Genomic DNA, 144,179 nt, shown 5'->3' with positions numbered 1-144,179 from the left:
CTGTATCATGACTTGGTTGTTCTTGATTTACATTGTATTGTTTTCATTACGTGGGATCTTAAAAACTTTGAAAGCCTAGGAATGGTCCTCCTGCAGTCCCATTGAACTTATAGTTAGGGATGGCTCAGGTAATCCTGAAAAATCCCATCGTCAAGCTGCTAAAGGCTTAGACTGCTGGGGGACCTCATCTGTCACACCTTTCCTCACTTTGCTCTCTTTTTCCCCCTGTTTAATTTCTCAAATTATATTATGTACATGTGACATTATTGTGGTTAACTTGTGTTTCCATGTTCCAATAGATATCCTTTGAATGGTGTTATGGTGTTTTTCCCCCCTCTTTTCCCTCTTTTCTGTCTTCTCAAACCCCAGCTGGTCAAGGCGGATGGCCACCCTTCCTGAGTCTGGTTCTGCCAGAGGTTTCTTCCTGTTAAAAGGGAGTCGTTCCTTTCCACAGTCGCCAAGTTTCGGTGCAATCTGTTGGTTTCCTTAGCTAGGATATTATTTTTTGAATTGTCTCTACATGAATTAATTGGATTATGATTACAATTAATTTAATTCCAATTGGCTTGAATTGGACTATATTATTTAAGTGCCTTGAGATGACAATTGCTGTAATTTGGCGCTGTATAAACAAAATTGAATTTAATTTAATTGAATATGTGGGATCAGCTTGGGCGTGCCAAACTGACCAACATAACCACATTGGCTGACAAATCCTGTTTAAATAATGGGATGCCATCCCACAGCTGGTGACCAGCTTGAGGAGGAGTTACCAGGCTGTTGTGGCTGTTTATGATTCTTCTACATGCTGCTGAGGCCCCTTTTTGTGAAATTAAGAAATTGTTAAATTGCCAATATGTCTAGTTTCTTCAGACTTCAATCATCTTATCCAATAAATGACACCAAACAATAGTCAGTAGCAGAATAAGGTATTTGGAAGGGAAGATTTGGCAAGTTTTTTCATGGGAGCAACCCACATACTCAACTCTGCTGCTCATCCCTTAAGTACATTTCCCTTACAAATGTGGCACAGTTTAAAAGGGAAATAAAGAGGCTTTCCAATGCTATGAGAATTATTGCCAGGAAGCATTGTTAACAACAAAGAAATAATCAACTAAACACAAATGTCCTTACTTTTTGTGCTAAGTTTATTTATACTTATTTTGTGCTACTTCAGTTGAGTTTCAAAGCATGTTGAACTATTGCTAAACAGTTAGGTGCTGACACTGGACCACTGATTGGATAGATAATTATCACAGGAAATGTGCTAAGACCTAATCACATCAATGCGACCAGCAGAACCTATTTCACTAAGGCTAACATGTTTTTTAATAATAATGGACCTTGCAAACTCTCCCATGAGCTGTCACCTTATCGTGGTGGGGGAGTTTGCGTGCCCCAATGAGTCTGGGGCCAGGCGAGCGCCTTGTGGCCGGGCCTGTGCCCATGGGGCTCGGTCGGGCATAGCCCGAACACATGAGGTGGGTCCCTCTTCCGACGGGCTCACCACCCGTGGGAGGGGCCAAGGGGGTTGGGTGCCATGTGAAATGGGTAGCAGCCGAAGGCGGAGGCCTTGGTGGTCTGATCTTCGGCTACTGAAGCAAGCTCCTGGGATGTGGAATGTCACGTCTCTGTTGGGGAAGGAGCCAGAGCTGGTGTGCGAGGCTGAGAGGTTCCGGCTAGATATAGTCGGACTCACCTCGCCGCACGGCTTGGTCTTCTTGAGAGGGGTTGGACTCTCTTCCACTCTGGAGTTACCCATGGTGAGAGGCGCAAAGCAGGTGTGGGCATACTCATTGCCCCCCGGCTGTGTGCCTGTACATTGGGGTTTACCCCAGTGGACGAGAGGGTAGCCTCCCTCTGCCTTCGGGTAGGGGGACGGGTCCTGACTGTTGTTTGTGCTTATGCGCCAAACAACAGTTCAGAGTACCCACCCTTTTTGGAATCCCTGGGGGAGGCACTAGAGAATGCTCCTACTGGAGACTCCCTCGTTCTGCTGGGGGACTTCAATGCTAACGTGGGCAATGACAGTGAGACCTGGAGGGGTGTGATTGGGAGGAAAGGCACCCCGATCTGAATCAGAGTGGTGTTATGTTGTTGGCCTTCTGTGCCAGTCACGGACTGTCCATAACGAACACCATGTTCAGGCATAAGGGTGTCCATATGTGCACTTGGCACCAGTCAACACTGTGTATGGTGGGGACGGGGCGTTGCTGACCTCAACTAGGGACGTTGTGAGTCAGTGGGGGGAATACTTCGAGGACCTCTTCAATCCTACCAATACGTGTTCGGAGGAGGCAGAGTCTTAGAGCTCGGAGACGGGGCCTCCCATTTCTGGGGCTGAGGTTGCCGAGGTGGCCAAAAAGCTCCTCGGCAGCAAGGCCCCGGGGGTGGATGAGGTCCGTCCTGAGTTTCTCAGGGCTCTGAATGTTGTAGGGCTGTCTTGGCTGACACGCCTCTGCAGCATCGTGTGGACATCGGGGACAGTGCCTCTGGACTGGCAGATCGGGGTGGTGGTCCCCCTCTTTAAATAGGGGGACCGGAGGGTGTGTTCCAACTATAGGGGTATCCTCAGCCTCCTCAGCCTCCCTGGTAAGGTCTATTCAGGGGTACTGGAGAGGAGGTTCCGTCGGACAGTCGAGCCTCGGATTCAGGAGGTGCAGTGTGGTTTTCGTCCTGGCCGTGGAACAGTGGACCAGCTCTATACCATCGGCAGGATCCTGGAGGGTGCATGGGAGTTCGCCCAACCAGTCTACATGTGTTTTGTGGACTTGGAGAAAGCGTTCGACCATGTCCCTCATGGAGTCCTGTGGGGGGTGCTCCGGGAATATGGAGTGCCGGACCCCTTGATAGGGGCCGTTCGGTCTCTGTATGACCGGTGTCAGAGTTTGGTCCGCATTGCTGGCAGTAAATCGGATATGTTTCCGGTGAAGGTTGGACTCCATCAGGGCTGCCCTTTGTCACCGATTCTGTTCCTCACTTTTATGGACAGAATGTCTAGGCGGAGCCAGGGCGTTGAGGGTGTCCGATTTGGCAACCTCAGAATCGGGTCTCTGCTTTTTGCGGATGATGTGGTTCTGTTAGCGTCGTCAGGCCGTGACCTTCAGCTCTCACTGGAGCGATTCGCAGCCGAGTGTGATGCGGCTGGGATGAGAATTAACGCCTGCAAATCCGAGACTATGGTTCTCAGCCGGAAGAGGGTGGAATACTCTCTCCAGGTCGGGAATGAGATCCTTCCCCAAGTGGAGGAGTTCAAGTATCTCAGGGTCTTGTTCACAAGTGAGGGACGAATGGTGCGTGAGATTGACGGGCGGATCGGTGCGGCGTCTGCAATGTTGCGGGCTCTGCACCGACCTGTCGTTGTGAAGAAGGAGCTGAGCCAGAAGGCGAAGCTCTCTATTTACTGGTCAATCTACGTTCCCATCCTAACCTATGGTCACGAGTTGTGGGTAGTGACCGAAAGAACGAGATCGCGAATACAAGCGGCCGAAATGGGTTTCCTCTGCAGGGTGTCTGGGCTCTCCCTTAGAGATAGGGTGAGAAGCTCAGTCATCCGGGAGGGGCTCGGAGTAAAACTGCTACTCCTCCGCATTGAGAGGAGTCAGATAAGGTGGCTCGGGCATCTGGTTAGGATGCCCCCTGGACGCCTCCGTGGTGAGGTGTTCCGGGCACGTCCCACTGGGAGGAGACCCCGGGGAAGACCCAGGACACGTTGGAGAGACTATGTCTCTCGGCTGGCCTGGGAACGCCTCGGGTCCCCCGGGAAGAGTTGGATGAAGTGGCCGGGGACAGGGACGTCTGGGTTTCTCTGTTAAAGCTGGTGCCCCCGTGACCCGACCCCCGGATAAGCGGTAAATGATGGATGGATGGATGGATGGATGGATGCCCTTGTCAATTCTAACTTTTCTTAGTTTAGTTGCATAAAAAATAATACAGTCAACTTGATGGAGCTAGTCAAAATGAAAGGATATTCAAGAAGTTTAGACACTTGTAGCAACACATGGATGTGAAAAGTCTAGAGAGAACTTAAAAAACAAAAATGGAATTACTGGAGCATCCGAGACCAAAGCTCCCAGAGATGGCTCAACCAGGTGGATTCACCTATATCTTAGTTCAAGACGATGGTATAGGGTAATAAGGTTTTTCTTGCAACATTGAATGCTTTTACCTTGAAAACATTATCTGGTCAACAATTGCAACGTTTCTCTTCATACAACAAAGCTTATTGCAATTTCTAACTTGGGTGAAAATAACATCTCAACAGAGATGGAGATACTTACTTAGTTGTCAGTGGTGTTGCTAAGATACTAGAATTTCAAATTTGATACAAATGCCAAGAAAAATATCAGATAATCAGTACCATCACAAATTTTTAACTAGAAGATGCTGTGAAACAGCTGTCTGAATGCTGATAGCTAAAATAATGTACTTGCCAAAGAAGCAGAATTCTATCAAAAATTTAAAGAAAGGCAATAGTGAAAGAATTTAAAGTTGAATGTGAGTTCAAAATGTTCAACTTCTAATCAGTCGTTCAATAAGGCTGTAAGGTGGTGTAATATTTTCATAAATGGAGCTCAGATCGAGTTGTCTGCAAGTGAAAATGAGAGCTGTAGGGCATTCCAACATAATGCTAACCAGTATGAAGAAAGTCAAAGGTTAATTGAATAATTCTCCAAGGTTGAGAGGCACTGAATTGTTGGCTTAAAACAAAGTCATGTACAAGAGATATTGTGAGCTGAAGGTCCCACACAACACTGAACAGTACTGCACTAAGATCAAAGGTTTAATAAATTCTCAAATTATATTATGTCAAAGTCAAAGCGAAAAAAGTCAAAGCGAACTTTATTGTCAATCAAGCTTTATAACGGTACATTGCAAGCAGACTGAAATTTCGTCTAACTCCAAATGTGCACGAGTTAAAATTTGACATACAACTAAGACATAACTGTATTGAGACTTACAGCACACTAGAACATAAAGTGCAGTTGATATCAGATATCGCTAACAGTAGACAGTAACATATAACAAGCAACAGAAGACACTGTGAGCATACATTCTAGACTGTCAGTGTTACAAGAGTCCATTAAGGTATGTATGTTGCTAGAGTGCAATAGTATTGAGTTACAACAAGGTGCAAAGAGGATGAGTGCATGGTGCAAGCAGCAACATGGAGATGAAAGTTGTAAACTTGATGCAGTGTGTATAGAGTGGTTGTCCTTTGGTTGAGTGCGTGTGTGTGTGCATTCGTGTGTGTGTGTGTGTGTGTGTGTGTGTGTGTGTTGGGGGGGGGGGTTTAAGGTCATGCCCTCAGGAGTGAGTTTAGCAGTCTGATGGCCTGTGGGAAGAAGCTGTTGTTGAGTCTGGTGGTTCTACAGCGCATGCTGCTGTAGCGCTTTGTGGAGTAAGTTTACCGGGCCCCAAAAGTTATAGAATAAAAAGGCATGCTGTCGAAAAAGTGAGGCATGCTGTCGAAAATTAAGGCATGCTGTCGACAGTTAAGGCATGCTGACGAAGGCGTGCTGTCGAAAATTAAGGCATGCTGTCGACAATTACGGCATGCTGACGAAGGATAATATATGGAAAGGTACCAACGTTTAGCTCTGTGTAAGGACGAGTCAGGCGTTAGGGTCATGGAAAGTACCTAAGGTCAGTGTCGAGTCAGGCATCAATGCAAACATTGTAAAACAGGAAAAAAATGGATGTAGAGGGGAAGTCAGGAGTAGAGGGAAGGACTATTGCATGAATAAAGGTTTTTAAAAAAGACATGACTAAGGGCCATGCCACGGGTAAGCTAATTGATTAAAACCTAACGGTGGAAGATTGGGGAAAACACGCCATATGAAAGGAGGGGCGTCCACAGGCCCAACTTGTATAAAAGACGGGACTTTCAGAAGAGTTTTCAGATTTAGCCCGGGCTACTTCTCGTGTATGGTCGAATTGTAACTCTGCAATAAAACCATCATTGGACCGCGAACCAGCTGAATCTGTCTCATCTTTGACACTTCGTGACTTCTCATCTTTAACTACTGAGTATAGCACATTAGGTAATTTGGACTCCACAAAAGTCACAACAATTGGCGAGCCAGCTTTCCAGGAGGAAGTGACGACACCGGAAGGCCACGGGCGCTGGTTGGAGGCCAGGAACCCCAAAAGGGCCCACATATCCACCAAGAACAGGTGAGATACCAATTCCTTTTTATTTTTTCCAAATTTATGGGGATCCAGCCTCCACCTAAGCTCCAGTGGTCACAAGGTATTAAAACACTATCCTAAAACAACCTAGTAACATTGAATGTGCATACGAGCAGAAGTAACAGCTGGTGATCGGTTCACGTATTAATGATTGTGTGAAAATATGACAAGTGTGGGATGGATAAGCTCCAACAATGCATATTTAACCTATTGATTTGTCTACGGGCTGTTATGTCACTTACAGGTCTTGGAGTTGTAAGTTATGTGCTGGTGAGGTATATGAAGGGTGAAGAAGGAAGGTTTAATCAGACAGCCTCACTGACTGTCTGATCAAGAAGGTCGCAGTAAGTCAGTAAAGAAAGCAACAAGAAGACGAGTGGAAACTTTGTAGGATAATCGTGTTTTTGTCTATGTTTTTGATGAAATAATTATATTGGTGACTAAGATGCTAAGGTAAAGCATAAGGATAAAAGTACCGCCTGTGGAGACGTCAACCACCGTGCCTTCTCGAGGGGTGGTCCAAGGCAGGGAAAAAACTGTAGAAAACAGTAAAGTACAGCGAGTACAAAAAAGTAACTGTTGAAGGAAGAGACTTGCAGTTAACAAAAGGATTGATGTTTTCCAAAAAGTGTTGTAAAATGTACCTATGTTATTGTTAATGTGTAATTAATTAACAAAGTTAAAGTATAATTGGAATAGTTGCTAAAAGTGCAAACTAGACATAGATGAAAGGTGTCAATGTTGTAAGAATAGTGCATAAGCATAAATAAATAAGATATGGAATATAGAAACGTCGTGGTGTAACGAATTGACACACGATAGGTGATATTATCTCTAAAAGTTCCAATTAAGCATAAAGCAGTGAAAATAATTATTAGTAGAATAACGAAATTGTAACAAAAATTGGGAAATACCAAAGTGCAGATATCAGCTCTGCATTGAGTAGAGCAGGGGCAGTGGGAAAGAAAGCAGGTGTAAGAAAGTAGGTGATAGAAGAAAAAGTTAACAAATAGCCACACGACCCCGGAGATTGCTGTGAACTGCCATAAAACATGGGAGCCAACAAAAGTAAGCAGAAAAATGAGATAACGCCTGCAAAACTAGTCATGGTCACCCATCCAACAAACGGGCGCAAAGTTCTCCGATGTATGAAAAGTTGGCACAGGATAACATCTGGTAAAAATCGATGGCCTCTCGAAGGCAGCTTTGATCCAAGATGTTGTGATGAGGTGGAGGAAGAGTTAAGAAATAAAGACAAAAAGTACGATGTAACACACATGAAGAAAAAACAGAAGAATGCTGAGCAGAGAGACATCCTGCAGTATTTCAGAGTAGAGGCCAGCAGAAACCCCATGATACATAAAAACACAGGCCCCAGACCACCACCTTACAATCCTGGTAGAGCGGGACAATTTGTGCAGCTAGAGCAGAACGGAGCAGGGGGAGTAATTACAGGAACAATAAAGATCATAGTAAACGAGGAAGAGGAAGAAGAAGAAGTTAGGCCACCCAGACACAGGAAGGCAGGTGCCTCATCATCATCTCGTCACTACTCAGAAAGTAGGCCACGCAGGCAGAGGGAGACAAGTGAATCATCATCTCATCAGTATGCAGATGAGGGAACACATAAGAAATCAACACACAAGACACAGAGGGAGGTAGATGTAGAGGCAGAACCTAGGAAAACAGGATCGGGGAAGGATAGTGGCAACTGGAAAAAGAAAACAATATTGGAAGAAGAAAAAGACCAAGCAATGATTGACCGACTAATGACAGAGAGTCAACAGGGTGCGACCGGGCTAATACCGGAAAGGTCAGAAGAACAGGAAAAGGAAGAGGGATCAGAACTTTCGATTGGCAAAGGTGAGGCCAGAGACTCACAGGATGAAGGCGAAGGGTCAGACATACCAACAGACGATGAAGATGAAGACGAGGAATACGAACAGGAACGTGAGAACCTGAAAAGTCAGCAGGCGTGCGGCAAAGAATGTTCACCACCCCCACGCTCTAAGACCACAGAGACAACTTATGATCTTGACTTACTGATGGAGACAGGAAACAAAAGTGAGAGGATAGAGTTGCGCAATCGAAGACGTCAGCAGAACTCACAGCAACAACCCCCCTCTGGAATGCACCCACTGCTGGCCAAAGGACCCAATAACAGCTTCAGGTATGTGCCATGGTCATTTATGGATATGATGACACTTGCAAGTAAACTAACTCCTTTAACAGACGGAGCTGACAAATGGATCGAGAAGCTTGAAGAACTCACTGGAGGACTTAAGCTGGCGGGTGGCGACATCAAGGCACTGCTGATAAAGACAGCAGGACAAGCAGCCACCACAGAAGTATTCAGGATGGCAGGATATATCAGGTTGGCTACCACACACAAATATGATGCGATAACTTTCGACCTGATACGACCGCAAGTGTGGCAGGCCCTACGAGAGAAGTACCCTTCACGCATGGATCCAGCTAAATTGGAGAAAGAATGTTTGAAGGATAGTGACAGCCCTTCACAGTTCCTGCATAACTATCAGAGAATGTGGAAGGCGGAGACGGGAAGTGAGTGGGACAGTAATGAGTCAACAAAAGCTCTGTTTATGTTGTATGTGAAAAACGCCATGCCAAAAGAAGTACAAGATAAGTTGAATGCAGTGGTGGGACTGATGAAAATGGACTGGCCAGTTTTCTCTGAGCATATAATACACTATGTGAAGGCACACAGGGCTGAGAAACAGGCCCTGGATGGTCAGAGTAAGATGCTGGCTACTAAACTGACTCAGCTAGGTGAACTGGCAAAGCAGAAGAAGGAGAGGGAGAGACCAAAGCCTCAAGCAGCAGTAAGTGTGGCCGCTCCAGTGGAAGGAGGACCAACAGAAGGAGGGGTAATGCAGGCACCCGTCATTACACCCACCATGTCATCACCTCATGTTCAACCAACATCTGCTGTGCCTAATGTTTATCCCACAGCTCCACCTGCAGGTCAATTCCAGAATCAGCAGATCCCTCCAATCCATGTGCACCTCAACCAAGGGAGAGGCATCCAGTAGCTTGCAGCAGGAAGAGGACGTGGTGGCCCTCCCATGCGGGGTAGATGGAGGAGGCCCCAAGGACCGTCTGGGGGACCCCCACCCGGGCAATATCAACCACAGCCACAGGTAGCCTCAACGGCACCCTCATTCCAATCAAGACTGCAGTGCTGGGGGTGCGGACAGACGGGACACATGCAGAGGAACTGCCCTATCAACCCATGGCCAGAGCCCCAACAACCGGGTTCAGGACCCCCAAGCACTGGGACAGGTGCTAATCCTCAGAACAATGGACCATGGATGGGTCCAGCAGCACATTGGCAATAGGGAGGCCCAGAGAAACCTGAAGGGGAGGTGATTTTACCAATTTTAACACAACGCCCACATGCTGAACCCACAATAGATGTAACTGTATATAACCAGCATCACCAGTTCATGATAGACACTGGAGCCACATACTCCTGTATAGGAAAAGACGGAGCCAGCCTTCCCCTCTCAGCTTCGAAGATTCGAACAGTAGGTTTCTCTGGGAAAACACAAATAATACCAATGACTGAACCGGTTCCGTTGAAAATAGGAGAAAAGACAATTTATTCTTCTCTTTTATATTCAGCAGATACACCAATTAATCTCCTGGGAAGAGATGTGTTGTGTAAGCTTAATGCAAAAATCAAATGTACTCCTGATGGCATCTATTTTGAGGTGACAGACGACCAGTCGGATAAATCTGATAACATGTCTGTTCCTATGATGTCACTAACAACTCCTACAGGATCTCCACAGATGCCAACTAACAACCCAGAGGCCCAAGTTTTCTGGATGAAGCTGACAACACCGGACTCTTTTCTTAGTCATGAATGGGAAGCATGGAGACCACTGGTAATGAATCATTATGACATGGCTAAAGAGCCAACACTCCCACTCCATTGCACCATGTTTTACGACAAAGATCAAGTTCACGAGGACTATGAGAAAAGTTGGGATGAAAACATCAACAACAAAGCACTGATTGTCCAGTACGAAGACATCATAGTAGGACCTCAAGGGGCAGCTGCAGCTGTGAAGTTTGCAGGAAAAGATGTCAGTGACAAGTTTTCAAGTCCCCAACTCCACACCTCACGTCACTCTTTTGATTGCTGACAAGTATGAATCACATGACTTGGGCCCCATGGTTCAAGCCGCAAGACAAATCAAAGATTGGACTCCCACAGACTGCCACCAGATTAGTGTCTCCACAGATGGACAATTTTTCAAAATCACTTTCACATATGCAGATGAGGTGATAGCAGAAAGGGTTAAGGTATCCAGAGACAGAGTTGGGCTTATGGTGACAACTGAAGAACACTTGACACTATTAGAACAAGTCCCATCCCAAGTATGGTCCCAACACAAGACAGATGTAGGGATAGTGAAATCGGCTGAACCACAGCGATTCCACTTGAAACCAGGCATCAGATTGCCGTATCAAAAACAATATCCCCTCAGACAGGAAGCCATAGACGGTATAAGTCCCATCATAACAGGATTAGTGGAGGCAGGGGTCCTGATAAAAACGAACAGTGCATGCAATACCCCCATCTTTCCCATAAGGAAACCAAATGGTGATGAATACAGACTAGTGCATGATTTAAGGCTAATCAATGCTATTGTTGCAGAAGAAGTGCCCATCGTGCCTGATCCACACACATTGTTGTCCAACATACCACCAGGCACAAAATGGTTCACGGTGATAGACCTGTGCTCTGCATTCTTCAGTGTACCAGTGCATCCAGATTCCCAATATTTGTTTGCATTCACATTCAAGGGTCAACAATACACCTACACTCGCTTGCCACAAGGATGTGTACACTCCCCCTCCATCTTCAATCGCGTTCTTGCACATGATCTCAGTCACTTGGACATACAGTCCACCACCTTAATGTATATGGATGACATTTTGATTTGCTCTGACTCAAAAGAACAGTGCGAGAAAGATTCCATCGCTGTATTGACAGCTCTGGCGGAAGGAGGACACAAAGTGAGTAAGAAGAAGCTGCAGTTCTGCCAAACAACGGTTGAGTATTTGGGCAGACAGCTAAGTGGGGACAAAAGACAAATTGCACCGTCCCAGCTTGAAGCCATCAGTAAAACGCCTAAACCTCAAACTGTTGGTCACATGTTGTCTTTCCTTGGTATGGCAGGCTACAGCAGGCCCTGGATTTGTGATTACGCTCTCAAAACGGCACCATTAAGAGCTTTGATCCGTGCAGCGGGACAAGGACAACAGTCGACCCAGCTGCAATGGACTGATGAGGCAGAAGGGGCTTTCCAGCTGCTGAAAAATGATCTCACACTGCCCCAGCTCTAGCCAATCCAGACTATGGCAAACCATTCCATCTGTATGTGTGTTAGAAAAATTAACTAACAGACAACGGTATGAAACCAAGAAATCCCTCAGAGGCCTCAGAATTTTACTTGCAAGGGGAGAACAACACACGAACCTTCTCTCTGCAGATTCACAAGAGTTCTCCAACGAGTGGTTGCCTCCCTTGCTCTTTTATTAGGTGACACACACACACATACATACAATCCCCTATGTGCCCAGGTCTGGCATATCTCCTTAGTTTGGAGGCATCTCCTTATTTGGGGAGCTATAAAGATAACAATCAGTGGGGAGACAACATTCCTTCTTCGAACACAGTTCTCTTTGTCTCCCAACTTCTTCTTGTGAAGTTTTGATATGAAATGGCCTCTTTGGCTGTGACTTTTATTTAATGATAATCAGCAAACTTTTCTGACATTTCCCTCCTGTTTATCATTAATAAATGTCAACCTTCACATCAGTATCTTACAAGTCCTTTTAGCTTTCTGTAAGAACTTCATTTGTATTAAAACCTTATCAATTTACACTCAAAAGGTTCTTCATTTTATTTAATCTAAACACAATCATTGTCAGTTTCTTGGATAATGTGCGACATTGGATATAGGTCCGGATGATATTCTTCATCTTCTTCGTCCTCCTGGAGAAGCAACGTTCTGAACTCAGAAGGGTGTCCCTCTATGGTCTGGACCACCAACCTGGTACATAGAGAACGGAGACAAGGCACACAAAAATACCCGCACACTACCAATATTGCAGTAAATACTGCTGCAGTATAGAATCATGGCACGATATCTTCCAAACATATTCATCATGTTAGACCATATAGAAGTGTCAACTCCTGAATGCTCCTTCAATTATTCAGATAGGACTCTTTCGTTAAAGATCCGCCTGGTGCTGTGTTCTTAGGTATCAGACGTTAGAACACGCTCCTCCTTTTTCAGCCAGGAAAGAAGGACACAGACAGTTGAAAAATTGAAAGATTCTCCTGATGATTCTCCTGGTGACACACGTTCCATTTAGTTCCGAAGGTATGCACCTTCCCTGCTTCAGCAATATCCTTTGCTGCTTAACAGTGCCCTGATGGACCTGTTTTGTTTTTCCCATTTCCCATAAGTCTCCCAACCTAAAATAGGCAGAACCACAGAGACTTATGACCAGTCCTGTTACCAACAACCACTTTGAACCTTTCTTTTTTTCTTCTTTTCCTCTCTTCTCTTGTGCTCTCTCTGCCTCTTGCCCTGCTAAGTGCTAGAGAGATGTCCCTGCTTCACCAGCGTTGAGTTTGCTAGAGAGGGAAGTCCAGCTACAAAGTGGACCAGGTGTATAGATCCTGGTAGTCAGGGGAAGGCAAAGAGTACCTCTTGTGTATCCAAGTATCACGTCTCTCGACCTTGACAGCGGTTGAGGTGTTTGGATCTGGAAAGGGCCTTCCCAGCTCGGTTTGTTCCACACCTTCCTCTTTATCACCTTCGTGAAGACCCAGTCTCCGATGTTAAGCTCTGCTCCAACCTGTAATGGCAAAGTCTCATTCGGAACATTATCATATTGACTTATCTCTTCCGTTTCGAACATCCTTTTCAGATAACTTGCTAGAGTGTTGTTGGGGAAATTTAGTAATGCACAGAGTCAGTTATTCTCTTCTGAAGAGATAAGAGGCTTTTATAATAATATCTTGCAAAAGAGAACAACACAGTACAAAATACAGAGTTGCTCTGATTGCAAAAGGCAAAAACATAGTTATATTGCCCTCTTATCACGTCGTCTCTCTTTGGGTATAGTTGATTGTTCTTCTATCTTCCCTCCCCAACCACCAGTTGAGGTTACCCAGACACAGTCGTAAATACCAGCCTAACCCTGTCCCCCCTAAAGTGCAGCTATGTCATGATAACCAGCCCACCATTGTAAAGAGGAATTTAAGAAAAACAGGGCAGGGTGGTACCTTGCAGCTCGGTCATTTGCAGTTCATGCACAGTAACACTCAATACAATGCATATAAGAACTAATTTTCCATTGCAGTGTCGTCATCCTCCTACTGGTGGCATGCAATTTAGCTAGGTCTGGGATATAATATGGTCTTCCATACATTATTTCGAGTTAAAGATTGACCTTGTGTGGGAGTTATCCGCATGCTTAGCTGAACTAAGTCTATGCAATCAGTCCAGTTTCTCCCTGTTTCTTCCATTGCTTTCCTCAGTTTCAGCTTAATTGTTCCATTAATTCTTTCCACTAGCCCTGCACTCTGGGAATGCTAACCACAATGTTTTTTCAAGTTTATGCAGAAGTGGTCTCCTATCTTTTGGATCACTTCATTGATCACTTCAAAATTACTTCTATTATCACTCCTGATAATCTGTGGAATCCCAAAAGTAGGTATTATTCTTTTGCATCAGGCTTTTGCTACTGTCAGGGCATCTGCTGAATAACATGGAAATATCTCTACCCATTTCGAAAATGCATCAATTATTACCAAGCAATACTTCTGGTTGTTACATTTGTTTAGCTCCATAAAATCCATGTGTATTTCTTGGAAAGGATACTCTGGTTTAGGAAACTGATCTCTTCGTGGTCTCATGTTTCCCTGTGTATTATGTTTCATGCAAATCTGACATTGTGCACAAAAGTTTTTTTTTTTGAATAAGTAGTAAAACCATAATGAGTATAATATTGTTCTATTATCCTGTTCATCCCTCCTGTTGACACATGGCAAGGCCCATGTGCCACAATTGCTGCCCATTTATACATGGATTTTAGCAAGATTGGTTTTCCAAACAGTCAGGTGTAGATGTGATCTTTCAAAATTGCTCCTTTATTGCACCACAGAGTTCTTTTGCTGTCTGGTGCTTGTTGTTGCATGTCTTTTAAAACATAATTTTCCATAGTCATAGTTAAAACGTGTCATTGCAGCTTCTTTTGCAGCTTTATCTACAAAATCATTTCCTTTGCTTATAAAGTCTGTTCCTTTTGCATGTGTTGCACATTTGCAAACCACAATAGCTTTTGGTAGTAATATTGCGTCCAGCAAATCTTGCAGCAGTTCTTTATGAGTTACTGGCTTTCAAGTGGAGCTTTGGTAGCCTCTGCTTCTGCTTGTACGCAGGGGGTGTGGCCACCGGATCCAGTCTTTTATAGAAATAAGCTATCGGCTTACTTTTGCTCACTTTATTTCCTGTGTCTGCTACATAATGTAGCAGCGCTATGGTGTCTTGTTTGCATTTCTGTTGTGACTTTCCTGCCACTAGGTTGTCATCCACATACGCCAGTATCTAGCTACCTTGGGAGAGGAACAAATTCAGCTTAACAATTTGCTATAGCCTCTGCAAAGATAGTTGGACTTTCTGCATACCCCTGGGGCAGCCTTGTAAAAGTGTATCTTTTCCCTTCAAAAGTAAATGCAAACCAATACTGAGAGTCTGGATGAATTGGGATAGAAAAGAAAGCATTACTCAACTCTATCACAGAGAAATGAGTTGACTCTGGTCACAACTGGTTTAACAGTGTGTTGAAGGGCTGAACTGCCCGTCTTTCTGCTCATCAGATCTCCAGTCAGTGACGTCTTTGACATATAATGCTGATTGGTTCAATTGTTTCCAGTCTGTCCAGCCATTTATGGCCATGGACACATGTGGTGTCTTCCCATATTGCACCAATCTATTCATTTCCGGGGTAAGAGTACATAAACAAAAACAGTTGTCCTCTTTCCAATAACATGCAATAAGAACAACTCTTTGTGGGCCTAATCGACAAAAAGCCTTGTCAAATGCATAATCTGGACCAGTGGTTTTCTTAAACCTCACTGTGACAGGATAACCCCCTGGGGGAAAGGTGCTCTTTGGGTGACGAGTGACTTCAGCTGTCAGATCAGCCAGCTGATTTGCAGTGACTGCTATATCGACAGTTGGTAAGTCCAAGGACCAGTGATAGTGTGGTTCCCCAGAGCCTTGTATAACATGGGTCTCTGCATATTGACGTGCCAACATGGCCCCATTCTCTGCTGGGTATATGACAATTTTCATTTTTTTCCATAAAGTCTCGTCCTAGTAGATTAAAGGGGCAGGCTGGGGAAAGCACCACTTGTCCCCAGGAACTTCCACCTTTTTCTGGAAATTCTAACTTTATTTTGGTGGACATAGGTTTCTTTTGCACCTCTCCACCTGCTGATCTTACAAAAATGCTATCTTTAGATGTAGAGAACTTGTGGCAATCATCTCTCATCACAGTGCGGCATGCTCCTGAATCACATAAAAACACATATGGTTTCCCTTGTACAAGTAAAGTAATTTGGGGCATGCTATCAGCCATTGTGCAGATATCCACTAAATCCAACATCTCATCCACCACTTTTGGCTTTTCCTCTCCATTTTCTGCACTCGGCTGCTCTCTGTATAATCATTGTTGTTTCTTTTTTTTCAGGACAGTTTCTGCTAAAATGTTCTGGCCTGCCACATGACCAACATTCTATATCTGATAAAACATATCTGCATCTCCTCCCAAATAATTATCACAGCTGTCTGCCACAAACACATCAGCTTTCTTTTCTCTATTCTTCTTTTTTTCTGTGTCACTTTCTCTGCATGCATGACCTGGTCCATAAATTGAGGAAGAGTGGATCTGTGGAGGTGCCACAGGAGTCAGTGACTCCCCTCCCCCTGCTCCCTCCACAGAGAGTATGGCAGGGCAAAAGCACCAGAGATGGAGGGGGGTTGTTTTATTATCTTCAGGATGGACAACATATTGTGCCTTTTTCCTTTCTCCCTTTCTCTTCCCCTAATTTCCTCTTATGAGCTTCAGCCAACCACACTTTTGCAGTAGTGGTTTTGGGTCCGTCCTGTTTTCGACCATTTTTATCTTTATCTTTTAATTTGGTCACCAGCATTTGGCACTGAGGGACTGACAATTTTCCCAAAAACCATATTTTCTTTTCCAGTGATTTAGGTATTGACATGAACAGGGGCGTTGCTGTTCCATAAATTCACGATCCCCCTCCCCGTCCATCGTACCATTCACATTCCCCATTTTATTAATATATTTGTCCTTAATGAACGTCCGAGTTTGTCTACTTCAACAGTCAGTAACCTTTGTTGACACCGTTAGGTTCCCAGTTACTCTGCTGCTTCAACAAAACTCCGTTCCAATCACTCGTTCCTTTCTCTCATACACACACTCAAACCGGCTCCTACACACACACACACTCAAAAAAAGCGAGTTGCACCCTCTCCCGCGCACACTCAAAACAGCGCCTCTCACCCTTTCACGTGCACACTCAAAGCGCAGATGCACAGTAAAAATACTGACGCACTTAAAACACACACAAAAAAAAAAAAAAACACAAAATACAATATACATACAGACAATAGGTACCCTTAGGCAGGGACTCTAGCCCCCCTTACTTTTTCTAAGGTTGGGACTTAAACCCACCGTACTTTGGCAGGGACTTTCAACCCTCCTTCCTCTTTCTAACTTTACGTTTGGCAGGGACTTTCAACCCTCCTTCCTCTTTCTAACTTTACTTTTGGCAGGGACTTTCAACCCTCCTTCCTCTTTCTAACTTTACTCAGTTGCAACATTCAATATCAAAATATATTACTTACAATTCAGCTGTTCCTTTTTTTTCTTGGTCTCATCCACTGTCCGTTGTAAAACTGCGCTTGGATGCCGTCATTTGTGAGGAGTTCTCCCGGAAAGGGCCTTCTCTGGCGAACGGAGAATTTTAGCCCCGTGCGTCTTTCCTCCGACCTAGTCGGGCTGTGCACAGTCTACAGAGTTTCGGCCCTCCCGGTAGAAACCCTCGTACAAAATGTTGGATCCGGCTCGAAGGACCAAAATGTTAGAAAAATTAACTAACAGACAACGGTATGAAACCAAGAAATCCCTCAGAGGCCTCAGAATTTTACTTGCAAGGGGAGAACAACACACGAACCTTCTCTCTGCAGATTCACAAGAGTTCTCCAACGAGTGGTTGCCTCCCTTGCTCTTTTATTAGGTGACACACACACACATACATACAATCCCCTATGTGCCCAGGTCTGGCATATCTCCTTAGTTTGGAGGCATCTCCTTATTTGGGGAGCTATAAAGATAACAATCAGTGGGGAGACAACATTCCTTCTTCGAACACAGTTCTCTTTGTCTCCCAACTTCTCCTTGTGAAGTTTTGATATGAAATGGCCTCTTTGGCTGTGACTTTTATTTAATGATAATAAGCAAACTTTTCTGACAATGTGGCAGAAAAGCAAGGGTATGCATGTGCAGTATTGATGCAAGAAACCCCCACAGGTAAACAACCAATTTCGTACTACAGCACAAAATTAGATGGTGTGGAAGAAGGGCTGCCACCCTGTTACCAGGGACTGGCAGCGGCCGCTTTTGCATACAAGAAGGCCTCTGTCATTACTATGGGCCATCCAATATTCTTGTACACTTCACATCAGCTGCATGCAATGCTCACAAGCCCACGCTTTGTGATAACCCAAGTACGACGAACAGGTTATGAGATCCTGCTTTCAGGACCTGACTTGACGGTACTGCGATGCACTACCATAAACCCGGCCACAAGAATGGTACTGCCAACAGAAGGTGAGCCCCATGATTGTCTCAAGGAGACGGACACCTTCATGAAAGTCAGGGATGATTTATTCAATCACCCTATTCCGTCCGACCTGACCTTGTTCGTTGATGGCTCATGTGTCAGGGGCGAGACAGGGAACAAGGCTGGGTATGGAATCGTCCAACTTAATCCTGATGGCTCCTTCACCAAACTACTATCAGTGAGTCTGGACCAGCCTTGTTCTGCCCAATTAGCTGAGATTAAACCACTGACAGCAGCCTGTAAATTAGCAGCTGACAAAAGGGCAACAATCTACACAGATAGTGGATATGGCTATGGAGTGTGCCATATAAACGCCAGTATCTGGAAGCAAAGAGGGTTTGTGCGTACTGATGGCACCCCTGTGGCACATGGACAAGCAGTGATCGAACTAATACAGGCCATACAACTTCCAACCTCGTTAGCTATAGTTAAATGTGCAGCACATCAAAACAACACCTCATCCATTGCGGTAGGCAACAATTTGGCAGACGAGGCAGCCAAAGAAGCGACAGGACAGGTAATGCAGGGACCAATTCTGTTTGAGGAAGATTATGCACCTATAACAAACCTAGCATCATTGATAGAAGCACAAAACAAGGTCTCGGAAGCAGAAAAACGCCTGTGGGTTCAAAGGGGAGCTGTTCGAACTTCACACCCCCATCTGGGGTTGTGGCGGGGATTCCGCGGGCATTTTGTTTTGCCACTATCTCTGCTGCCTATTGCTATCAAAAAGATGCATGAACCTGATCATTGTTCTAGGGCCCAAGTTATCAGAAAGCTGCAAGCTGTGTGGTGGTCGCCATACATGACACCGATGGTTGATAGAGAACTTGCCATGTGTCCTCACTGTCCAAAGTACAATGTCCGCAAAATGTTTACCCAGCCTTTGGCTCGCATTCCCATGCCAGATGGTCCTTTTCAACATCTGGTTATGGATTATGTGGATATGATTGATCGGGTACAAGGAAAAAGATACATGCTGGTTGTTGTTTGCAGGTTCAGTAGGTGGATCGAGGCCTGCCCCACCTCCAAGGCTGATCACAAGGCTGCAGCAAAATTTCTGTGTAGAGAGGTGTTTCCCAGGTTTGGCATGCCAGACACCATCTCATCTGATAATGGTCCGCATTTTGTTTCACAGGTGATACAAGAAATGTTTAAAATCCTGGGTATCAAGCAGAAGTATGGATGTGTTTATCACCCACAGTCTCAGGGGTCTGTGGAGCGAGCCAATGGTGTCTTGAAAACCAAAATAGCGAAAATCATGGCTGATTGCAATGGCAAACTAACATGGGTAGACGCACTTCCCCTGGCATTGATGGCAATGCGCTCCCAAACTAACCGACTAACGCATCTAACTCCTCATGAGATGCTTACAAGGCGTCCTATGCCTCTCCCACAAACTAGAGGACCACTGGAGGGGCCTGCCATGGCTCAGCTGGAACGTGAGTTGGGAGATTATTTACGTGCATTAACTCAAATCCACAGACTTGTGTTCCAACAGGTGAAAGAAGCCCACGGCAAAGACGAGACGCACATTCCCCTGGACGTTCGTGACGTCCAAATTGGTGACCTGGTGTTCATACGGGTGTTTAGGCGACAGTGGAACGAACCACGTAGGGAGGGACCCTTTAAGGTTGTGCTCACTACTCCCACTGCTTTTAAGGTTGAAGGTAAGCCCTTCTGGTTCCACAAGAATCACTGCACCCGCTATAGGCCACCAGACCCACCTGGACACTTTCCAGAACCGTCGGGGTCTGAGCATGCTGAAAGGGCGGCGCACAGCCTCCCTCAGGACACCGGTTCCAGTCCGTCACCGACCTCCTCAAGTTCTGAATCACTATCACCACATGGTCAGAGGAGGTCAGCCCGTTTGTCAGCCCGTCAGCACAGACCGCAATCCAGTGACTCAGAGCATTCACATGCTGCTGAGACGCCTGACAGGCCCAGTAACCCTCTTGCTGACGCAGGTGCTCCTGCAAGTCAGGTGGTGCCTCAAGACGGCACACCAGCACCTGAAGAGCACCATTCGCAACACACACAGGGTTCTGATGGCGGTGTGGCACGTTCATCAGATGGCCCGTCACATGCATGCCCATCGCCACTTCCACCGCAAGAGGAAGTACCAGGCCCGTCTGACCCACAAACTTTCACATATCCGCCCACGCCGGGTGCGGACTGGTTTACCTCTGATTCAGATTAGCTGCATGTTGGTGTTAACCCTCTGTGGGTTAACAACGGGGGAAATTATAGTAACCACCACTGCTAATCCACACACAGTCACCCCGCGACACATATTAGACACATGCGCTTTGGCAATGACCACATTAGCCACTAACAGAGGGATAATAGATAGTGATAATGGGGAAATTAAATACATAATGCATGTCAAAGCAGATATATATGATTATGTGTTAACAGAAGAAATAGGGGCCGAGTCAATGGGTAAGCATTGGCTGGGATATCCCCAAAATGCGGACTGCAGTGGGGAGGGGACGGTGACCATTCAGGTAAGATGCACCGAGACAATGTGTAAAAACACACAAACAGGACAGAGCATGTCAGTAGAAGAAGCCAGAATCAACGTAAGATTGATGAATAAAAGACAAAAACGGGATTTGAACAAATTAAGAACAGCACATTGGAACACAAATTTGTTCCAACAATGGATACAGTATTCAATAAGCGATATGTTTGCAGCAAGAAGGCAGGAAAAACGAGACTGCATTGCCTGCTATAATGCTAAAAAACTGCCCCAAGTTCAAATATTACCAGGGAGTAAGATAGGGGATTGTCCAGACATTTCCAAATGTTTTCCCCACTGTGCTATGCACATGGCAGGGGGACGGTCGGGGTGGAGTGGAAACAAGAAGGTCTGCCCCAAAAAGCTTGCTTTTGATGATTATGACACACTGGCAGTACTTCCCCCAGTGGTGCGCAAGCCTGACGACCTTATCTTTCCTTTCTGCATAGCACGAGGAGACGAATTGGAGGAGGTTACGCAGAGAGCATCTGCAGTGATGACGGATGCGGAGGGATTGGTGAGATGCAGCAGATTAACATGGTACCCGAAACTAACCACAGGAAATGCCCCAGGAACCATCAAAATATGTGAGACCAGTCCGAAAGCCCGAATACAATGTAAGCAAATAGTACCAAACGGGGGACATGTGATTTATGAACAAAATTCGTCGTATATAGCCCAGTACAGACTGCTGGATTTGGGAAAGGGAACAGAACCATTGGGAGATATCTTTTGGACTTGTGAGAGTAACGCCACTATGTTGCCACACCTACCGGCCAATTGGACAGGCATATGTGCTCCAATAATGTTAACAGGACGTTTATCCTTAATTACACAAGAATCAAATGAAACTAAAATACACCTTAGGAGCAAACGAAGTGCTCCTGACTCCAACCCAGATAAGGACTGGGACGTTTGGAAAGCATGGGATTGGAGAGCATCCAGTGAAGTTTATATTACCTGGGATCAGATCCCCTTGGGTGTTCCTGATGATAACACTGCCATAGGAGAAGCCTGGATAGAGTCTGGGAGGGTATTAGGCTCGGTTCCGTTTGCAGGAACTATAGCAAACGCCCAATACATAGCTAGAAACAGTCGGTGGGTCAATCTCCTTTGGTTTAATCAACAGAGATTTATGAATTTCACTGTCAAAGGGGTGGCGCTAGTGCGGGAACAATTAAATGCAACGTCATTAATGACCTTACAAAATAGATTTGTGATAGAAACACGCATGGCAGAGGATCAGGGAGTTTGTGATGTAATTGGGGAAGAATGTTGCACCTTGATTCCAATGCACACAGGCGCCAACGGTAGTTTGACAGGAGTCCTGAAAGAAATGAAGCTGCTGCGAGATGAACATGTGAAAAATTTCAATTGGAATACGCAAATTACAAGCTTTAGGGACTGGCTAGGTAAATTAGGATGGCTAAAATACCTAAAAATGGCTGGAATAGTACTGGCCGGAATTGTGTTGGTGGTGCTGCTGGTGATCTGCTGTGTCATACCTTTGCTCCGCCTCCTAGTATTGCGTCTTTTTGTTAGCATAACTGGACAATTCCCTGTAGTGTTGCTGCAAAGTCACCCAGACGTGGAAGAACGTATAGGGCTGTATGAAATATAGGAAAATAGGTAGGAAGGTAGATGGTCGCCGCTTGCTCCCCACAAGGTACGTGTTGTAAATACTCACATACATGTTGTAAAAAATTCACGTACATGTTGTCGATCGTCATATATACAAAGGAAGGCAAGTCTCTCGTATACATGTTATACTCATATAACCACTAAAACCTACCATGTCTCCTGTTGGAAATGGCGGAAGCTTTCTTTACCCGACCACATGTGGCCGTGGATGATTGGTTTGGTCACAGTTCTAGCAGAGGGGACTACACACACACACCCGTAGGAACACACCCACCCCTAGCTGCCAACCCATTTGTCCCAAATAGGCACCTTGGTGACTCCCAGCAGGACGAAAGGCACTTCGACCCGCCGTCAGGGGGGCCTGAGCGGAGCCAGTCCCAGACACCTCCAAGGGGGAATCCAGCGAGACCAGCAGCAGATCTATCCGACATCCAGTGGCCACCAGCTTTCCGCAGACCTCCGTCCAACCCGCAAAGTCCAGGATCGAGGGCATCCTTCGGAGATCCACATCAACCAACCAGCAGCTGCGATCCAACCGATGGCAAGACCTCCATCTGTCAGACCGACCTATCTTCAAGTCGGCCCGGGTGATAGGGCTCATATCTCAGCATTCCTGACCCGGCGTTTCGATCAGTACATACAACTCAGTGATCTTCGTGGTGAGATTGGGACCATGACAAAAACAGTCTACTCTGCGCTGCGAGCAGGTCTCACTCCTATGGCCCGCAAACAGATCCAGAAAGTCAGAAGCTCCGCTCATAGAGGCAAGTACAAACAGAACCTGACTAGGGCGAGAGCAGAGCAAGAGCGACTGACTCAGCAATTGGTCCTTGCCCAACAGACAGCCAACTCTCTGCAAAGGCAGATGGATCGGACCCAGGCTGATTATGATCGGGCTCAGCTAACCCTAACGCATCTGCGACAAGCCAATGCCTCTCTTCTCACATTTTGTCAAAACAGACTGCGGCGACAAACCACTGCAGTCGATGGACTAGAAGCCATACTGAGAAGGGGGGTGGGGGAACCCACCCTACCCCAGGAAGGACCGGCTGGAGGATTAAGACAATAGAAATGGGACTTTCTGAAAGAGGATGTATAACATATTACGATGGATTAAAGGAATGAAAGTAATTAAGGCAAAGGTAGTAAATACAGATATACACTTAGTGCTTGGTTATGGATAGGGAATAATGATTAATATTAGTAAATCGGTAACCTTGCTGTGTAGGCATGGTTCAATGAGGTATTCACAAGTGCATACGCACTGTGAATAAGTATATTGCTACATAGCACTATGTTGTGATGCTCTATAGCAATATACATACGGAAGTAGCGTGGGTGTGAACCCTCGGTTGTAAGCTTAGCCTGCGTCACAGGCACAGGCCTGATGGGTGCTTTTAAATTGGTACAATTTAAGCATTGTCCTAGTGGCAATGAAGCTAGTGAAAACAATAATTAAAAATCTTTCTATAAAAAAAGTTTCAGAGGATTAACCCTCATACGTGTGCCAAGGGTTCGCCCTTAGAACAAACCAAAGGTAACTGGCTGCGTGAGCAGAAATGGACATGGTTTGGTGTGTGCTGTTGCAACTATCATTATGTCACAAGTATATTTACCCTGCATGTTCACGTGTGATTTTTATGGTACGATTAGTTTAGTGTTGACATGTTGTACTGCTGACGTTGCCACCTGGCGAGGGCTTTACCTCTCACACTTTACATGTGAGAGGATGTTTCCCTGGCCATGTCTGCGAGTTTCAGCTAGGAGCCGTCAGGGTCGATCACAAGAGCCATCTGGATGGGCCAGTCCCAGGATGGATTTTAAGGTGAAGTCGTACAGCTGTCCTTACAGCTGGAACTTCATCTTCTCGTGATCCTCACTGTGGGATACATATGTGCTTACTACTTACTGTTGGTGTGGTGTTTTTACCTCTATCATATAACCAGTGTGCTGTACTTCATTAATCTGTGTGTGCACAATATCTACTGGAACGTGGTTTTCTTTGATGGGTGGTCCTTATCAGGACCACAGGGGGGAAATGTGGAGTACGTTTACCGGGCCCCAAAAGTTATAGAATAAAAAGGCATGCTGTCGAAAAAGTGAGGCATGCTGTCGAAAATTAATGCATGCTGTCGACAGTTAAGGCATGCTGACGAAGGCGTGCTGTCGAAAATTAAGGCATGCTGTCGACAATTACGGCATGCTGACGAAGGATAATATATGGAAAGGTACCAACGTTTAGCTCTGTGTAAGGATGAGTCAGGCGTTAGGGTCATGGAAAGTACCTAAGGTCAGTGTCGAGTCAGGCATCAATGCAAACATTGTAAAACAGGAAAAAAATGGATGTAGAGGGGAAGTCAGGAGTAGAGGGAAGGACTATTGCATGAATAAAGGTTTTTAAAAAAGACATGACTAAGGGCCCTGCCACAGGTAAGCTAATTGATTAAAACCTAACGGTGGAAGATTGGGGAAAACACGCCATATGAAAGGAGGGGCCCGGGGAGGAGCGTCCACAGGCCCAACTTGTATAAAAGACGGGACTTTCAGAAGAGTTTTCAGACTTAGCCCGGGCTACTTCTCATGTATGGTCGAATTGTAACTCTGCAATAAAACCATCATTGGACCGCGAACCAGCTGAATCTGTCTCATCTTTGACACTTCGTGACTTCTCATCTTTAACTACTGAGTATAGCACATTAGGTAATTTGGACTCCACAAAAGTCACAACAGCTTGCCCGAAGGCAGGAGGGTGAACAGTGTGTGTGAGGGGTGGGTAAGGTCTTTGATGATGTTGATGGCTCTTCTTTGACAACGGGATGGATTCAGGTCCTGAATGGGAGGTAGTACTGATCCTGTGATCTTCTCTGCTGTTCTTACCACCCTCTGTAGAGCTTTCTGGTCGGCAATGTGGCAACTGCCATACCAGACTGAGAGACTACTGGTGAGTATGCTCTCAATGGCTCCCCTGTAGAAGGTGGTGAGTGCTGAGGGGGGGAGAAAGTGGAGACGTTCCTGTGCTTTCTTGACGAGGGCAGTGGTGTTGGTGGTCCACGTCAGGTCATCAGTGATGTGCACTCCCAGGAACTTGCTGCTTTTCACTGATTCCACAGCACTGCTGTTGATGGTGAGAGGTGTGTGTGGCTTGTGATTTTTTCTGAAGTCCACTGTTATTTCCTTTGTTTTGTTGACGTTGAGGTGTAGGTTGTTGGTGTCACACCAGTTGATGAGATGGTGCACCTCTTCCCTGTAGGATGAGTCGTCATCGTTGCTGATGAGGCCAACCACTATTGTGTCATCAGCAAACTTAATGATGTGGTTTGTGTTGTTTCTGGCACAGCAGTCGTGGGTCATCAGGGTGAAGAGCAGCGGACTCAACACGCACCCCTGGGGGACACCTGTGTTCATGATGGTGGTCTGTGATGAGTTTTTGCCAACTCTTACTGTCTGTGGTCTGTTTGTGAGAAAGTCCAGTATCCAGTTGCAGAGTGGTGTGCTGATGCCTATAGTTTGGAGTTTGTCCACCAGGTGTTGTGGGATGACTGTGTTGAAGGCGGAGCTGAAGTCAATGAACAGCATCCGCACGCAGCTGTTTTTGTTTTCTAGATGAGCCAGGCTTAGTTGAAGTGCTGCTGCTATGGCGTCATCAGTGGAGCGCTTGGGACAGTAGGCAAACTGAAAAGGGTCAAAGGTGGTGGGTAGGCTGGATGTTATGTGAGCCTTGACCAGCCTCTCGAAGCACTTCATCATGATGGGAGTCAGTGCCATGGGCCGGTAGTCATTAAGTGTTGTTGCTGAAGATTTCTTGGGTAGCGGTATGATGGTGGTGGCTTTGAAGCAGTCTGGTATGATGGCTTGGCTTAGGGAGATGTTGAAGATATCTGTGAGAACATCTGTGAGTGAGTCAGCACAGTCTCTAAGCACACGCCCAGTTATGTTGTCCGGGCCCGCAGCCTTCATGGGATTCACCTTTCCCAGGGTTCTCCGCACGTCAGCTGGGTCCAGTTGCACGAACCTCCCTGGTAAACCAGAATTTATCGTTGGCCCTTGTGGTGATGATTTTTGTGACAGTTACATCTTCCATGCATTTTGAAATGTAGCTGGTCACAGAATCAGTGTATTCGGTTATGTTGACATGTTGGTTGGAAGTGGCATCCTCTGAAAACAACCAATCTGTACACTCAAAACAGTCTTGCAGAGCTGAGATGGCCCCCTCTGGCCAGGTTCTGATCTGTTTCACAGAAGGTTTGGTCCTCGTTAGCAGTGGCTTGTAGGCTGGGGTGAGCCAGATTGAGAGGTGATCAGAGTTACCCAGGTGGGGGTGGGGCATGGCTTTGTAGGCTTGTTTTACGTTGGTGTACACCTAGTCCAAGATGTTTTGTCCCCTGGTTGCAAAGTCCACATGTTTGTGATATTGAGGGAGTACTGTTTCCAATTTGGCTTGGTTGAAATCGCCCGCGATTATATTAGCAGCATCCGGATTTGCGTCTTGCAATGCACTCACCGACTGATATAATGTAGAGAGTGCGGCAAATACACAGCTGTTATAGTGACGGCGGTGAATTATCTTGGCAGGTACATCGGGCGGCATTTGATTTTTAGGAACTCTATGTCCTCTGAACAGTGACTTGAAATGACTTTAACGTTTGTGCACCAGTTGTTGGTGATGCACACACCACCACCACCTTGGCTTCTGTCTGCTCGGAAAAATGTAAAGCCGTCTACCTGGATGGCATTGTCTGGGACAGTGTGGTTGAGCCAAGTCTCTGTGAGAATAATGGCGTTGCAGTCTCTCACCTTTCTTTGTGAAGTTAGATCCAATCTGAGGTAGTCCATTTTATTTCCCAGCGAACGAACATTGGAGAGTAGAATCGAGGGAAGTGCAGGTCTGAACGGCTTTGCTTTTAGCCTTGTGCTAACTCCTGCCCGGCAACCTCGTCTGCGTTGTAAGCTGGCTCTGCTTAGGTACATTTGTTATTATTGTGGTCATTAACTTGTGTTTCCCTGTTCCAACAGGTATCCTTTGAATGGTGTTATGGTGTCCCCCCCCCCCTCTTTTCCGTCTTCTCAAACCCCAGCTGGTCGAGGCGGATGGCCACCCTTCCTGAGTCTGGTTCTGCCAGAGGTTTCTTCCTGTTAAAAGGGAGTCGTTCCTTTCCACAGTCGCCACAGGCACGCTCAGGACGGGAGATTGGACTGAACACAAGTTTAGGTGCAATCTGTTGGTTTCCTTAGTGAGGAAATTGTTTTTTAATTGGCTCTGTATGTATGAATTGGACTAATTTTGAATTTAATTAATTGGATTTGATTGGATTATGATTACAATGAATTGGACTCCAATTGGCTTGAACTGGACTATATTATTGAAGTTCCTTGAGATGACATTTGTAGTAATTTGACGCTATATAAATAAACTGAATTGAATTGAAATTTTCTGAACAACAATAAATCAATAAATACATTTTAAAAAAGGCTTAATATATTTAGATATGACAAAGTCAAAGCAGTTGATTTGAAGAACTGTATATGACCTGAAGAGTAAACTACATCACTTCAATTAAAAATTGAGTATTAGGTTCAGTTTTATGCTGGATAACTCTAACATCATAGCCTCCTTTATCAAAGGAAACCAAAAAGATGTAACACTGCCCATCGATGACGTCAGTGCACCAGTTGGTGTGGAGTCAGAGCACTTATGGAAATGACTGCATAAAGAGTCTTCATCAAAAGTGTTAGTTTCGACAACTTTAAAGAATGAACAATAATCTGTAATTTGTTTTATTAAAATGGGATGTAGTAAAAAACGAGTCATTCACAATTACAATACACAGTGCACTTCCAATACAGCACTGCTGGCTTCCTTCACAGCCAGCTGCTTCACAAACACATCTCACAAGCTGCAGTTTGCCCAATTATTGTCTTAATTCAAACACTCAGCACTTCTATGCTCAACACTTTTATTTAAACAATTTCAGCAGCCCCCCAGCGCAGAGGAAAAATAAGAGTCCTACGAGGCAAGCCCACCACTCTCTCCTGTGTTCTTTAATTTGGGGACAATCTCCGAGGGCTGTCACACTGTACACCAACCAGCAAACATCTGCCGCTTTAATGGTTTGGAAAAATATATCCTACCTGCAGGTTTTGACGACTGATCTCGGCTGCCGGGGCACAGAGGACTCGCTCAGCGGGGCTCCAGACGCCAAATTCACGAAGACGGGGTCACCATTATGTTGTGGAGAAAATGAGTGGTTGGACCCGTTGTGGTCAGCCTGTTATGGGGAATTTATTGAACAGACCGTCACAGAGACACGTATATTTCAGCATACACGGAAATTCCCAATGACCTCAGTGTGTGACACCGCTTTATCATTCAGTGTGTACGTGGCCCAAACCCAATCTCTGTTCAGCGCCTGCTGTCTGAGGACGCTACTGCATCTCCGTCATTATCTAGACAAGATTCATTCTGAACTCAACAACATCTGATTCGATGTTTTATAGAACCCTAGTTAACTATTGGTAAACATTTTAGAAAATAGATATTTGAGTATCTATATCTGACTGTGCGCTGCTAGTGTAGGCATGTGTGCAACATGCATAAGTTTTTAAGCATCTATATGTATGTGTCAGATGTGTATGACAGAAAATGAACACAGTAGCTGCTATATCTGTCAATACCTCATTAAGATCACCATAGTAAAATCAAGTAATCCTTGCACAGTGGCAGTAAGGAAACAGGCACAGGGATAAAGTCTATGTTGAATTTACACTGTAGGTGTCATAATTCAAGTTTAAAGCAAGTGGGCCCAGCAAGCAGACTGAAGATGCAGATGCGAGAGGGACATGGTATAATATTTTATTTACAGTTGGTAAGAGAAATGCAAAGTTGATGGAGATCTCCGAATCGAAGGTTCCTGGTCTGTTAAAGGAGACAAGTTGGTGAGTAATTTTCCCAGTAAGTAATTGAGGTCATTTTTGCAAAAGGGTAAAGTATTTTCCCAAATTTCCTTAGTAGGTGGTCCAACCCAGGGGGGAGTTCTGACCAGCTGGCAGACTGAGGAGTTTGTATGGGTGCAGGTGGAGAGCAGATGTTACGCTCCTGCACAAAATAAGTAATCTATAGGAAATATTATCTCTCAGAATGTACACACTCCTCTTTAATTACAACAATACAAGCAGTATTACAGAAATAATCCTTATTTTCAGTTAGCTTAACTATCACTGTTAAATCACGAAATATCGCTCACTCAGCAAACCTTCAATGAACTCACTTCAAGTGCATAAAAACATATTGTACATATAACACCAAATACATCATGTGTACATGGATATTGAATCACAGTTATCAAGACAGACAGTAGACACAACATTACTAACCACGTCTCTGACGAAGTGGGGACTTGCTCACACATATCTTAACAATGAGCAAGCTTAATTTTATGTTACTGAAAACGTTTCTAAAGTGTTCCTCCTACACTTCAAACATGTTAACAACCCACACAACTGTGTTTATAATCTGCGACATACCTGAAAATAGGGGAGAAATAATTAGTTCATAGCTTCCTCAGCAAGGATTTTACTCCAATGAGCAAAATACTGCGAATTCCCCAGGTACGTGGGCACGAGACAAAAGCAATCGATCACAGATTGTACAATTCAATTCAATTCAATTCAATTTTATTTATATAGCGCCAGATTACAACAATTGTCATCTCAAGGCACTTAAGTAATATAGTCCAATTCGAGCCAATTGGAATTCAATTCATTGTAATCATAATCCAATTAATTCATATAGAGCTAATTCAAAAAATTTAATATCCTAGCTAAGGAAACCAACAGATTGCACCGAAATGTGTCTTCAGTCCAATCTCCCGTCCTAAGCGTGCCTGTGGCAACTGTGGAAAGGAACGACTCCCTTTTAACAGGAAGAAACCTCTGGCAGAACCAGACTCAGGAAGGGTGGCCATCCGCCTCGACCAGCTGGGGTTTGAGAAGACAGAAAAGAGGGAAAAGAGGGGGGAAAAACACCATAACACCATTCAAAGGATACCTGTTGGAACAGGGAAACATAGGTTAATAACCACAATAATGTCACATGTACATAAAATCAATTTTGAAATTAAACAGGGGGAAAAAGAGAGCAAAGTGAGGAAAGGTGTGACAGATGAGGTCCCCCAGCAGTCTAAGCCTATAGCAGCTTAACTATGGGATGTTTCAGGATTACCTGAGCCATCCCTAACTATAAGCTTTATCGAAAAGAAAAGTTTTAAGCCTAATCTTAAAAGTGGAAAGGGTGTCTGCTTCCCGGACATTTACTGGCAGCTTATTCCACAAGAGAGGGGCCTGATAACTGAAGGCTCTACCTCCCATTCTACTTTTAGAAACTCTGGGAACAACAAGTAAACCTGCAGTTTGGGAGCGAAGTGCTCTGTTAGGAAAATATCTTACAATTAAATCTTTAAGATATGATGGAGCTCGGTCATTAAGAACTTTATATGTGAGAAGAAGAATCTTAAATTCTATTCTGAATTTAACAGGGAGCCAATGAAGAGAAGCTAAAACTGGAGAAACATGATCTCTCCTGTTAGTTCTCATCAGAACTCTGGCTGCAGCATTTTGGATCAGCTGGAGGCTTTTCAGAGAATATGTGGGACAGCCCAATAATAAGGAATTACAGTAGTCCAATCTTGAAGTAACAAATGCATGAACTAGTTTCTCTGCATCACCTTGAGACAGGATGTTCCTGATTTTGGCAATATTACGAAGGTGAAAGAAGGCAGTCCTAGAAACCAGTTTTATATGTGCGTCAAATGATAAATTCTGGTCAAAAATAACTCCAAGGTTCCTCACTGTAGAACTAGAAGCCAAGGAAATACCATCTAGAGTAACTATATAACTAGACAATTTCTCCCTGAAGCGCTCAGGTCCAAGGAGAACAACTTCAGTTTTGTCTGAATTTAAAAGCAGACAGTTCTGAGTCATCCAGGTCTTTATGTCTTTAAGACAGGCTTGTAGCCTGACCAACCTGTAGGTTTCATCTGGTTTCATAGATAAGTACAGCTGAGTATCATCAGCATAACAATGGAAATTTATGCCATGCTGTCTGATAATGTTACCTAATGGAAGCATGTATAAAGTAAAAAGAATCGGTCCAAGCACAGAACCCTGAGGAACTCCATGACTTACTCCAACGTGTGAGGAAGATTCCTCATTTACAAGAACAAACTGGAATCTATCAGATAAATATGACTTAAACCAGCCTAATGCAGTTCCTTTAATCCCAATAACATGTTCAAGTCTCTGTAACAGAATGCTGTGATCGATCGTATCAAATGCAGCACTGAGATCCAACAGGAGAAGCACAGAAACAAGTCCGCTATCAGAAGCTAACAGGAGATCATTGGTAACTTTCACCAGTGCCGTTTCTGTGCTATGATGCACTCTGAATCCTGACTGAAACTCTTCAAACAGATTATTTCTATGTAAATGATCACAAAGTTGAGCTGCAACTATTTTTTCAAGAACTTTGGACAAAAAAGGGAGATTGGATATAGGTCGATAATTAGCCAACACTTCTGAATCAAGAGTAGGTTTTTTAAGTAAAGGTTTAATTACAGCAACCTTAAAAGTCTGAGGTACATATCCTATCAACAAAGACCGATTGATCAAATCCAATATGGAAGTGTCAGTTAAGGGGAAAACCTCCTTGAACAGTCTGGTTGGGATTGGGTCTAACATACAAGTTGATGGTTTAGAAGAGACTATTGCTGTTGTTAGCTCAGAAAGATCAACTGGACAGAAGCTGTCTAAATACAATTCAGGTTCGAAAGATACTTCTAAAGCTGCTCTACTTGATGATACATCAGTGATAATAATGGGAAGGATTCCATTAATCTTCTCTCTGATAGAAACAATTTTATTGATGAAGAATCTCATGAAATCATCACTGCTGAGAGTTAAAGGAATACATGGCTCAACAGAGCTCGGACTCTTTGTCAGCCTGGCAACAGTGCTGAAAAGAAACCTGGGATTATTCTTATTCTCTTCTATCAATAATGAATAATACGCAGTTCTAGCTTTACGAAGTGCTTTCTTATACGTTATTAAACTATCTTTCCAGACTAATTGAGACTCTTCTAAATTAGAGGAACGCCACTGTCTCTCCAGCTTTCTTGCAGTCTGCTTTAACGCACGCAGCTGTGAATTATACCAAGGAGCCAATCTCTTCTGACTGATTACCTTCCTTTTCAGAGGGGCAACATTGTCCAGTGTTGTACGCATTGAAGCTATAGTGCTGTCAACAAGAGAGTCAAGTTCTACTGGAGTAAAATTTAGGTAGCCATCCTGTGTCATATCAGCACATGGCAGTGAAGAAAAGGATGATGAAATCAACTCTTTAAATCTGGTTACAGCATTCTCTGACAGACACCTTCTATATGTAGAATTCTTCTCAGAAACCGTGTAGTCAAGTAATGTAAATTCAAAAGTTATTAAAAAATGGTCAGACAAGACAGGGTTATGAGGGAACACTGTTAACTGTTCACTCTCAATGCCATAAGTCAGCACAAGGTCAAGGGTATGATTAAGGCAGTGAGTAGGTCTGTGAACACTTTGAGAAAATCCAATAGAGTCTAATATAGAATTAAAGTTAATATTTAGGCTGTCATTTTCAACATCTACATGAATATTAAAGTCACCCACTACAATGACTTTATCTGTACTCAGCACTAACTGGGATAAAAACTCTGAGAATTCAGACAGAAACTCAGAATAAGGGCCAGGTGGACGATACACAACAACAAACACAAGAGGTTTTTGTGATTTCCACTTTGGGTGGGAAAAACTGAGAATCAGAGATTCAAAAGAGCTAAAACTAATCTTGGGTCTAGGACTGATTAGTAACCCTGATCTGAAGATAGCTGCCACTCCTCCTCCTCTGCCTGTGGTTCTAGGAACATGAACATTTAAATAGTCAGAGGGAGTTGATTCATTAATGCTAACATGATCCTCCTGCTGCAGCCAGGTTTTTGTAAAACAAAATATATCAATATGATGATCACAAATCAAATCATTCACTAACAGAGACTTCAAAGGGAGAGATCTAATATTCAGCAAACCACATTTAATAGTTTGATGTTTTTGTTCAGTTAAAGTTTTTGTTTTAAATTTTTTTTGCACAAGAGGATTTGCTCCTTTTGTGTTTTTTGATTGAGGGGGGGGCAGCATCAGGTGGGAAGCCGCAGAGAAGTGTGTAAGATTACAACTCTGCATCCTGGTCTCAACCCTGGGATGTCATGTTTTTGGATGACTAATAAATTCGTCCATATTTCTAGAAATTAGAAGAGCTCCTTCCAAAGTGGGATGGATGCCGTCTCTCCTCATCAGACCAGGTTTTCTCCAGAAAGATTGCCAATTATCTATGTAGCCCACGTTGTTTGCTGGACACCATCTAGACAACCAGCGATTGAATGAGGACATGCGGCTAAACATGCGAGACCACTGTGCAGATCACAGGCAAAACTCAGATCAATCAAGAAACAACAAAGTATACAATATAAAATAAATGCTTTTATCAGTTTAACCACCTTTTAACCATTTTGATTATTTTTTAATGTTTTTAATCAATCACATTACATTCTATTTATTTAACTTTTTAATCCCACAGATTTTTAATATTACAACCCATGAAATTACTTCTCTCTTTTATGACAAAATATATTATTCTTTTAGGGTGTCACACAGACAGGACAGCAAATGACGAACTGGTGGAGCTCACAGGATTTAAGTAAGTGAAAATACAGGTGCAGCAGTTCATCCAAGGTCCACACGGAGTGGTACTCTGGGAGATGAGACAGGTAGAACAGTGGTTTCCAGTCACTGATCACAGAAGATGCATGAGATTTTCATTGCACAGCTGTTGTTAAAATTAGATTTACACATGCATACAATCAAAACATATTTAGTGGTTTATCAAAGGTTTTTGTGAGAATGAAGTGCATCAGACACAGTAGTGACACATCTTTTTGTTTTTTTTCAATTTTTTTTTTTTACAGATGTTGATGTCTACAAGTCAGAGGAATCATAATCTTTATTTGACCTGTACATTTACAGTTTTAAAAATGTAGTTTGTGAGTACAATCTCCCCTCAGTTCTTTGGGGAGAAAATGTTTTAACTTTGCTCCCTTTGAAATAATCACTTTACATATTGTCAAATCATGAAAGACATCAAGTGCATTTATGTCACAAGACTGGAATATAGCCGTAAAGCAATATGTGGGGCAAGGCCTTGTGCAATTGCACAGTTTTTGCAAACCCAATACTTTGGTTCTGCCCACAGATGTGTAGAACAACAATTTCCCATATGCAGGCATTGTTTTCAGATAGTAAGATTAGTTTTTGATATTTCACTGGACTGCAGACATCAGCTTGCACAAAGCGGAACTGAGAGTGAGTTACCAAGTGCATGTGAATATGAACATATGACCCTGTGGTGAAATGATGATGAGTAATGATACAATGAAGTGTAATAACTGACAATTTCTTTTGAGTCCAGCTTTTATGATAATCATGTGCAGAGACGTGTAGTGGAGCTCAGTCTCTTCTGGTCCAATCCTGTCACTGCTGGCTGCACTCGTCTCCTTTTGGCTGAACATCAGTTCAGCAGCCTGATCTTCCTTGAAGGAATCTTTACCACCCCCTATCCGTAACTAATCTTCTTTTAGGACAATTCAGGAGAGAATTCAGACATATTTTCTTGACAGTGGTTGAAGGCTGTAGATTGTTGAAAGTTTGGTGGCCACTTGGTGGAATGAACTCTTCAAATCAGTTTTTCATTCAATTGGGATGGAGCGCTTAGCTTCGCAGTCCACCCTTTTAGGCCCTCATTGTGCACATGTGGATGAAGATCATGTGATTGTTCCACCATAATCTTGGCATGATGGGTACACCGTCCCGAATTTCAGGTGGACACCTTGTCAGTCACATGACTTTAAGTCCTGTAGTGGTTCTACTGCTGATGCAGTTAATTTAACCTGAGGAAGAATGTTTGCAGGAAAGAGAATCGAGCAACACTACAATGCAACATATCATCTTCACAATATTCTGCATTCAGGAATTGCCTTTTAACAGGTCCAATCCCAGTGTTCATTGGTCGACCAATCAAGATTTCATATGAACCCAAAAATAAAACTACTGGCCAGATTATATAAACCATGTTTTAGGACAGTACCAAAATACTCACCAACCTGCTGTAAAGAATTAATTAGAAATGCAGTAACGTCAGCTTATTTTTCTGTGGAAAAACTTCAAACCATTTAGAGAACACATCAACACGGAGACACAACAAGACAAAACAGAACAAGACAAAAGAAGACAAAGACTTACACAGACGTTTTGGGAACATTTGAGAAGTTTTAAATAAACCATGATTAATTGTTGTATCATCCACCCCTCTGCCGAGACTTAGTCTTGTCTGTAAGTTAATTCTGCCAAACTCTTTCACTGCAGTTTCTCCGCCTGTGTTGCTGTCTGTTGCAGGACAGAAATGTTTGTGATTATGTTTTATTTTAGGAGCAGCACAGCACCAAGAAAGCAGCCACTTCTTCTCAATGAGTAACTGATTAACCTGTTTAGACTAAATATTGTCTGCCCTCTCTTAATTCAGCTCAGAAGAGTTGAGATAAAATTTCAGCATAATCTGCTTAATTCTCACTTGTTACTTAATACTAAATTCTCCTTCATTCTTAAGTTTAGACATGCGCCCAGTGCACTCTGAACATATCAAAACGGAAAGTTCAGTTTCACAATTATCTCGCAGGTTTATTTTCCTTCATATTTCATACAACAGCGATAACTTTAACTCATAATACATGTAGCAAAAACAACAAACCAAATTGCTCACTATATCAAAACCATATAAGCACAGACTAGGCATATTCGAAAACTGTTTGCTTCTCAAATCAGCAACACCGATCTTTGGGTTTCCCTAGGTTAAATGGCATAATCCAGCTGACCCGAAATCAGCTGAGCCACACAACAAATAAAGCCCACTAGTGGCATGGAGCAAAATGACATGAAATAATACAATAATACAATGAATATGGCTCATACAGTTATTCTGAAATCATTTGATGACCTATCCACACTGCTCCAAGAGATCACCAGCAACCGGGTATTTGGAGCAGATCTGCGCATTGAAGCAATAGGATTGAGGCAGAGCAAGTCTGAGCCTAGCTTTAAGTTCATAGCTGAGATGGGGCACAAGATCCTTGCATATCTTGACACCTCCAAATAAGATGTTGCAGTCCAAAGACATGGATCTGCTCACAGGTGAAGGAAGATTATATCTATTTCTAATCTAGACAGTGAAATAAATATACCTACTTCAAAACTACAAAATCAGATTGTATTGATAATAATAATAATAATAATAATAATAATAATAATTGTGATAATGAATCATGATAAACTTTATTTGCACAGCACCTTTCAAACAATAAATGCAGCTCAAAGCGCTTCACAACAAAGAGTTATGCTTTGTGCTTCAAAGTGCTTCACAATTAACATAAAACATGGTAAAAAGAGATTAATGAAAATAGAAAAATTGCATGCACCCATTGCTTCATGATGATTGAAAAACATGTTAAAAAATAGATGAATGAAAATAACAAGACTCATTGGTACCAGTAGAAGTACTGGACTGGACTGGATAGTGTAGAGATAAAATTGCCACCTTTCATGTGAGTGACCTTGGTTCAAATCCCCTCCACGAAAGGTATGACCTCCAGTAGGGGTCCTTAGGCAAGACCCTATTACCCTATCTGTGTAAGTCGCTTTGGATAAAAGCATCTGATAAATATATATAAGTAGTTTTAGATTCACAATAAACTCAATAAGCCATTTTTAAAGGATTTGAATTAAATTCCATTTTCTATTTTTAGAGGTCTCTTAAAATTCAACCAACTTTAAACAATATTTAAAAATCATTCAGTTAATTTCTTAACTTTGTAGAATTTATCAATTGTAGTATCTTTTAAAGATTAATGTCTTTGAATTGTCATGGGCGTCCACATGGGAAAAATCTATGTATGTATGTTACACAATATTCTAGAACCTATCGCTGGATTTGTTTGTTTTGTTTAATTTTCCTGTGTCTTGGCATGCAATACTGAACTGTTAATTTTGTTGTAATCTGTTACAGTAACAATAAGGGGGTTTGTCTTTGCTTCTAGGTTTACAGCTCATCAGCAGTGCATGCACCTGTTTTGAAAATATCTGCACTGAGACAGAATTCCAGGCAATCCTAGTGCATTGTTCATTATACATCATCACAACAAGGCCATCAAAGAGAAGATGCACGCAAAACTCTACCCTTGCTGACTATGTGGTTGAGGAAATCAGCACACATGTAGATTGTAATGATGAAACAGAGCTACGTAGGATTTATTACAGTTGAATTGGCTGAGTATGTGTGGAAATGAAAAATCGATTTGGGAAACATAATTGTGACCTGATGGAGGCACTCAATGCCCTAGATCCTGTGCAAGCTACATTCTTGGATGTCACCAAGGTGAAAACTTTTCTTGACCTGATCAAGACAACTGCTGTGGACTCTGAATTTGAGGTGGCTCATAAGAGTCTTCTCCACCGGATGAGGTGAAGTGGACAATACAACAGGTGATTAAGGCTAGGCAAAAGGTTTTTATTTTTATTATTTTAAAAAATCTCAAAAAGCTACAATGCTCCTTTTGAATTATTAAACAGCCTATATTGTCATGGCATAGTCATCAAACAGTCAAACATATCACACCTATCATGATTTGGTTCAATAAGATGAGAATTTATTTGATTGTTCAATATAATGTTAGTTACATACATATTTTAATGTATATTGTTATCTGGGAAATCATGGTAGTAAAATGATATTGATTTCAACCTTATTTCTCAATCCTTACAGATTCTGAAACAGTTCCAGAACCCGCTGGAAACAATGCCCACCCTCTTCACAGCACTTAAATATGGACTGACTTTTGGAGCAAGCGCCACATTCTGTGGAAATTCATTTTCCACTCTTAAAAATGTCTTTACAGAGCATCATCTAACTATGCTTCATTAGCACAAGACCAACCTCATCCAGTAGGCATTTGAGAAGGACTTGACTCGGAAATTTAGAAATGAGTGGAAGGATGTGGTTTTAAGGTTTCACACAGTCCACAAACCTTGCCTGCCACTCTATTAAAAGTGGTTAAACCTTGCCCTCCCCCCCAAAAAAAAAAAAACAAAACACGCACACACTCACCTCACAGATACTCCTAGTCAAATTAACTTACATTACTTGCAGGCACCCACCATGAGCTGTCACCTTACCATGGTGGGGGAGTTTGCATGTCCCAATGAGTCTGGGAGCTATGTTGCCCGGGGCTTTAAGTCCCTGGTAGGGTCACCCAATGCAAACAGATCCTAGATGAGGGACCAGACAAAGAAAATCTCAAAAGACCCCCTGATGAAGATAACTATTGGACAACGTTTTCCTGTGTCCCGACGCGGGTCACCGGGGCCTTCCCCCTGGAACCTGGCCCGGGGGTGGGGCCCAGCAGCGAGGGCCTGGTGGCCCAAAGTCATGACATGTGTCCCCCTTTTGATGGGCTCCCCCGTGGGAGGGGCCAAGGGGGTCGGGTGCGGTGTGGGCTGGGTAGCAGCCGAAGGAGGAGGCCTTGGTGGTCTGATCCTCGGCTACTGAAGCTGGCTCTTGGAATGTGGAACGTCACCTCTCTGTTGGAGAGGCAGCATGAGCTAGTGTGCAAGGCTGAGAGGTTCCGGCTAGATATAGTCAGACTCACCTCGATACAAGGCTTGACCGCACGCTCCAGAACCAGTCTCCTTGAGAAGGGTTGGACTCTCTTTCACTCTGGAGTTGCCTGTGGTGAGAGGCACAGAGCAGGTGTGGGCATACTCATTGCCCCCCGGCTGTGTGCCTGTACATTGGGGTTTACCCCGGTGGACAAGAGGATAGTCTTCATCTGCCTTCAGGTGGCGGGATGGGTCCTAACTTTGGTTTGTGCTTACGCGCCAAACAGCAGTTTAGAGTATCCACCCTTGGAGAGTGGAGGCACTGGAGAGTGCTTCTGCAGGAGACTCCCTCGTTCTGCTGGGGGACTTCAATTCTCACGTGGGCAATGACAGTGAGACCTGGAAGAGGGTGATTGGGAGGAATGGCCCCCCCGATCTGAATCAGAGTGGTGTTCTGTTGTTGGACTTTTGTGCTCTTCATGGACTTTCCATAACGATCACCATGTTAAGCCATAAGGGTGTCGATATGTGCTCTTGGCACCAGGACACCCTAGGCCGCAGTTTGATGATCGACTTTGTGGTGATATCGTCGGTTGAATTCAATTCAATTCAGTTGAATGAATTGAATTGAATTCAGTTATTTACATAGCGCCAAATTACAACAAATGTCATCTCAAGGAACTTCAATAATATAGTAAAATTCAAGCCAACTGGAATTCAATTCATTGTAATCATAATCCAATTAAATCCAATTAATTAAGAAGCTTAACTATAGGATCACCTGAGCCATCCCTAACTATAAGCTTTATCAAAAAGGAAAGTTCTAAGGCTAATCTTAAAAGTGGAAAGGATGTCTGCTTCCCGGACATTTACTAGCAGCTTATTCCCCAAGAGAGGGCCCTGATAACTGAAGGCTCTGCTTCCCATTCTACTTTTAGAAACTCTGGGAACAACAAGTAAACCTGCAGTTTAGGAGCAAAGTGCTCTGTTAGGAAGTTTGTGTACTGCACTAAAACGTCTGGCTCTCTATGTTCCTCCTGGTCTGCTAAAGGAAGTATTTCCCATGCTGGGACCTCTTATTCTCAACATAATTAATAGCAGTTTCACATCTGGCCTTCCATGGGGTGTGCCACAAGGCTCTGTTCTTGGGCCTCTTCTTTTTTTCCTGTACCTGTTACTACTGGGAACTATAATACGTAAATATGGGCTCTCATTCCATTTATATGGCGCCCACTGTCAAATTTATTTCCCCCTCAGGTAGTCTGAAGCTCATTCTATCCAGACCCTTCTTGACAGTCTTAGGGATATCAAGTCGTGGATAGCTCTTAACTTTGAGTTTTAATGAACGTAAAAATGAAGTGGTTTTATTTTATCACAATTTTTCTACCAGTGACCATTGTGCGGATCTGTCTGCTCCGACCCCACATTTAAGGTCTGTTGTCACGAACTTAGGTTTAAAAGTTGACGCTGCCCTTAGATTTGATAACCACGTTAATGGTGTGGTTAAATCATCCTTTTTTAATCTGAGACGTATCTCTAAGATCAAACCTTTCCTTTCCAAAAGTGACTTGGAATCAATAATCCATGCTTTTATAACTTCCGGGTGTTGTGGAGAAATGAGTTGTCGGACTGTAGTATGTCCATTGCTACAATCGGTATTCCCGGGTATAAATGTACAACATTTTTCCCCAATCATATGGCACACACCACCTTTCTCTACTATATAATCCCCTACTATATCCAATCTAAAGCTTGCCTGTTCTGCCAAGCCATCCTACCTCTCTCATGTAGTTGTTCCCCAAAGGCTACAAGTCCTTCACTCGTGTAGTTACGAATTCTCTGTTGGTTGTAGAGGGCTGAATTGGGATTGGGTCCCGCTGGGACCCAACTCAAATCTCGCGGGAGCGAGCAGTATGAACTTTGCTGTGGATGGGAGCGGGCGGCTTAAAAAAATAAAAAAATCGGGATGTAGCCTAGAGACAGGATGTCAATAGATTATGTGGAAAGGAAGCTCAAAGAAGATCTTTACAGCACAAAGACAAAGCAAGACAAGTCTGACAATTGGAGAAGTTTCTCAATTGTCCATGAATCTCTTTATTCAGCCTATAAAATGTTTTCTCCTGCAGGACGGGAGAAGACACAAAATCAATGCATTTCTATTATTGTGCGGGCATAAATTCTCAAAGTTTTGCGGGAGCGTGTCACAGTTCAGTCATCCAACCATCAGTAATTTTCCATTGATCCTGCTTCTGCCCCACTCAGCCTGTCAGCCACACACACCTCATCAGTTCACTCCACTCACCTGTGCACACAGCTGCCTCTCATCACATGCAATCAGCCCAGCATATAGTCACCAGCTCCACACTCAATCCTTTGCCAGATTGTTCTTTACCATGCAAGTCTTTCCAGCGTTCTCCTGCCAGCCTTCCCGGTACCGATCTCGCCTGTCCCTGATTCCCTGCTTCGTCTGCCTCCTGGTAATTCGACCCAGCCTTCTGTCCCTGACCAAGAACTTCGCCTCTCCTCTCCTGATTCCTGTTTGCCGGTTTCTAAACCGTTTGTCTGTCTGCCAGAGTCTCAGTAAAGCCTTGAACTTTTTACTACTGTCTTCTTAGTCCTTTGTACTGCAATTGGGTCCATACACCACCCGTTACAGTGTGGGTGGGAGTGGACATACACATTGCAGGTGCGGGCGGTAATGGTCAGAAATTCAGAGGGAACGGGATGAAGAAAACAGTCCCGTGCAGGGCTGTACTGTGTATTTTAAAAGAACTTAACAAAGCGCTCATAGTGTCGTATGAGTATGTTAATTACATTTCTGTATAGATATATGTAGTACTATGTAAATTTCTTTGACATTAAAAGTATGTTTTGTTACAGAAAGGTATACTGCAGTGATTCTTGAAGCATTATTTTATGTATTATAAGTATGTATTCCCGGTGGTGTGGAGGGCCTTGAGAAAGTGGTTAGCCCCAGGGCCTATAGTGCTTTAATGCAGGCCTGCTTGGGACCCGTAACATATGGATAGCAGTTAATTGTTTCATATAAGCTTTCAACTCTGTTTGCAGTTTTCTTGAGATTTGTATTGATTCCACCTTCAAACTTTTTCTGTTCTCAAGTCAATCACTCATCAGTATCTGTCTGCTCCTTGACTAGTGAAAATAATTACACAATTACAATACAGGGCTGCTGAAATTATTTAAAGAAAAGTGTTGAGCATAGTAGTGCTGAGTGTTTGAATTAAGACAATAATTGGGCAAACAGCAGCTTGTGAGATGTGAAGCAGGTGGCTGTGAAGGAAGCCAGCCCTGCTGTATTGAGTGCACTGTAATTGTGAAGTACTAGTCACTCAGCTCCGGCCGGGAATAAGTCGATGAGCTTAAACTGCAATTGTGGATACCCTTTTAGAGCGGCCATGGTGTAGTCTTTGACGTAAAGCATCGGCTCATGGTGATGTCTTGGTGCCAAGGGCCAACCTTTAGTGCATAGAAGGGCGATAACCCGTGGATCAAGGCACACATTAGTTATTAATTATATGTGGAAATTATTTTCACTAGTCAAGGAGTAGATGGGTACTGATGATTGATAGACTCGAGAACAGAAAAAGTTTGAAGGTGGAATCAACAAGTATCGCAAGAAAACTCTGGAAAAAGTCATTCCAGTTCTATAGGGGCATGTTATAATATATGTGTTTATATAATTTAATATATCTTTAAAACTCTTTGGAGTTATCTTTGACCTCATTATAGAAAACATTTTGAGAAGAAAATTCAAATTTGATCATGAATTGGCCACAGGAGATATTATAAGAGGTCACAAGTGAGGCTGATAAAGTGCACGTCAGCTTCTTCAGATTCCATGAATAAACCACAAGGCTTATAAAAAGAAATATTTTAAATCTCATATATTGTCTATGTCAATATCTCCTGAAAATAAAAGTCTTAATAAAAAAAACTAAACAATTAAAATTGTGAAGGATTGACTGGTGACTGACAAACTGACTGACTTGGTGTGTGTGTAAACCGGTTTGTTTGTGCTCATTTGTGCTGCTGTGAGTGAAATCCTGCTGTTTTATGTGAATCTAAAAAAGATCTTTTGTGTGAAAATCAAGGTTCCAACTCATCCCATCCCCGACTCTCTTCATTTTTTATATCTATTATTTGATTAAAACACACACATAAATTTTGTAATTACAGCCAAATTTACATACACACACACAGTGTTAACATACAACTTCTACATATATAATCTTGAATTGAATGAAAGAGAAGTGAATGTTGAGAGTAAAGCTGTTGTAACTGAATAAAGGTCAGAGTGAGAGGTTGTTTAGGCTACGTGTGTTTGGGGTATTGTGCGCGAGAGGAGAGAGAAGAGTTTGCATAGACAGAGATTGGTTTGAGATTTTTGAGAAAGTTTAAAGAAATTGTTGGAATAGGGTGTGGTTACAATAATGATCTGTAAGTTTTAAATGTTGCATATTGCTTGCTGGATTTCTTTGTTCATTTTAGTTCTATTGAGTATGTTCTATCATAATTGTATTTTTGAAGGGCTGCTGTGATTTGAATTGTGTATCTAAATTTTGTTTTTAACAGTCTAGCTAGACTTGTTTCTGGTTCAGGTCGCTGGTTTGAGTTGCATTGCATGGATGTCCTTGAATGCTTTGACATTTTTATTCCGTGAACAATACAGCTGTATGTTCTTGTTAAAATCACACTTTCTTTTATCATATGGTCGTAGTATTTCAGTTTCTAGAGAACAATAATTAAGCTGTGATTTAAATGTATTTCTCCCTGTTTCCAGTTTGTGAGTTGTATTTTGGGCGTTTTTACAAACGCCATTTTGAGCTGAAGAATAGGGTGCGGTTCAGTTGTTTTCTTTTGATTATTAGATTAGAGTATGAGGGGAGTTACCAAAATCCTGGGAGGAAGGCTTAGAGGTGTGTTCATGTTTCATTGGATTTGAATTTACAGAGCTGTGACGTGCATTGTTGTCTCGTTTGGATTGGTGAGAGGTCATTGCGTAGAGTGAGACCTGGAAGCATCTGGGTAGGGCAAAAGTTAGGGCAACGCCCTTAGCTTGAGTCACATCAAAATAGGTTGAGCATTGACCTAGCTCTAAATTAGCAGTTAAGTTAGCATTTATTAGCAATAGCAACAAAGCTAATATTAACCTAGCTCTAAATTAACAGTAAAGTTAGCATTTATTAGTAATAGCAATAAAGCTAATACTAATCTATTTAAATTTCCAATAGGTTAGCAAGTATTAGCATTAGCAATAAAGCTAACATTAACCGAACTCCAAACTAGAAATCACAATAGCAAGAAGCTAAATTAGCTTAGCATTGAATTAGCATTAGTTTTAAATCAACGTAGAAAATAAACCTATTAGCCTTCAAGGCTAACAGTAACATTAGCACCAACAGTAGCCTAGCCTAGCCATTAGCATAATTGGCAGCATCTAATTAAATTGAGCCTAGCATTAAACTAGCATTAGTTTGAGTTTCAACTTAGCTTAAAATTTAGACATTCAAGAGTTGTTTAAAAAAAAGAGGGAAGGAATTAACCAGATGAAATAATGGATGCAACATCCAAGAATCCAGAGCTGTTCAAAGATATTCAAAAAATATCTCAAAAATGGGAAAAACAAATAAAAAATTCTGTCCTCACCTTGGCTAAAAGATGCCACTTTCGATGTAGCTGCTTGTGAGAGTATGGAATTAAGGATCAGAGATCACAAACCAAAAGATAAAAGCAAAAAGAGACAACGAAAGAGAGAGCTTGAATTCATTTTGAATTTAGTCATAGTCCTAAAGTCAAGCCCGTGGTTCACCATCAACGTGTCCACACCCGCTGAGGACAAAACCCTGGTAATAGTCAGAAACGTGGCATTAGCGACACCAGCGACCATAATCAAATGTATTCCAGGGGCCAGAGCGGGCAACATAGAATCCTATTTAAAACTGCTGGCTAAAGATAAGAGTAAATACAGTAAAATAGTTATTCACGTCGGCGGTAATGACACCCGGTTACGCCAATCGGAGGTCACTAAAATGAATGTTGCATCGGTGTGTAATTTTGCCAAAACAATATCGGACACCGTAGTTTTCTCTGGACCCCTGCCAAATCTGACCAGTGATGACATGTTTAGCCGCATGTCCTCATTCAGTCGCTGGTTGTCTGGATGGTGTCCAGCAAACAACGTGGGCTACATAGATAATTGGCAATCTTTCTGGAGAAAACCTGGTCTGATGAGGAGAGACGGCATCCATCCCACTTTGGAAGGAGCGGCTCTCATTTCTAGAAATATGGACGAATCTATTAGTCATCCAAAAACATGACAACCTAGGGTTGAGACCAGGATGCAGAGTTGTAGTCTTACACACAGAGCTTAGGTTTAGCTCTTTTGAATCTCTGATTCTTAGTTTTTCCCAAAGTGGAAATCACAAAAACCTCTTGTGTTTGTTGTTGTGTATCGTCCACCTGGCCCTTATTCTGAGTTTCTGTCTGAATTCTCAGAGGTTTTATCACAGTTAGTGCTGAGTACAGATAAAGTCATTGTAGTGGGTGACTTTAATATTCATGTAGATGTTGAAAATGACAGCCTAAATATTAACTTTAATTCTATATTAGACTCTATTGGATTTTCTCAAAGTGTTCACAGACCTACTCACTGCCTTAATCACACCCTTGACCTTGTGCTGACTTATGGCATTGAGAGTGAACAGTTAACAGTGTTCCCTCATAATCCTGTCTTGTCTGACCATTTTTTGATAACTTTTGAATTTACATTACTTGACTATACAGCTTCTGAGAAGAATTCTACATATAGAAGGTGTCTGTCAGAGAATGCTGTAACCAGTTTTAAAGAGTTGATTTCGTCATCCTTTTCTTCACTGCCATGTGCAGATATGACAGAGGACGGCTACCTAAATTTTACTCCAGTAGAACTTGACTCGTTGACAGCACTATAGCTTCAATGCGTACAACACTGGACAATGTTGCCCCTCTGAAAAGGAAGATAATCAGTCAGAAGAGGTTGGCTCCTTGGTATAATTCACAGCTGCTTTAAAGCAGACTGCAAGAAAGCTGGAGAGACAGCGGCGTTCCTCTAATTTAGAAGAGTCTCAATTAGTCTGGAAAGGTATTTAATAACGTATAATAAAGCCCTTCGTAAAGCTAGAACTGCTTATTATTCATCATTGATAGAAGAAAATAAGAATAATCCCAGGTTTCTTTTCAGCGCTGTTGCCAGGCTGACAAAGAGTCTGAGTTCTGTTGAGCCATGTATTCCTTTAACTCTCAGCAGTGATGATTTCATGAGATTCTTTGTCAATAAAATTGTTTCTATCAGAGAGAAGATTAATGGAATCCTTCCCACTGTTATCACTGATGTATCATCAAGTAGAGCAGCTTTAGAGCCTTATTTGTATTTAGACGGCTTCTGTCCAGTTGATCTTTCCGAGCTAACAACAGCAATAGTCTCTTCTAAACCATCAACTTGTATTTTAGACCCAATCCCAATCAGACTGTTCAAGGAGGTTTTCCCCTTAATTGACACTTCCATATTGGATTTGATCAATCGGTCTTTGTTGACAGGATATGTACCTCAGACTTTTAAGGTTGCTGTAATTACACCTTTACTTAAAAAACCTACTCTTGATTCAGAAGTGTTGGCTAATTATCAAACTATATCCAATCTCCCTTTTTTGTCTAAAGTTCTTGAAAAAATAGTTGCAGCTCAACTTTGTGATCATTAACATAGAAATAATTAGTTTGAAGAGTTTCAGTCAGGATTCAGAGTGCATCATAGCACAGAAACAGCACTGGTGAAAGTTACCAATGATCTCCTCTTAGCCTCTGATAGCGGACTTGTGTCTGTGCTTGTCCTGTTGGATCTCAGTGCTGCATTTGATACGATCGATCACAGCATTCTGTTACAGAGACTTGAACATGTTATTGGGATTAAAGGAACTGCATTAGACTGGTTTAAGTCATATTTATCTGATAGATTCCAGTTTGTTCTTGTAAATGAAGAATCTTCCTCACACGTTGGAGTAAGTCATGGAGTTCCTCAGGGTTCTGTGCTTGGACCAATTCTTTTTACTTTGTACATGCTTCCATTAGGTAACATTATTAGACAGCATGGCATAAATTTCCATTGCTATGCTGATGATACTCAGCTGTACTTATCTATGAAACCAGATGAAACCAATAGGTTGGTCAGACTACAAGCCTGTCTTAAAGACATAAAGACCTGGATGACTCAGAACTGTTTGCTTTTAAATTCAGACAAAACTGAAGTTGTTCTCTTTGGACCTGAGCGCTTCAGGGAGAAATTGTCTAGTTATATAGTTACTCTAGATGGTATTTCCTTGGCTTCTAGTTCGACAGTGAGGAACCTTGGAGTTACTTTTGACCAGAATTTATCATTTGACGCACATATAAAACTGGTTTCTAGGACTGCCTTCTTTCACCTTCGTAATATTGCTAAAATCAGGAACATCCTGTCTCAGGGTGATGCAGAGAAACGAGTTCATGCATTTATTACTTCAAGATTGAACTACTGTAATTCCTTATTATTGGGCTGTCCCACATATTCTCTGAAAAGCCTCCAGCTGATCCAAAATGCTGCAGCCAGAGTTCTGATGAGAACTAACAGGAGAGATCATGTTTCTCCAGTTTTAGCTTCTCTTCATTGGCTCCCTGTTAAATTCAGAATAGAATTTAAGATTATTCTCCTCACATATAAAGCTCTAAATGACCGAGCTCCATAATATCTTAGAGATCACATTGTAAGATATTTTCCTAACAGAGCACTTCGCTTCCAAACTGCAGGTTTACTTGTTGTTCCCAGAGTTTCTAAAAGTAGAATGGGAGGTAGAGCCTTCAGTTATCAGGCCCCTCTCTTGTGGAATAAGCTGCCAGTAAATGTCCGGGAAGCAGACACCCTTTCCACTTTTAAGATTAGGCTTAAAACTTTCCTTTTTGATAAAGCTTATAGTTAGGGATGGCTCAGGTGACCCTGAAACATCCCATAGTTAAGCTGCTATAGGCTTAGACTGCTGGGGGACCTCATCTGTCACACCTTTCCTCACTTTGCTCTCTTTTTCCCCCTGTTTAATTTCTCAAATGATATTATGTTCATCTGACATTATTGTGGTTATTAACTTGTGTTTCCCTGTTCCAACAGGTATCCTTTGAATGGCGTTATGGTGTTTTTCCCCCCTCTTTTCTGTCTTCTCAAATCTCAGCTGGTCAAGGCAGATGGCCACCCTTCCTGAGTCTGGTTCTGCCAGAGGTTTCTCCCTGTTAAAAGGGAGTTGTTCCTTTCCACAGTCGCCACAGGCACGCTCAAGACGGGAGATTGGACTGAAGACAAGTTTCAATGCAATCTGCTGGTTTCCTTCGATAGGATATTGTTTTTGATTTGGTTCTATTTGAATTAATTGGATTATTTTTAAATGAATTCATTGGATTTCATTGGATTATGATTACAATGAATTTAATTCCAATTGGCTTGAATTGGACTATATTATTTAAGTGCCTTGAGATGACAATTGTTATAATTTGGCGCAATATAAATAAAACTGAATTGAAACTTAATTGAATAGATCTGAATTTTAACAGAGCAATGAGAGGACAAAAGAAACATTTCACATTTAACTCTCTTGTCAGTAAGAAAGAAAGAAAGAAAGAAAGAAAGATGGAGGAGGGGGGCAGGTTGGGTCAAGAAAGGAAGACGGAGGAAAGATGGAAAGAAGAAGGGAAAAGGAGAACAGATTGGTTCAGAGAAGGAAGGAGGAAGGAATTTAAAAGGGTGTTGAAAAGAAGGAAGGGAGAAAGGAAATAAAGAAGGATTGAGAAATGGAAGAACAGGAAGGGAGAAGGCAAGGAGAGAGAGAGAGGAGGAGGGATGTAGGGAGAGAAGGAAAGGAAAAAAGGCTGAGTCAAAACAGAGTTAATCTGAAGGTTACCCTACCTTATATATATATAAGGTGTATGTGTCGTTTTACAGTAACCATTCTGAGAGGGCCGTCGGCAAACAAGTCGTAATCAGCCAGTTCACCAAGCTTAACCAAAACAGTTTCTCTGGCAGGCAGGACATGCACTCAGCTCAAAGGCTCTGAAATGTTCCCTGTACCACCCAGAAAGCCTTTTCAGCATGAAAAACAGTCTCTCATGTACGACACAAATCTGAAGAATCTTCCCAAAGTCAGGCAGTCCACTTGTAGACCTGTGAGCAACTATCATCCCATACACCTTTGGAAATTAGCAATGCCAAACAATATGCGAGCTCCACAAGCACGATCCCCTCAAACACATCATGCATCCCATCTGGTGGATAGCCTGTATGCACACTGTAGTGGGCAAGAGTTTTAATGATAACACAATGGCTTTTCACCCCACAACAGCTTGTGCCATTATCCTGAGCTGATTTCACATAAGAGTCATGGAGTGCATTTGTCCTGAGACTGAATGGACCTGACTTTACTTCCTTTGTTTGGATGTCTGTTCTTGTTCCTGTGCAAAATTGGCAGATATAACCACCAGAAAAACTTTCATTAAAACCAGCTAAAAAGTCCCTCTTGCTCCAGAGTTGTCATGTCTTGAAGAAGAGGATGTATGATTCGGTTATAACCAAAGTTTTTCACATCCTCAGTTTTACACAAGAATGCCAAGTAAATTGAAGACAGTTATGAATACGAGCCTGGAAAGAAATTATTTAAAGTCCAATAGATTCCACAAGGCTTGTGTTTCTTACGGGAAGTACCCAGAGGGTTGCAAATCTCTTGTATAAACTTACTAAAATTCTCAACTCATCCCCTGACAGAAAACTGTTCCTGGAAGAATGAACCATCCTGAGAAGATTTGTAAGTATGTTGCTCACCAGTCACCCTATTACTCTGCTGTGCTTTGTGGTTTTCAACTGCCTCGTCTACAACATCTCTCCTGTCAAAGAGCTGTTGCAAAGACTTCAGTACAGGCACATACTGAAAATTTTCCTTGGCATCAAGTATGTATTCGATGGGTTCTACAACTTTAAAGCTTTCTTTATAATACTGTTTGTGGAGATAAGATGTGCTCAGAGGACCACCCTTCCCTATGGCTTTGAACAATGGCTTAGATGTGCAGAGAGCAGTGGCTACTTCTGTTATCACAGACTTATCAGTTGTGAGACTGTGTTTCTGAAAAACATCATCAAGAATGTTCATGGAGAGGGGTAATGTTGCTGACCTTGGCAAGTAGTGCAGTTCCTCTAAGACGTCATCAATTTTTGTGCGTGGCACAAGTGCAAAATGCAAAATTTTGCTCAATTACTTTAGGCATGTTCTTAGTTACATCCACATCACTACTCAAACATGCATGATCTGTTTCAACTGCAGTCATCTTGATTAAGTGCCTCTTCCTCAGGATTATCAGAGGATTCTTGTGAAACTCAAGTGGTTATAACTACAACTGGCTTGAAATCTTTGAACATATGTGGGTTGTGTTTCCTATTCTTGTGAGAGTGAAATGTTCTGTATACATTTGTTTGAAAACTGCAACCCCCAAACATACAAGCAACAGTTTCCTTACTCCTCAGATGAGTGCCAATGTGTACAAAATATTTTTTCTGTAGGCCGACCACTACAAGTGCACAAATGACCAATTAGAATGGACTCTACTGAAGTGAATGTGAAGTGCATTCCATGTCTTAAAAGTACATGGACACTTTGTGTGTGGGCATGGGTAGCGTTGCCTATGACATTGTTGTAGCCTAATATGCTGGATAGAGACACATTACACTCCTTACAACTCCACATTTCCACACTTAAAGACATTCACTATTTTAGACAGACAACCTCCAGGTCTGGCACAATGAATTTTCCAAGCAGGCACTTAAGTTGAACGGCAGACACAGGTGTGGTCGGACAGGACACTCTTGTGGTCAGGAGTTACTGTGATGAATTGAGAGAACAATTAATTAAATCCCATGAAAGTTAGCATGGGCACCTGTCCACCTGTCCTGGATCTGGACAGGTGGAACAGGTAGTTGGCTCACAGACAGACTAGGAATTGATCAATCAATTAGATATGATTAAAGGGGAACTCTGGTATTTTTAAACCTAGACCTTATTTCTGGCATAAAATACGTTCATCTACTTACCGAGAGCAGTTTGGTGAAAGTCAGCATCCTTTGGAAGCTATTTAGATTCCTCGAGATCCATATAACTCGAGATCCTTATTGCACCATTTGCAATGTCTTCCAACATTACTAAAGCAGCCATTGTTTTTAATGGTATGCACTGCACCACTTTGCGCATGCTTTTATATCCACTCGTGTAATTGCAGACACATGGGTGTGTTAATTGTTCATCAGTGTTAATTGTCCATGTGTCTCAAATGTGCACATCACTCAGTCTGAGGACAAATTGTGTTCACATTTATTTATTATAACAGTTTCCCAACATCACCTCTAAGTGTCGACAAAGAATCAACAGCTGTAGAAAAGTGCGTACGCCAGCCCTGAAGTTGGCGTGAGGCACCGCACATTTCCACGGTCATTTCGCTCTTGATACATCTGATCGTTGATGTGAAAAGTGCATATGTCACTTTTTTGTGCGTCAGATTCTGAATGCGTCGTAACAGACTAGAGGGACAAGAGAGTGAGTGGCCACAGAAGCGCACGTGAAATGGACACAGTTGTTTTGGCTCGTACACACCCCAAATTCAAATATATTCGTGTAGAAGAGCTAGGAAAAGGGATTTTTGCATAATATGTTCCCTTTACAAAAACTGGACTGAAAATGAGTGAAAAAGCAGCCAATGTCCAAAGACTTTTAAACATCTTCAGAAAGCCTGGAGAACTATTGTTCAAGACCACTTTAAAAGATTACAAGAAAGTCTGGCTGCTTGGAAGGAAACAGAAAGAAATGAGGACTGGATTCCCCTGACGGTTTTGAATGTAAAGAAAGGATGTCCTTCTAATAATGCATTTAATTTTCTTCTGATTACATGAGTTAATTCATTCAAAGCAACACACTTTGCCACTTTTTTTCAGCATGACTTTGCACCTGTGATAATGAATTGTTTTTCTGTTCTTGTAGTCAGGGAGTCAGCAGATAGTCACTGCTGTCATGCTACCAAGGATCAACCCTCATTAGGACTTCAGCACATTTCTACAACGTCCAAACCCTTTAATTTTATCAAATACAGTTCACTGTTGCAGATTAAACTACCCAACTGTACAAATAGCAGTAAAACAACTTCTTTATTAAGGCTTGTTTTACATTTTCCATGACATTATGTACTAAAATGTCTAGTTGAAAACTGTTTGTTTTTGCACAACTGACACAAACTTATTTTGTCATTTAATATTGTTTTAACCAGAAAAAGTTTTATTTAGATCAATATTTTAATCAATTAATTAATATTTTACAATAGTTTTCTGGCTTGAAGCATAATAAACAGGGTTACAGATAGATGTATTCAGGTCACATGAAAAGCAAAAAATTAAATATAGAATAATAATGTCTTCTACAGAAAAGAAGAATTCATCCCAGGTCATCAGTCAAAGCATCTACAGCCACATATTTTCCTCCAAGTCATTGAAAGCTTCTTTAAAATAATTTATTTAGCTCAGTTTTGCAACTCAAGCTCATTTTCCATCTGACACCAGAGAGAACAGACAGACTGAATGACATATTCCACAGATGGTGTGCTTGGGACAATAGGAGTAAATCCTGGGAGATCTGAAGGTAAGCTGGAGCAGAGCACTGAACCACTGGCATGTTTAAGTATATAGGAGGACAAAGTATAGCATTCCCATGATAGCATGCAGAGAACAACAGAAAGAGCTTTAAAATAGGTGTTATAGCTCCTGAGTTTGGTTTTCTTTATGTGTATAACCTTATTATAATCCACTGCAGACATGCTTATAGTGATATCTGTATAGCATAAATTAACTTTTATTTTTTATCACTAAATGTAATCTGTATATGTTCTCAATGATGTGTTTGCAGTCTCGCTTCCCTGTCCTAAAATTGAGAACAGTGATAAATGTTGAGTCTCTGCCACTCCCAAAAAATAATGCTTTGATAAAATTGTGGGGAAAATAGTCGTTTTTGCGCCGCGTCCCGTTCAAACTGATTGACAGTGCTGAGATGTTTGGAACTTTTGAGGGCTACATGAACCACGTGACCGTGTGTCAGTTAGTTCAAAGAATGTCGTTACTCTCCTCTATAAGGCACTGTGTTAAGGCTGCCGGGTGGTTATCTGTTCCTGTGTGAGGAGGGGAGATCAGCTGCCTCCTTAAGACAGCCAGGGCCGGGGTGCAGTTCGGTATGATCACCATACAGCTCTCACTGATGGTGTCCACCTGGGAGTGACACAAAGCCGGCAGGGGAAGTCATCGATCTTGCACAAGTTGGAGAGAATAAATAGACACCCTTCAATCAAACTAGTTTGACAGGTGACCTTCTTCTGATCTATTGACCTTTGACATCTAAGAGGGTGTTATGAGGGTTGAGACGGGAGGGGTTAGGAGTAGGGTTAGGGGGGTTTACAGCTAAGGTCAATACTTCATACTGTGTGTGCGTGGGGGGGGGGGGTTAACCGTCCTGCTTTGTTACTGTTTCAGTAAGAGTCCGGGAATTCTCCGACTTGTCTGTTAAGGTTTACATCTGGCTATATCAGACTGACCAACTCGTACCATGAGGCTGAACTGCCAGGGTCAAAAATGTCAAGAAAGATTATTCAAGAAAACCCCTGAATCAGGTTCATATGCACAGGGAGCTGTTAATGTAATCTCACACCAGCTGTATATCTGCATCAGCACGGGGCAAGAATAACTCAATAAGCTGGCTTTTGTTGCTCCTCATACTTTATGTTACTTTGCTGCTAATATATTTATCTACCTTCAGTTGACCAGTGTAAAGAACATTTCAGGAGCCTTGTTACTGTCACAGTCGGCTCTGTCACAGTTTATGTTTAATCATGGTTTCAGTTATGTTCTAGTCCTGTTTTTCCCCTGCCACCTCGGTTCACTCAAGTCACCTGGCTCATTGTTCACAGCTGCACCTCATTCACTGATCACTCCCTCTATAGTATTTAGTCTTCTGGTTTCCTTTCAGTCATTGCAGAATCCTTACCTCACTTCATGCCTTGCCACACAGATAAGTCTCGTTTTGCCGTTCTCAGTCTTGTTTTGTCTTGCTTTGTTTCTCATGGTTTTGTTATTTCATAGTTTAGTGTTTTTGATAATCCGGCTCAGCCAGGCTTTTTGTTCTTGCTCCTTGTCCCCTTTTTGTTAATAAACCTTGTTCCGTTTGAAAGAACTGCATCTGGGTCCTACCTCTCCATCGAAACGTGACAGTTACTCATCCTTATCACTGACTCAACATTTGATTAGCTATGTCCAATGTGATCTTCATTGCAATTTATTATTAATCAAGGTGATCACACACAGCCAAAGACAAAAAAAATTTTCAGGTCGCTTTTTCAGCAAGGTCAGGTTCTCAGCTGTCACCCTGAGAACTACGAATGTTTGATTCCATCTTTTACTCTGAGAGCTCGTGAATTTCCAGTTAAACATTTACATTAACTGTGTGTAACAGATAGTTAGATGTACAAGTCACATCCTGCATTTATTGTTAACTCAAATGTGGAGTACATTTTCTCAGCAGCAAAAGACTGCAGCGCACACACTGAAATGTAGCCAAGAGTTATCTTTCCACAAAGCCTTTTAGGGGTGCAATGCAATGGTCCAACTAGGACCTGCAGAAAATAAGCCAACTTTCTGATGAATTACTCTGAAGTGGTGCCAGAGTGAAGTATTTTACAAGCGTAATGCTACACTGTACAAACATGTTTTGTGTGATCAGTCAAAGGTGGAAGTGGATAACATTAGACTCAGCTCTTCAAAGCTTCAATAAGCCAGTTCACACATATTCCTGATAAAATATTGTTGATATTGCAACATTCCAAAATATTGGACCTGAACCCAACTTAATGTCTGATTGTAGTTAAGCTGTTAACCAGCACACGAGGCCTCTGCTCAATCCATCCTTCATTTGAAATCAAAACACAATAACCTCAACTGAAGTGACTTTGTGGTAAGATTCAGACATGAACAATTGTTAGATTTTTATGAGTAGACGAACTCAACGAACAGGTGAGCATGTAAAGAAAACATACTGATCTCCTGAGGACTCAGGGTTAAATATAATAAAGGTGATCAAAGCCTAATCTTTCTCGAATTGTTTATGGCATCTTGGTTATTGCCTCAGCCCTGTTTCGTGTTGTTTTTTGATAGTTTATGCTCCACCAAAGATTTGATTAAGCTGAAATTAAAACTCCATGCTTTTGTTATGCAAAAAGAACTTATAAATTGTACACTTCATGCCCACCAAACTCCTTTCTGTTCTTAGATTTTACCTGAATTTGACCACTGATGACATTATTCTTAAGCTTGATTTGTAAAAGATGTTGAACATGAACAACCTTCCTGATCTTATATGCAAGTGATTTGTAGTTCTTAAATCAACTTAAACTGAAGGCACTGGCCAGATTCTTTAACCTCCCCCCCCATATTCTGTAACTCATGTTTTAATTAATATTTTTTCATGTCCATAGCAATGGATTCAATGACTAAACGAGCGTAGAATATCATGTAAACTTGTGAAAAGAAAAGACCATGTTTTTAACATTGGAATCATGTAACAACTAATTAGTTATGGCTTTATACACATGAAAATTGATGTCTACATATTGTATATGTATGTCTTGTACAACCCTAAACTATGAACTTGCATGAATGTGAATAATCAGTTTTGTATTCAGTAATGTATCAGAACTTCAAACACATTGCCTTACTCTTAATAATGTAAACTAACAACTGATCATCCAATAACTAAAGAAATTGAAAATACATCACTGAATGTTTTCATATATTCACTCATTTGCGATGAGCAGCCTTGAAGCAGTGTGGCACAAAGGTGGATTTTGCATTTGTCACAAAAGACGTGTTTTTCCTGTGCAGTATGATCTCTTGCATCTGGTGGCCTCCATCTTCTAGTCATAATTTGGCATGTGGTCGACCATATCATACTGTACTTCAGGGAGAGGCCTTTTATCCTGAACTTTTGGTCTATGGGCAGGCCGTGGTTCCGAAGACATACTCTGTCTTCCACGTTTTGGTGCAACTGGTCTATGGAGACTCACCAGACACATTCATCTTGAAATGAAGGAGATCCAGGATGTCTTTTGCTTGGAGATTGGCCCTCTTGGCATCCACCCTGTACTCTAGCCAACTGTTAACCACAGCCAGGTCAAAAGCAAGTGTGATCATTCTCAGGGTCCACTTTACAGTACAGCTGGGCTTTAATTACTGGGGGAGAAATGATTACTCAACCTCTGACGATACTGCCATCTCCTGTTGAGCTAGGTGGCGTTCGTTTTATCCATACTGGTGTCGTGAACAGGGTAGGAAGGCAGAGTAGTGTAAGGAAATGAGCTGGGTGAGAGGTGAGGGTTCGCTGCTTTCTGTGTGAAGGTAGGTTAAAGGACGAGAGTTTATCACAGCCTCAACTTCACAAATCAATGTCTCAAGCTCCTCACGTTCAAGGCAAGACCCCCAAGCACCTTCCGGAGGCACGTCTTGACGGATCTCACCAAACCATAACACAAATAGCTGGTTATGCATCCTCCAACAGACTGCACTGGATTCACTTACACAGGTGATGGTAATAATTTCCCAAATAATAATAAAAAATAAAAAACCACACAATCCCTGTAGATAAACCCAAAATAATACAAACACAGAGAAATCAAACCCCGTCAGATACTGTTTCCCCTGCGCTCGCGCTGCACACACGGCAAAGAGCGCGCGTGCCCGTTCAGTGCTCGTAACCAGCGAGACGTGCTTGCGCGATAGACAACTACAGACACCGTGAAAGCTAAAACAACGTCTTTTGGTGTAGTTGTCTTACTTTTTTGCACTTGTGCTGTCATCCAAAACATTCAAACACATACATATATATTCATATAGGCTATTTTTATATGTAGCCTTCATATATCTGTGTATATGGATGGATGGATGGCACCCATCAGATACGGTTCCCCTTGTGTTAAAGTGGGGGAACTGTTTGTGATGGTTCTATTTCACCTGTCAGATACTGTTCCCCCTGTGTTAAAGTGGGGGAACGCATCCTGACGGCCAAATAACACCCGTCAGATACTGTTCTCCCTGTGTTAAAGTGGGGGGACGCATCCTGACGGCCAAATAACACCCGTCAGATACTGTTCCCCCTATGTTAAAGTGGGGGAACGGTATCTGACGGCCAAATAACACCCGTCAGATACTGTTCCCCCTATGTTAAAGTGGGGGAACGGTATCTGACGGCCAAATAACACCCGTCAGATACTGTTCCCCCTGTGTTAAAGTGGGGGAACGGTATCTGATAGCTTTATTTCATCCGTCAGATACTGTTCCCCCTGTGTTAAAGTGGGAAACCATATCTGATGGCTCTATTTCACCCATCAGATACTGTTCCCCCTGTGTTAAAGTGGGGCAACGGTATCTGACGGCCAAATAACACCCATTAGATACCGTTCCCCCTGTGTTAAAGTGGGGGAACGTATCCTGACGGCCAAATAACACCCGTCAGATACTGTTCCCCCTGTGTTAAAGTGGGGCAACGGTATCTGACAGCCAAATAACACCTGTCAGATACTGTTCCCCCTGTGTTAAAGTGGGGGAACGGTATCTGACGGCCAAATAACACCTGTCAGATACTGTTCCCCCTGTGTTAAAGTGGGGGAACTCATCCTGACGGCTAAATAACACCCGTCAGATACTGTTCCCCCTGTGTTAAAGTGGGGGAACGGTATCTGACGGCCAAATAACACCCGTCAGATACTGTTCTCCCTGTGTTAAAGTGGGGGAACGCATCCTGACGGCCAAATAACACCCGTCAGATACTGTTCCCCCTGTGTTAAAGTGGGGGAACGGTATCTGATAGCTTTATTTCACCCGTCAGATACTGTTCCCCCTGTGTTAAAGTGGGAAACCATATCTGATGGCTCTATTTCACCCATCAGATACTGTTCCCCCTGTGTTAAAGTGGGGCAACGGTATCTGACGGCCAAATAACACCCATTAGATACCGTTCCCCCTGTGTTAAAGTGGGGGAACGGTATCTGACAGCCAAATAACACCTGTCAGATACCGTTCCCCCTGTGTTAAAGTGGGGGAACGGTATCTGACGGCCAAATAACACCTGTCAGATACTGTTCCCCCTGTGTTAAAGTGGGGGAACTCATCCTGACGGCCAAATAACACCCGTCAGATACTGTTCCCCCTGTGTTAAAGTGGGGAAACCGTATCTGATGGCTCTATTTCACCCGTCAGATACTGTTCTCCCTGTGTTAAAGTGGGGGAACGCATCCTGACTGCCAAATAACACCCGTCAGATACTGTTCCCCCTGTGTTAAAGTGGGGAAACTATATCTGATGGCTCTATTTCACCAGTAAGATACTGTTCCCTCCGTGTTAAGGTGGGGGAACAGTATCTGACGGGTGTTATTTGGCTGTCAGATACTGTTCTCCCTGTATTAAAGTGGGGGAACGCATCCTGACGGCCAAATAACACCTGTCAGATACTGTTCTCCCTGTGTTAAAGTGGGGGAACGCATCCTGACGGCAAAATAACACCCGTCAGATACTGTTCCCCCTGTGTTAAAGTGGGGAAACTATATCTGATGGCTCTATTTCACCGGTAAGATACTGTTCCCTCCGTGTTAAGGTGGGGGAACAGTATCTGACGGGTGTTATTTGGCTGTCAGATACTGTTCTCCCTGTGTTAAAGTGGGGGAACGCATCCTGATGGCCAAATAACACCCATCAGATTCTGTTCCCCCTGTGTTAAAGTGGGGAAACCGTATCTGATGGCTCTATTTCACCCATCAGATACTGTTCCCCCTGTGTTAAAGTGGGGGAACTCATCCTGACGGCTAAATAACACCCGTCAGATACTGTTCCCCCTGTGTTAAAGTGGGGGAACGGTATCTGACGGCCAAATAACACCCGTCAGATACTGTTCTCCCTGTGTTAAAGTGGGGGAACGCATCCTGACGGCCAAATAACACCCGTCAGATACTGTTCCCCCTGTGTTAAAGTGGGGGAACGCATCTTGACAGCCAAATAACACCCGTCAGATACTGTTCTCCCTGTGTTAAAGTGGGGGAACGGTATCTGACGGCCAAATAACACCCGTCAGATACTGTTCTCCCTGTGTTAAAGTGGGGGAACAGTATCTGATGGCTTTATTTCACCCGTCAGATACTGTTCCCCCTGTGTTAAAGTGGGGAAACCGTATCTGATGGCTCTATTTCACCCGTCAGATACTGTTCCCCCTGTGTTAAAGTGGGGGAACGGTATCTGACGGCCAAATAACACCCGTCAGATACTGTTCCCCCTGTGTTAAAGTGGGGGAACGATATCTGATGGCTCTATTTCACCGGTAAGATACTGTTCCCTCCGTGTTAAGGTGGGGGAACAGTATCTGACGGGTGTTATTTGGCTGTCAGATACTGTTCTCCCTGTGTTAAAGTGGGGGAACGCATCCTGACGGCCAAATAACAACCATCAGATTCTGTTCCCCCTGTGTTAAAGTGGGTAAACCGTATCTGATGGCTCTATTTCACCCGTCAGATACTGTTCCCCCTGTGTTAAAGTGGGGGAACTCATCCTGACGGCTAAATAACACCCGTCAGATACTGTTCCCCCTGTGTTAAAGTGGGGGAACGGTATCTGACGGCCAAATAACACCCGTCAGATACTGTTCTCCCTGTGTTAAAGTGGGGGAACTCATCCTGACGGCCAAATAACACCCGTCAGATACTGTTCCCCCTGTGTTAAAGTGGGGGAACGCATCTTGACAGCCAAATAACACCCGTCAGATACTGTTCTCCCTGTGTTAAAGTGGGGGAACGGTATCTGACGGCCAAATAACACCCGTCAGATACTGTTCTCCCTGTGTTAAAGTGGGGGAACAGTATCTGATGGCTTTATTTCACCCGTCAGATACTGTTCCCCCTGTGTTAAAGTGGGGAAACCGTATCTGATGGCTCTATTTCACCCGTCAGATACTGTTCCCCCTGTGTTAAAGTGGGGGAACGGTATCTGACGGCCAAATAACACCCGTCAGATACTGTTCCCCCTGTGTTAAAGTGGGGGAACGATATCTGATGGCTCTATTTCACCCGTCAGATACTGTTCTCCCTGTGTTAAAGTGGGGGAACGGTATCTGACGGCCAAATAACACCCGTCAGATACTGTTCTCCCTGTGTTAAAGTGGGGGAACTCATCCTGACGGCCAAATATCACCCGTCAGATACTGTTCCCCCTGTGTTAAAGTGGGGAAACCTATCTTATGGCTCTATTTCACCCGTCAGATACTTTTCCCCCTGTGTTAAAGTGGGGGAACGGTATCTGACGGCCAAATAACACCCGTCAGATACTGTTCCCCCTGTGTTAAAGTGGGGGAATGATATCTGATGGCTCTATTTCACCCGTCAGATACTGTTCTCCCTGTGTTAAAGTGGGGGAACGGTATCTGACGGCCAAATAACACCCGTCAGATACTGTTCTCCCTGTGTTAAAGTGGGGGAACGGTATCTGACGGCCAAATAACACCCGTCAGATACTGTTCTCCCTGTGTTAAAGTGGGGGAACGGTATCTGACGGCCAAATAACACCCGTCAGATACTGTTCTCCCTGTGTTAAAGTGGGGGAACGATATCTGATGGCTCTATTTCACCCGTCAGATACTGTTCTCCCTGTGTTAAAGAGGGGGAACGGTATCTGACGGCCAAATAACACCCGTCAGATACTGTTCTACCTGTGTTAAAGTGGGGGAACGGTATCTGATGGCCAAATAACACCCGTCAGATACTGTTCTCCCCGTGTTAAAGTGGGGGAACGCATCCTGACGGCCAAATAACACCCGTCAGATACTGTTCTCCCTGTGTTAAAGTGGGAAACCGTATCTGATGGCTCTATTTCACCCGTCAGATACTGTTCCCCCTGTGTTAAAGTGGGGGAACGGTATCTGATGGCCAAATAACACCCGTCAGATACTGTTCTCCCCGTGTTAAAGTGGGGGAACGCATCCTGACGGCCAAATAACACCCGTCAGATACTGTTCTCCCTGTGTTAAAGTGGGGGAACGCATCTTGACAGCCAAATAACACCCGTCAGATACTGTTCCCCCTGTGTTAAAGTGGGGGAACGCATCCTGATGGCCAAATAACACCCGTCAGATACTGTTCTCCCTGTGTTAAAGTGGGGGAAGGGTATCTGATGGCTTTATTTCACCCGTCAGATACTGTTCCCCCTGTGTTAAAGTGGGGAAACCGTATCTGATGGCTCTATTTCACCCATCAGATACTGTTCCCCCTGTGTTAAAGTGGGGGAAGGGTATCTGATGGCTTTATTTCACCCGTCAGATACTGTTCCCCCTGTGTTAAAGTGGGGAAACCGTATCTGATGGCTCTATTTCACCCATCAGATACTGTTCTCCCTGTGTTAAAGTGGGGGAACAGTATCTGATGGCTTTATTTCACCCGTCAGATACTGTTCTCCCTGTGTTAAAGTGGGGGAACGGTATCTGATGGCTTTATTTCACCCGTCAGATACTGTTCCCCCTGTGTTAAAGTGGGGGAACGATATCTGATGGCTCTATTTCACCCATCAGATACTGTTCCCCCTGTGTTAAAGTGGGGGAACGGTATCTGACGGCCAAATAACACCCGTCAGATACTGTTCTCCCTGTGTTAAAGTGGGGGAACGGTATCTGATGGCTTTATTTCACCCGTCAGATACTGTTCCCCCTGTGTTAAAGTGGGGAAACCGTATCTGATGGCTCTATTTCACCCATCAGATACTGTTCCCCCTGTGTTAAAGTGGGGGAACCGTATCTGACGGCCAAATAACACCCGTCAGATACTGTTCTCCCTGTGTTAAAGTGGGGGAACGATATCTGATGGCTCTATTTCACCCATCAGATACTGTTCCCCCTGTGTTAAAGTGGGGGAACGGTATCTGACGGCCAAATAACACCCGTCAGATACTGTTCCCCCTGTGTTAAAGTGGGGGAACGGTATCTGACGGCCAAATAACACCCGTCAGATACTGTTCTCCCTGTGTTAAAGTGGGGGAACGATATCTGATGGCTCTATTTCACCCGTCAGATACTGTTCTCCCTGTGTTAAAGTGGGGAAACCGTATCTGATGGCTCTATTTCACCCGTCAGATACTGTTCTCCCTGTGTTAAAGTGGGGAAACCGTATCTGATGGCTCTATTTCACCCATCAGATACTGTTCCCCCTGTGTTAAAGTGGGGGAACGGTATCTGACGGCCAAATAACACCCGTCAGATACTGTTCTCCCTGTGTTAAAGTGGGGGAACGGTATCTGATGGCTTTATTTCACCCGTCAGATACTGTTCCCCCTGTGTTAAAGTGGGGAAACCGTATCTGATGGCTCTATTTCACCCATCAGATACTGTTCCCCCTGTGTTAAAGTGGGGGAACCGTATCTGACGGCCAAATAACACCCGTCAGATACTGTTCCCCCTGTGTTAAAGTGGGGGAATGGTATCTGATGGCTCTATTTAACCAGTCAGATGCTGTTCCCCTTGTGTTAAAGTGGGGAAACCGTATCTTATGGCTCTATTTAACCAGTCAGATGCTGTTCCCCCTGTGTTAAAGTGGGGAAACCGTATCTGATGGCTCTATTTCACCCATCAGATACCGTTCCCCCTGTGTTAAAGTGGGGGTTTAGGTCAGTCAATGTATGCAATGCCAGCAAGGTGCACTGACAATAAAGCAGGAGACAAAACCCATCCCAATTAAAGTAAGTGACACACATTTCAAAACACGACATAATAGATATTTTATTATCCCTGGTCAAAAGTGCTATTCTCTGTTTTCTTTTCCTTTTTCAGGTGAGTCAACTATTTGAACTAGTTGGGATGGACCTGATAAGAACGGTTGTTAAAACAGAGGCTGGGAACGAATACATTGCAGTCATGGTTGACTATTTCACAAAATGGTCCGAAGCCTATCCTCTGCTATCCAAAACAGCAGCAGATGTTGCACAATGTATTATAAAGTTGTTTTATCGCTTCGGGCCCCAAAGCGAATCCTGACCGACCAGGGGAAAGAATTTGTCAATGAGGTGTGTTGCTAAATACTTTTGAGTGTTATGGACTGGAGTGTGATGCTATATAAAACAGTTGTTTTTGTGACATGGAATTGGTTATCAATTTCTTTAGGTCGAATACTCCCAGCACTGGCTTGGTAAATTTGTTCACATTGATGTAGTGGCTGGCAGCTTCTTTCAGTTAATTTAGCAAGAAAGCGATAAAATATTTCTTTTCAGAGCACTTTGCAAACTTGTGAGTGAGCGACCAAACACTTGGGACACTTATTTGGATGCGGTGATGTTTAGACTCAGAACCAAAAAACAGTACACCACCAAGTTTTCACCGTACTTCCTCCTCTTTGGAACAGAAGCTCGTCTGCCATGTGAGGTTCCAGAGAACATGATGGTGACACATGATTTCATCTGTCTTTATTACATTCTACATGAAGAGCCCTGTAAATGGAAAGACATTACTTTAGGTCACGTTTATTCTTGATCTAAATTTTTAGAAATTTAAAATTAACACTGCAGTATCTCTGGTGGTATTTTATCATTGTGTAAAACATTACATTACGAATGGACATGTTATTCTAATTTGTTGTGGTTATGGATTACCACCATGTTTTCACTTCAGAAAAAAACCCTAATATTTGAGAGTGAACACCTTCTTAAGGTATTTGAAATTTACATCTTTTTTTTTTCTTTTGCCCCAGATTGACAGCAAGATTGAGGACACTCAATAAATAAAAGGGAGACAATTAACAAAATAGTTCAAGAAAACATGAAAAAAAGCTCATAACAAATACCAGAGCCCAAATAAAAACTTGGAGACAAAGTTCTACAGCTCAACATAAGAAGCCAACAGCGCAAGGGTGGAAAAATGGAAAGAAACTGGACCAGACCATACAATATAGTTCACCTTTTCGGCAAAAGCGCAGATCTGCAATCCCCAACCGCTTTTTTCCCCAAAGTTAACACAGAACAGCTTTGAATTTTCATTGAAGAACAACCCATTATCCCTCAGAACATTACAAAAACTGAAAAACCTGCTTCTACCCCTCCACCTGCCGAGGAGCCATCCTCCACCCTTCCACCTGCCGAGGAGCCAGCCTCCACCCTTCCACCTGCCAAGGAGCCATCCTCCACCCTTCCACCTGCCGAGGAGCCATCCTCCACCCTTCCACCTGCCGAGGAGCCAGCCTCCACCCTTCCACCTGCCAAGGAGCCATCCTCCACCCTTCCACCTGCCGAGGAGCCAGCCTCCACCCTTCAAGGTGTTGAAGCTGAAAGGGATACTGCTGTGCCACCATTTTCAGGCTCTTTCAAATCCAAAAACTCTTAATTCTTTTCTTTTTTATTTTAGATATCCGGAAAGCCTGGGATGGCACGACATTAGCGGTTATTCTCTGTAAAATTGGGCCTTATAAGCTTTTTTACCTTGACATTTTCCGTACAGCACCAGGAAGGGAACTCGAGAGCGAGGTGAAACGCAGTGTTTCTGTAAACAATTTAGAAATGTTACTGCAATGGATGGGCATTACAATAATATGATTGTGCAATTTGCCATGTCAGCTGTGTGGCAAATGAAATTTCCACGCTTCAAGGTTCGTTGTTTTAAGTGTTTGACAATTAACTTATAAGGCATCATGGTACTGACATCACTGTGTTTCAATTATTTCAGGGGGATCCAACAGAGTACAGCACTATTTATGATATAGTTAATGACAACCATCACTGGTTTGCTGTTGTAAGTGTTTGCATACCATCAATAAAGACATATTTCATCTCCAAAGCCTTTGCTTCAGTCAAAGTTTTAAAAAGTCAATCAATGGTGTTGAATTTTTTTATTCAAGTATCTGTCACAGTCTGCCCTATCAGTTTATGTTATGTCACAGTTTGTTTTATCATGTTATGTTCTAGCCATGTTTTTCCCCTGTCACGTTCGGGTTCACCCACGTCACCTGTCTCATTGTTCACAGCTGCACCGCATTCACTGATCACTCCCTTCACAGTATTTAGCTTCCTGGTTTCCTTTCAGTCACTGCAGAATCCTCACTATCCCTCCATGCTTCGTCACAGAAAGATAAGGTTGGTTACCTGCCTCATAGTCTTGTTTGGTCACAGTCCTGTTTATTCATAGTCTTGTTACCAAAGCCCTCCGTATTTCATAGTCTTGATTTTTGTTAGTGTTTTTTCATAGTTAAGCATTTTTTGATGATCCGGCTCTGCCGCACCTTTTGTTCATGCTCCCTGTCTTGTTTGTGGAATAAACCTCGTCTTTCTCCTGTTATGCTTCATATTTCTTGGAGTTGTATCAATAAAAATCTGACACCAGGCTAATTATATAAAAAGAAATTGTACTTATTTATATGGCATAAATCCTCCAAGATGAGTCATGAAGCCAAATTACATAACAAATTGGTTAAATCGTATACACAAGTGAATATGTATGACGTATAATCATTTTTGAGAAAGTTAGAAAGGAACTTAAGGACCTTTCGGTAATTTTTTTTTTTTTTTTTTTTTTCAAGGTTATTAGTCAAAGCAAGCATACCCTTCTGCTTGAATTTAGCAGCAGTCAGGCCTTTGTGTGATAGGTCTGTTTCAATGAGATAATTGCTAATATCTTTCTCTTATTTAGAGCTCTTCTGAGGAAACGAGGCATGAATGTATCAAGGTGGGAGTGCAACATACTTCCACATCCCCTGCAACCTGACTCCAGCTCTTGCGGGGTGTTTGCCATAAAAGTATTGGGGGGGGGTAAATAAATTTACTCCTATATTCAGTACAGATACCCGTTCGGAAATATGTGTTTGTCTTTCAGTTTGTAGAGAATATACTGATGGGACAACAGCCCGTTTTTCCTACTGGACGTAGGGATGTGGATATCCTACGTTGGCAGATTGCGGAAACTGTCCTGGAGGCATCATGTGGGTAACAAAAGTTGCTCTCATAAAAGATAACAACTACATCAGTTAAAGTTATGTTTAGCTCTGTGTTTAAGCCATTTCACCCTTGCAGATGACTCCACAGATATCTGCTGTATCTGTGGACAGGAAAATGTGGATGATCCAGAAGACAAAAAGAGCATCATTTGGGTATAATCATATTTCTCAACAGTGTTCTACAAAATGTTTGCACCTTAAGAGGAATAGTTTATACTTATGATGAAAATAAAAGTTAATAGGTAATAATATTGCTGCTACAATGATGATAGAATGAAAATGAAACATTTTAAATAAAAATTCAGAGGGACAAGGAAAGGCTTTGTGTAGCTCCTGGACCATACTGTGCAAGCTAAGGAGTTACAAAGTGTTTCTTTGGCATTTGAAGCAGGCATATGTGACTGTACCTCCACATGAGGACATTAATTGGGATTGATGCTATGGGAGATGGCCTTATGTCACGCAGGGAAAGAAGAACCCCCAAAATCCAACTTTTGTGTTAGTGTGACCATGAAAGACAGCGAGATATATTTTTTAAGTGAAAGGACAGAAGGCTAATGAGTTGGTTTTTTTTTTGCACAGAAAAATGTTTGCCTGTGATGAAGCGTTATAGATGGGCAGGGTCTGAAAGTGTATTGTAGTAAGCACTTACATCGACTCTGATGTTGTCAGGGTACATAATCTCCAGATATGGCTTGAAGAAAACAATAAACACACAAACCCCAAAGGGCCACAAAGGAGCTCTTGTAGAAGATACAGATCTTTATGGGTGAGGCCTTGCATCAGTCAACTACGAGAGGAAGTAAACTGATGATTAACTGACTTTACCTATTATTACATGTCCATTATCATTTTTATATTTTGGAATGATAATAGCAATCCTAAAGAAAGTGCAGAAAAAGTATCCTACAGGGGAGGGGCAAAATAACAATTTAAGAATGATACTTATAAAAATTTTGGGTGCAATAGAAATCTGTCTGCCTTTATACTATAGGCACACTAGAATTAAACACTGTTCATCTTGCATATTCAATTCAATTTTATTTATATAGCGCCAGATTACAACAATTGTCATCTCAAGGCACTTAAGTAATATAGTCCAATTCAAGCCAATTGGAATTCAATTCATTGTAATCATAATCCAATTAATTCATATAGAGCTAATTCAAAAAATTAATATCCTAGCTAAGGAAACCAACAGATTGCACCGAAATGTGTCTTCAGTCCAATCTCCCGTCCTGAGCGTGCCTGTGGCAACTGTGGAAAGGAACGACTCCCTTTTAACAGGAAGAAACCTCTGGCAGAACCAGACTCAGGAAGGGTGGCCATCCGCCTCGACCAGCTGGGGTTTGAGAAGACGGAAAAGAGGGGGGAAAAACACCATAACACCATTCAAAGGATATCTGTTGGAACAGGGAAACACAAGTTAATAACCACAATAATGTCACATGTACATAAAATCAATTTTGAAATTAAACAGGGGAAAAAAGAGAGCAAAGTGAGGAAAGGTGTGACAGATGAGGTCCCCCAGCAGTCTAAGCCTATAGCAGCTTAACTATGGGATGTTTCAGGATTACCTGAGCCATCCCTAACTATAAGCTTTATCGAAAAGAAAAGTTTTAAGCCTAATCTTAAAAGTGGAAAGGGTGTCTGCTTCCCAGACATTTACTGGCAGCTTATTCCACAAGAGAGGGGCCTGATAACTGAAGGCTCTACCTCCCATTCTACTTTTAGAAACTCTGGGAACAACAAGTAAACCTGCAGTTTGGGAGCGAAGTGCTCTGTTAGGAAAATATCTTACAATTAAATCTTTAAGATATGGAGCTCGGTCATTAAGAACTTTATATGTGAGAAGAAGAATCTTAAATTCTATTCTGAATTTAACAGGGAGCCAATGAAGAGAAGCTAAAACTGGAGAAACATGATCTCTCCTGTTAGTTCTCATCAGAACTCTGGCTGCAGCATTTTGGATCAACTGGAGGCTTTTCAGAGAATATGTGGGACAGCCCAATAATAAGGAATTACAGTAGTCCAATCTTGAAGTAACAAATGCATGAACTAGTTTCTCTGCATCACCTTGAGACAGGATGTTCCTGATTTTGGCAATATTACGAAGGTGAAAGAAGGCAGTCCTAGAAACCAGTTTTATATGTGCGTCAAATGATAAATTCTGGTCAAAAATAACTCCAAGGTTCCTCACTATAGAACTAGAAGCCAAGGAAATACCAGCTCGAGTAACTATATAACTAGACAATTTCTCCCTGAAGCGCTCAGGTCCAAAGAGATCAACTTCAGTTTTGTCTGAATTTAAAAGCGGACAGTTCTGAGTCATCCAGGTCTTTATGTCTTTAAGACAGGCTTGTAGTCTGACCAACCTATTGGTTTCATCTGGTTTGATAGATAAGTACAGCTGAGTATCATCAGCATAACAATGGAAATTTATGCCATGCTGTCTGATAATGTTACCTAATGGAAGCATGTATAAAGTAAAAAGAATCGGTCCAAGCACAGAACCCTGAGGAACTCCATGACTTACTCCAACGTGTGAGGAAGATTCTTCATTTACAAGAACAAACTGGAATCTATCAGATAAATATGACTTAAACCAGTCTAATGCAGTTCCTTTAATCCCAATAACATGTTCAAGTCTCTGTAACAGAATGCTGTGATCGATTGTATCCTGTGTAGATGAAGGCAACAATGTCATGTGTTTCAATCTTGTCTTACTTTTTTTTAAATTAGTATTATTTTTTAACCAAAGACAAACTTTGCTTTTCATTAATTTAAAAGCTAGAGTGGATACAAATTATCTGGTTCACCAAATGCAGCCTAAAACAACAACCAAAGGGATGATAGATTAATTTCAGAAGTTGGCCAGAGGGAGACTTCCCAATAAAGAATATCAATTTACTATCTGGAGGGACCGACAACAGAGATCAGTCAGTTCATTTACATGTTGAGGGTCGGCTAAGATCAAAATGAAAGAATCCTAGTTTTTCCCCTTGTTCTTACTATTTGACCCCACCACACCTGCACTGAACATGGTGTGACCTGATGTGGGAAGTTTGAAATGCACTGAAATTACACACAAATTGTTAGCCTGGTCTTACAATTATGGCATAGCTATGACAGGACAAGTGAAGTAACACATTACAGCTCTGCACCTATTGTTTCGTGTGCATCATTATGTGCCAACCTGTTCAGCGACATATGTTACATATGTTTACATATGTGTTAATAATGTAAGAGGACACAAAGCTTAAAATGTCTAGAAATTACATTTAAAAAAAAGTGGCTTGCTAATTACATGTAATGTCAAGAGAACAGCTGGATATGTTCTTAGGAGTGCTTGGATGTAAAAATGATTTTGCTGTTGTTAACATGCAACATCAATGTAGAAATTTTAATTAATAGCAGCCCCTCAGATGGAATCTTGAGGGGATGGAAGTCTTAAATCACTTTAAATTGATTTAAGAACTACAAATCACTAGCGCATATAATCAGGAAGGTTGTTCAAGTTCAACATCTTTTGAAGTTGGAGTTTTAATTTCAGCTTAATCAAATCTTTCGTGGAGCATAAACTATCAAAAAACAACACGAAACGAGACTGAGGCAGTAACCAAGATGCCATAAACAATTCGAGAAAGATTAGACTTTGATCATCTTTATTATATTTAATCCTGAGTCCTCAGGATATCAGTGTGTTTTCTTTACATGCTCACCTGTTCGTTCCACACTGTCTACTCTTAAATCAAAGCAGCATTACGCTTGTAAAATACTTCACTCTGGCACCACTTCAGAGTAATTCATCAGAAAGTTGGCTTATTTTCTGCAGGTCCTAGTTGGACCATTGCATTGCACCCCTAAAAGGCTTTGTGGAAAGATAACTCTTGGCTACATTTCAGTGTGTGCGCTGCAGTCTTTTGCTGCTGAGAAAATGTACTCCACATTTGAGTTAACAATAAATGCAGGATGTGACTTGTACATCTAACTATCTGTTACACACAGTTAATGTAAATGTTTAACTGGAAATTCATGAGCTCTCAGAATAAAAGATGGAATCAAACATTCGTAGTTCTCAGGGTGACAGCTGAGAACCTGACCCTGCTGAAAAAGTGACCTACCATTATCTCTAAAGAAGTTTTTCTACGTCTGTAGTTGCCAAATCACCCTGTTCTTATGAGAACGTACATGAACGTCCAGCTGTGGAAAAATGTTGAAGCTTATCAAATGCTGACTTTAATTTAATCATCTTATCACAGAGAAACATCTGTCTCTTGACACTTTGTGGGTAACTCTGTGCTCAGGTGTTGCTTAAGTTTTGTTTGCTTTAGGAACATGTTGCACTGTTTGAAAACTTAATTTTGACCTTAGTTTTTTCCTTTGCATGTTGTTTGGAGGTTTTTACATTTTCTGTACAGTCTGCAGTCCTGAAAACCTAGCTGTTTGTCTTTGGCTGTGTGTGATCTCCTTGATTAATAATAAATTGCAATGAAGATCACATTGGACATAGCTAATCAAATGTTGAGTCAGTGATAAGGATGAGTAACAAGGCTCCTGAAATGTTCTTTACACTGGTCAACTGAAGGTAGATAAATCTTTTAGCAGCAAAGTAACATAAAGTATGAGGAGCAACAAAAAAGAAAAGCGGACATACTCTGTGTTTTATTCAACTGAATGTTTCTATATTGTTTGGTATATTTGCACGAGACCATTTCTCTCTTGTGTTTGTCTTGTCTCTTAGACCGTGGGATGCCTGCAGTGTTTCACAGCAGGGCAGCTGGAGGTGTGCACGCCACCAACACACGCACACACAGTCATGCACACACTGCTCTGTGATGTCGAGGCTGATAAACACACACGACGCAGAGAAAGGACAGTTGAAGTGTAAAACGGAACGCTGCGACCCAAACTGACGATTCGATACAGATTTATTGTATCTGTTCACTTGTGAACTAAAACAAAGACCGAGTTGGTCAGTGTGATATAGCCAGATGTAAACCTTAACAGACAAGTCGGAGAATTCCCGGACTCTTACTGAAACAGTAACAAAGCAGGTTGTTAGATGTAAAAATATGTATATATATATATATATATATACACATATATATATATTATGGCATGCCGTTCAGGAAATTAATCTTTGAATATATGGAATGAAACTTTGAATATATTGAATGAAACTCTGAATATATTGAATGAACCTTGAATATATGGAATGAAACTCTGAATATATTGAATGAACCTTGAATATATTGAATGAAACTCTGAATATATTGAATGAACCTTGAATATATTGAATGAACCTTGAATATATTGAATGAACCTTGAATATATTGAATGAAACTTGACTGACGTCAGACTTCACGGAAGTGCCTGCAGCCATCTTGTCTAAGGTGTGGATACTGTGGCGAAAAGCGAATGACAATGAGTCAGTCCGCTCGGAATTTCGTAGGAGGAACATTAAAGTATGAGGACATCATTAACACACTGGCGAATGCATGTACGGGCCAAAATCCTCCCGATAACCCTGCCCGTTCTTCTAACGTAGAAGTCGTGGCAGACTTACGACAACAGGCCAGGCAGCTGTTTATCAGGCCAACCTCAGCATGCCTTCAACCTCTCAGGAGTGCCCCAAAACGGCAATGCAGGCTGAATATTTAGTTAAGTAATGAACGTATATGATGATCCGTGACACAATGTCCACTTTGGGCACGATGCATTTGTCTGTCCGCAATCTGCTGTGAGTAACGTCAACAAAGCTGTGTCGCGGATCATCAAATACGTTCAATACTAAACTAAATATTCAGCCTACATTGGTCTATGAATGTGGGTGATTCTTATTGTATCTAAACAATATATTAAGAGCTTCTCTTTCAGTTCACGAAATCCCTGTAGCCGCAGCAGCTTCTCCAGTGCCGGAGAAGTGCCGCGTCAGAGCGCAGTGTCATTACGCACGGCCAAACACTGTGTTTCACCTTTATTAAATCAACTGAAAACTTTATCAAGCTAACTATACAGACCTACATACAGACATATACACACAACAGACTGTTCTGTTAGTAGTTCTGCTTTTGTTTTTTTAAGGAGAAGCTGTGTTACCAGGGCTCATCATGGCTGCAGTGAGGTATTGTCTATATTACATCAGGGCCCTCATGTTGTTTTAAATAAAGCCTATCTATTCCAACATCTTGTGTGTTGGGTCCTTTCTTGTTTACGGGTGGAGATTGCACACAGGGACTGTTTTGGGGCACTCCTGAGAGGTTGAAGGCATTCTGAGGTTGGCCTGATAAACAGCTGCCTGGCCTGTTGTCGTAAGTCTGCCACGACTTCTTCGTTAGAAGAACGGACGGGGTTATCGGGAGGATTTTGGCCCGTACATGCATTCGCCAGTGTGTTAATGATGTCCTCATACTTTAATATTCCTCCAACAAAATTCCGAGTTTCATTCAATATATTCAAAGGTTCATTCCATATATTCAAGGTTCATTCAATATATTCAGAGTTGCATTCAATATATTCAAGGTTCATTCAATATATTCAGAGTTTCATTCAATATATTCAAGGTTCATTCAATACATTCAGAGTTGCATTCAATATATTCAAGGTTCATTCAATATATTCAGAGTTGCATTCAATATATTCAAGGTTCATTCAATATATTCAGAGTTTCATTCAATATATTCAAGGTTCATTCAATATATTCAAAGTTTCATTCCATATATTCAAGGTTCATTCAATATATTCAGAGTTTCATTCCATATATTCAAGGTTCATTCAATATATTCAAAGTTTCATTCAATATATTCAAGGTTCATTCCATATATTCAAAGTTTTATTCCATATATTCAAAGATTAATTTCCTGAACGGCATGCCATAATATATGTGTATATATATATATACAGTTCAGAGTCTATGGACAATTATCCCCAATACGTACCTGTATATTTAGGCGTGGGAGTAGGCCAGGTGTTTGTGAAATGTGGGAAGGAGATGTAATAAGGTATCAATTAGTTTTAATGAATATCATCTTCTTTTTCATTAAATTTTATGTTCAGTACTTGTATAGTTGCGTTTCTTTAGTTGCACTGGCACTGACTGATTGATTTTTCGAGACAGTGAAAGTGGTGATATGTTTACCACAATTTTTTTTTTGTTTTGTTTTTTAATACAAGACATGAGTTGCGGGAGCGCGGAATTCCAGGTGGAACTTTCTTTCAGGAGTCTGTTTCAGCCGGTCAGACATTATTTGAGACACCGCTGAGCAAAGCTTGAACCAGCCTGCCCAGCCTGGCTTGAACGTTAGCCTGCCCAGGAGCAGTTCAGCGGTATAAATTACCATGGTTACTCAGCGGGCATTCAAATAAACCACGTTGGTGGAACGGAACTCTCTGTTCAATTAGCCAGAATTATCGAGATACACGAGACTTTCCCTTATTCCAGCTTTGTGGAACATCCCTCTGGTCAGGCTGTGAGTGGCTGAATAAGTCGCAACGCCTTGCTCTTTGATTCTGATTGGTTCTCGAGCGCGCCCAACTGTTGGAGTCTGCGCCGTGGTAGCAGCGCTGAAATTCAAATTTGAACACAAGTTATTTTGTGCACAGAAGAGAGAACCTGAGTGTATTTCAGCTCCTTTGTTACGGTTTCGCCCGTTTTCTGTACACGTTAGCTGACTTTTAAGATACTTTTCTGAAATCCCTCTCGAGTGGGTATAAACTATCCAGAATGGATCCGTTTACCGAGGTGAGTAACTAACTAAAGTAAGAATTTGTCAAAATCCCTTGCGTTAACTTACCTGCTAACGCTAACATCAATAGACGCAGCAGTAAGGCAGCTTATATACATTCTGTTCACTTTACGTACGGTAATCTTACAACACATACATGTTAAACATTGGTCTAGTGAAAAGGTCTCGTGTCAGCCGTCAGCTACTACAAATTCAGAGTAAAAAAAAAAAAGATTGTGCAAGTGTTTTAACTTTTCAAACAATGTGGATGTGCTTGTTGTGACATTTGATCAGATGAAGAGCTATTAACGTTTATTAAGTAAAAACACCCATCACAAATTATAAAACGTAACGTTAACCAAACAGGACAGCTCAGCCTCCATTTAAGGCAAAGCTATACTGGAACTCAAGCTGCTTTTATTACTTAGCCTTTTGCCCTAATGCTTCTGTTGACTGCAGTTAAAGATGAATCAGGAATGCATGTTTTTGAATTATTTTGCCTCCAGTAAACTGGCCAATGAATTGCAGAAACTACAAGCAGGCGTGGCTTATTCCTGAAGAATGCCGTTGAAAGTGAAGTCAGTTTTTCCACTCTGCTTGGTGAAATTGTGGAAGCCTGTCGTACACAAGCAGGAATGTGTTGGAGCCTGCACAGAACAGTAAATCAAATGGTTTGACAGACTCTTGGTGAGACTCAGGGAAGGGAATGTAACAGGAAGGAGGGCAGGCAAACGGTGGCTCTGTTATCTTTGTTTGGGGGAAAGGATGTTTTAAGTTTGATGGGTTGTTCGCTTACTTGTTGAAGTAGCCCATGAACAGGGAGAGAGGGGGGGGGGGTATGTGTTGGTTCATTATCTTTGCTTACAGATAGCCAGGCATTATGTTGGAAAATGTTTCTTTTCTTTATTTTTAAACCACAACTTTATTGCAAGTCTCATAGCAAAAATAGTGTCACCGTAACTGAGATCTGAGTTTCAAGAAGTGTTTTTTTTTTTCTTTCTTCAGACTTGAGTTCAGATTCCGTTTTTTTCGTTTACCTCATCAAGAAGGGAAGTTTAGTAGACAAATATAATGCTTTGGCCTCACAATGGTTTTCTTTTTACCATCACTTTTTTTTTAACCAGGTTTGCGCCTGTTGACACACACATGCACATGGTCACACACTCATAGAGACAGATGCCATACAATGGAGCGGTGGGCAGCCATTCACAGTGCCCGGGGAGCATGGGGGTGCAGGGCCTTGCTCAAGGGCACCTCGGCCTTGAGAAGGAGGTGGACTGACACCCCTCCAGCTGTCAGTTTCACCAAATTTTTTTTTAAAAATTGTGAGGCGAGAGTGGGAATCGAACCACCAAAATTCCGGTTATTTGACTTGAATTAATCCTTACATCAGCAATAAAGCCATACTTTGTTAAATTTGGGTAATGGTGAAACTGACTAAATAATAACTAAATTATATTTAAATTGTCCTTGTTTGAGTAAAAACTACAACATCCATGGCAAGTCAGAATATCAGGGTTATGGAAAAAAAGTTTCTTCAATAAACCAACATTAAAGAAATGCAGTAAGTGTACAGTGTTATGCGTACAGTATTACAGCAAGGTGATGGCAAGTCAAATACTTAAAGTATCATCTTTGCTCAATCTAGAAGATAAGATGAGAAGCCAAATGACAATATGATGTCACATGAATGTGGTAATGATCCCACACAGTTTCAGTCGGGTTGTACTAGAAAGCATCCATTGCTTTAGTCCATCCATTTTCTATACCGTCAATCCGTTAATCGGGTAGCGGGTGGGCTGGAGCCTATCCCAGCAGTCTGCTTTAGTCCAGTGTTTCTCAATTCTGGTCCTCGTGACCCACTGCCCTGCATGTTTTCGATGGTTCCCTCCTCCACCACACCTGATTCAAATGATCAGTTCGTCATCAAGCGCTGCAGTGGCCTGATAAGGAGCCATTCAATTTTTTTTAACCTAAAAAATTAAATGGCTGTGGTCCTTTAACCTTCTCTTCCAGGCTCCTTGTGTCTGTACAGTTGGCCAGGGGCAAAGTAACAACGTTAATGTTTACCTTTATGTTCATGCATTTAGCACATGACTTTATCCAAAGTGACTTACAAATGAGGACTATAATAATGCAGCTAACATCAGAGAGAACATTAAGCCACATAGAAGTAAAACCACTAGTCTGACTCTGTCAGAGGTGACAGTGTGGAATAGAGTGCAGGCATAGAGGAAAGTACAGAAAGAGATGGTGTAGTCGGGGGGTAGGGAAGTACAGGGTAATGCTAGGATAGGAGATGATCTCTGAAGAGCTGGGTCCTCAAGAGTTTCTTGAAGTTAGACAGGGACGCCCCTGTTCTACATGAAAAGAGTCTGGATTGTCTTGAGCGTGGTGTAGGTATTGCTGGACGACAATCCTTTGACAAATGGACTGACTGAGTCGTGACATAAGCTTTTGTGAGAGCTAATGATAGATAATCTCATGGTACCACAAAAATTAGAACAGGGAGGATCTTAAAGTCCTTTCAAAGCAATAAAGAATTGAATTCAATAATTAATCAGTAAAAAATGAATGCTAATGAAAAATGTGAAATATTGCCAAACCCAAAGTTCCTTTCAAAACCACGAGACATGCTTTCTAATGAGTGGCGATTGTCCTGCTCGAAAGAACCCCACCAATAAGGCAAATCCAATTGCTTAGGTTCAATTCCAGGAAATTACATCACACATAACAGAACCTCCCAAAGGGCTCTATTTTTTTTTCTTACAGAAAAAAATGATAACAAATAATTTCCAGTCTAAAACAGTTGTAAACAGGTGACAGGTCTAATACTATCCTACATACTGAGGATACTTTTCACTGAGCAGTTTTTCTTCAGAAAAGTCAACATGTCTGCTTTCTACATTTATTAAGTTGCAGTAACATTGAGATTACTGCCGGATTTTGCTGAACGTTAATTTTCCTGTTAAAATCCCACACACTGCGCCGTCCTCGGTGCTCTTAGATGAAGCCAAGTCCAGTGGTGAAGACTTTGAATTATGCTGCTCGGGCTCTGTGGTGTCCACAGGCTGACTTGAATGCTGGGAGGAGGATGTTGCGGTCTGACCTTCCTGCAGTCAAACACGGAGCAACGTTCTGCTCTTAAATTGATTTTGTGCACGGTCAAATAATTCATTAAATTAGTCGTGTTGCTGGCCTTAGCAGCAATGATTTTTTTGGCATATACTGCATCGCGCACTATTGACATCAATCTTGGTGAAATGGAGCCATGCTTTAGACCTCGGTGGCGTTGTTTAACCGGTTCGACGACACACACACACACAACTACAGTTCCCAACGCAGATACATGTGAACCCCATCTGTGGGCGTAACCACATTTTCCTGCATGCGGCAAAGTGTAACGTTAATACAGCCAATCGAGGGCAGCATGATCAGTTCTTGATCACATGATTAATCTCTGGGTACCGAAACTTGGCACCGAAAGACGAGGCATGTTTTGATACTTTTTTTTACCTTTTACTCTTATTTTACTACCAATTAATGTAAATGTCTAAAATGTCCACAAATTAACCAAAATGTATTGAGGTGGGGGAAAAAAACTCAATACATCAAAAGTGCATCAAAAACAAGCAGCAAGTAATGAAACTTTAGTTGACTTGGCATGAAACAACAACCAAACATTTTATACTTCTTCAAAAATTGCATTTTTTTAAACCTGGACGGGCGGCTGTAGCTCAGGAGGAAGAGCAGTCACCCACCAATCGGAAGGTCGGTGGTTCGATGGTTCGACTCGGTGGTCGGTGGTTCGACTCTGGCTTCCCCAGAATACATGTCGAAGCGTCCTTGGGCAAGACACTGAACCCCACGTTGCCCCCCCCAGTGTATCATTGGGGGTATGAATGTGTGTGAATGCTTAGAAAGCACGTAGTTATATCTTAAGACGTGCTGTATGAGTGTGTGTGAGTGGGGTGAATGCGACATGTAGTGAAGCGCTTTGAGTGGTCAGCTAGACTAGAAAAGCGCTATATAAGTACAAGTCCATTTACCATATTTCTAGCTATATACGTTTATTTTACTCATTGATAATATTTTGGTGTCACTCAGTTGTTTGGACGCTATTTAGATCATTCGAGAGCTGCGTATATATCCGCGTATGTTATAGCAAGAGTGAAATGCATTGGCCTAACCCCGTTCACTCCTGTTCTAATATTCGCGGCTCCTCCTCCACATAAAAACAGCATTTCAGTCAAATTATGTCAAATTCCGTGTTAGAAAATAGATTCCGTTTTAATCGGCCAGTTCCGCGATTCCGTGACCGCGGAAATTATAGGGTTCTAAATTATAGTAATAATTCCTTTTACTCTGTCTGGTGAACTAGAAACTGTTGGAGCGGACACGGGCTCGCAGAGAAAATCTGCAGAAGAAAATAGCAGAGAGACCAAATGCAGCCAACAGACAGATGGCCAAAAGGCCCAGGGAGCCATTGACTGACACAAATGGCGTGATCAGTGAATCTGTCGGCGATGAAGGTACGACCACTTTTTTTTTTCTTTTTTTTCTAAATAAGGTAAGTCATGGTCTATTGCCCACTAATTGTTTCCTGAAACCCGTTTATTGCTTCCTTCCAGTCCCACAAGTGTCCTCCAAGCCTTCCCCTTCAAAGCGCAGGTGCTCAGAGGAAAATGGTAAGCCTGCAGCAGATGAGGAGAACCAGGAGCCAGTGATGACACGAGCCGTGGCTCCTGTGTCCTCAGATCCTCCTACAGACAAGAAACCCCCGGTCGGTTCTGCTGGTGTTCGACATTCTTCTTCCTTTGAGAAAACTTCAGCGCGGCCTGCTGTCCAATCTCGGCCTGAGCAGCTGAAAACTGCACAACTAAAGCCAGAGAAGATGGCTGTTACCCCGAATCTTGATCCTCCTAGTAGAAAAGAAGCACAGACGGCATCCATTGGTTCAGCCTCGCAAAGAAACGTGGGGGATCTGGAGGCCGATCCAGCTCCTTCTGCTGCTGGAATGAAATCACGCCTACAGAGGCTAGCAGAACAGAGGAAGTGTTGGGATGGTGAGTATATATTGTGTGCTGTTTTATGATGATGGTGGTGGTGATGATGTGACTAGATTGCCATGATCAGACCAATGGGAAGGTGCACACCAAAAAAACCCACACATTTTTGCAGTGTGCTATGGCTAACCTGCAAGGCCTATAATGATACTACAAACTGCTGACAACAATCAGAACTAAGTTGTTTACTGTTGCTGTGACAGTTTCTTATAAGTTGATATCCATTTGAAATCACTCAAACCGTATTCAGTTCTTTTTTTACAGCTCTTACCTGTATGGCTTTTGTTCATCAAAATTAATGTAATTTCAGTTCGGTGACCTACTGTTGTTATGGAAGCCGGTGTCAGAGGTCAAACTTAGAGCTGTCCATTTGTAATTGGATCATCAAGGACACAATACCAAGTCTGAACAATCTCAAATAAGGAACAGGCATCTAGGCGTCAAAAAAGAATATTGTGCTTCTGCTCTGCACTAGTGTTTCAAAACTGTGAAACAGATGAGGATGTAGGCTTCTCTTGCTCATCTTCAGATCCTTTAATCACTCACTGCCTTCAAATGTTTATGCATTTACTTCATACCCCAAATTTGTTACATTGGGTGAGACTGATACTGATAACTGGAACTGAGGGCCGCACAAAATATTAAAAATCTGCCTTAATCATGATATCTACATTTGCAATATCAAGATCTCAACAGACTTCTTAGACTACAGTAAATGGTCGGCTATATACTTCTGTTTCACTTTTTTGTAGTTGAAATAGAACAATCACAGGTGTATTAATTAGGACTGCATTACATTTCTGTTTATGCATTTATCAGACGCTTTTATCCAAAGTGACTTACAAATGAAGATATAACAGCTTTATAAAAAGCTAACAAAGCGAACCCAGGAGTCCGACTCTGTCAGAGGTGACAGAGTAGAGATAGGGTGCAGGCATAGAAGGAAGTGCAGAAAGATAAAGTGCAGAGATAGAGGAGGTAGGGAAGTACTGGGATAGGAGATGCTCTCTGAAGAGCTGGGTTTTCAGGAGCTTCTTGAAGATAGACAGGGACGCCCCTGTTCTGGTAGCGCTCGGTAGCTCATTCCACCATCGTGGGACGACACATGAAAAGAGTTTGGATTGTCTTAGGCGTGGTGTAGGAGCTGCTAGACGACAATCCTGGGACCAACGGAGGGACCCAGTTGTGACATAAGCCTTTGCAAGAGCATTCAAATAGATGGGAGCCGTTCCATTAAGCACTTTGTAGCTAACATCAGGGACTTGAATCTGATGCGGGCGGGTAAGGGCAGCCAGTGGAGTTCAGTGAACAGAGGGGTGACGTGTTCTTTTAGGCTGATGGAAGACCAGACGCGCTGCCGCGTTCTGGACCATCTGCAGAGGTTTCATAGTACAGGCTGGGAGACCAGTTAGTAGGGTGTCCGCGGGGTATTAAAAAGTATTACAAGATAGTAAATCAACTTAGTGAAAATGAAGGCCCTTGAAAAGTATTAAATAGTATTACATGCCTGATTAAGTGGCTGAGGGCCGTCACTGGAAATGACCGGCAGGCTTATTGTTCTTTCTTTAAGAAAACTATAAGTATTACCTGGATGGGCAAAAACCCTGTTCGCTCGCACATGCAGTCTGCGAGCCACACATCGACTACACGTCGCGGAGAGCAGCTATCCATATCCAATTTATTTGCTGTTCGTGTGCCCAGTACGCCTCAACCGAGTCCCTCCATCAGCCAGGCTTCCCCTCCATCAGCCAGGCTTCCCCTCCATCAGTCAGACTTCCCCTCCATCAGCCAGGCTTCCCCACCATCCACCGCATCCACTGGCAGCCCTGGGGATCTCCGGACAGTAATGGGAGCGACACAGACTCTCCGGGCAGAGGTTTTGTGGTGTCTTGAAACTGTTGCCAAGCACCAATCCCTCAATTCAAATGAAGGAATCGGAGAAATGTTTCAAGCCATGTTTCCCGATTCAGAAACTGCAAAAACATGTGCGGTTTTGGGAAGGCGTATGTGTTCAGTCAAGATACTTTGGATCGCAGTTTCTGGGACACGGGAGAGCTGATAATCTGTTGCATCCAAGACCAACATTCATGTTGGGATTGAAATGTCAGCGACATCTTCGATTGAAAATGAAACGTTCATTCAGTGTTGATTTCTCAATGTTGGATGTTGAACCTGTGATATATTTCTGCTGGAGCACAACACAGCAACACGGCACAGAGCAGATGTGTGGGACAGGAAGTTGTGCGCAGAAACAAAATTAAACATCCGGTTAATTTTCAAAATAATGGTAATAAATAATTTAGATAATTTTCATCATGCAGCATAAATTGAGTCAGACTCAGATTTAGGAGCCGGGTACATAATGAAATAAACAAAATCAGAACACAACAGGTAGTGTATCAGAGTTTAGTCCATGAATCCACCTGTATAGTCTCATCTTCATCGACATTTCATGCTGATTGTGGAGGTTTGTCCGATCCGAGCGTCTGATTGGGTGCTGCAGCATCACGTCAGGCCCGTTGAGCATGCACACTATTGTATGACAATAAGTAATGGATTAACAGTAACAATGCGCATGCCCTCTCATGTATCTATCCTGGGTTTTTTTTGCTATATGGCCAGAGGCAAGTGGCGTTGAAAATAAAAATGTTTCAAACGTATTAAATCGTATTAAATTTACCCTCAGGATTCCTGCATAAACCCTGAGTTAGGAGAGTGTTGCAGTAGTCAAGGCAGGAGATGACCATGGCCTGCATCAGGAGTTGGGTGGCATGTTGGGTTAGGTATGGTCTGATCTTTCTTATGTTTAGCAATGCAAAGCGACATGAACGAGCAACAGAGGTAACGTGATCTTTGAAGGTTAGTTGGTCATCAATCATGACACCCAAGTTTCTAGCAACCTTTAATGGAGCAAGAGATAGGGATTCAGTTTGGATGCAGATGCTGTGGTGTATGGTTGGTTTGGCTGGGAAGACCAGCAGTTCAGTTTTTGGGAGGTTAAGTTGGAGGTGATGGGCTTTCATCCATGTTGATATGTCAGAGAGACAGTCTGAGATTCGTGCTGAGACCGTGTGGTCGTCAGGTGGGAATGACAGATAGAGCTGGGTATCATCAGCACACATTTAGATGAAGTTCTTCTTTTGTGTTTGTTCTACAACTAACCAGCATGCACAGGTGGAATGTAGGCCTTAACACGCCCAAGCTTAACAACATAGGAAGTATTTTATATATTCCAAGTTAAATTGCCATCACAGTACTCAAAAATGATATCACGTATTGTATGCTTTCCTATTGTGCTGAAGCTCATAGCAGAAACACGTGTGTTCATGAATTGCCCAATAGCAGAAGTTTTATTTTTGCTAAACATCTGTTGTTCAAGATTCCTGTTTTCATAAGATTCAGACTGCTTACAAAGTTATTCAGAAATTCAATGTTTGCAGTTGTCAGTGTTGAGAGAAATTTCTGTCCCTTCTGTGAAGAGTTTGTATGCCTGGGTTCTCACCTGCTACTTCTGCATCTTACAACAGTCCATGCATGTTAGTTTCATTTGTGATTCTAAATCAACCATTGGAGTGAGTGGGCATGGTTGTTTGTCTCGTATGGATATTTGTCCCATCAAGGGTGAACACACCCCGCCTCTTGCTAAATTGCAGCTGTGATACAGTCTAGGAGGCAATTGACGGATTGTTCCAAATTATGCATCTTACTACTTTTTCAGGTACTTCTGACCCACCTCCAGACTGCACTCCTCTATCATTGCTGAGAAGTCAGGCTGACGTTCAACCACCTGTAACACCCACCAACTCCTTAGACACTCCTCTTGGGCGAAAAGGCAGGCTAGCCAACCTTGCGGCCACCATTGGCTCCTGGGAGGATGACCTAAGTCATGCTAACATCCCCAAAGAGAAGCCTGGAGCGGTTTCTGTTCCCAAATTTACTGTCAAGCAAGCTACTGTGGCTGCCACCACTAAACCATATGCTGCAGTTCCCTGCTCAACGACAAATACCAAGTCCAAGTATTACCAGGTAGGTTTACATGTTTTTGTTGTTTTTTTTCTGTATAATTGTTGACCAATATAAGTTCTGACGTAAAGGTTTGAGAAGCAATTTAAAAAAACAAAACACACTAGAAAAGTTGAGAAACAGGTAGCATCCGGCCTCCCTTTCAAAATTCGTTGTAATGGCTTTGAAGAGAGTCCTTACTGGAGGTCGATCGATACATTGGCCAGCTGATATTTGCGGTTTTTACTTGTCGGTATTGGCCGATACGTGCGTGTGTTCGCCAATCAATTAGCGCGTAAGCGATTGTTTTTTTTTTGTTTTTTTTTTAAAGTTTTAAAAAAAAATTTTTTTTATTGTATTACTATTAGCAAATCTTCTCAGGAAGGTTTGCACTACAAAGGCCTCATACTGCTACATAAAGTGCACAAACATTTAAGTGTTAAGATTGTTTATTTCTATTGTTATATATTTAAATGTTCTACATTATTTTCTACAGTTAATATTTTGTTTGTTTTATTAATAAATGTTTCTTTTTTTGTTTAAATTGAGACTTGTGTAACATTTGTTATCATTGTGTCATTTTCATCATGTAAATGGAGGGAGAAACACCAATATTGGCTTCAAAAATCTGCCCAAAAGAATCGGCAGCACATATTGGAGATCGTTTAAGACTGATGTCAAAATATTCGGTATCAGCATCGGCCTTAAAAAACCTGTAAAACCTCGATCACTAGTTCTTACTCCTGCTTCAGTAAAGTCAGCCCAGGTTTGAGTGACGACAGCAAACGGACTATAGATTAGCAGTGAACACGTTGTATTCGTTATGTTAGATTGGTAAATGGACTTGTACTTGTATAGCGCTTTTCTAGTCTAACTGACCACTCAAAGCGCTTCACTACATGCTGCATTCACCCCACTCATACAGCACGTCTTAAGATACATAACTACGTGCTTTCTAATCATTCACACACATTCATACCCCCAATGATACACTGGGGGGGCAACGTGGGGTTCAGTGTCTTACCCAAGGACGCTTCGACATGTAGCCCAGGGAAGCCAGAGTCGAACCACCAAACTGCTCTTCCTCCTGAGCTACAGCCGCCCACAGATTGCTGTGTAAGAATTTGTATTGTACAATTTTATGACAAACCATAGATCTGAGCTATTTAGCATATTTTATCTATAGTCTCTAAAACTGCATCAATATTTTGCTTTTGATTACAGAAAAGAGAGGGAGAAAATGTATGTAACAACTCTTATTTTGGATAAGGGTTAGATGTTGGCTTGTCAAAATAACCTATGAGGAGCAACAAGCAACAAGTCAGTTTGGCAAGGGAAATTTGTAAATTTGAATGTTTCAAGTTTCAAATGTTTAAAAAAAAAAAAAAATTTTATAAGGGATTAAATTACAAATGTACCCTGTCTTTGTATAATGTCCTAATCCCCCTGATTCACAAGTCGAATGGACCCTTACTCTATAATATCATTTCATCCTTGTAATTAGTTTTCTTTGCAAAAAACTGAATTTAAAAAAAAATATATATATAATATAAACCATCCTGCATACAATCAGAAAGTCTATTTGGGACTAATTTAGCCTGTACCACCAAGCATTCAGTGCTTCTTGAATTTTGAATAAATAAAAAACACTTTCTACTCAGATGTTAATGCCCATGGTCCACCGAGTTAAGACCAACAGCATTTAATTTAAGGTGATATTCATTTGCAATACTCCCAATCCCATAACCAGTGGCGACAGGCATTTTAAATGTATAGTCACTTGGGCACCATTATTTCAACATCTCAAGGTGTGGCTGGATAGAACAATGATGTAGATCATGCTCTCTGTATCATTTAGGGACAACCATTTACAACTGAGCGCTATAGTGCTCAGCTCCAGTCAGTGGAGAAACAAAGATCAATCTGTAGTGTATTCATTACTCACGAATACAATGTTAAATCTTTGTGTCTGGTTTTATGATTTCCTTTATAAATTGTCTACCAGATTTTTAAACGACTTAATGGAACAAGGAAGCGTGCCGGTCTGTGTAGACAGCTGTGGAGACGTTCATGACCACAGGTTATGATTTTCTCTGACCATTCACCATTCAGGTCTCTGCCGTGTTTCCACGTCACCGTAAAGTATCAGCTTGGCTTGCTTGGATCTTCTGAAGTGTTGGATAGTATCAGTTACATGGTACTACCTGAATGGAAAACCAAAAAGAGCAAGCTGATCTGTACCTTAGTATAACGTACTATTTAATGGAGAAGTGACCAGCAGTTTATGAGCTCTTTACAGTATCTCTTCTGTCAGTATTGAAAGGCAGCTGTTACATAGACACCATAGAGTTTGGCCTACTAACACTTTTCCACATCGCTGATCTTTGTCTTTTTAAACACAAAATTCAGTCCCTAACTGCTTCTGATGGCAGAATGCTATCTTGTATGGCAGTTCTGCTTTTGTTGGTAGTGAATGTTAAATGCACGTAAAGCAATTGTAGAACTCATCCACCCCAGGACCCCAACTTTTGGTGTGCTGTTCAAATAAAGAAACTTCTCTTTTGTTTGTGGTTTTAGGAGGCTGTGCATTCTTCAGCAAAGTCTAGTCTAGTCATTTTCCCAAGCCCTCAGAAGGCTGACATCCCTGCATCTAAACCTACACTTCAGACTGTAAACAGTCCTCAGGAGAGCTCTAATCAGGGAGCACCCTTTCTGTCCAGTCCAGAGAAGACCGTTTCTTCCTCTTTATCATCTGTTACACCAAGTCCCCTGCAGAACCAAGCCATATCCAGAGGTCTCAACCACATCTCCAGTCCTCAAAAGTCAGGGCTTCATGATCAGGAAAAGTCCTTTGCTGGAGCTCCTGGTGAGTTTGGTGGAAGAATAGACACCCCAATGTAGCACTCATGAACATGTTTTTGCTGTCATAAACGAATCAGTACTGCCAGATGTTTGTCTGATGGGTGTTTGGTGTTTTTTTTTTTTTTTTTTTTTTTATATACATACATTTATAAATACTATTTAATACATAAATACAAGGACACTGAGCTATATAACTATTGCTCTTTAGGTGTAAAATCTTTCCTGGAGCGCTTTGGAGAGAGATGTCAGCAGCGCAACAACCATAGCATTCCAAGCAGAGTTACTCCGGCCAAGACCTCCGTAACTCCATCTGTTACACCAAACACAAAGCTGGTGCAGGAAAGACTTCAAGCTACCCGGGCTGCAATCACAGCTACTGCTGATCTCACTCATAGGCAGAAGCTTGTAAGTTTATTGTTACATATGAAGTTTGGTGTCCTCTTACTTTTGTGCTGATTTTTAGTATTAAACTAGGAAAATTAGATCCTAATAAGCAATAAGCAAATTCCCTTGATTTCAGGAGCGTGAGGCTGAACTGGCTCAGATTCGCAGTCGCTTCCAGAAGGGAAAGGATGAATGGAAAAACAGGGATGAAGGGGCTGGAACCAAGACAGATACAGACAACAAGGTAGGTTAATAAGTTCTATTTGACAGATCACAAAATGGCCAGATCATTGGGAATTAGGATTAAAAACCTCTTTAATCTTGTGAACATGCTCTTTTTTGACTTATGATTTAAGCTAGGTGATACAGAAGCAAAACATGCACTCTGAGAAGTTCCAGAGTGATCACATGTAGGAAATGGAGTTTGACAAATTGTTTTTTTTTTTTTTTTTTTAGGAACAGCATGACAGACCTGTGAAGTGTGAAGTTGCCTCATGTGAGCCCCAAGATGAACCCAAAGCACCGTCTTATGAGACCAAGTGTACTCCTCCAGGTAACTGGGCAGAAGTCGTCTAAATACAAATCAGGTTCTAAAGATACTTCTAAAGCTGCTCTACTTGATGATACATCAGTGATAATAGTGGGAAGGATTCCATTAATCTTCTCTCTGATAGAAACAAAGTGGGATGGATGCCGTCTCTCCTCATCAGACCAGGTTTTCTCCAGAAAGATTGCCAATTATCTATGTAGCCCACGTTGTTTGCTGGACACCATCTAGACAACCAGCGATTGAATGAGGACATGCGGCTAAACATGTCATCACTGGTCAGATTTGGCAGGGGTCCAGAGAAAACTACGGAGTCCGACATTGTTTTGGCAAAATTACACACCGATGCAACATTAATTTTAGTGACCTCCGATTGGCGTAACCGGGTGTCATTACCGTCGACGTGAATAACTATTTTACCGTATTTACGCTTATCCTTAGCCAGCAGTTTTAAATAGGATTCTATGTTGCCCGCTCTGGCCCCTGGAATGCATTTGACTATGGTCGCTGGTGTCTCTAATGCCACGTTTCTGACTATAGAGCTGCCAATTACCAGGGTTTTGTCCTCAGAGTCGCTGAGTGGGGAAAATCTATTAGAAACGTGGACAGGTTGATGGTGAACCACGGGCTTGACTATGACTCCTCTTCCTGACAGTCACCCAGCCACTCTTAAGTCCCGGCTGCTCGGGATCTGCTCGGGGACGACTAACAGAGCTAGCTACGCTAGGTGGCTCCGCACTGACTAAAGGGGCCTGGCTCGCTATCGGGTGGTTTTCAACAGTGCAGAGCCGAGCTTCCAATTCAGATAACCTCGCCTCCAAAACTACAAAAAGACTACATTTGTTACATGTACCATTACCACTAAAGGAGGCAGAGGAGTAACTAAACATCTGACACACGGAGCAGGTGAAAGCAGGAGATGGAGGAAGAGAACTGGTAGCCATGCTAAGCTAGAGAACCAGACACACTGCTAAAAAGTGAAAAATAAAGACTAAAGATCTGTAAGAGTGAGCGTTAGAATATAACAAGTATGGGATAGAGTTAACTATGCAAGATGTGTAAATTATAGGGAGAAATAAGGTGATTATTAGTAGTTCAAGAGGAGCAAAAAATGTCACAGTGCACACACAAAGCAACAGGAAGTGATGCAATACGTCTTACCGCAAAGCTGTCCAACTGTCACTGCTCTGTTTTGTTCAGATGATTTTGTAATGGATGTTTAATTCCCATTTGCACTAAACTGTATAAAGAGCTGATTGCTATTTATTTTGAAAGTCTACCAACCAAGCTAGTGAAGCTATTGTTTTTTTTCTCAATTTCAGCTCCTTTATTATTTAATGTTTTGTTTTACATTTGATTTTGAATCCCTCATTGCACTGACCGAACCAGTTACACTTGTTATATTTTTATGGTTAGAATTGTTTTACTGGTGCACAAATATTAAATAAACAAGTAATTCAGTATATTTATATCTGTTTATTTTTAAAAAAAATAGGAAATAAATGTTTAAGTCAAGTCTGATGTTGCCTTGTACAAGAGAATGATCCTAGTTTTTCCATACAATGACCATAATTTTGCGCTGTTTTTCTGTATCTGATTGATATCGGCCGATACTAAACCTCAGATATCAGTATCGGAGGTGAAAAAAGCAGATCGGTGCATCCCTAGTTTTTTTTCTGGCATTTTTAGTGATTGTAGGACTGTTTAGATGAGTTTATCTGCTGAATCTGCTAGTGTGTCTTGTCCTGCCTCCACCTCTGGCACCCTCTATACCAGGCGTCCCCAACCTTTTTGAAAACGAGGGCTACTTCCTGGGTGCTGATTAAGCCAAAGGACTACCAGTTCGATACACATTTCTGAAATAGCCAATTTCCTCAGTTGAGCTTTAATTATGTTATTATTAATAATTAATGGTATTTTGCTGTATGAAGACACTGATCATATTAATGATTTCTCACAAAAAATAAACAATGATAACAAGATAGGAAATACATTAATATCAATATGCAACACTTTATTTCTATATTTTCAAGTTTCAGTGTTTTTCAAATTGAACATTTTCAAATCATTACTTCGACAACAGTCCTAGGAAATCACAATGTACCACCGCAGAATTGTTAACATTTTTAACAAACACCCTGCACAAGCCTAAGAAACAAATGCACTCATTTACATTTTACAAACACATTTAACAACTCATGAATGACACATTTTGAACTGGACACCAAATCTGGCATCTGTTTTGCAATGTCACAATTTCAAGCTCCATCTGTCCAGCATCGAAGCTGAATGTTGCACTTAACTGCTCAGCAGTGCTTGATATGTCCACATTCATGAAAGGATTTGAAATTAATGACACGCTCGGCTCAAGCTGACCCAGGTCACAAAACCTCTTGTCCAAGTCTTTCTATGACCTGAGAATATTTTTCTGCAACTTTTTCAAAAGCCTCAGATGCAGAAGTATTGTCTTCCAGCACCATCTGCACAGAGGAAAAGTGCAGCACCTTTTTTCTCTTTTAAATGCACAGAGAAAATGCTCATCTTAGCTTTAAATGCATTTAAATCGCTTATCATATCATATTATCTTTGCCTTGTAACTCACAGTTCAAACTGTTCAGTTTCTCAGTAATGTCCGTTAAAAATGCAAGGTCAAGGGTCCAGTTAGTGTCCTCCAGCAGCGAGGTGTCTTCCCCTCTGGACTGCATGAACTCTTTGATTTCACCCAAAAGTGACAAAAAACGATGCAGAATCCGTCCCCTGCTGAGCCATCGGATTTCTGTGTGTAGTAGCAGGTCACCATATTCTGCTGACAGCTCCTCCAATAGTACCTTGAATTTTCTGTGCTGTTTAGCTTTGGAACAGATGCTGTTTATGATCTTTACAACGGGAGTCATCACGTGGTCAAAGCCGATCACTTTTGCACACAAGGACTGCTGGTGGATGATGCAGTGGTAATGCAGAAAGTTTAGGAAATCTGCGTCACCTTTACAGTGAGCAATGAATCATAGCAGGAGCCCCATCCGTAAGCACTGATACCAGCTTTTCCAGCGGCACCTTTTTCTCCACCAAAAACTCCTTCACCCCTGGTAGTGGTCTTTAAGGGTAGTACAGTCAGAAGTTCTTCTTCTGTGGAGAAATCATCCAACGACATCCTGATGAATATCATCAGCTGCGCTGTACTGCTACTGCCCACCGACTCGTCACACTGGATACTGAACCACCTGCACCTCGACAGATCACGGTCCAACTGATCGGCCAAGTTCGCGGACATCGCCGACACTCTTCTTACCATTGTAGATGCACCCAGTTGAACATCAGAGAGAGTGGAGATTACATCGGTTCCGAACTTCTCGTCTTCAAGCACAGTTTTAGCAATTATCATAATTGTTTCTTTGACAACAGCCCCATTTGAAAAAGGCCTCCTTTTTCTTCATCAAGAATTGCATAGTTCGTAATGAGGCTTCGGTTGCTTTTTGGGAGCTTTTCACCGGTCTCGTGAATAAAGATTGCTGTTTGCTCAGAGCTGCCTTTAAATCGCGAGCTTTTTGTGCTCGCAGTGCGCTGCCTGGCGGGTAATTAGCATTGTAGCTTGTGTGGCAAGTTGTGAAATGTCGCTACAGTTGCCCCGCAAATGAGACACACGCAGGCTCCTTTCACAGTAGTAAAAAAAAAAAAACTCACCCTCCCATTCATTGTGAAAATAATAGGTTTTCTTTTTTTTTTCTGCCATGTTTTGGGTGTCAATCGTCGTGATTTTGGCTGCTCAACAAACAATATTGACCCCTTGAACTAGAGTAGGTCAGAGTTAATTTATATTAATCATTTAAATAAAATATTTAATAAATTTATTGTCATTTCCAGTTCACATGTGAGTGTGATTTAATCTAGATAAAATAAAATAAATATATGCAGCTCACTGATAAGTGCCGTTATTTGAGCTAATTTTAGAACAAGCCTGGGCGACTCACGTGGTGCTTATGGGCACAGTGTTGGCTACCCCTGCTCTATACTGTCATTACCCCCTACCTGAACCAGGGTTTGTATCCCCACCAGCTATGACTGGTGTGCAGTTGGTGAGAGGCTGGGGCAGCTTGTGGTTGTGGAAGAAAAGATGGTTTCTGTGGTGTGAGGAGCAGTGATGGCTGGCATTAGGGGAGTGGCTCTGGGATGCCAGTGATCACTGTCTAGCCTCCTGGAGGTGCCATGAAAGGAGGTTCCCACCTGATGACCCCAATGACGTGTTGGTCAGCACTGGTCTATAGGAATTATAGGGAATTATTAACAGAGTCTGGTTCATTTTCTTTTGTAGCACAAGTTTCTTGTGTTTACTTTGAATACAAAAAGCACAACGTCAGCAATGTATATGATCTATCTGGATGGATGAATGATATACAATGCTGATTTTGTCTGTTATCATTTCTCAAATTGAAAAAGCACTAGTTTACGACTAGCTTCTAACGTCTAACCTGTTATGTCAAATCATAGATCCTGGGTTGATAGCCAGCCCTCCAGTATCAACATCCAGTCCGCTGAGGCTGGTCGGCCATAGCGTTAAGAAGATGACTGATGAAACTCCAGAGGAAAAGGAAGGAGAAAAGGAGGTTGTCAAGGAGACTGAGATGAATGTGGATGAGTCCATAAACTCTGCTGTTATCAACGGGCTGTTTGATGGAATCTTAGAGCAGAGTGAAGAGCAGAATGATGATGAGGAGGAAGATGCTTTGAATATCTCCTCCATGTCCATCCTCGTGCCACTGGCTGAGACTGTGGCTGCTGCGGTGAAGAGTCCTGACAGGATGGTAACTCCAATTTTCTTTTTTTGTATCCATTTCGCCCACATTGATACAGCAAGAAATGGATTGGCAATATCATTTGCTTCATGTTCTTTTGCAGACGTCAACTCCAGCAAGCTCGTTCATCGTGAAAAACAATACTCCAGAAAATGTTTTCAAACAAAACGAGTTCCAGAGAGCTAACATGGTACGGACCCCCTCCGCAGATTGTGTTGATGCCTTGGATGAGGACCACAAACTGCCTTATAGGTAAAAAGTTGTGGTATTAGTTGCTTGTTTGAACTGAGTCGGTACTGTGACCCTTTGTTTGAAGCTGTTTCTTGTTATCATGCGTGTGTCAGCATTGATGCTTATAGGTCAACAAGAGTGAAGGAGACCGAGAGACCCAATGTGAAGCAGGTTATCGTGAGAAAACAGGATGTTTCTCAGAGAGCAGATGAGCCCAGAGGATCTACTGTCTTCAGTATTAAACAGAGGACAAAGGTCTGGAATTAATGCAATTTACTGTTCATTTACGTTACATGACAATATAAACGTATTAAGTATTTTATACACTAAAGATTTGAGTTAAGCACACAACATTAGTTTCAGTATACATGCAGTTTAAAGTAGGGCTTAACGATTTTATTTTTTATTTATTTTTACAAATATTGCGATTTAATAAGCGATTATTTTTTTTTAAGTTCCTTGTCTTTTGTATTGTTCAACAAATATAGGGATTATATCTTTCTGCTATAGTAGACAAATTCAGCTGTTTCAGCTCTGCAGTCACTCTTTGCTATTAATTAAGGCTGTAAACCCAGGCTTGGTCACCGTGGTGATGGGCATCATGTCTCTTGCCAAAAACGTTATTGCTTGAGTAATTTCTCCGTGCCGTTTTGACAAAGTTTCTTATGGAGTCACGCTTTCCAGCATTTCGGTTAACCAGCCCTGTCGGGTGCTGTGTTGAAGCTTTGTTTTTTTAAAAGTTGAAAAAAGTTTGTCATGTTGCCTCACGAGGTAGCAACCGTAGCAAGACATGTTTAGCACAATACCTGGCGCTGTGCAGCATCCTCTTTTTTTAAAACCAAAATAATTCCACACAGCTGAAGTATTGCTCCTCTTAGACACTAAGTTTCTTTATTATCGGCTGCTGTCGTGGTTGTGCCTGAGGCCATCTTTGTCTGATCAGGCACATGACTTAAATTGCAACGTATGCCAATAGAAAATCTAATTTTTTTTACCTCGCGATTTTATTGCAAATGCAATTAATCATTCAGCCCTAGTTATGTTGTTAATCTTTGTTTGCTTCATAATTCTTTTACCATTCACTTATATTAACAATTTCATGCATTAAAAGATGGATCTTGATTTCCATTTATGACTGCGGCAGGAGATGGGATTCCTATTATAGAAAAAAAGCACACGATGCATTTCATCTGTCTGTCAGGGACTGAGCACTAAGGCAATAAGGATGCAGGTGCTTTAGTTCAAAAATGTTTTTATTTTCCCAAAAAATCTGATAAATTTTACCATATCAAAAGTTCAACTAAACTGGCCTCAGACAGACTCCGAATGAAAGGCAACGCAAATGCATGAACATAACTAACCAACTAACCTCTCTGCACAGACACGAGGGGAACTTAAATACTGGTTTAAGTAAACCATGTGTAACACAAGGGAGGAAACAAAATGGCTGCTACATTCTAAACCAACAGACAAACACCAAATAAACCCAAACACCCCTATGACAGTGCAGCATGTGGTTCAGACCAACGAGGCAGGCCGCAGTACATTAGAGTCCTCAGGCCTTGGCCATGCCAGGTAACTCAAAAAGAAAGAAAATAATATTATTACTGAACAGAATTAGACCTTGCAATTAACAGTAGAGGTGAGAAAAATAAACTGATTTGGTAAAGAAATATTTTGTTGAGTCGTGTGTATAAATGTGTGGAGTAGTGACTATAAAGCAAATTAAAATGGAAATACACTGGTGGTGAGATGTGGCTGTTACCATGCGTGTCCTGGCCGTACCAATGTCTTTTTAGATTTGATTACATTTCCCCTTATTCTTAATGCATCATTTCCTTTTGGGATTAATAAAATATTCAATTCAAACACGTATCTTAAATTACTTGTGACAATACCACATCTTGTTAAGGTATAAAGATAAAGACATACATACATACATCTTTGTCCTATCCTGCTGGAAGATTGCATTAAAAATGTTGTCCTCTGTAATTAAACCATCCTATGTTGCGTGTCTGTATAGATTCTGACGAATGAGATGAACCTGCAGCAGACGGTTATACATCAGGCCAGCCAGGCTCTCAACTGCTGCACAGATGAAGAGCATGGCAAAGGATCCCAGGTGGAGGCTGAAGCAGAGAGGCTGCTGTTGGTGGCGAGTGAGTCCATCCAGACTTAAGTTAGCCTTTTAGATGTGAGATTTGGTGACTTGTGATGGTTGCAAGATCTGAATTTGTTTTCCTCTGACTTTCTTAGCGGAAAAGAGGGAAGCTTTGAAGGTCGAGCTGGATTGTCTGAAAGGAGACCCAGCTGGACAGAGAAAGACCCGTGTAGCTTTAGAACCTGCTGCCATGTCTGCCTCTAAGGGCTCCATCACCCTTCAGGAGTTACGCCTGCCTCTTAAAGCAGACTTTGTTTGCTCAACTGCCAACAAGCCAGGTACAATTTTGGGAAATTTGAGGTAATGCTCAATTTCTCTCCAGATGCCAGTAGTTACTGTAAGTGAACACAATGGAAAGCTTTTACTGTCATTGTGTTTGCAGAATAATGAAATTAGGTTTAGCCTAAAATGTGTATTTATGGACTGCTTGTGATGACTACAGAATTAATGTTAGTTTTAGCAGGTATTTATTTACTTTATTTAGTCTTGGAATCTAAATTCTAAATTTTTTAAAAAAATTTTTATCAGTCTTACGTTTACAAATGTCACTTGTTTTTCTTCGTCCTTTTTTCAGAGTCAACTAAACATTCCCTCTTCATCATGATTCGTGCTGGAGCAGAGAGCACAGTGGCCACACCATTAGCCAGCACCCACTGTGGCCTCAGTGGGGACACCCTCACCTTCCCCACCAAGTTTACTTTGTAAGTTACTGACACCTGCAAGCACAAAAGGACCAACATGATTATCATCCACTCACTGTCTTGCACTTTTTTGTTTTATTAATGTTTGGTTGGTTAAGTTTGCACCTTCATTTATATGTGACAGTTTTATCAGTTAATGCTCTACCAAGATCTGTTGGGTCTTATTCAGAAGTATAATCAGATTGTTGTTTGGATACAGTAATTATTGAAAATCTGTAACCATTTCAGATCTGATGTCTCCAGTGACTTTCAAATAGCGTTAGAAGTCTACTGTTTGGTAAGTGTTTTTCAAATGTCTTTCAGCGGTTTAAAGATACAGAGTTGAAGATGCTCTATATTTGCCATATATCATATAAACATGACATAGTTTAGATTAGATTCAACTTTATTGTCATTGCACAAAGTACAGGTACTGAGACAACGAAATGCAGTTGGCATCCAACCAGAAGTGCAAAACAGCAGTAAAAGTGGTTAAAGTGCAGAGTATGTGTGTATGTAAAGTGAATTCAGTGAATAAAGTGAATAAATGCAACACAGTACTAACAGTTCAGTGTGAGGTTCAGTGGCTGAAGGGAGGGGCAGGGGGGCAAAGGGAGGTTTGCGTGGTAGTCCGCAGTCACTGTGTGTGTGTGTGGGGCAGTCCACAGTCTCTGTGTGTGCATGTGTGTGGTGGGGGGGACCCTGAGGTTGAGAGTTTAGCAGAGTGACCGCTGCAGGGAGGAATCTTTTCCTGAACCTGCTCGTCCAGGAACGGAGCACCCTGTAGCGCCTCCCGGAGGGGAGGAGGTCAAACAGTCTGTGGCTGGGGTGAGAGCTGTCCTTGACGATACTGCGCGCTCTCCGCAGGCACCTCTTGCTCTGGACAGTCTCAACGGAGGGGAGTGGGGAACCTGTGATGCGTTGGGTGGTTTTCACCACCCTCTGGAGTGACTTCCGTTCTGCAACAGAGCAGCTGCCGTACCATACTGAGATACAGTTGGTGAGGATGCTCTCGATGGTGCAGTGGTAGAAGTTCACCAGGATCTGAGGAGAAAAATGGGCCTTCTTCAGCCTCCTCAGGAAGAAGAAGTGCTGGTGTGCCTTCTTGACCAGGGTTGAGGTGTTGAGAGACCAAGAGAGATCCTCGGAGATGTGGACCCCCAGGAACTTGAAGCTGGTGACACGCTCAACCTCCGTCCCGTCGATAAGGATGGGGTGGGTGTGCCACTCTTCTGCCTGAAGTCCACAATGAGCTCTTTGGTCTTCTTGGTGTTGAGAGCCAGGTTGTTGGCGGCGCACCACTCTGCCAGATGCTGAACCTCTTCTCTGTAGGCCGTCTCATCGTTGTTGCTGGTGAGGCCAACCACCGTTGTGTCGTCCGCAAACTTGATAATGGTATTAGAACCATGTACAGGCATGCAGTCGTAGGTGAAGAGGGAGTAGAAGAGAGGACTCAGCACACAGCCCTGTGGGACACCGGTGTTCAGGAGGTGTGGTTCTCCAGCCTAACAGACTGGGATCTGTTGGTTAGAAAGTCCAGTGCCCAGTAGCAGAGGGAGGCATTGATACCCAGGTCACTGAGTTTGCTAATCAGTTTGGAGGGGCTGATGGTGTTGAATGCTCAGCTAAAGTCTAAGAACAGCATTCTCACATAGGTGTTGTTATTGTCCAGGTGAGCAAGGGCAGAGTGTAGTGCTGTGGAGATGGCATCCTCCGTGATCCTATTCTGGCGGTAGGCAAATTGGAAGGGGTCAAGTGTGGGTGGTAAGCAGGTTTTGAGGTGAGCCAGGACCAGCCTCTCGAAGCACTTCATAATGGTGGGGGTAAGTGCAACAGGGAAGGAAGTCGTTGAGGCTCTCAGCTTTGGAATGTTTTGGCACTGGCACAATGGAGGTGGTTTTGAAGCATGTGGGGACAGCTGCTTGGGCCAGCAACAGGTTGAAACTGTCAGTCAAGACCTCAGCTAGCTGCCCAGCACAGATCCTGAGCACGCATCCAGGGATGCCATCAGGGCCAGCAGCCTTACATGCATTGGTCCTGCTCAGTGCAGCAGACACGTCGGTGGGGGAGAGTGTGAGGGGTTGGTGTCCTGTCGTGAGCACAGCCTTGGTGGTTGGCTCCTGGTTGTCCCTCTAAAAGCGAGCAGAAAAGCTGTTAAGCTCGTTCAGGAAGGAGGCGTTGTTGGATGTTGGGGTGGTGTTGGTGGGTTTGTAGTCAGTTAAGGCCTGGATGCCCTGCCACATGCGTCGGGGGTCGGAGTTGTTCTTAAAGTGCTCCTCAACCCTTGGCTTGTGGCTGTGCTTGGCCTCCCTGATGCCCCTCTTCAGGTCAGCCCTGGATGAAGAGTAGGCCTGAGCATCACCAGATCTGAAAGTGGCGTCTCGTGCCTTCAGCAGTAGGCGGACTTCTCTGTTCATTCACGGCTTCTGGTTCGGGAATGTAGTGATCCGTTTGTGAGTGGTGACACTGTTGATGCTGGTGTGGATGAAGTCCAGCACGGAGGAGGCGTAAGAGTCAATGTCCGTGTGGGAGTCCAGTGTGGCCTGGGTAGCAAACACACTCCAGTCTGTGTGTTCGAATCGCTGCTGTAGTTCAGAGTCTGCTCCCTCTGGCCACACTTTGACCGTCCTCACTGTGGGTTTCACACGTTTGATGAGTGGTGAGTACTTGGGGATTTTAAAAAAAAAAGAGGTGTTTAGACTGTCTAAGGTGGGGGAGGGCGCCCCGAGGTTTCCTTTCCAGTTGCTGGTAGCTCCCGACAATTTTTGTTGATTCAATTCACTTTTATTTATATTGCGCCAAATTACAACAATTATCATCTCAAGGCACTTAAATAATATAGTCCAATTCAAGCCAATTGGAATTCAATTCATTGTAATCATAATCCAATGAAATTAAATTAATTAATTTCAAAATAATCCAATTCATTCATATAGAGTCAATTCAAAAACAATATCCTAGCTAATGAAACCAACAGATTGCACTAAAACTTGTCTTCAGTCCAATCTCCCGTCCTGAGCCTGAGGGACTGTGGAAAGGAACGACTCCCTTTTAACAGGAAGAAACCTCTGGCAGAACCAGAACCAGGAAGAAACCTCTGGCAGAACCAGAACCAGGAAGAAACCTCTGGCAGAACCAGACTCAGGAAGAAACCTCTGGCAGAACCAGAACCAGGAAGAAACCTCTGGCAGAACCAGAACCAGGAAGGGTGGCCATCCGCCTCCACCAGCTGGGGTTTGAAAAGACAGAAAAGAGGGGGGAAAAACACCATTCAAAGGATACCTGTTGGAACAGGGAAACACAAGTTAATAACCACAATAATGTCACATGGACATAAAATCAATTTTGAAATTAAACAGGAGGAAAAAGAGAGCAAAGTGAGGAAAGGTGTGACAGATGAGGTCCCCCAGCAGTCTAAGCCTATAGCAGCTTAACTATGGGATGTTTCAGGATTACCTGAGCCATCCCTAACTATAAGCTTTATCAAAAAGAAAAGTTTTAAGCCTAATCTTAAAAGTGGAAAGGGTGTCTGCTTCCCGGACATTTACTGGCAGCTTATTCCACAAGAGAGGGGCCTGATAACTGAAGGCTCTACCTCCCATTCTACTTTTAGAAACTCTGGGAACAACAAGTAAACCTGCAGTTTGGGAGCGAAGTGCTCTGTTAGGAAAATATCTTACAATGAGATCTTTAAGATATGATGGAGCTCGGTCATTAAGAACTTTATATGTGAGGAGAAGAATCTTAAATTCTATTCTGAATTTAACAGGGAGCCAATGAAGAGAAGCTAAAGCTGGAGAAACATGATCTCTCCTGTTAGTTCTCATCAGAACTCTGGCTGCAGCATTTTGGATCAGCTGGAGGCTTTTCAGAGAATATGTGGGACAGCCCAATAATAAGGAATTACAGTAGTCCAATCTTGAAGTTGATGGTTCCAAGCGGAGTTGTTTTTCGTTGAAGAAGCCTGTTAGCCAAAGACAGAGAGGTAAAGAAATTGTCCATAGTTACAGTCCTTCCCTGGTCCATAAATGGTTCCATCAATTTCAAAACAACATTCTCTGACAGCCTCTCGTCCATCGGACGAGTGGGATCTTTTCCCAAGTACGGGATGGCATTACACATGTATTTTGTGTCCAGATCTGCTACAATCCTAAACTTGAGTCCTAACTTGTCAGGCCTGGATGCAGTGTACTGCAGAAAGGGACAGCAAACCTTTGAAGGAAATAACTGCTCATCCAGGGTAACATGTTGCCCTGGACTGTAGGACGACACAAAATTCTGAACAAACCGCTGCCAGATGTCTGAAATTGTTGCCGATTTGTCCGTTTGTATGTGCTCCTTGTTGTCAACGCGAAGGTACCTCTTTATTTCAAGAAAGCAGTTACGGGGCATTATGGCTTTGATATCTGGTTTGCTGACTATTGGCCCACATGAGTCGCATGGCACCAGTGTAGACCTTGGCAGCCCTGTGAAAAAGGATTCAGCTCGAAGACACTCATCTGCCAGCTGGAATTAGTTCTGCGGCCCTCCTGGACTGTGCAATCTCTGGTCAATAACATGCTGATATCCAACAAACGCAGGAAGCGTTGAAGGCGACTCATGATTTGGCATGTTGAAAACTCTGTTGGCCCTCCAGACCCATTGAATGCTGTCTGTGGAGCTTCATGAGCAGAAAAGTCTCCAACTTTGTGGTGGAACCACACAGTGCCATCTTTCGCCTTCTCTGTGGATCCAGGTGCTCACATCTGCAACTTTTTGTTCTTTATTACAAGGGGGGTTGACATGCGTTGTGTCTTCCTCCTTATCTGATGTGGTCACACCTTTTACGACACTCCCTTTCCCTCCTTTTCTTCATCGAATCTAAACTGTACGATGCAAATTGAGTCTTATAAAAGGGCACATCAACTATAATCTAACCCACGTAGTCTACTTGAAAGAGGCTATTTCTCAGGTAACACAATTTGTCTTCTGTCCTTGTCAAATGCCAGCACGGTTTTCGTTACAAATGTTATAGTGGAAAAATGGCTAATATTTTGGTTCTGTGCCTTTCATGGCCAGTGATTCTTACAGAAGGGCACATAAGAGTTGCTGGCCTGCAGAATATCCTGTGTGTGGGGGTGGGATGCTGGCAGGGACACAGCTCAATAATTAGGCTTATTTACACAACAATGGAAGGCAGATAGTGGTATGTTAGACTTATTCCCACATTTGGAGGGAATTTCATTGCAGACTAAAGTCTGCACTTTAGGACTATTACCATCTCTGATTCATGAGATTTCCTTTCAGGTGCAGAAACGTGAGGTCTGCAGTGATAAGAAGAAGAAACCCAACAAGTCAAAGGTAAGTCCCACTAATTTTTATGGAAAATTCATATGCCCTGAATGATGGAGCATGCTGTATTGTTAGAAGCATGCTTGTGTGTGTGTGTCTCTCCAGATGATTTGGAGACAGGTTTATGAGGCCCACAATTTGTGTATGTCGGTATGAATAGTTTCTGTTTCTGCTCCTCACGTGCGGGTAGGGTGAGCAGATTTCTATTCACCAGATGTGGGACAAAGACTATGTTTGTGCGGGACAATGTGGGACACCAATGCATCGAGGTAGTCTAAAATAACTTTAGAAAATAAACCTCTCCATTCTGCCCGGTGTCGTTCTGACCTGATTTGGATTGTTTTTTGTTAGTGGGCGCGCCCTTAACCTGCGTCCGCATTCCCGTTTGATTAAAATGATCAAACAACCTGCCCCGCCTCCTGATGACAGCCTCACTGCTTTCTCCACACAGCAATTTGATAAATGCCAGATTATAAAACATGCATTTCAAAACTGGAGTCTGTCAATAACAATGCGGGACAACGTCTCAATTTGCGGGACGTGTGAAAAGTAATGAAAATGTGTGACTGTCCCGCACAAAGCGGGACATCTGGCCACCCACGTGCAGGTGGGTCAGCACTGGGATGGCACACCACCAAAGAACCGTTTCTCTGCACAGCCTCCATTTTATGGAGTGGAAAAGAATGTAATCTGAATAGAAAAATGCATATGCCTTGGTGTACATGGCCATGACTCACAATTATAAAATGTTGATTACTTTTCTAGGCCATCACTCCAAAGAGATTCCTTGCCATCACTGTAAGTATATCATATTAATTTTCATCTGCCCAGTAATCCATCATAATTCTGACCATAGCAACCCTCTCATCTGTCTAAAATAGTTTTTTCTTTTTTTCTCTTACAGAAAAGTGCGCAGACACCAGGTATGTGAAACTGTGTAGTTGAATTTGTGTTTAAATCGGTTTTCTAAATTTTGAACTAAAATTGTCAAAAAGATTGAAGCAGCTGATGCACATTATTAATTTCTGTTATTCCCATGTATTTACCTGAGGTGAATAGTCATCAGAATGAGTGAATTAATCGTTGTTTTGAAACTTGGTGAGGTTGCCCTTTGTTGTCTTGGTTCTGGATAATCAGTTCGATCGCTCTGTCTGTAGTAGTGGCAAGTCCAGGAGGCCCCAATGCCGTTCGCACCAGCAACTTTGTCCTGGTTGGATCACACACGCTCAGTCTCTCCTCTATTGGAAAAAACAAATTTCCTTTGGAGAAGGTAAAGAATGTAATAAATTCGTATATTCACTTTCCTTTACTTCCTCGTCGTATCATTTTGCACGTTCTTCCTTTCGGAGCACTGCTTCATTCTGTATTTTATATGTACTTTGGCTTTAATGACAGTGTCCTTGCCGATAGGCTTATTGGTCATGTATCAGCTTTAGTAACTGGACGCTATGTTGTGCCTGTACATTCACACCTGCCTTGATATCTTTCTTTTAGATGAAATATGAAAGAAGTGAAAGAGAACTACTCAGTGGCATGTTTCATAACAAGGTTGCTACTTAATGACTCTTTCTGTAATTCATGTGGGGATGGGTGAGGTACACTATAGGAAAGAATATTCTTCACTTCATTGTTAACAGTAACATTATCAACTCAATCCGGTCACATATCTGGACTCATTATTGAAAATAATGACATTTTCATCATTGTCGATACTGATGCTTTAATCATCTGAAAACAGGTCGTTTGTTTCACCACATCTTGTTACATGAACACATCTCAGTTGGTGAAGATGAAATATTCAAGCTTTTCACAATGTGCCTTTATTTTATATTTAAGGTGCCATTCTTGTGCCCCCTAGAGGGTCACATTTACCTCAAGATGCAGTGTGAAGTGGGCTCAAAAGTGGAAGAAAGGGGCTTCTTGGTGAGCAGTAGATCAACATATTCCAACCAATAATCAGGCCTCGACTTGCTGCTACTGCAATTCTAATCACAAAACAGGTCTGATCATCTTTTTCTTTTTGCATTGTTCTATTTGTCATCACAGACTATGTTTGAGGATGTAAGTGGATTTGGAGCTTGGCACAGAAGATGGTGTGTGTTATCAGGATATTGCATCTCCTATTGGACGTACCCAGATGATGAAAAGCGAAAGGTAACCAATGCAGAGCAAAACCGTCACAATACAGCTCCCTTTTTTCAGTAGTTACCGTTTATTCTTTCAATATTAGTTTTAAGAAACTCAGCACTCAAGTAAATACAAACACAACAATATTAACTGGAGTGATAACTACAGTTAGAACAAAATTGTTAGTCAATCAAGCTACAGCCGTAATCATGTCCTTAAGTCTGAGAGCTGTACAGCTCCAGGACTTTGCTTCTCACTGTTATCACTGTTAATCCCCCCAAATAACTGGTCTTCATCTGACAGAACAAACTGGATACAGCGAGCTAAACTCTTGAGAGGCAGAACCTCCACAAAAGCTGAAATCTAAACCGGCTTAAAAGCTGGTCTCCTGTCTCTACAAGGACTCTTATGTTTAGCCTACAGACCTAGCTACAAGATAATGTACATATTTTGAATGTGGTCTGCCATGATTCCAAGAAGGGACAGCAGCAGTGTAGCTGAGCGCATCTATTGGTATCAAAAGCAAGTCAACATCTTTGAACTGTCTTTGACAGAAGAGCAGAGACACAAAATTGGGTATAAAGGCACCGTCTTTTGTTCCTTGCCTGCTAGAATCCTATTGGTCGCATCAACCTGGCAAACTGTACCAGTAAAACAGTGGAACCAGCCAACAGAGAGTTTTGTGCCAGACCAAACACATTTGAGCTCGTCACAGTCAGACCACAAAGAGAGGACGACAAAGAGACGCTTGTCAGTCAGTGCAAGAACACCATGTGTGTCACCAAGTAGGTTCCTGCCAACCACACTCGCACATCGTAGTACACATACTGTTTGTGCCTTTGCTTGAAGAACTGACTCTACATTGCTTCTTTTTTTAATGCACAGAAACTGGTTGAGTGCAGATACCAAGGATGAGAGGAATCTGTGGATGAAAAAACTGAACCAGATCCTGGTGGATTTGCGTATGTGGCAACCAGACGCCTGTTTCAGGCCACTATAAAATCACAGCTCTTTGTGCTTAAAGCCAGCTTTTCGTTCTTTTGGTCCGCCAATGACAGTGACATACCATTATTAAGTGCAATACAATATGACAATTGGTAGATATTTTTTACTTTAGAGTATTTTAGAGATGAACAATTAAACCCTAAATTATTGATCAGAGGAGGTATATAAAGTTTCACAACAGTTTTTAGGAGTTGGGGATTGGCACCATAGTTTATACATTTCCAACCTTTTTTGCTCTGCTAATATTTTGGGGTGTTTTTAAGATGCCACCTTTTTTATGTTATTGCAAATATTTAGTTTTCTTGACATATGAAGCATGCCTTGAAATAATCAGCGTTTCAGCACTGAAATCTATATTCAAATGGTGTTCAAATTGAAGATTACTACATGCCGCATGTCACCACATAGCAATAATACTTTTGATAAATGCATACTTTATATATTTGCTTTTATAACAGAAACCAATAAGAGTCAGTTTGTCTTGTCAATTCTTTCATGTAAATGTTTCGCTGTTGAGACTTTTGGATACATGGAGATGAGGTCTGTTGCATACTCTGCACTGAGGTTCATAAGCAGTGCTAAACGGACCGTCAGCCAATACTTTTCTCTTTCAAGATCAACATGAGCATTCCATGTCTGATGTAAAAATGTGGCTCAAAGGAGACTGACAGAGGTGACTTTGTTTCGGTTAGTTCTGATGCCACTGACACACTCAAACTGATGTGCTCTACCTAGTTGGCGGTATGAACCTTAGAAAATAAGATGTCAGCTTCGTGTGTATTTTACTGATTAGGATTGGAGTATGTAAAAAAACTTTACAGTGCTTCTGCAGATGTTGGCAATGTTTTTTTTGATTGGATAAAAGATGCCACGATGCTGAGAATGAATACAACTTGGGGTTAAAAAAAACTACAGAACGATCCCTCTTCTTTTATTTATTTATTTTTTAGTGCTCACATATGAGCTCCTAGACTGTCTCAGGTGAATGCAGCTTCAACCAAAAACTCATGTTAGGGTCTTTCTAAGTTGCCCAGGAATACTGGATTGCATGATGACAAACTACACTTTAAACATACATTTGGAGAGACATTTCGGATAGAATAAATGTACCTTGTTTAGATTTATGGTATCTCACAAAAGTGAGTACACCCCTCACATTTGTGTAAGTATTTTATTACATCTTTTCATGGGACAGCACTGAAGATATGACACTTTGATACAATGTAAAGTAGTCATGAACAGCTTGTATAACAGTGTCCCCTCAAAATAAGTAAACACACAGCCACTAATGTCTAAACCGCTGACGAAAAAAGTGAGTACATCCCTAAGTGAAAATGTCCAACTTGTACATGAAATGTCAATATTTTGTGTGGCCACCAGTATTTTCCAGCACTGCCTTAACTCTCGGGCATGGAGTTCACTAGAGCTTTACAGGTTGCCACTGGAATCCTTCTCCATGACAACATCACGGAGCTGGTGGATGTTGGAGATGTTGCGCTCCTCCACCTTCTGTTTGAGGACGGTATTTACACTAGTGAATTTGCCTGCTGTCAGAGGCACATTACCTTAAAAGGTGATGTCATATTTTAGGTCATAAATCAACCATGTATAGCACATGTATACCATTCAGAGAGCTCATGTGCAGCAGAATGTACCTGCTTTGTGTAGTTATTGACACCAGCAGCACATGTACAGTGCAGGGTTTTGTTAATCAAAGTTATAACAAGAAGCAAGAGTTTATTTTGGTGTTGTTTTTAAAGTTTTAGGAGAATTGAGAAACTAGTGGGATTTGAAAATTTCACAAACTAGTGTATTGTAAGAACTTATAATGGAAAACACTTCTGTATGTCACCACAAATATGATAAATAAAATATGGAACCGCTTTCAATTCTAAAGTTGAATTAATACTAGGTCTTAATATCGTATAATACAATATCTGCTAACCTATATATGTAATTTACATATGATGTGCGTGCATGTCTATCTATACATCTATCTTTATATATTAAGGAATTAGGGCTGGGCACATTAACGCGTTATTTTTGCGTTGACTAACAAATTCATTATCGCTGACAATTATTTGTCTCCCATTAACGTAGTTTTTATTATTTATTATCTTTATTGTAAACATCTGTTGCTCACCGGCTTTTATTTTGAAAAAGTTCATCATGAGCGAGCCTAGTATGTTGCTTCCTGCTGCGGCTCTCACGGGGAACAGTCGGATAAGAAAAGAACGGCGGTAAAAGCGGGCTAAACGAACATGGAGAAGGTTACGGAACTTTTTCATGTCCATTTTCATCTGAAAGTTCTTCCAGATGGCGCAGAGCCAAAGTTATTTTTAAGCACTGACACGTTGACTTGTCTCATCACCGGAGTACTTCGATCATATGACTGTACAGTGCCAATAAAAGTGTGTTATATGCTACTTTTTGATTCATTATTGGATTTTGCATATAACAGCGCGATTAATCACAGGAAATCATGCAATTAACTAGTGGTGCAACGGATCATCATTGCTCCGTTCGGATCAATATCTTCGGTTCGGCACGCACGTGATCCGCGGATTGACTGAAAAAAAGTTGTGCATATGTTCATATCTCACAGCTGGTCATGCGAGCGGAGGAACGGAAGAGCTTGACCGCCCCGCGTCATTTCAGCCCCCTGTAGGGGGAAAGAGGTTGGAGGAGAAAACCGTAGAAAACACATCAAGCACGGCCACACACCCGGAGTTTGACTGCCAGGAGAGAAAACCAAGGCTGCTTTATGTTGCACTTTAAGTTGTTTTTCATGATGTTAAAAAGAAGATCTTATTCCTTGTGCACATTAAGATGATTTTCTATATTTTAATTTAAAAGTGTTAATAAACAAAAAGACCAAATTTGTGTTTATTTGGGGTTTTTTGCTGATCCTAAAAATGATCCGATCCGTGTCTGATCCGCGAAACAATCCAAACCGTGAGGTTTTTTTTTATTTTTATTATCCGTTGCACCCCTACGGTTAACGCGGTTAAATAATTTAATATTTGCACAGCCCTATAAAACATTCCTGCACAGGAATGATAATGGGGCCCCCCAAAAATTAAGCTCCACATTTTTCCACTACATCTGGTAGAGATGTTTACTGTGACATCACCTCAGCCATTACCAGGCTACAAACAGACATTCATGGTGATTTCTGGAGAGTTTCTCTGGCAGCTAGACTTCCAACCATCAAACACTGTCAAGTGCTTCACCTGGAAAAAATAAAAAGTTGGATTTATACTATGCACATGTAAAAAGCACAGCTCCACAGTCTGCTTTCCTCACCTCCAGATAGTAACCGATTGTTAAACGGCAACCTGTCCCTGTATGGGTTTTGAGAAAAAATGGTCTTAGGAGGCTGACGAAGAACTGCGGGGATGATTTGAAGTATCATGAAGGTGATACTGTAAGGTGCTTCCCCAATTACAAACCCTGAATCATCAGTGTAACAACACGAATGAGTCGCTGAGAGGCTTGGCCTAATTCCTGGTTGGGCCGGATTGTCTGACGCGCTCAACAAAAGAATTAACTGGGAAACGGAGTCATTGAGGACTGTTCAAAACAGCTGAAGAAAAGATAACAGAAAAGAATATAACAGAGAGCAAGGAGGTGCACAGAGAAAAGTCGAGAGCAAGCTTCTGCAGAACGGTGTGAGAGATGTGCGGTCAGGAAAGAAAAAGATCACAGGCTCGACGGAGCCAATGAGCTCTACTGTATTTCAGTAGGTTCAGCGATCAACACTCAGCGTGCTCCTCACCTGCCTCCAGAAACACACACCACGCTCTCTACCTCTACCTACATCCTCTCTGTCATACCTCCATAACATCACCCTCCAGTCATGGGTCCTAACACAGCTTCAGTTTTTTTATATAGCGCCAAATTACAACAAATGTCATCGAAAGGCACTTCAATAATATAGTCCAATTCGAGCTAATTGGAGTTAAATTCATCGTCATCATAATCCAATCAAATCCTATTAATTAAATGAAAGAAAATGTCCAATTCATACATACAGAGCAATTTTATGGTTGCTATGCACCAGGCTTATTGCCCAGCAAGCTAAACGGCGTCCAGTTAACGTCGAGCTGATGTCATTCGGTGATGTTCCAGACTGGGCCAAAAAGACTATGTTTTAGACATCATTTCCAGGAAGCCCGAGACGTCACCTCGACGGCTTTTATTGACCCTAATCGACCACATACCGGTCAAATTTATGTCGTCGAAAGGAGGTCCTGGTGACCACGTCCTGTAAATGTCCCCCTATTCAGCTGTGATCTGGCCCATTCCTAAACGTTGCTGAAACGTTCGCTTCATATTAAAACATCCAGAGCGAGAGAAAAGTGCCAAATCTAATTTTTCATTTTGCTATCATTATCCAATTTAATGCAGTATGCAATAGGCTACGTGATCACAATTCAAGGTAAACACAAGAAATTTGTGCAAAAAAACCCCGGTCCAGACTCAGTGAATAATTCCCTATAATCCCCATGGAGCAGTGAGCAGTGCTGGCCAACAGGTCATTGGGGTCATCAGGTGGGAACCTCCTTTCACCGGTGTTTCATCTAGACGGGCCCATGGCACCTCCAGGAGGCCAGACAGTGATCACTGGCATCCCATCACTCCCCTAATGCCAGCCATCACTGCTCGTCACACCACAAATACACATTCTTTTACAAAAAGTAGCATTTTATTCATTTCACTAGCTACAATATTTTTGAAAAATATAAACAATACTGAAGACACAAATGACACAAAACTTTAACTGAATTTAAACTCAACAATTTATTGTTAAACAAATGAACAAAAACAACCTTGAACAATACAACACTAATGAAACAAATTAAATTAAAATTACTAAAAAAACTATTTAAAAACCTTCACTTAGACATTATAAAACTTAATTTAACTTTCACTGACAGTGTTATGGGGAGAGGAGAGGGTTGCATGGCGCCATTTAAGGGGTATCAAAAGCCACCTTGTGTGCCGGGTTTCTTTTGTTGTACCCCTCTCCACCAGACCTGCCTGGGGCATGTTTTAAATAATCAACTATAACAGCATTCATGCTGTTGTCATCAGCTGACTTGTCCCAGCATTTGATGGAATCTGTAATACAAAATCAATAACTCTGTCAGAGTTTGAAAACTTTCATTGTAGGACAGTAAAAACAATAACAATATTGTAATTACCCAAGGCAACAGCATATAGAGCCATAGGCTCGACGGCCATCTTAATCCCCGTCCCCCTCATCTTCATGTCAGCCATCACACTGTTTGTGAACAATCTCTCGCAGGGCCCCGAGCAGATCTGGTAACCCAAGCACATCTGGTACCTACACCGTGATTCCTGATGTTCGAACTTGACGAAGGCCAACGATCTTTTGGTTTTTTTTCTCCCGTCCACTTGAAATCAAACCGTGATTGGTCAATTTGCCCACCATTCTCCAAACCAAAACGCACATCTTGGCCTTCCGCGGGATTCGTGAAGTCCTAACCAATTACTGAGCCAGCTAACCGGGCCTTGATAGAGACGGACGATTCTGATTGGATAACATGTTTTCACTTTCATTGCTGAAGTGAACTTGACAGTAAACTTAACCTTAGAACATAGATGAGAGAAAATATATTAAATACATATAAATGAGGTAGAAATAATAATAAAAAAATATATAAATATTCTAAAAAATTTTAAAACTCCTATTTTTTGGTCCAGATTTTTTTTAGGCCTTCTCTGAAGGCGTCAAACTCCGAAGTCATGAAAAGATTACTTACTTTACAGCTCTGCTGATTTGCTGAGTCCTGTTCAACGACGTGGAACGTGCAGCACCGCGTGTGCGTGTTGGAGAAATGCATCACGTGCGGGTCGTAGGTCAGGTCATGCCCACTTTCTTTACTTTTTTTTTTCTTATTTTCACCAATGACCAAGAACTAGTCGTGAGCTTATTTTGTGTGGTTTTTATGCATGGTCTCCGGGGTATTACAATTTATTAAAAGGTAGTAAATCAACTTAGCGAAAATTAAGGCCCTTAAAAAGTATTAAATAGTATTAAATCCCTGATTTAAGAGGTATTAATTTTTTTAAAATAACGCATGATTTTTCTTAAGTTTCTTTGTTAAAACTTCGCCAGAATTTATTACATAGACTGTACAGTAGACCTATTTTCCATACTGCACAGATTCAGGATTGTTCTACGTGGTTAGATCTGAGACTTGACTGACATAATGATGTAAACATTTTTTTTTTTCTTTTCCTTGTCCTGTTCAGCATTATGGCAGCAGAATTGTAGTCTGAATACCTTTGATGCCAAACAGATTTGCTTTGCCAAGGGAAGTTTTATAAATGTAAAGCTCCCCTTGATGCCCATTTATTTATTTCTGTTTACAATATATGACATGTAATAGAACTGAACCGGACCGGGGGACAAGGAAAGAAGAAGAGGAAAGAAGAGGAAACAGAACAAAAATAGAAACAAAAACCAGACAACCAGCTGCTACACCTGTAAAAAACAAAACAGACAACAATCCATGGCCTCTGAGGGGAATCCAGCCTTAGCGCCACCAGGAGCACCTGAAAGCAGACAAGCAGAGAAAAAACAAACACACAAACAAACAAAAACAAGCACAAGAAGCGGTAATCGCATACAACACAGCTGTGGATATAGATGACCTGAGACAACATGATAATACATCAACTGCTTAGCGAGCATGCTACTGGGCTAATGAATGTGTGTGTGTGTGTGAGAACATGCAACACCCATGACACAGGTCCTACATGATAACCGTGCTTAGTTATGAGTGTATAAGTGTACAGGGCCACAATCCACAGCTCCCCCAAGCAATCAGAAGCAGGCAGAGAGGGCCACAAGACCCAGGCCACCAGCAGCCCCCACAGAGCACAGAACCCAGGAAGCCCACCACAGGGACAACCACGCATCCACCCAGAAGACTGCAGAGGAAGCCCCCGGACAGAGCCCCCATAAGCATAGGGCAGAGGCCCTCCGGGAGCCAGGGGCAACAGCCCACCGACCCCGCCAGGCCCCAGCCGCCCAGGCATGGGCCGTGCACTGGACCCGGGCCCCGGGAGCCCAAGCGCCCCCAAACCCCCCGGCAGAGGCCCCACCCAATACCCAGGAGGGCCAAGCGCCCCAGACAGCCACACAGTGGGTCAGCGCCTGCCCCAGCGCCCCTGGCCAAGTGCCCTGGGAGTCAAGACGTGCCCACAGGTGGGTGAAGTCGCGAGCAGCGGGGAGAGGCAACGTCGCCCCCCCATCGGGAGAAGCACAAGCAGGCCAGGCAACAGCAAGTCCCAGATCCAGGCCCAATCATTACCACACACACTTTCACGTCCCATATATCCACACATCCACACGTCCTCCATCCCTTGACTCCGCTGGGGTGTAGCGCAGCGGGCACACCTGGGGGCCAGCAGCCCCCCAGCCACCACAGACCCCGAACCAGCAGAACAATGAATTAATCCTCCTGGCCCCTCCCGCCCCGAGCAGCAACCAGGAAGCAGGGGTGTGGGAAGAAGACCCCTCCCCTCACCCTTATGGCTCTTCAATATTTTCTAATAGTGAGCGATTAAAATTGAGGGGCAGCCAAACTTGTAGAACTGGGAGCGCGGCCCTCTGGGCAACCTACATACCCAAAGAGCCCCGCCCACCAGATGCCACTCAGTGTAACCACCCCCCAAGACCTAATGTGTGTGTGTGAGTGTGTTTGATAAGTAGTGATGTCTAAGGTGTAATTAAAACAGGGGCGGGGGGCTGCAGAGTGCAACCAAAGGGGACCACCTACGTGGCCCCATCCACTACACCCCACCGAACACACATGCCCCCAAAACCCTTCATGTGTGAGTGTGTGCTGTGTACAGGAGCCAGAAGGGAGAGGGGTATGGGGATATACACCGGGGGAGCTACTCTCCCCCGGAGAGGGCAGCCAGGATGATGTAAACATTTTAGCGGGCTCAGTTTTTATTGCTGTCTAAGTTACTATTTCTATTACTACTACTGCTGCTGAAAGAAAGAAAGATTAAACATGGGGAAATGCAAATTTAGCGAAAAATGGACCGATGAACCGAAGTTCAAACCGTGGCTGAGGGCCGTCGCTAAAAATGACCGGCAGGTCATTATTGTTCATTCTGTAAGAAAATTACCTGGATGGGCAAAAACCCTGTTCGCTCGCACATGCAGTCTGCGAGCCACACATCGACTACACGTCGCGGAGAGCAGCTATCCATATCCAATTTATTTGCTGTTTGTGTACCCGGTACGCCTCAACCGAGTCCCACCATCAGCCAGGCTTCCCCTCCATCAGCCAGGCTTCCCCTCCATCAGCCAGGCTTCCCCTCCATCAGCCAGGCTTCTCCGCCATCAGCCAGGCTTCCCCTCCATCAGCCAGGCTTCCCCTCCATCAGCCAGGCTTCCCCTCCATCAGCCAGGCTTCTCCGCCATCAGCCAGGCTTCCCCTCCATCAGCCAGGCTTCCCCTCCATCAGCCAGGCTTCCCCTCCATCAGCCAGGCTTCCCCACCATCAGCCAGGCTTCCCCTCCATCAGCCAGGCTTCCCCTCCATCAGCCAGGCTTCCCCACCATCAGTCAGGCTTCCCCTCCATCAGCCAGGCTTCCCCTCCATCAGCCAGGCTTCCCCACCATCAGCCAGGCTTCCCCTCCATCAGCCAGGCTTCCCCTCCATCAGCCAGGCTTCCCCACCATCAGCCAGGCTTCCCCTCCATCAGCCAGGCTTCCCCTCCATCAGCCAGGCTTCCCCACCATCAGTCAGGCTTCCCCTCCATCAGCCAGGCTTCCCCTCCATCAGCCAGGCTTCCCCTCCATCAGCCAGGCTTCCCCACCATCAGCCAGGCTTCCCCTCCATCAGCCAGGCTTCCCCACCATCCACCGCATCCACTGGCAGCCCTGGGGATCTCCGGACAGTAATGGGAGCGACACAGACTCTCCGGGCAGAGGTTTTGTGGTGTCTTGAAACTGTTGCCAAGCACCAATCCCTCAATTCAAATGAAGGAATCGGAGAAATGTTTCAAGTCATGTTTCCCGATTCAGAAACTGCAAAAACGTGCGGTTTTGGGAAGGCGTATGTGTTCAGTCAAGATACTTTGGATCGCAGTTTCTGGGACACGGGAGAGCTGATAATCTGTTGCATCCAAGACCAACATTCATGTTGGGATTGAAATGTCAGCGACGTCTTCGATTGAAAATTAAACGTTCATTCAGTGTTGATTTCTCAATGTTGGATGTTGAACCTGTGATATATTTCTGCTGGAGCACAACACAGCAACACGGCACAGAGCAGATGTGTGGGACAGGAAGTTGTGCGCAGAAACAAAATAAAACATCCGGTTAATTTTCAAAATAATGGTAATAAATCATTTTCTGTGGTAACTTGCCCTTACTTCATGAGTCACCATAATGGTCCCATTTTTACCTCAAAATGTCAAAAGCTTCGCACCGCCCTCAAGGTTTTTTAAGATTTTTGACACATCTGAAAGCATGATGTTGAAATGGCGTATTGTTTTCATTTCCACCAGTTTAGTAATTGACTGTGTTTATATTCACTAAAGGGAAAACATATGTCAAATGAAGAATGCATATTTGAGGCATATGAATAAGGAATGATTCAAATAAATATAGTAAAATATACAATTCGTTCATTATAGCCTGTTAGTGTGTCTATTTAGAACACATCTACATTGATATAATATTATTTTTAGGGATTTATTTTTGTCTTTTTTACTTTCTGGCCATTTAAGACCTCATAAATGTAGGTACTATAAGTTGCAGTAGTAGTTAAACTGACTTTCAGCATTTGTATATATTATCCCTCTGTCCCAGGACAGGTAATTAATGTTTATTTCTAATCCATGACTTGATGAAATTCATTCTGCAGTTTTACAATGGGACTAATTTGCAAATCATTTAGGATGAGGGTGATGTTCTCTGATAACAAACAAAACAAATAAGCCTATTCAGAAGTCATAATGTTGTTTTTGCTCATTGCATGAACAGCCAGATGGCTGGCAAAAGGATATTAATAACGCCTGCGTGGCACATAGCATCTAAACTTGATCTAGTTATCTTTTCTTTATATGCCCATTATCTCAGCTTGCAGGCACAGACAATAGCCCCTATGGCTACTATAAACAAATGTATGTTCTCTTTGTTATATAACCCAGTTTATGCTGCAAAAATTCTTTCTGATGTTCGGATTTATCATTTAGTACAATTCAGTTCAGTACAGTATCATCACAATCCAAACAACATTCATACAGTGTACTACATTTTAAATTAGCAGGACAAACCTCTGGCAGACATACCCCACACACAACATAACCAGTACTGCTCATCAGACTTTCTGGCTTTAAGAATACTCAGGTTGTTAGATCAAGAGAACTCTTCTTATGACCAGAATCTGGGTCCACTTGCGGGAATTTTGCACAAACCGTGATAACAACTCATAAATTCATTTTGTGCTAAAATAAAGTTTTGCATGCATGTTTAAATGTCTTAAACAACTCAGGTTAAAATAATTAATCTTCTTTGATATGTTGACCTTGATGCAAGGTCACACATGTCGGTGACCTGCCCAACACTGAAGTCAACTCATTAGATAAAGCACACTTTGTTGTATGTGTTTAAGAAACGTCTACAAAGTGAGTGAGCACCACCTGAGAATTTAACGACTGTATTAACACCGTCTATGTTTATGGTCCTACAGAATTTACATTAATGACAGGGTAACACTGCTGAGAGTCTGCCCTTTATATCACAGCAGAACATCATTTCTGTGGTTGCACCACAGTAACCAGAAAAAAATAGCAAATCTGATGTTGTAAATGTGTAAAAAAAAGCTTTGCTGTGAAATGTGTAGTAAAAGGAATCTAAGTAACTGTTCAGTGAATTAGGAGTGGCACTTGAAAGATTCCAATAAAAAACAACTCAGAGGCATAAGGTTGGACTGTCACTTGTGCTGCTTCACCACATCTAAAACATTATTTTGTGGTAGCTTTCCTATGTAAAGATGTTCCTATATGTCAGCAGATGATGCAATATAACTTTTTGTTGCAAACAGACGTGCGGAACCGTCAGAGGAAATGAGCCAATGGAAGCCAGTGGATGCAACTTCAAAATAAAACATTGTGCAAAGATTTTAGAATATGTGTGTGATCAGAAATGAAGACATGGATAAAAGTTGATTTTTACCTAATTGTAAAATACATAAATAATTAACATTTCTGTTAAGCTTTGTCATCTTTACCATGTTGCACATTCCTTTGAGACTAAATGATCAGATACTTCTGTCCATAAGCTACCTGCATACGTCTGCCAATGTGAGGTGTTTCTACATTTGACACAGCTGTCTTTGAGTGTCCGTGCTTTTATTTTAAAGACAGTCTATACTTCCGGTCTGCCTCGTGTCTCAGTTGCATCAGTTTAACCTCTGATATAAACAGTGTCACTACAATTCCAACAGTCTTCTCTGGCTTGTTATCAGAAGAAAAGGGTAAGTGAATGAACTTAGACTGCGTGGGGAGGTTTATGGTCCTTTCACTCTCTCTTTAGGCCCTAAACTTCCCCATGAACCGATATCTTAGCAGAATCTATTCGGAAAAAAGTTTAAATTGAATGCGCTCTGATTCCATAAAGTTTACATTGCTCTAAATAATTATTGAGAAGATTTTAAGACTTCCATATGGCGTTAATAAAAATTCAGCGTTCCAGTGGACCAGCATCGTGTTACGGATAAATCCTACTGCCCCACGAGCTCGGAGAACCACGAGACCGAAGATAACGATTGAAGGACCGGTTAAACCCAGCCAGTTAAACACGATGTAGCAGAAGCATTAGGTGGTGTCTGAGTTGCTAAGTATAATGTGATGATTACAAACGCGGTTGTGTGCTAGTTGCAGGAAGGCGTTGGTGAACAGAAAGCCACTTCAAGCCCATTCAACGCATCTGAGCATGTGCTTCATTAATGCAGTCTGCCATCTCACCAGAGGCTTTCTGATACCAATGTGTTCAGCGTTTTGGTTAAGATTTCTTGAGTTTTTGTGAATTAAGGTTAATAGCCAAAAGTTACAAGTAGCAAGTGTTGGATTTCCTGGGAGGTTGAGATGCCACGTGCCAGTTCACAGCCGATTTTATTTATTCATTTGTGGAAGATAAATGATGGAATTATTGAAATGGAACGCTCTCTTAGATCGTTCAAGGAAGATCTTAAAGTTCAGGGGCATAGTTAGCATCGTGTCTGCTAGCCAGGGTTTCTTCCCTGGGAGTGATGTCAGGCGTCAAGAGAAGGTGAAAGTAGGGGCCTCAAACGACAGATCATTCAGGATGATCAGTAATTGCTGAAAAGATAAATATGCCACCAAGAAAAAAGATTGTTGGTATAATCTTTTTTTCTTGGTCCTGGCTGGTCAAGGCAGGGTTCACATGCAGAGCCAGTATACCCTCAGAAGCATTCACAGTATCACTTCCAATTATCACAACATCACTAGAAAACCAGGAAAACACATGTCTCAGACCTTACTTTGATATTGTTTTATCTCTTTTATTGGAAGATGAGTCACTTGAAATATGAAGCAGACAAATTGTGTCATAACTTTGAAAACCGAACTTCCATTCTCAAGTCAACACTGCAGTTTTGTCAAATTAAGTCAGTTAATTTCAGCTCACATTCAGATACACTGTATTCTCATTCTTATGTGTACATAAAAACAAAATGCTATTTCTGTTAAAGGGGAACCCCTGTATTTTTAAACCTAGACCTTATTTCTGGCATTAAATACGTTCATCTACTCACTGAGAACAGTTTGGTGAAAGTCGGCGTCCTTCCGAAGATATTTAGATAATTCATGATCGGCATATAGCCATATAACGGAGTGAACAGGGCAGGGACGATGCAGCCTCTAAATAAGACATTATCTGTCTTTATTTCACCAATACTTTAAGCTGAATGAATGAATGAACGTGTACTATAGCTCTGTTAGCTAATAGCTGCTGATACGTGCCTACTTGCGGCTATAGGAGAGCTAACGGAGGGATTTCGTATCGGAAATCGGACAATTTACGTGGTCTGAAATGCTTTTTGATAAAATTAAGAATGTCGGAAAATGTAATGAGGCGGAAATTGATGTCATAGTGTTGGACTGGGCTTGATGCAGAGTACCTCATTTGTGAAATCTGGACCAACGGGTCCAAAGATACACAGCTGAATGCACTTCACTTTCACATGTTGGTGGCAGTAGATTTCAGACACGAAACTTAAACCATCAGCCAAACGTGGCCTGAAGACCATAGCCATCAAATTTCATGTAAATTGGACAAAGCGTGTGCCCTCTGTAATCATCATAGCTTGTTTTTGACAAAAATCTAAATGGCAGAAAATTCAACAGGGCGCAAATGACATCATATGGTTAGATGAACTTGTCTTGATCCAGGGATTCCAACAGTACCTCATTTGTGAAATTTGGACCAACGTGTCCAAAGATAGGCGCAAAAATGCATTTTTGCTACAAATAGTGCCCCCTAAACGTCAAAGGTCACCAAATTTCTTGGGCCTCTCAAAGAAGTGGTCCCGAGTCTGTGTTTAAAGTTTGACATCAAAACATCAAACGGTTGATGAGATATGGCCTCACTTCCTGTTTGTTGTCGCCGCCGCTGAGTTTGATTGGCTGGTACGGTGTAGATACCAGATCTGCTCGGGTTACCAGATCTGCTCGGGGCCCTGCACCTGTTGGTGATGTCACATTCTACGATTGGCTGGACGTTGGCACGATGACGTAAGGGAATGTGATTGGTCCGGTGTAGGTACCAGATGTGCTCAGGTAGCCAGATCTGCCACTCGTAAAAAACTTTTTTTTCAATACAAAATGTATTTGGAAACTGAGCTAATCATGTCAGCATTTCTGTAAAAGTCACAAAAAATCAGCTTTTTTAAGAAAACATAAAGTAGTGGGTTTGTCAGTCTGTCATCTGTTTTTCATCCCCAGTCCAACGGCCAGACTGAGAGGTTAAACCAACTAGAAATCAGCATCCAACTTCTGAGCACCCCGAGACCCAACATCTTGGTCCTCTGCCAATTTCAATAAGTAGTGCATGCCTACCCCTAACTATCATGCTGGACAACAAGTGTGACTCTTCCCTGCTGATATTTTCGGCTGGGCAGCTCGTACCGCCGGTCAACTACTTGAAGCAGGCGTTTGAACCCCTCCTTTTCTACCGTCTTGAACGGTACCATATCTTTAGCAAGATAAAAGGTAACTGCTTCTGTTACCTCTTTCCATCGCTTGCTTGACTTGTCATACGGAGTGCCTTTGTCAAATGCCTGTGTTAATATTGTATGTTTTGGTCTTAGCTAGCTGCTGCCTCCCCTGCGGTGCCGGTGCCGCCGGGCCCCTCGCTGTTTGGCTCTCAGCATACTGTTTGGGATGCTTCCTCTTCAAGTGATTGAACAGGTTCGTCGCGTTGCCACCCGACGTGCGAACCGTTTGTGTGCAAACTTACATTTGCTTGCGCTTGATCGGTTGCAGAAAATCCAAACCAATTCCATATAATGGAGGTGGAATTTTTTTTAGCGACCTCCTCTGTTTGGATTTCAGCAATGGCTCTCCATGTGCTACTGCTACACACACAAACAAGGAGGCGGGTAAGAAAGCGAGTCACCGCCCGTAATTCGCTGTGATTGGTTGGTCAGGTTGACGACGTAAGAAGTCTGGTGCATCAGCATAGAACTGCAATTTATAGAATGTGCCCGAGACGATCCCACGATCTCTGCAGTTTGACAGATTGTTACGGATCGTCTTCACGTTGCAATCCTTCACGATTTAATACCGTCATATCGCCCACCCCTAGCTAAATGCACTTCAAACTTTGGCGTGTTGGTGGCGCTAGAGAGTTCACTGTTTGGCCATGAAAATTCTTGGCATTGATCATGACACTGTCCTGAATATGTGTGCCAAATTTCAAAACTTTTCAGTGTTACTTGCCATGAACATAGCATTCATGGGGCTGCCATAGATTTCAATTGCAGCGCACTCTATGACACTTTAAGCCTAATGAATGAATGAACACGTACTATTGCACTAGTTAGTTCAGAGCTGACCGTGTTGTTGTTATTGGGGGCTATTGGGGAGCTTATGGGGGCTTTCTACACACGTGTCAAGTGGGATAACATCGCCACGCGCTGCTACAACTCATTCACTCCGGCAAGGACGTACATCATACTCAAAGTTGTCTTTCATGTCGTCAAAATCTGATAAATATCCTGCCATGTTGCACAAAACTAGCAAAACTCCATGTGAAGTTAGCCGACCATCGCAGAGCATGGAGTAAATAAGCTGTGCTGCAGCGGGGCGCGTCGATGACCTCATCCAAGTAGACCCCGATAAGCCCCCCGATAGCCCACAATAACAACAACACAGCAGCTCTGAACTAACAGTGCAATAGTACGCGTTCATTCATTCTTAAAGTATTGGTGAAATAAAGGCAAATAATGCCTTATTTAGAGGCTGTATTGTCAATGCCCTCCCGTTATATCAGGGATGTCAAACTCCAGTCCTCCAGGGCCGCTGTCCTGCAGGTTTTAGATTTGTTCTGGTCCAACACACCTGATTCAGATTGATGCCTCATTAGCTGGTTTGTGCAGAATGTAACAATCATTTGAAGAGATCCATTTAATCTGAATCAGGTGCGTTGAAGTAGATGAACGTATTTTATATCAGAAATAAGGTTCAGGTTTAAAAAAAAAAACTAACCTTAGCAGAGTAGCCTTATTTCACTTTGCCCATAGAAGGCAAAGCCTTGTCAGTTATTCCTTGAGTTTTGGTTTGAATTTCAGAGTTGTTTTAAATTTCTTTTCTGTTGTTCTGTAATCAGACTGCATACTAATCAACAGTATCCCCCCCCCCCATCTTCCACAGGTCTGAAATGTGTGGTATCTGGGCTTTGTTTGGCAGCGATGAGTGCCTGTCAGTTCAGTGCATGTGTGCCATGAAGATCGCTCACAGGGGCCCCGATGCTTTCCGCTTTGAAAATGTCAATGGCTTTACCAGCTGTTGCTTTGGCTTCCACCGACTGGCAATTGTGGATCAGTTGTATGGTATGCAGCCCTTGCGGATCAAGAAGTTTCCATACTTGTGGTTCTGCTACAATGGAGAGATTTACAACCATCGCACGGTAGGACATACTTTCTGTTGTTCTGTGACTGACAGTTTTTCACCAGATGCAGGTTTTATTGAATTGGTAAAATTGTTCAACAAAATTTAAAACATTTAAATCAGGTAAATTCAATTCAGTTTTATTTATTTAGCTTAAAATCACAACAAATGTTAGCTCAAGGCACTTTTTAAGATACAGTCCAATTCAAGCCAATTGAGACCAAATGGGACCAATCCATTCATACAGAGTCGATTTAAAAGAAAGTAGCACAGCTAAGGAAACCAACAGATTACACTGAAACTTCTCTTCAGTCCAATCACTCATCCTGAGGTGACAGGGGAAAGAAAAAACTCCCATTTTATGTGTTTATGCATTTGGCAGACGCTTTTATCCAAGGTGACCTACACTCGTATCTCAGGCAGGTAGTATAAGAGGGTCTTGCCTAAGGACCCCTACTGGAAGTAGTACCTTTCATGTGGGGGTAAGTCAGGATTTGAACCCCAGTCACCTACATAAAGGACAGCAATCTTACCATAACACTATCCAGTCACTTTTAACAGGAAGAAACCTCTGGCAGAACCAGACTCAGGAAGGGTGGCCATCCGCCTCGACCAGCTAGGGTTTGAGAAGACAGAAAAGAGGGAAAAGAGGGGGGCGGACACCATAACACCATTCAAAGGATGGAGTTAAGAGAGTAAAGGGAACAGATGGAGAGAAGGTGCATCATCTGAGTTCCCCCAGCAGTCTGGACCAATAGCAGCTTAACTATGGGATGTTTCAGGATTACCTGAGCCATCCCTAACTATAAGCTTTATCAAAAAGAAAAGTTTTAAGCTGAATCTTAAAAGTGGAAAGGGTGTCTGCTTCCCGGACATTTACTGGCAGCTTATTCCACAAGAGAGGGGCCTGATAACTGAAGGCTCTGCCTCCCATTCTACTTTTAGAAACTCTGGGAAGAACAAGTAAACCTGCAGTTTGGGAGCGAAGTGCTCTGTTAGGAAAATATCTTACAATGAGATCTTTAAGATATGATGGAGCTCGGTCATTAAGAGCTTTATATGTGAGGAGAAGAATCTTAAATTATATTCTGAATATAACAGGGAGCCAATGAAGAGAAGCTAAAACTGGAGAAACATGATCTCTCCTGTTAGTTCCCATCAGAACTCTGGCTGCAGCATTTTGGATCAGCTGGAGGCTTTTCAGAGAATATGTGGGACAGCCCAATAATAAAGAATTACAGTACCGTATTTTCCGGAGTATAAGTCGCTCCATCAATCGGTCAAAAAAATGCGTCACGAAGAGGAAAAAACATGTATCAGTTGCATTTATTTAGAAATTTATTTCACAAAATTTCTCTGCGACACTTCAGCCCATGGGGATGTCAAACGTGAGGGGGACCTCGTCCATGTTGATGATATGATCGGGTGACACGTTGTGTTCAGTTACCTGCTTTTCAATGAACTCACAAACTGTCGACCGTGGCTTGGAAGTCTGCTGGCAGTTTCTGACACAAGGTGTCTGCTCTGATAGAGAGGCAGTCGTGTTGCATGAAGCGGTAACACCAAGAAGGCCCGCCTGCAAAGTCATTTACATTCATCTCCTTGGCAAGAACCAGGGATGGAGACAAATGTCTCTCCATTTTCTTAAGCTGATGTTTTTGCTCTTTCAGTTGACGAAACAGTTTGACTTTGAATGCCAAACTAAAATGGATGGTGAGATTTTGCTCCATCTGTATGATCGTTTTGGCATTGAGAAGATGGCTTCTCTCCTGGATGGTGTCTTTGCTTTCATTCTGCTGGACACTGCCAACAGAAAGGTCCATATAGGAAGGGATACGTATGGTGTGCGGCCCATGTTCAAACTCCTCACAGATGATGGATTCCTTGCAGTCTGTTCAGAGGCCAAAGGTAAAAGGCTAGTTTATAACCCCAACTCAAATCTGGCTACTTTTTAAAGCTTGAGATTGTTATTGATTAACTTGTTATTTTGATTACAGGTCTTACAGATATTACCCATTCAATGGCCACGCCAGCCAACATTGTCCCCTTTCTCCCTGGGCACTTTGAGGTATTTGATTTAAAGCCAAATGGCAAAGTTAAATCTATTCAGATGGAGCAGTTTCATTGCTGCACTAAAGAGCCTGCTCATGTCATGTATGATACTGTGGAGAAACTGTCTGATGGTAAGAAACTGTCCATTTCTGTCTTTATTTACAAATGTTAGCACTTTATATGGTATCAAAAAGAAAATTGCGTCTCCACAGGTTTCGATGAGGAAACTGTGAAAAGCAACATCAGAACCCTGTTTGAAAATGCTGTGAGGAAGCGTCTTATGGCTCACAGGAGAATCGGTTGTCTGCTGTCAGGTAACTTCTACTATTTCTGTCCCAAAGAAACTGTAGCTGTAGCTCAGGAGGAAGAGCAGTTGCCCATCAATCGGAAGGTCGGTGGTTAGACTCTGGCTTCCCTGGGCTACATGTCGAAGAGCCCTTGGGCAAGACACTGAACCCCACGTTGTATCACTGGGGTATCACTGGGGTATGAATGTGTATGAATGATTAGAAAAAGCACGTAGTTAAGTATCTTAACATGTGCTGTATGAGTGGGGTGAATGCAGCATGTAGTGAAGCGCTTTGAGTGATCAGTTAGACTAGAAAAGTGCTATACATTTACCAAAGCAATTTCATTTCAGCCTCATGAGACACTCATGAATAGCAGTGCCTGGGCTGACACATGGTTCTTTATTGAAATACAAATGCAACAAAAACATTTATTTAACCAAGAAGTTCCAAGGAAGTTATTTTCAGTCATTACTGACCAGCTTCATTGTATTTGGAGAATTAAAAAAAAAAGTTAATAGAATGTACAAGTAACACAGTTCTGGAGGATTCTCCAATCAGCTCAAACTAGTGACAGGTGTGAGCGTCAGGATTGGGTATAAAGGATGGTACTTGCCTCACCCTTTGTACCAAAGAATGTATTGGTTAGAAAAATATTTCTTGAAGCAGGATTGCAAAGAAATTCGATCTTTCAGCAGTTATAGTATCGTGAAAACAGTTAGGGAGTCTGGGGCATTCTCTGCTTAAACACTGAGGTTTGAAACTGCAATTGCATCGTCAAGTCCTTAAAGTCAACACAGCATTACAAACTGTCAGGCCACCATGATCAATCCAGCCACTTGGGCCAAGGAGTAATTTGTAGAACCAGTTTGAAACTGTATTGCAGAAGAAGGAAGCTGAATATCAGCTCTGGTGCATTACGATCAGGAGAATCAAACATCAAGCACAAACTGATGAGCTGCTGAAATCTTGTATTCTATCAAGAATGGACTCAAAGTCGTCTCGCAAACCTCCAGCAAAATTATCCTCAGTTCCCAAACAAGAAGAGTGTCATTTAAAGAAATGGTGATGTAACAAAACTGTAAACGTGCCTCTTAACTTTCTCTGAGTGTCTATCTGGCCTCAAAGTTCATGAGTAAGGACTCTAAAAATCATTTAATTTGTACCTGCATCTTTTGAATAAACTTTCAATCAAATGAACAAGATAGAAGATTTCAGTCATTATTCATTTTAGGAAATGTCCATATTTTTTTCTAGAAATTGGGTTTGTAAATTATAAACCCAACCTGAGCTTCTGCTAAGCTAGAAGCTAACTGCCAACAACATCTGTATCATCGTTTATGCGCTAGACAAATATTGACTACATCAGATAAAATTCAAGCTAGCTGTATATGATGTTATATTTGTGCCTCAGCGAGCAATGAGAAAAACATATTGTACAAGTACACAAATCATATTTTGAGGAAAAATGAAATGCGAGCTAGCAGAACTTACAGTTGAGCAAACAAGAAGCCATTCTGCTGATACCAAACGTGCTTCTGCATGTTTGGTCTGATCTGCGTCACTCAGTGCCCTCACAAACTCTTTCGCCGCCAGCAGCCTGCTGCGTGCTCGCTCAGCGAGTCTCTCTGGGGCTCACTCAACCTCACCTGCCTCTACTCAAACTGTGCACATTGTTACAATTGTACCACAAAGTGAACCAATCAAGACATTTGTTGGTGATGAATTCTGATTGGCTGATCAGGCTCCAATTAGATTGCAACATCCCAGAAGTATGACCAAACAAAAAGAAGATGGAAGAAGCTTGTACTGTCTGAGACGATGGAATGTCGCTGAAAACTGGATGAAAACACTTCTTCAGTCAGTATTTGATTGTAAATGTTATTATTTTTGACTGATATTAAATTAGAGTTCTTATATGACTGCACTCAAAACAGGATTTGTGTGCCTGCACAATATATTTTTCTGTTCTCGTTTTCCATTGCTTACTCACAAATGAGGCACAAATATACTTTAGCTGTAAGGTCATCTGAAGCGTTGACAAATTTATTTGAAGTGGTGCTTATTCATGTTGCAAGGTGGCCTGGACTCCAGTTTGGTTGCTGCTACACTGATGAAACTGGCAAAAGAGTCCAAGCTGAAATATCCCATTCAGACATTTTCAATTGGATCAGATGACAGTCCCGACGTCCTCGCTGCTCGGAAGGTCAGTTCTGCACATTATGTCACAGTGACTTTACACTCTCGTGTAGGTTTGTGGGCTGTGACAAACTTTTTTTTGTTGTCAAAGCAGGTGCGTTTTTATTCGTAAATAGCTTTGTATTTTGTCAGGTGGTAGCTCATATTGCCAGTGAACACCACGAGGTGAACTTCACTGCAGAAGAAGGGATCCAAGCCGTCGAGGATGTCATCTTCCACCTGGAGACCTATGACATCACCACCATACGTGCCTCTGTTGGTAAGTTTAACGGTCTTCACGTTCACAGAATGAAGTGATCCATGTAATGGCTTTGACTGCCATTTCAGGACATGTACAGGTTTCCCCTTAAATCACTGGTGTGTTTCTTCACCAGGATGCTTAGTTGTTGTCATGCTGAAAGGTAAAACTCCATTAGTCTGGAATGAAATTCTACTTTATTTACCCCAAGGGGTAATTATATCATTAGAAACTTTCATTATAATCACTTATTGTTGCGGGCAGGAAGGACCTTCCTGAATCTTTCTTTTTTGCATCAGAGCTGAAGAAGCTGATTACATTTAGTTGTTTCAACACAATGTTCTGAAGAGGATGGACAGTGTTGTTCTTTATGTTAACCAGCTTGTGCAGCATTGTTCATTTTAAAGTGAGCTCCAGAACAGTCCCCAGCACAGAGCCAGCCTTCTTTATCAGTAGTCGCATTCGGACAGAGAGTTAGAAGAACGCAGTTCTGAGAACTGTCCACCTCGAATTTAGTTCTAAGAACTGCCCTTCCCCAGGGGGACTGTTTCATTTTGCATTCGCACATGAGTCGGGGACCTTGACAGGGACTGATGTGACACCGTCACCGTCTGTGACAGTCATGTGTTACTGTAGCGCCACACTCAACAACAAAACCCATGAAAAGTAAGGAGAGAAGAAAACAAAACAACACCACCAAGAAGCTAACATGGAGAGCGAAGAGGCCACCGTGTTCATGGTCTGCATGGCAGTAATATTAATCATGGACGATCACATCAGGCGTCTAAGGTCGAGGCTGGAAGAGCACACAGCGAGAGTCAGGAGACGAAGAATCCAGCAGCAGGCGATACTACTTCGTTTCATGAAGGAAAGAAGGAGAGCAGAGCGCCGCAGACAAAGGACACGACGTCTAAGTTTAACTTATCAAACAGGCGCCGGTTGTGTCCGTGTCGTATGAGGAAATGTTTCAGACAAGCGGCGTAGCTACCAACCTCCAAACACCTACGTCATATGTGTTCCTATGGAACCCAGAAAAGACCCTGCCTCGGAGAAGGAGCTAAAATGGTTCCAGGAACTGAGGGCCATGGTCCCTAGTTCCTGTATGTCCGAATGCGCGAAAAAACGGCCCTATTCCTGAAAAGGTTATAGGAACTGAAAAAGGTTCCTATACTGGGAATGCGCCTAGTTTGTTCAGTTTCTTTGCCTCCCTGGCTCTGATGCTGCTGCCCCAACAGATGCTGCATAGCAGATAGAACGCTCCACCACAAACATTTGATGCGTTGAAGGACCTAGGCTTTCTCAAGATGTACACACTGTACATGACACACTGTACAGGACACACTGTACAGTACACACTGTACAGTACACACTGTACAGAACACACTGTACAGGACACACTGTACAGGACACACTGTACGGAACACACTGTACGGAACACACTGTACGGGACACACTGTACGGAACACACTGTACGGAACACACTGTACAGGACACACTGTACAGGACACACTGTACAGGACACACTGTACGGAACACACTGTACGGAACACACTGTACGGGACACACTGTACAGGACACACTGTACAGAACACACTGTACGGAACACACTGTACGGAACACACTGTACGGAACACACTGTACGGAACACACTGTACAGGACACACTGTACAGGACACACTGTACGGAACACACTGTACGGAACACACTGTACGGAACACACTGTACGGAACACACTGTACGGGACACACTGTACGGAACACACTGTACAGGACACACTGTACAGGACACACTGTACGGTACACACTGTACAGAACACACTGTACAGGACACACTGTACGGAACACACTGTACGGAACACACTGTACAGGACACACTGTACAGGACACACTGTACAGGACACACTGTACAGGACACACTGTACAGGACACACTGTACGGAACACACTGTACGGAACACACTGTACGGAACACACTGTACGGGACACACTGTACGGTACACACTGTACGGAACACACTGTACGGAACACACTGTACGGGACACACTGTACGGTACACACTGTACGGGACACACTGTACGGTACACACTGTACGGAACACACTGTACGGAACACACTGTACAGGACACACTGTACAGGACACACTGTACAGGACACACTGTACAGGACACACTGTACGGAACACACTGTACAGTGTGTTATGGTGTTGTGCCCCATCTGGCTATCTGTGCTCCTTAACCTCAACTTTTAACTCTTCACCTTGGATGGAGATAATTTGAGGAGATTAACCTAATTAAGCACCATGTTACATTTCTCATTTGTTGTAGTTAAAATATTTTAAAAAATCCTTTATCATTGATACAGCAAAGTTGATCTAAGTTGTGCTCGTAAATGTTCAGTTAGGAGCACTTTTGTTACAAGTAGAAAAAGTTAGTCTGGAGAGGAGAGGACTGGTCAGAATATTGGGGAAGTAATTACTGAATTAATTAAGAGAAATACATAATGCACGCTGCACCTATTTGATTTTTATCATCTTTCAAAAATATCTTTCTTTTTACTCAAATTCAATTCACAAAATTTGATTATTTTGTGCACATTTATTAGTTATAAATTGTAATTCAGTAGTTGATCTTTTTTTTAAGGCGCTGTATGGCAGCGCTGGGACCATGAGTCCTATCTGTGCAAGTTGCTGGGTCTTCTCAAATAAGCGTAGTTTCTGCAAGAAAAGAAAAGGTCATGCATTTTCAGCTAAGTGGCAGCAAGAAAACCAAAGTAGGACGTTTGCAGTACGTGAGGTTTTCGCATCCATGTAAACACAGCTTGGCGGCCCAATAGAAAGATTGATGAATTGAGTGAATTTGATCTTGGACCTTTTTGATGCTTAGTGTCCTAACATTGTTTTCCTGTGAGGCATTTTGGAACAATCAGCACATTATTTGTTCAGTTAGGCCCAAAAAGGAGTTTTGTGAGCTGACTGACTTCTGACCGTTAAATTCTAGTTAATCATCCTTAGCCCAAGTGAACATTTGTGCCAAAGTGGAAGATTACTCGACCCAACAAAGATAAAGGGTGGTCAAATATATTCTGAGAATCAAATTGATGGATAGACAACCTGAAAACAGAATGTCTTGTGTTGTGGCTGTTGCCAAGTCAGACCTTAACAAAAAGGAGGAAAAAACCCTTCTGTGCTTAAATCCAGATGCCGATAGATTTAGACATCTGATTTAGAAAACTGTGACGTTCAGCCCTGTTTCTGTCAGAGGATGCAGTGCATGGTCTGCCACAAATGAAATATTCAATTACACCTTATTTAATTTTGTGTTTGACCTAATTTATCCATGCTGGTATAATTTAATCTTCTTGCAAGTCTCTGAAATGTTCTGTTGTTCATGGATGCATGACTATCTCCTCTCTTATCTGTGCTCCTCACCCAGTCACATGCAGCACATTATAGGGAAACCTGAAGTGAGAGGAACTTTATGCATTACTTTGTGTCTGATCTCACAACAGCAGCAAGTATGCCAAAATGTGCCCAAGTCTTTTGCTTGCTGCAGAGCATTCAAAAGCAGTTGACCTTTTAGAGAAACTACTATGATAAATGCAAAATATTCTGAAAAAGCCATCGTCACAAGTCTGTGTGCAGGCATCTGTCAGCATTCAGACTGCCTGCAAGTTTCACTGCTTTCCAGTTTTGCTGACTTGAAGAGCTCATTCATGTGACATAAATGTGTGTGCTTCATCATTACATTCCATTTCCTCCTGAGTGACTTGTTTGAATTACCCTTTAATCCAGTGGAACATGGTCAATGGGTTGAGTGGGGGAAACTAAAGGGGTATTTAATGTAAGCAGTCCACTGGTTGTACACAGTTTGGACATCAACCACAATATCATCAATTTCTGCTCATGTCTTAAAGCATACTCTGACAGTTGTAGCCACCTGTCTGTGAATCTTTCGTCCCACCACTGTGTTGCATCTTTTTATTTGGTTATTTTCTGTGCTCAGGACGGTCATATGAACCAGTATTAATATCTGTCTTCCTCTCTAGGGATGTACTTGGTATCAAAGTACATCAGAGAGAAGACGGACAGTGTGGTGATCTTCTCTGGAGAGGGTTCTGATGAGCTGACACAGGGATACATTTACTTCCACAAGGCAAGTGCTCCACCCACCAGTCAATGTTACTGAATCAGTCAAATGCTTGAATGTTGTTTTTTTTTTTTCATTGATTCAGTTGCATTTGTTGCATATTTTCAATAAAAAGGGACACTGAACTGTTTAAACAAGTATATTATAAATAAAAAGTTCAGACAATAATTCTTGGAAACCCACATACTTTCATATTGTAAATAACCCCTGAAACAGAGTGTGGCCTGTGGGGTGCAACAGTGTCATCTAAAACATCTGTGCAGGTTCTTTTTGACAGTGAATCATCCTGAAGGTGAGCTCAGCTTTACACATAGAGGTCCATTGTAGGGCGGCCGTGGCTCAGTGGTTAGAGTGGGTCGTCCAATAACCAGAAGGTTGGCGGTTTGATTTGCACTCTCGCCACTCAAAAAGATTGGTGAAACTGACAGCTGGAGGGGTGTCAGTCCACTTCCTTGTCACAGCTCAGGGGCTGGTTGAGCAAGGCACCATACCCCCATGCTGTGATTGGCTGCCCACTGCTCCAGTGTATGGCAGCTGTCTCCATGAATGTGTGACCCTGTGCATGTGTGTGTCAACAGGTGCCAACCTGGATGGGTTAAAAGTGAAGGACAAATTTTGTGTATTCCCTGTACATGACAATAAAATCTGATCTTAATTACAGTCACTCCTTTTTATGCATCAGCCTCGGCAAAACAACACTTAATTTCCTTCTGAAGTTTCATGCACTGAGTCAAATTGCCCTGAGAGCCCCCAACTCTGCAGTGAAAATTGTTGGGGCTTTCCTTACAACTTTCCATCTCTTATTTGGTTCTGGACATCCTTGCACTGCATTAAGTTCGGGAACCATGTATTCACTGATTGGTCTCACTGTAAATGTTTGCTTTTTTTAAATCTAAAACTCATCAGTCAGCTGTTGAAGCTTGTGCATTTTCAGGATCACATTTGTTTTAAATTTTTATTGCAACTGATGTAAACCAGGTGAGCAGGGGCTTTGTGTTAAGGCTCCATATGATGGTCAGTCAGCTGACCTGCAGAGTGTCAGCAGAGAAGAAACGTTGTGGGTGAAACTCTTTCCATTTTAACCAGTCCCTTACTGGTATGTCGACATGACTGAAATGATAGAACTGAGGAGTATTGTTCGGATCACTGGATGTGGTGAAGGTGCTGCAGTACAGTGAATAAGTTGCAAGCAAAGAATTAAGACTTCATCATTTTAAAACTCAGACACAGAAAATGTCTCTGTGGCATTAAAGTCACAATGTAGAATGTTTGTTGTCATTTTTTACAAAGCTGTACAGAACTGATACTCGGATGTGTGGAAACAGTTAAACCATCCGAAGCAGCAGCTGAAAATCCGACCTCAAGTGGATACAGTTCTCACTTTGCTGCAGTCTTGCATGTATTTTAACATTTATCCCACATATGCGGTTGCATTTGCACTCCTTGAACGCGCGGGTAAAGGGACAGTTCTGAACTTTAATAACAACAGATCATATGGAATCGGCCTGACCCAAGTCACAGACCTACAGCTTCCCACACTGAATATATCAATCCTGCTGTAGGGCTCCCAAGTTGACTTTTTATGCCCACAATGCTTCTTCTGCAGGGGTTGAAATGTATTTCTTTTAATTTATTTTTCATAACATCTGTAACGATCTCTAAAAACAATCCTAAGCAAGCATGTGATATGAAAAAAATGTCCATTTTATATATTTTCCATTTAATTATGTTCTCTCCTTGCTGGCTCATTTGGGCTTTTGTTTGAGCACTTAACAACCTGCTTCGTTTCCTTTTAACTCGCTGAGAAAGAAGCAACTAGACAGCCAGAGAGGAATAAGGGGATCCATGTTGGATGTTTGGCCAACAACTAGAGTGATGAGGCGCTATCTGTTCACCTCACACAAACACGCACACAAATGTCAACTTCACAAATATGAGCAGTTGTGTCTCCGTCTCTCTCATGCGCACACACACAGTTGCAAGGCCCTGGGTGTGGCTGTGGTAAAGCCATTGCTATTATGTTTTTGCAGAACACGTTGTGGCTTTGACATTCATTCTTCCTCTGCGCTGTGTTTTTGCTTTACATGTCAGAAGTCATACTGACACGTTTGTCAGGGTTATTGAAAAAGTGCAGTGAAAGACGGTGACTGAGGTGCTCATGGAGCTGTGTTCTTCCTCCAGGCTCCAACTCCCAAAGCAGCGGCAGAGGACAGCATTCGTCTCTTGAAGGAGCTCTACCTGTTTGATGTTCTCCGCGCTGATCGCACCACTGCTGCACATGGGTAACACTTCTCAACCTGCTCCCAGTCCCTGGTGTCACGAAAGAATTCAATCTGTAAACGAATCTATAGAGAAACTTGTCCTGCTCTGTGTTCAAAAGCCAGCATGAAACATGAAATCTCTGAGGAAATGTAAAAAGCAGTAATGTAACATTTTTTTATTGTTTAGCTCAGTGAAGTGAATTTTGTTGGTTGAAAATGTTTTCAACTTTATTTTTGACTCGGTTAACAAATTGCACTGTAAACACTACTTGCATAATGGACAGAAATGTCACGAATAAATATTGTTCAACAGCTTTAGTGAATACTAGTTTTGAGTAATGACCATAAACATCTGAAATTTGACTACAAAAAGAGAATGAAGAGGGAAATGAATGAATGAAGTAAACAGCGACATGATGGACGAGCTTAAACGGTAAAATGTGGTAAACTTTTGGTCTTTTGACCATTCGTCAGAATCCTGCCGCTGTTGAGTAAAACACACTGCATCAGTATTGTTACTGCTTGTATAAACAGGATTGAAAATATAAAAACATAATACCGGTTTTGTTGTAAAGGAATGGATCTAGATGATTGAAAAAGTGATTAATGAATACATTATGGATATAGTCTGTATTCCATCTTGTTATTATTTTGTAATGTGCTCTTGTCTCTGCTCATCTTTTGCTTGTTATTTTCCAGTCTGGAGCTCAGAGTGCCTTTCTTGGACCACAGATTTACAGCATACTATCTCTCCCTACCTGAGGAGATGAGAATTCCTAAGGTCAGTTAATCTGTAGAGCAGTTGTGTTGTCATTGGCTCATCTCACCCTCCAAACCATCAAGTGATCTTCTGCGGAGTGTTCAAGCATTTCTATAAACGGTGTTGTGTTCTCTGAAAACAGAATGGAGTGGAAAAGCACCTTTTGAGGGACTCCTTCAAGGGTCTCAACTTGATCCCTGAGGAGATCCTTTGGAGACGCAAAGAGGCCTTCAGTGATGGAATGATGTCTGTGAAGAAGTCCTGGTACACCTGTCTGCAGGAGCATCTCGAATCTATGGTATGTGTTTTAATGTGTGTTGTTTTCAGGTGACACCTTTTCCCCCTGGCATGCATTTTGTTTCTGTTTACTCCTTCGATGTTCACTCATCACTGTGCCATCAGTATGGCGAAGCAGGAAGATATTCTAATTGGCTATTAGGACATCAGAAAAATAAGTATTCGCCATCTAAAACAGCTCTTGTCTGCATCAATTTTGTATAGGTTTTCACTCCTTCACCATATTTTCTGACCAGCAAACGTTGTTAGGACCATGCAGGAGAATACATTAGTCAGGTCTTTAATTGAATTAAATTATACTTATTTATTTAATTATTATTTAATTTTATATTTGTCTTTGGCGATTGCTAATTGCATGTTTAAATTTACTAGTTTTAAGTGAGTGAACCAGGCTGTGTAGTGTAGTGAAATGGTGTATAACAGGCTGTGTAGTGTAGTGAAATGGTGTATAACAGGCTGTGTAGTGTAGTGAAATGGTGTATAACAGGCTGTGTAGTGTAGTGTAGTGGTGTATACCAGGCTGTGTAGTGTATTGTAGCGAAGTGGTGTATACTATCCTGTGTAGTGTAGTATAGTGAAGTGGTGTATACCAGGTTGTGTAGTGTTGTGGTGTATACCAGGCTGTGTAGTGTATTGTAGTGTAGTGGTGTATACCAGGCTGTGTAGTGTAATGGTGTACAACAGGCTGTGTAGTGTAGTGTAGTGTAATGGTGTACAGCAGGCTGTGTATTGTCGTGAAGTGAAGTGGTGTATACCAGGCTGTGTAGTGAAGTGGTGTATACCAGGTTGTGTAGTGAAGTAGTGTAGTCTAGTGAAGTGGTGTATACCAGGTAGTGTAGTGTAATGGTGTATACCAGGTTGTGTAGTGTATTGTAGTGTAATGGTGTATACCAGGCAGTGTAGTGTAGTGAAGTGGTGTATACCAGGTTGTGTAGTGAAGTAGTGTAGTCTAGTGAAGTGGTGTATACCAGGTAGTGTAGTGTAATGGTGTATACCAGGTTGTGTAGTGTATTGTAGTGTAAGGGTGTATACCAGGCTGTGTAGAGTAGTGTAATGTTGTATACCAGGCTGTGTAGAGTAGTGTAATGTTGTATACCAGGCTGTGTAGTGTAGTGTAATGTTGTATACCAGGCTGTGTAGTGTAGTGTAATGTTGTATACCAGGCTGTGTAGTGTAATGTTGTATACCAGGCTGTGTAGTGTAGTGTTATGTTGTATACCAGGCTGTGTAGTGTAGTGTTATGTTGTATACCAGGCTGTGTAGTGTTGTGTAATGTTGTATAACAGGTTGTGTAGTGTAGTGTAATGTTGTATACCAGTTCATGTAGGGTAGTGTAGTGCTGTATACCAGGCTGTGTAGTGTAATGCGGGGTCTGACGGCTTTGCTTTGCGGTAAGACGTATTGCATCACTTCCTGTTGCTTTGTGTGTGCACTGTGACAGTTCTCGCTCTCCTTGAACTACTAATAATCACCTTATTTCTCCCTATAATTTACACATCTTGCATAGTTAACTCTATCCCATACTTGTTATATTCTAACGCTCACTCTTACAGATCTTTAGTCTTTATTTTTCACTTTTTAGCGGTGTATCTGGTTCTCTAGCTTAGCATGGCTACCAGTTCTCTTCCTCTATCTCCTGCTTTCACCTGCTCCGTGTGTCAGATGTTTAGTTACTCCTCTGCCTCCTTTAGTGGTAATGGTACATGTAACAAATGTAGTCTTTTTGTAGTTTTGGAGGCAAGGCTTTCTGAATTGGAAACTCGGCTCTGCACTGTTGAAAACCACCCGATAGCGAGCCAGGCCCCTTTAGTCAGTGCGGAGCCACCTAGCGTAGCTTGCTCTGTTAGTCGTCCCCGAGCAGATCCCGAGCAGCCGGGACTTAAGAGTGGCTGGGTGACTGTCAGGAAGAGGAGTCATAGTCCTAAAGTCAAGCCCGTGGTTCACCATCAACCTGTCCACGTTTCTAATAGATTTTCCCCACTCAGCGACACACCCGCTGAGGAGAAAACCCTGGTAATTGGCAGCTCTATAGTCAGAAACGTGGCATTAGAGACACCAGCGACCATAGTCAAATGCATTCCAGGGGCCAGAGCGGGCGACATAGAATCCTATTTAAAACTGCTGGCTAAGGATAAACGTAAATACGGTAAAATAGTTATTCACGTCGGCGGTAATGACACCCGGTTACGCCAATCGGAGGTCACTAAAATTAATGTTGCATCGGTGTGTAATTTTGCCAAAACAATGTCGGACTCCGTAGTTTTCTCTGGACCCCTGCCAAATCTGACCAGTGATGACATGTTTAGCCGCATGTCCTCATTCAATCGCTGGTTGTCTAGATGGTGTCCAGCAAACAACGTGGGCTACATAGATAATTGGCAATCTTTCTGGAGAAAACCTGGTCTGATGAGGAGAGACGGCATCCATCCCACTTTGGAAGGAGCGGCTCTCATTTCTAGAAATATGGACGAATTTATTAGTCATCCAAAAACATGACATCCCAGGGTTGAGACCAGGATGCAGAGTTGTAGTCTTACACACTTCTCTGCGGCTTCCCACCTGATGCTGCCCCCCCCTCAATCAAAAAACACAAAAGGAGCAAATCCTCTTGTGCAAAAAAAATTTAAAACAAAAACTTTAACTGAACAAAAACATCAAACTATTAAATGTGGTTTGCTGAATATTAGATCTCTCCCTTTGAAGTCTCTGTTAGTGAATGATTTGATTTGTGATCATCATATTGATATATTTTGTCTTACAGAAACCTGGCTGCAGCAGGAGGATCATGTTAGCATTAATGAATCAACTCCCTCTGACTATTTAAATGTTCACGTTCCTCGAACCACAGGTAGAGGAGGAGGAGTGGCAGCTATCTTCAGATCAGGGTTACTAATCAGTCCTAGACCCAAGATTAGTTTTAGCTCTTTTGAATCTCTGATTCTCAGTTTTTCCCACCCAAAGTGGAAATCACAAAAACCTCTTGTGTTTGTTGTTGTGTATCGTCCACCTGGCCCTTATTCTGAGTTTCTGTCTGAATTCTCAGAGTTTTTATCCCAGTTAGTGCTGAGTACAGATAAAGTCATTGTAGTGGGTGACTTTAATATTCATGTAGATGTTGAAAATGACAGCCTAAATATTAACTTTAATTCTATATTAGACTCTATTGGATTTTCTCAAAGTGTTCACAGACCTACTCACTGCCTTAATCATACCCTTGACCTTGTGCTGACTTATGGCATTGAGAGTGAACAGTTAACAGTGTTCCCTCATAACTCTGTCTTGTCTGACCATTTTTTAATAACTTTTGAATTTACATTACTTGACTACACGGTTTCTGAGAAGAATTCTACATATAGAAGGTGTCTGTCAGAGAATGCTGTAACCAGATTTAAAGAGTTGATTTCATCATCCTTTTCTTCACTGCCATGTGCAGATATGACAGAGGATGGCTACCTAAATTTTACTCCAGTAGAACTTGACTCTCTTGTTGACAGCACTACAGCTTCAATGCGTACAACACTGGACAATGTTGCCCCTCTGAAAAGGAAGGTAATCAGTCAGAAGAGGTTGGCTCCTTGGTATAATTCACAGCTGCTTTAAAGCAGACTGCAAGAAAGCTGGAGAGACAGTGGCGTTCCTCTAATTTAGAAGAGTCTCAATTAGTCTGGAAAGATAGTTTAATAACGTATAAGAAAGCACTTCGTAAAGCTAGAACTGCGTATTATTCATTATTGATAGAAGAGAATAAGAATAATCCCAGGTTTCTTTTCAGCACTGTTGCCAGACTGACAAAGACTCCGAGCTCTGTTGAGCCATGTATTCCTTTAACTCTCAGCAGTGATGATTTCATGAGATTCTTCATCAATAAAATTGTTTCTATCAGAGAGAAGATTAATGGAATCCTTCCCATTATTATCACTGATGTATCATCAAGTAGAGCAGCTTTAGAAGTATCTTTCGAACCTGAATTGTATTTAGACAGCTTCTGTCCAGTTGATCTTTCTGAGCTAACAACAGCAATAGTCTCTTCTAAACCATCAACTTGTATGTTAGACCCAATCCCAACCAGACTGTTCAAGGAGGTTTTCCCCTTAATTGACACTTCCATATTGGATTTGATCAATCGGTCTTTGTTGATAGGATATGTACCTCAGACTTTTAAGGTTGCTGTAATTAAACCTTTACTTAAAAAACCTACTCTTGATTCAGAAGTGTTGGCTAATTATCGACCTATATCCAATCTCCCTTTTTTGTCCAAAGTTCTTGAAAAAATAGTTGCAGTTCAACTTTGTGATCATTTACATAGAAATAATCTGTTTGAAGAGTTTCAGTCAGGATTCAGAGTGCATCATAGCACAGAAACGGCACTGGTGAAAGTTACCAATGATCTCCTGTTAGCTTCTGATAGCGGACTTGTTTCTGTGCTTGTCCTGTTGGATCTCAGTGCTGCATTTGATACGATCGATCACAGCATTCTGTTACAGAGACTTGAACATGTTATTGGGATTAAAGGAACTGCATTAGGCTGGTTTAAGTCATATTTATCTGATAGATTCCAGTTTGTTCTTGTAAATGAGGAATCTTCCTCACACGTTGGAGTAAGTCATGGAGTTCCTCAGGGTTCTGTGCTTGGACCGATTCTTTTTACTTTATACATGCTTCCATTAGGTAACATTATCAGACAGCATGGCATAAATTTCCATTGTTATGCTGATGATACTCAGCTGTACTTATCTATGAAACCAGATGAAACCTACAGGTTGGTCAGGCTACAAGCCTGTCTTAAAGACATAAAGACCTGGATGACTCAGAACTGTCTGCTTTTAAATTCAGACAAAACTGAAGTTGTTCTCTTTGGACCTGAGCGCTTCAGGGAGAAATTGTCTAGTTATATAGTTACTCTAGATGGTATTTCCTTGGCTTCTAGTTCTACAGTGAGGAACCTTGGAGTTATTTTTGACCAGAATTTATCATTTGACGCACATATAAAACTGGTTTCTAGGACTGCCTTCTTTCACCTTCGTAATATTGCCAAAATCAGGAACATCCTGTCTCAAGGTGATGCAGAGAAACTAGTTCATGCATTTGTTACTTCAAGATTGGACTACTGTAATTCCTTATTATTGGGCTGTCCCACATATTCTCTGAAAAGCCTCCAGCTGATCCAAAATGCTGCAGCCAGAGTTCTGATGAGAACTAACAGGAGAGATCATGTTTCTCCAGTTTTAGCTTCTCTTCATTGGCTCCCTGTTAAATTCAGAATAGAATTTAAGATTCTTCTCCTCACATATAAAGCTCTTACTGACCGAACTCCATCATATCTTAAAGATCTCATTGTACAATATTTTCCTAACAGAGCACTTCGCTCCCAAACTGCAGGTTTACTTGTTGTTCCCAGAGTTTCTAAAAGTAGAATGGGAGGTAGAGCCTTCAGTTATCAGGCCCCTCTCTTGTGGAATAAGCTGCCAGTAAATGTCCGGGAAGCAGACACCCTTTCCACTTTTAAGATTAGGCTTAAAACTTTTCTTTTCGATAAAGCTTATAGTTAGGGATGGCTCAGGTAATCCTGAAACATCCCATAGTTAAGCTGCTATAGGCTTAGACTGCTGGGGGACCTCATCTGTCACACCTTTCCTCACTTTGCTCTCTTTTTCCCCCTGTTTAATTTCAAAATTGATTTTATGTACATGTGACATTATTGTGGTTATTAACCTATGTTTCCCTGTTCCAACAGATATCCTTTGAATGGCGTTATGGTGTTTTTCCCCCCTCTTTTCCCTCTTTTCTGTCTTCTCAAACCCCAGCTGGTCGAGGCGGATGGCCACCCTTCCTGAGTCTGGTTCTGCCAGAGGTTTCTTCCTGTTAAAAGGGAGTCGTTCCTTTCCACAGTTGCCACAGGCACGCTCAGGACGGGAGATTGGACTGAAGACACATTTCGGTGCAATCTGTTGGTTTCCTTAGCTAGGATATTAATTTTTTTAATTAGCTCTATATGAATTAATTGGATTATGATTACAATGAATTGAATTCCAATTGGCTTGAATTGGACTATATTACTTAAGTGCCTTGAGATGACAATTGTTGTAATCTGGCGCTATATAAATAAAATTGAATTGAATTGAATTGAATAGTGTGTTGTATACCATGCTGTGTAGTGAAGTGGTGTATACCAGGTTGTGTAGTGAAGTAGTGTATACCAGGTTGTGTAGTCTAGTGAAGTGGTGTATACCAGGTTGTGTAGTGTAATGGTGTATACCAGGCTGTGTAGTGTAGTGTAGTGTAATGGTGTATACCAGGCTGTGTAGTGTAGTGTAATGGTGTATACCAGGCTGTGTAGTGTAGTGTAATGGTGTATACCAGGCTGTGTAGTGTAGTGTAATGGTGTATACCAGGCTGTGTTGTGTAGTGTAATGGTGTATACCAGGCTGTGTAGTGTAATGGTGTATACCAGGCTGTGTAGTGTAATGGTGTATACCAGGCTGTGTAGTGTAGTGTAATGGTGTATACCAGGCTGTGTAGTGTAATGGTGTATACCAGGCTGTGTAGTGTAATGGTGTATACCAGGCTGTGTAGTGTAGTGTAGTGTAATGGTGTATACCAGGCTGTGTAGTGTAGTGTAATGGTGTATACCAGGCTGTGTTGTGTAGTGTAATGGTGTATACCAGGCTGTGTAGTGTCGTGTAGTGGTTTATACCAGGCTGTGTAGTGAAGTGCTGTATAGCAGGCTGTGTAGTGTAGTGTAGTGTGGTGTATACCAGGCGGTATAGGTCACATTGTTAGTGTTTGTAACTTAGAAGAGCCAGTAGTTGTCCTGAGATGAAAGAAAACTGAAAAGAGATTTTATTTTTAAAAAAAATTTTTAAAGCCACTGCGAGCATATTTATTTCTTTCCATTCACATGTTGTAAATGGGAATCAAAAATTGAAAAAGAGACCCAGTTAATGTGTCACTACTGGGTCCACCTGTAGCTATAGAGTTTTCAGTCAAATTTGCTATCAGTTTTCAATCAACAATTTTGTTATCACTAAATCTTTTAACTCCATTCAGGAGTTAAAAAAGTATATTCACGTTTATATTACAGAATACAATCTTAGATTACATTAATATTGTGTAGTATATCTGCAAATATAATAACATTAATATCTAATGGAAATTATCGGTTTATTTTAGGTGTTTTTATACACTCAGGCATAACTACAGTCATCCCAGCTGTACGCATGTTTACATAGAGTAGTTTGTAAGTTAGTTACATGTTACAATACTTTTCCTGCAGGAGTTGGAAAAACTGAGGGAAACACTTTCTGTTCCAACACCCAGAAGTCATTGCCATTTCAAACAGTGTGTAAGCTTTCCTGTGTGTTTCAGGTGAATGATGACCAGATGGAGAAGGCTCATAAGACATTCCCTCACAACCCTCCAACCACCAAAGAAGCCTACTACTTCAGACAGGTGTTTGAGAAGCATTACCCAGGCAGGGCCAAGTGGCTCCCCCATTACTGGATGCCACGATGGATCAATGCCTCCGACCCATCAGCTCGAACCCTGTCCATCTATAAACCTGATAAAGACAAGTGATTGTCTGAAACTATGTGTGCTTGTGTATGTCTGTCACACACAGGCAAATGTTTTCCCCTCTTTTATGAGTCATAGCTTTAGCTTTGCTTTGTTAAATTATCAGTTTTAAATTATGAATTATATTTGAATTGCTTGGACATTGCTCCACAGCCACTGGTAGAACAAGTCTCAACTTTGTAGACATCTGATATGTGTGCTCCAGCTGCAGACTTTGATTTTAGGGTTGGAGGTTGCATTTTTCCATTAACATTTGGTTTAGTAGGACCTGCTGTAAGCTATTTCAGAGGAAGTCCATGAGTGTCTGCTTTGTGTCCAGCACAAAATTCACACCTTTAACTTCTCTGATGTGGAGAAAATGGCAGCTCTACAACTTAAGTTACCAGTGTACAAAAAAAAAAAGTAGTGTCTTCAGTTTCTGATAAGACTGAAGAGCACATCTGAGATGTCTGATATTGATATCCTGGTGATGGTGAAATAAAGGCAGAAATCAAAGCAACATGCTTTAAAGCAGCTGGTGGTGGATTTTGAGGCTATTGTTTTTTTTCTTTTGATATATTCCGTTTTAAAGCAAGATATTTGTTTTAGCATGTTCAATTAAAAATGCTTTACATCAACCTAAGGTAGAAGAATGATAAACGTAAAAATAAATTAAATTAAAGTCTATTATATAATGTTACAGAGGAAGTTTTTTTTTTTTTTTTTTTTTTTTTTTAAATTTAGACCTTATTTCTGGCATGAAATACGTTCATCTACTCACCGAGAACAGTTTGGTGAAAGTCGGCGTCCTTCGGGAAGATATTTAGATAATTCGAGATCTGCGTGTATCCATATAACGGGAGAGAGCAGGGCATTGACAATACAGTCTCTAAATAAGGCAGTATCTGTCTTTATTTCACCAATACTTTAAGGTGAATGAACGTGTACTTTTGCTCTGTTAGTTTGCTACTGCTAGTTTTGTGCAACATGGCACAGTAGCAGTAGTAAACTCTGTGTGAAGATAGCCCTCAATAACAACAACACAGCAGCTATGAGCTAATAGAGCGACAGTACGTGTTCGTTCATTCATTTGTCTTAAAGTATTGGTGAAATATTGATAGATAATGCCTTATTAAGAGATTGCATTGTCAATGCACTGCTCTCTCCCTTTATATGGATATACACAAATTATGAGTGACATAAATAGCGTCCGAAGGACACAGACTTTCACCAAACTGTTATCGGTGAGTAGATGAACGTATTTCATGCCAGAAATAACGTCTAGGTTTAGATATAAATATATATATATATATTCCCCTTTTAATAAGCATTAAAATGGAATTTAAGTCTAACAGGAAATAAGTTGTAAAATTAAAGTACTAAAAAAATTTGATAAATGAGTGAAGGTGACATTTTTATGATGATCAGTGGGAAGAAAAAGGTTTCTAGGATATATGTTTAAACATAAACTCATTTGTTCACTCATGAGAAACATTTATCACAAACTGCCTTTGAGGAGCTCATTCGTTTGGCTTTAGTCCCACAGTTTACATGTATAGAGGGTACATGATGTTCCAATAGCAAAACATACCAAACATAAATGATACATTTCTTCAGTTTTATAAGAAACTGCTTTCCAGCACAAAAACTCTTCATCTAGTTGTGTGATTAAAAAAAATCAATTGTTAGCTATCAGGCACCCATGCCCTACATGAAGGTGTAGCCCACGCAAGCACATTTACATGTCTGTGGCATCATATGGCAGTGATGGGTTGTAAAGGTACATATATTTTTATGGAGATACTGTAGTGTTGAAAGATGGACAATAAGTCAAGTAATGTTAGCAACTTTAAGCATTAGTGAAACAGCAATCTAATTATATTCCCTTTATGTCACTGTTAAAATAAAAAAAAGAACTGGCAGAGATCTGTTCAAGGTAGTTTATCAGTGGCATTAAACACTTCAGCAGCGTATGGGCTTCATAAGCTCCTTTATCTGACATCAGTAAGGAGTATGACTGTAAACACCTATAGCAAGTGTACAGTATGTTTTAACAGCTCAGGTCTAAAGATTGCAGTGATTTTAAATATATGCCTGTTTTGATGTTTTTTCTTTTCAAGTTCCTAACTTCAAACAGGTGTTCCAGCTTGTCGTCTGATGCTCTGCAGTTTGTATGAGGAACATCTAGGATCTCATGGTGTGGACTGACTTCACATTTTGAAATGTTAATGCAACTGTAAGAAAGTTTGTTGTATTTGGCTGCGTTTATTTAAATTTTTGTGGTTTTCTCTCCCGAGCAAAAGCCTTAAATGTCTGTCTCTGTACTCATTCCAAATCAGTTGTTGCAGAGATAAATGCGTCTCTTGGCACATAAAATGTGTTGTGTTGCCTTTGATCACCACCAGGGGGTGCCCTCCCCTCACTCTCTGTAAACTGGAACTTTTTTTTCTTTGGCTGGATTACAATGACAAATTCACAACTTTGGAGATGAAATTTAACCAGGGAAGAAAATTATTTTAATTTCTGTCCAAATACTATTTCACCATATGTGCAGGTGGAGAACATGAAAAACTCTTCTAAAAATCACTCAAATACCAAGATGAGAACCTTTCCCAGTGTGTCAGACTTGTAGAACGAACAGATGCAATTAAAGAGTTACGTGGCACTATGCAGAGAAGTTGGCAGTACAATTTTCAGCATACCCTTGGGTATAGCCTTGCTTTGACAGCCCACAACAACATTTGGTCTTACTGGCACAGCAGATGGTAGAAAACTCTCACAGAAACCACTTAACATTGACAATGAAGCACTTTCCCTCTTTGTCTTGCTTCAGTGTTCCTTCTGCTGGGACAAAAGAGACTGGCACAGGTGGAGCACGGCTACAACACTACAATGTGAAAACAATCAGTTTATTCAACTAACAGCTATACACAGTTGAGAGAAAACAAAACAAGCATCAGGACCCCTCTAACGGGTGAGGAGTGATGAGATGAGAAGCTGGCAGGTGATGACTGCTTAGCGCCTCTTATCGTACGTCTGTATTGTGCTCCATTCGTAGGACTCTGTAGAGGGAAAAAAAAACAGTGCATGCTTTAGAAAACATTTGCTATCGGTAGAATAAGTAAAGACTACTGACCTAAAACATGAGCAGAATTTCCTAGAGTTGAACTTACCTGGCTCCTCTTGGCTTCTTTTTCCCATCAGTCCAACAAACGAGTTGATTTTATGTCCTTCAAAGGAAAAATATTTAGATTTTAGTGTCCAGAAATGTGGACCTACTGAGGCTAAAATCTCAGATTCCATTAGGATAAATTTGATATATTTACTTTTCCACTCACTTTATTGATTCATTTGAGTGCTTTTCATAAATCGAGCACATATTGAGACAGCGACAGAGCGTTTTTGCTGGTGGTCTTTTAACTAAAAACCTTCCTTGTAAGTAAATGTCCTGTAACGCAGGCCTTCAGGGATCTGAATAGAGTCAATCATCTCAAGCAATAATTACATCAGCTTGGGCTGGGGGCTGTTCCTAGCATTCAGAATTACTAATGTAATCCTCAGAATGTGCAATTTTAGGATGTAAACTCCTTTTTATGGCATACCACACATGTGACCATGATGTTTTCAGACTGGGTTCCAAACTAAACTCTTTCAAGAAGGGACCTGTCAAATTTGCAGAGATGTAAATGTGATGAACAGCTGCACTGCGGACTGATGGGGGCTCCTGTCAATCACACTAATGGACTGTAATAGCATCATGAGGGTGGTTGGTGGTAGCTGTATTGGACTGGGATGTTGTAAAACTACAGACAGCCTCAAGAGAATACCATATTATTTTGAAATAAAATCCCTATTTGCATTACGCTGATGAGTTAACTGTAAAAACCGCCTTGTTACTCAAAAGTGCAGAAATAAATACTATATAAATAATAATTATAGCCCTTGTTTCATTCTTTATCTCTCTTGTAAGTGTAGGGAGCATCCTCTTAAGTGAAATGCACAGCTCCTGCCATCCATCACAGGCGTAAACAATCCAATTTTACTCTCACATGTCCTTGTGGCATTTATCCCACAACTCTCCCTCTCCATAATCATGAGTGACATAGTCATGGCTGCATAAGAGGAATAAATGAGGCGTATTCTCACTCATGCAGTGCTCTGTTGCATCACTGAGTGGGTGACCGTTAAAAAAAAAAAGCAAGGGGAAAATCCTCGCTTCTGTTGCCTCTGTGCCTTTTATCTCTTCCCTTTTTGTCTCACCCAGGCATGTGCTTTTGACTAGCACCCTAATTGGCAAATTGGTGTTAACGAATTTCATTTTGTACTATTTGAAATAGAAAAAAATAAAAATAGAGTAATCTGTGGTGGCCATCAAGGAATCAAACCCTGTGCAATTGTTTGGACCCTCTCTCGCCCGCTCTGCCTTCACCAGTGAAATAAAGATTGTGTTCAGTTAGTTACACTGTGGGCGAAATATGAGAGACTTTGCTTTTAACCTCACTGTGGGAAATTGAATGTCTAATCCATTTTTCTTTAGAGGTTGATGTCTGTAGAGCATCAGTGCCCTTCCAGAGGGAACGAATGCCTCTGCTTCCTCTAACACCTGCTTCCTACATGCCTGTATTTCACTACCTTTAATATAATTTGAAATCTATATTATACATAAGCAAAATCAAGTTTGCCTGGGCTTCACAAATATGGCTCTGCATGTTCATTTGATGTTGACAGTACAGTTTTGTGTCTGTGCTTAAATATGAAACAAGCAAAGCACTTAAGAGATGATGCTTTTCATCCAAATGACTCTGGTATGAAAGTAGCTGACAACGTTTTCCTGAGGAACACTAATCAGATTCCATCCTTAGTTCTTTTTTGTTGGTTTCTCTTTGTTGAGTTTAATGCAGAAAAGAAAGACAACAGATGTGACTTACTTTTGCGGGTGATCTGTGCATTTGCTGTGGGAACACAAAATGAAACGTAAAGGCATTGTTAGGTCAACAATAGCACAGAAGGAGAGAATAACTGTACAGCAATGAGAACAAACTC

The 144,179-nt window shown here is 42.1% G+C and overlaps 3 protein-coding genes across 3 annotated transcripts in view; 2 read left to right on the top strand and 1 right to left on the bottom strand.

Annotated features, from left to right (window-relative positions):
- Nucleotides 1-73,843: 73,843 nt before the first annotated feature.
- Nucleotides 73,844-104,014, top strand: anln (anillin, actin binding protein). Its single transcript, XM_072370801.1, has 24 exons — nucleotides 73,844-73,992; nucleotides 78,357-78,507; nucleotides 78,607-79,041; nucleotides 82,760-83,067; nucleotides 85,621-85,909; nucleotides 86,114-86,310; nucleotides 86,426-86,533; nucleotides 86,746-86,842; nucleotides 91,322-91,635; nucleotides 91,730-91,878; nucleotides 91,971-92,112; nucleotides 93,881-94,016; nucleotides 94,114-94,296; nucleotides 94,593-94,719; nucleotides 94,948-94,996; nucleotides 99,985-100,038; nucleotides 100,795-100,827; nucleotides 100,934-100,952; nucleotides 101,187-101,299; nucleotides 101,524-101,577; nucleotides 101,866-101,952; nucleotides 102,076-102,183; nucleotides 102,769-102,941; nucleotides 103,042-104,014. The coding sequence occupies exons 1-24, from the start codon at nucleotides 73,975-73,977 to the stop codon at nucleotides 103,154-103,156; spliced, it is 3,459 nt and encodes a 1,152-aa protein (XP_072226902.1). The 5' UTR covers nucleotides 73,844-73,974; the 3' UTR covers nucleotides 103,157-104,014.
- A 10,599-nt stretch (nucleotides 104,015-114,613) lies between these two features.
- On the top strand, nucleotides 114,614-139,656 carry asns (asparagine synthetase). The gene is made up of 12 exons (XM_072370827.1): nucleotides 114,614-114,694; nucleotides 119,112-119,367; nucleotides 121,019-121,256; nucleotides 121,346-121,531; nucleotides 121,613-121,714; nucleotides 123,766-123,893; nucleotides 124,019-124,145; nucleotides 128,167-128,273; nucleotides 130,449-130,549; nucleotides 131,228-131,309; nucleotides 131,431-131,586; nucleotides 138,951-139,656. Exons 2-12 carry the CDS (start codon nucleotides 119,119-119,121, stop codon nucleotides 139,158-139,160), a joined length of 1,686 nt encoding a protein of 561 aa, XP_072226928.1. The 5' UTR covers nucleotides 114,614-114,694; nucleotides 119,112-119,118; the 3' UTR covers nucleotides 139,161-139,656.
- Nucleotides 139,657-140,363: 707 nt separating this feature from the next.
- tac1 (tachykinin precursor 1) overlaps nucleotides 140,364-144,179 on the bottom strand; it is a 5,411-nt gene continuing 1,595 nt past the window's right edge. Inside the window, exons 3-5 of the mRNA XM_072370857.1 lie at nucleotides 144,065-144,088; nucleotides 142,310-142,366; nucleotides 140,364-142,198 (exon numbers count right to left, since the gene is read on the bottom strand). Of these exons, the coding sequence (XP_072226958.1) occupies nucleotides 142,152-142,198; nucleotides 142,310-142,366; nucleotides 144,065-144,088 (128 nt within the window). The 3' untranslated portion in view covers nucleotides 140,364-142,151. The remainder of the gene's footprint in view (nucleotides 142,199-142,309; nucleotides 142,367-144,064; nucleotides 144,089-144,179) is intronic.

This window comes from Leuresthes tenuis, unplaced genomic scaffold, assembly GCF_036924035.1.
Source record: "Leuresthes tenuis unplaced genomic scaffold, fLeuTen1.0.hap1 SCAF_18, whole genome shotgun sequence".
Taxonomy (NCBI): Eukaryota; Metazoa; Chordata; class Actinopteri; order Atheriniformes; family Atherinopsidae; genus Leuresthes; species Leuresthes tenuis.
The sequence above is the reverse complement of the archived record's forward strand: the minus strand, read 5'-3'. Positions and strand labels throughout refer to the sequence as shown.

Excerpts from the sequence above, each read along its gene's own strand:
- anln (XM_072370801.1), top strand. Across the intron at positions 94,997-99,984 it reads CGTTAGAAGTCTACTGTTTG|GTGCAGAAACGTGAGGTCTG; the intron begins GTAAGTGTTTTT and ends ATTTCCTTTCAG. Across the intron at positions 101,300-101,523 it reads ACAAATTTCCTTTGGAGAAG|ATGAAATATGAAAGAAGTGA; the intron begins GTAAAGAATGTA and ends TCTTTCTTTTAG.
- asns (XM_072370827.1), top strand. The coding sequence starts at position 119,119 with ATGTGTGGTATCTGGGCTTTGTTTGGCAGCGATGAGTGCCTGTCAGTT. Across the intron at positions 121,532-121,612 it reads TGTGGAGAAACTGTCTGATG|GTTTCGATGAGGAAACTGTG; the intron begins GTAAGAAACTGT and ends GCGTCTCCACAG. Across the intron at positions 131,310-131,430 it reads AGGAGATGAGAATTCCTAAG|AATGGAGTGGAAAAGCACCT; the intron begins GTCAGTTAATCT and ends CTCTGAAAACAG.